This window comes from Musa acuminata, chromosome BXJ2-11 (genome assembly GCF_036884655.1).
Source record: "Musa acuminata AAA Group cultivar baxijiao chromosome BXJ2-11, Cavendish_Baxijiao_AAA, whole genome shotgun sequence".
Classification (NCBI taxonomy): Eukaryota; Viridiplantae; Streptophyta; class Magnoliopsida; order Zingiberales; family Musaceae; genus Musa; species Musa acuminata.
The window spans coordinates 11,230,252-11,374,430 of NC_088348.1; the positions used below are offsets into that span (position 1 = coordinate 11,230,252).

General features: G+C 37.4%; 5 protein-coding genes across 7 annotated transcripts; 2 read left to right on the top strand and 3 right to left on the bottom strand.

Moving 5' to 3' along the window:
• Positions 1 to 10,369: 10,369 nt before the first annotated feature.
• Positions 10,370 to 17,874, bottom strand: LOC135628020 (phosphoethanolamine N-methyltransferase-like). Its single transcript, XM_065134550.1, has 12 exons — positions 17,561 to 17,874; positions 17,238 to 17,356; positions 15,058 to 15,195; positions 14,829 to 14,966; positions 13,853 to 13,996; positions 13,425 to 13,535; positions 13,200 to 13,341; positions 11,774 to 12,054; positions 11,179 to 11,340; positions 11,042 to 11,095; positions 10,838 to 10,912; positions 10,370 to 10,744 (listed from the first exon to the last, which is right to left on the bottom strand). Exons 1-12 carry the CDS (start codon positions 17,589 to 17,591, stop codon positions 10,646 to 10,648), a joined length of 1,494 nt encoding a protein of 497 aa, XP_064990622.1. The 5' UTR covers positions 17,592 to 17,874; the 3' UTR covers positions 10,370 to 10,645.
• A 2,635-nt stretch (positions 17,875 to 20,509) lies between these two features.
• LOC135628019 (uncharacterized) lies at positions 20,510 to 38,887 on the bottom strand. 2 transcript variants are annotated; one of them, XM_065134549.1, is made up of 12 exons: positions 38,423 to 38,887; positions 37,292 to 37,454; positions 37,111 to 37,204; positions 34,950 to 35,027; positions 34,662 to 34,764; positions 30,561 to 30,649; positions 29,855 to 29,966; positions 23,606 to 23,659; positions 23,333 to 23,381; positions 22,702 to 22,796; positions 22,500 to 22,612; positions 20,510 to 21,224 (listed from the first exon to the last, which is right to left on the bottom strand). In XM_065134549.1, the coding sequence occupies exons 1-12, from the start codon at positions 38,861 to 38,863 to the stop codon at positions 20,891 to 20,893; spliced, it is 1,725 nt and encodes a 574-aa protein (XP_064990621.1). In that variant the 5' UTR covers positions 38,864 to 38,887; the 3' UTR covers positions 20,510 to 20,890. The 2 variants fall into 2 exon arrangements, with proteins under 2 accessions (XP_064990621.1, XP_064990620.1); XM_065134548.1 differs by having other exon boundaries at positions 37,111 to 37,454.
• Positions 38,888 to 45,755: 6,868 nt separating this feature from the next.
• Positions 45,756 to 53,026, top strand: LOC135627525 (paired amphipathic helix protein Sin3-like 4). Its single transcript, XM_065133654.1, has 10 exons — positions 45,756 to 45,886; positions 46,070 to 46,197; positions 46,294 to 46,548; positions 48,761 to 49,188; positions 51,292 to 51,924; positions 52,006 to 52,106; positions 52,193 to 52,331; positions 52,414 to 52,563; positions 52,660 to 52,823; positions 52,894 to 53,026. Exons 1-10 carry the CDS (start codon positions 45,756 to 45,758, stop codon positions 53,024 to 53,026), a joined length of 2,262 nt encoding a protein of 753 aa, XP_064989726.1.
• A 1,530-nt stretch (positions 53,027 to 54,556) lies between these two features.
• On the bottom strand, positions 54,557 to 68,049 carry LOC103974849 (uncharacterized). 2 transcript variants are annotated; one of them, XM_065132009.1, is made up of 12 exons: positions 67,893 to 68,049; positions 67,672 to 67,786; positions 66,257 to 66,332; positions 65,426 to 65,522; positions 63,055 to 63,157; positions 62,779 to 62,912; positions 62,527 to 62,704; positions 62,276 to 62,433; positions 60,145 to 60,354; positions 59,676 to 60,023; positions 56,009 to 56,135; positions 54,557 to 54,998 (listed from the first exon to the last, which is right to left on the bottom strand). In XM_065132009.1, exons 1-12 carry the CDS (start codon positions 68,001 to 68,003, stop codon positions 54,847 to 54,849), a joined length of 1,809 nt encoding a protein of 602 aa, XP_064988081.1. In that variant the 5' UTR covers positions 68,004 to 68,049; the 3' UTR covers positions 54,557 to 54,846. The 2 variants fall into 2 exon arrangements, with proteins under 2 accessions (XP_064988081.1, XP_064988080.1); XM_065132008.1 differs by having other exon boundaries at positions 66,257 to 66,335.
• A 17,453-nt stretch (positions 68,050 to 85,502) lies between these two features.
• Positions 85,503 to 92,481, top strand: LOC135627526 (receptor-like protein EIX1). Its single transcript, XM_065133655.1, has 3 exons — positions 85,503 to 85,622; positions 90,980 to 92,319; positions 92,424 to 92,481. Exons 1-3 carry the CDS (start codon positions 85,503 to 85,505, stop codon positions 92,479 to 92,481), a joined length of 1,518 nt encoding a protein of 505 aa, XP_064989727.1.
• The last annotated feature ends 51,698 nt before the right edge of the window (positions 92,482 to 144,179 follow it).

A 144,179-nucleotide genomic window follows, 5' to 3' on the forward strand; every position in this document is an offset into this window, starting at 1 on the left:
ATCAAGACCTTTGCTCTGGTCAAATAGGCATTTCTATCATCATGTGGATCAGTGCATTGGCCACTTCCCCTCTGGTTTTGGAAAGTATAACTTGTGAGGATGACATCAAGTAACAAGCATATGATCTTACCGTATGACAACAATTTCATTGATAAGCATATATCCTCCTCAATAAGTTTTAATCAGTGCATGAAAACAGTATATTTGTTGTTTAATATAAGAAATTTAGTAATCTTCATATTGTTCGTTCTTTATTTATGTTTGTTTAGCGTATATATATCCTTAAGAAACCCAAAAAATATTGTATTATATATATATCGTTGTTGTTAATTCTTATTAGTCGATCGTTGGCATAATAACATTGGAACTTAAAATGATATTTATTTTTTAAAAAAATCTTATAAATAAATATAAAAGTATAAAGAGTATCTTAAATTTTAAAACTTAAAAGATTAACTTGAATTTATTACATAAATGCTAATAGAAAGAACCATCCGAGTATTACCGACTACATAAGGCTTGTTTCAATGTAGGATCAGATGAGAGTAATAGGATTAATTTCAAAATATGAGTTCTGATCTGGAATGTCATAAAAAGAATAATATTATCATTATAAAAAAGTATATATATATATATATATATATATATATATATATATATATATATATATATAATTTTATAGGAGCAAACATTCTATTTCTAAATTAGGAAAGGGTGCATATGTAAGGGCTCCTTAATTAAAAAATGAAAAAAAATTCTTAATGGAATTGCTTTTAAAAAAAAATTGTTGCATGAACTGTCTACCTATTATTATTATTATTATTATTATTATTATTATTATTATTATTATTATTATTATTATTATTATTATTATTATTATTATTATTATTATTATTGTATTGCTGAATCAAAACTTCAAAGTCCGTCCACATGAATGGATGGGAATCCAACACATTGTTTTATGAGAACCCAACAAAGATTAACTTGCTGCCCAAGCTTCTCCTTGCCGATCGGTATTGACCATTGACTATCATTATATTTCTCTTTCTGATGACAATGGTGGCAAGATGAGGAGAGAAGGCACCATGTGAGAACCATTGTCCAACCCATGGCTCTTTCTTTATTGTTGTTATGTTATCAATCGTAAGTGGATGTTGGGACGCCAGTGATATGGCAATCGATTGACCAGTGTTTGCTTCAGGATACATCAAACTCGGTACAGACAAAAGACTCTAATGAATGCATTGACCATCTTTTTCAATCAATGAAGGTGGCATGTTGGATGAAGTAGGCAATAACTATTCATGGGAGGGCTAGCTTAAACATTACTAAATATATGATTTAAGAAGGATCAATGTATATAGTATTTCATAACTTATCATCTTAATTAAAAATAAATAACTTAATCATGAAACTAAGAAAATGAGCATTCTCTTATTAGATTTTATGATTTTTATAATTCGAATAACTATATAATATAACTAATTAAATTCTGATTATGTATATTGGTCAATAGAAAAGAAGTCCATATTAAAATAGGATTCTTTAAAGGATGCATTTGATGAGAGAAGCTCTCCTAATAATTTATTCTAGACCCTCTGTTCTCACCTATAAATAAACGAGACCTCTAGAAACTGAACGATAGGTGTTTCTCATAGAGGATTCAGTTGAGGGATTACAGTCTCTCTCTCAACTCTTCTCCCTAACCATCAATTTAAGTGGACTTATAAAAGGATAGGAAAAGACAAGAAGGATCTAGTTCTCTTTGCATATTAACAATAATCTTGGATCTAAAGACGGTGCCTTTGCAGATCACATAGAGGATGGCATCAAAAGGTACACATCGTAATACCGGATCTAATTATATTTGATTTTAATCCTAGCTAAAAGATTATTTCCGCCTTTAATATAGCATATTAAAGATATTATGCTTATAATTGGTATCAGAGTCCAGGTTTTTGAAATCAAATATATTAGATATATTATTTTTTTTATGATACTTGAATGATCCATATTTCATCGATTTATATTCTTATCTATTCTATTTTGTTGTCTGCTTGATGGCAATGTTAGATTTGTTGTAAATGTAATCTCCATGATCGCGAAGCAGCAATGGTCGATGTCGACCTTGCTGCGTAAGGCCAACGAATCTGTTGGCGGTAGAGGCTGCGTCGGGCAGCGTGCACGCTATAGCAACCGTCGCGGCAAGCGGTAGCCACGTCTAAGCGGCACACAGATGTGGGCATCACGGTGCCCATGCGGCGACCGCACGCGAGCAGAACTCACGTCCATGCGACGGTCGCACGAGGGCAGACAACCACTAAGGCGACGATCGCGTGGGGGTAGGCCGTGCCCAGGCGGCAGCCATGCGCAGGTAGGCTGCGTCTATGTGGCGACTGCACTGTTGAGAAATCTTGGGGGCGACATCACATTCATAGCGAAAGAACAGAAAAAAATTCTCCAAATTTCCAAATATGTGTTCGTCGTCGTGCGAAGATTGATGCGTAAAAATCCATGAAACTTAAAACTGCATATAAGATAGTTTGTGTTATCTAGGGAGATCGTATATCCTTGAATCCATGCAAATCTCTAGGAGAGGGTGAAGGAGGTCAAGTGTCATCCTCTCTAGTGGTAAACTAAACATATAAAGAAAAATATCACAAGAAGTAAAGAACTCCTTGAGATTATTCATAGGACCGTTCCATATTCCTTGTTTTAGTGGAGAAATATATTTCATCATATTTATAGATGACCTGTCCAAATATGACAATGTTTATCTAATACATGAAAAGTCTCAGGCCGTTAACACTCTTGAAGTGTACATAAATGAGGTCGAGAGACAATTAGATAGAAAAGTTAAAATTGTCAGATCTAACAATGGGTGATAAATTTTATGACAGATATAATAAATTGGCTAGAATATTGATCCTTTTGTTAGATTCCTAGAACAACAGGATATTTGTGCTTAATATGCATTACCAAGTATGCCACAACAGAATGGTATTGCTGAAAGAAGAAATCGTATTCTTATGGATATGGTTAGGAGTACGATAAGTTATTCCTCTATGCTTGAGTCAATGTGGGGTGAAACTGTAACATCCCCCATTTTTGAAAATTTAGTAAAATATTTGTTTGTAAAAATAAGGATTATTTAATAATTATTTTATATTAAATAATATTATATTAAAGTTTATGGCTAAGGACCTAAGAGTAAATATTAAAATTTTGATATGATTTATAGAATATTCAGAATTGAGTAAATAAAAATAAAATAAAATAAAAATTAGTGGACATGTGTCACTAGCTAACCTAATGGTGCCACCTAAGTTTGCTCTAAGGATGACACCTAGCACTTTTCATGCATGCTTGCCACCTTGAAACTTTGCAACTCTTGTGTTAACAAAAAGTAATTAAGTAAGAGATTAAAGGAGAAACTAAATGTAACTTTCAGATGCTGCATCCAACGTGAGTTTAAGAAGAGAAGAGAAGGGAAGAAGAAGAAGAAGAGGAATTGAAGAAGAAGATTTGATTGAGGTTTTGCATCAACTCCCCCCATTTGGGAATCAAATTTGTTTAAGGCAAGTGTTCTAACCTCTTCCTACAGAATTCCTAATCTCTGTTTTCCTTTTAATTCTTCATAAATGCAAAAGATTTCAGCTTAGTACCAAACCGTTCTTTCCTTTTGATACAAAGCCATGAATCTGAAAATTTTCGGTAATCTGACTTCTGTACATTGTTTTCGATCTAACTTTTAGCACTAAACTCTGATTTAGGTAAAACCTATTCCATTTGAAAGTAGACTCAAATATCTTTATTTTGACACTAAGATTTAATGATTTGGAGTTTAAATGCCTACTAAGACTTCTGTTTCAATTAACCCTACAGATTCTGTAAAATAGAGACTGAAATTTCTGACCTCTTGTTGCTTAACTACTTATAACTTTCTGCTGTGAACTCAGATTCATACAAAGTATGATTTATTCGAAGCTAGACTCAAAATGCTTTCTTTATATACCTGATTTGAAATTTTCGGAGAATAATTGCTAACTAAAACATCTGCTTTCATCGACCCAATGAATTCAGTAAAACAGAGCAAATATTTTCAGACCTTTGGCTACGAAATTATCTGTAACTCCCTGTTGTAAATTCCAATTCTTGTCAAACTTAATTTTCCTAAAATTAGATTGATAAAGCTTTCTAATGACACATATTTTGCATAAATTGGAGCATAATTGGTTATCGAAATAGTTCATACAATGTCCCTATCAAATTCGGCCAGAATCGAGCTTTGGTCGATTTCGGCTCTCCTTGTTTCTTCTCTTTGGAAATCGATTTCGGCAAACACTCTTCAGTTAAGCTTTACATTATTACCTTAAATTCCTGTATACTTTTGTCCTTTATTTATTTGTCTGCAGCTATCATCTAAAGTTCATGTTTTCAGCGTAATGATTCGGCACATGCATCCCATTGTTCCGCATTTGCTTTCGATATGTGCCTCTTCCAGTTTCATTTCTTTGGATATTGAATTCATCTAACTTTCTTATTTCAATTGAGCCATATGTGATTTCTTGAAATCCTTGTATACTCCTGCTTTTGTTTCCTTTTAAATCTGAATACATTTGTGAAAGATTCTGTTTGTATCGTATTGACTCGAAAGGCATATGTACATTTCGTTGTTCCGCATGTGCTTCTGATATGTGTCAATATTATTGTTCATACTACCCTTTTGTACTCTGGTGTCTTGTGGGATATTGTGAACCTTTGCCAGAAATGGTAAAGGGAGTTATGCTTAGAGCCCGCGATTGCTCTGCCGGCCCCATTGACTTCACTCAGACGTGGGTGGATGGAGCTCCCAGACGTGGGAGACTTATGCTTGGTGGTCATCCAGAAATGGATGGACCATATTATGTTATGATCCCACTTCACCTTCTATCTGTTTGATATAAAATTCAGAGCCGACCTAGCACTTGGGCAGGGTGAGAGGGCTCGAGTAGGAAAGGGCTACCCGTGGATGGAGTCGAGAACTCATCACGGCGTGGAGCCACCACTGAGTTAATCCTCACATGCAGTATGCTAGAGTACGACGTTTGAGCTTCTATTTCATATTTGTTCTTTGATATATTCTAAAATGCTTCTTATGCTTCCGAAATATTTCCATATGCCATTGATACGTTCTGAAGCATTTCATTCACCATTGATATGTTCCGAATATTTTCATATGCCATTGATATCTAAAATGCTCTTTACGTCCTTGTTATGCCTTGAAATTACCATATGTCATCGATATGCTCCTTATGCCAATGATATGCTCCAATTTCCTTTCTCCTATTGTTATGTCTAATGCCTGTTTTTGAACGAGGTAAACCTTTGTGATTTTATATCAAATGAGATGACTTCAAATGAAGACTTGTATTTCTACTTTTGTATCTTGATACTAAGCTTGCTTGAACTTCTCCTATCGCCATGGATATGTTAGACGCTTGCTGAGCTCTTTATGCTCACCCCGTTGCTATATAAATTTTTCAGGGTAGCTTGTCACGCACTGAAAAGCTAAAATTGGGTTAAAGCAATGAAAGGCTAGAAGATTTTTGAGCTAATCTTTGTTGGATGATGGTTTTTGTTGTATAGTAAACTTTACTTCTGATGTAATGTTAAGGATCTATTGATACTTATGTGTTGTAAAATGTCAAAGGACCGCTCATGTGTATGGAATGATAAGTTTAATATGTGTAAGGATAAGAACTCATGGTAAATAATTATCTTTTTGTGATTGTATATACTTCTATGATTATGGATTTGTGGTGTGGTTGATGTTTAGTTGAGTTGTCTTTGGATTTTGTGAATCTCTGAGTGAAGTGGATTATGATTATGTAATGTACAGGTTTATGAATTGTGAATAGAGATTTTTGAATGATTCTTAGTATCCTCAAATTGTTAGATTGGATCTGGATTGAATTGATTGATGAATTATAATATTATTGATTTTTAGACAGGGTCACACTTCCTGAATGTGATAATTCAGGGGGGGCGTGACAGAAACTCTTAGAACAACTATGTATATCTTGAATAGGATTCCTAGTAAGTCAATTCCATTAACTCCATTTGAGTTATGGACTAGTAGGAAGTCCAGTTTGAAATATTTACATATTTGAGGATGTCATATAAGAGTATTCAATCTACATAAAAGGAAATTGGATCCGATTAGGTGAGATTCTACACTTTCGATCAACTCCCTTGGGTTTGTTAGACTTTCCTAATCAAACTCTCAAATCTAATTGTGGATGTCCTTAAATGGATCATCTTTCACCCACAAACATATGACGAGATTAAAAAAATATCACAAACAAACTTCTTTTTTACTTATCACAAAAGTTTTATAGCGCTGTTGTCTAAGCTTTAACATCCTCAAAAGTGGAGGATGAATGAAGAAATAATACTGCTTATGCTTTATGTCGATGATAATAAACACTAGAAACAACAAACATTAGAAAGAGTTGTAAGCATAAAATTTTTAATATGCTATATTAAATATAAAAATAATCTTTTATGTCAGGATTGAAATCAAATATAATTAGATCTCGTATTACGATGCATACAAAGAGAACAAGATCCTTCTTGTCTTTTCCTATCCTTTCACAAGTCCACTTAAATTGATGGTTAGAGAGAAGAGTTAAGAGAGATTGTAATCCCTCAACTGAATCTTCTATGAGATGCATAACCTCTGTCATCCAGTCTCTAGAGGTCCTGACTATTTATAGGCGAGAGCAAAAGGTCTAGAATAAATTATTAGGAGAGTTTCTCCCATTAAGGGCATCCCTTAAGGAATCATACTATAATATAGATTTTCTTTTTATTAGCCAATATAAGTCATTAGAATCCAATTAGTTCCATTATATATCTTATCTAATTATAAAGGGTCACAAAATCTAACATTCTCCCACTTGGTCCATTAATTGATAAGATATAAAAGATATTTAAAATCAAAATAAATAAAACAAAATTTGTTTGAAAATAATTTTACCTAATTGGATTCTCAAGAATTTTGAAAAGCATTTTATATATGGCCATGAATTTTAAAAACAAGCCAATAAGTCTAATAAACATAATAATACTATATTAAGTCCAACTATCAATACGAGTCATAGTGGTTGTATATCATCAATGTCACACTCCATTCTATTTACTACAATATTATTAGTATTTTCTAATATAATCCATACTGACCCCTAGCCACCATTTACCTTGTGTAAAACTTTCTCCATTCGTTGGGTCGAAACGGTGGTTACGTTACTTTCGCGCTTCCCGTGTAGGATGATCTGTTTGCCTTTGCAGTAGAATTTTATAATTAATTTGGAGAAGTTCCAAGAGACATCACCTAGCGTCGTCAACCATTCTATGGCCTCATAGTCATCAATTAGTAGGAGGAAGAAGTCGGTGATAATTTCTTGGTCTTGCAATAATAGTTTCACTTGCGGACATCTTTGGTCGCACTTTAGGACTCTTCCGTCGGTGACCTTTATGTCGAACTTGCTACAACTTTCGATGTGGAGCATCATCCGAGCAACAACCTTACTGTTTAGAAAGTTATTAGTGCTGCCCGTGTCGATGAGAACAGTGATCGGTTGTTGTTTGAGAAGACTTTTATCGTTTGCGGGTCTAAGTAGCCGGCTAGTGCGTATACCATAAAGTCGGTCGGTTATGGCTCTTCTTCCATATCTTCTTCTTCATGTTCAAGGCTCTCTTTTAGATGTTCAATGACCTCTTCTTTTACTAGTTCAATCACAAGAAGTTCCCCTTTTTTACAGCGATGCTCGTGGCTCTACAGCTCGTCATAATGCCAACATAACCCCTTCGCAGATCGCTCTCAAAGCTTTCTCTTGTCAACCTTTTTGGTACAGGGGCTCAATTGATAATAGGGGGAGCTGAGGGCTTCAGTATTGCTTGTCGAGAAGTGACTCTACTCCTTCAAGCTTCATGGTTCAATTGCTCCTCTTGAAGTCGTGCGAAAGAGATGACTGCCATAAGTATATATGATTATCGTGCTTTAACTTCTCCCCAAATCTCTAGCTTCAAGCCCTCAATGAAAGTCCCAAATAGCTATTTTTCAGACTAATCACAAGTTTAATTAGATAACCTTTGAAACCTGGTTTGGTACTCCTGAATGGTGGAGGTTTATCGGATCTTTGCTAGTTGTCCGTCAATGTTCTCATAATCGGTTGGTCTGAAGCGGATCAGTAGTCCTTTGAATTGTCATCATGAGAGGACTCTATGAGTGTACTCAAACTAGTCAAACCACTGTATGATATCCCCTTCAAGATGTATAGCCACAATTTCCACCATAGATGCGTCCGCGGTTTTGTGGTACAGAAAATATCGCTCCGTGCGCGAGATCTAACCAATCGTCCTTCTTCTCATCTAGGAAAGTCCACCCTCATACGTGGATAGTTGGGATCGGTCATAGAGCCTCCCCTCTCTTGGAAGTCATCTCTTCAGGCTTGGTGTGATTGGTCAGAGCTCTCTCCTTGATGTGATTTCTTCGGGCTTGGTGGTTGGTTTAAACTAAGTTCGGTAAAGAGAGTTCAAATCTTATCATCCATTCGTGCCTCAAAGGCTTTGAATTTAGCATTGATTGTCTCCTCCGATGCCATAGTATATGCCTCCAAATCTGTAATGCTCAGATTTCTCTTTTGTTGTCGGGTTAAAGGCATGTATAGGTTGAGAGAAGTGGTGGTCGAAAGGGTTGGTGGATTGGTGGATGTAGGCTGCAATTTAGGCTTATTTTATGGCTGTTTTGGGTGCAGTTTGAGGGTGTGGTTAAAGGTTAGGGAAAAAAATTTTAGATCTATGGTAGATGACAGCAAAGGTTTGATAGAAATCTGTGGAAGTTGTTGCAGATATGTGTTGTCTTGTAAGAACAAAATTGTCGTCAAAGAAATAACGGTTTCTTAATGAAATTTTTAGCAAAAACCGAGAGATTTGAGGAGGAAATTTGACAACAAAATCTCGGTTTATATAACAACAAAAATGATCAATTTAATCAAGAAAATTTTGGTAGTACAACAGCAAGAAAATTAGTGCAAGTTACGATAGCATAATTCTCGTCGAAAAATTTCAACGATTTACGATGAAAATTTGCAACAGCACAAGAATGTTTTTAGAGATAAATTCCTCAATAGATCAATCTTAGATGGAAGCCAAGATGATCTATGAAGTGTATAAGAAATTTTATGCAAAAAGAATTAAGAAATTTTATGCAAAAAGAATTACGAATAGATCGGTTAAAGCAACAATATGCGGCTAAAATTTTCTGCACAATCATTCGTTTGCAAAGATAACTTTTGCGACGAAAGGAATTCAGAGGAATATAGGAATAAATTTTTGGATTTTCGAATAAGGATAACTAAATTGCAGCAACAGTAAGGTAGGAAACCAGAATGCTGCTCTGATACCAAGTGTTTGAACAATTACAGATTCTAAGCTTAAGGTTGTTCTCTTTAGGGGATCAGCCTTTTTGAAACTCTATAGGGATTTCTTCCTCCAAATTGTTGGCTGCAGAAAAGATTCATCTATTGTTTTTGTAAAAAGGATGAATATATGGCTATTTATATGGCTTCTAAACCCTAACTTTTAATAGGACTCATACTCAAGACTCCTAACAACTCCTAATAGGACTCCAAGACCACACTCCTAATGCTGCTTCTCTAAGAAATAACATTTTAATTCTAGTCGACCTCTTCACCTCTTTAATAGGGGTCGACTAGGTAGGTTAACATGAATACCGCTCTCAATTAGGACTCTCCTAACTAGAGTCTAATACTTTAACGACAAACAAGAAGCTAATCTTCCAAAATGCAAAGCAAATAATAACAAACAAAAAGCTAAATCTTCCAAAATGCAAAGCAAATAATAACAAACAAGAAGCTAATCTTCCAAAATGCAAAGCAAATAATAATAGCTGTTACACAGCTACCAAGTTATTAAGATGAAGCTTGACAATATATTGATGATTAAGGAGGCATTGACTCCTTTTTCCATGCTTTTAAAAAGACGAATTGCGTTTGTAAAAAAAAAAACCCATATCAGATATTTTTCGAGGTTGGTAAAATACATATTGAACTGAAACATCATATGAAACCTTTCAATAACTAATATATTATATGAACTGCAGATACTTTTTTTCTCACTAATGCTGTCATTTGAATTTAGATAATGTAAAATGATGAAGTTACCATGACCACAGAAATCATTGTTCCATTTAAAATACCAACATATATCTTGCTTCAGATAGTTGACACTTTCAAGTGTGCTTGCTGCCGGAAAGTTCAGTTCATAATTTCAAAGTGCATTAATAAGAAAAAAGAAGAAAATATTAAGAGGCATTGTACTAGATTCCATCAGCTAGCATGCTTCAAATAGTAGACATAATAACGATGCTGGGGTTGACTAACAGCACACAGTCTCAGGGACTTCAATTACTACATATAAGAATCCTGGGGTTGACTGACAGCATCCAGTCTTAGGGCAGATTAATTCAGCTTGAACATAATTCTGAAATAAAGTTCAAGTAGCTGAACATAAAGCTTTTCTCATGAACAGAGATCATTAAACCCAGGCACCACGTTAGCAAGTTACTTGTAGTTCCATTTCAATTCTTTTTCGCAATGAACAGGCCCCATCTCTGTTCACCAGTCCAACTTCTCTTAAGCTTTGCCTTCCAGCCACTCACAATCTCGTCATAGTCTTCCTGCATTTCAATATTACCGGTGTTAAACTTTGTTTAGCAATAAAAACAAAGACAATACTTGATACAGGCTTCTACACTTTCAAGCATAGTCACCTGTGAGAAATCATGTATGAATGCTTCCTTATCCTTCTCGACAGCATCCAGTTCCTTCTGAAGAACCTCTAAAAACTGTAATAAGGAAAAGAATGTTAGTTACGGTATTGGTAATCATTGAACTATCAGAGATAAATCTGCATATGAACATGCATGATGCTACGCATAAACAACTAGGCATTCTGTACAAAGAGAGAGTAGAACCTGATTTGTCCTGTCTTCGGCAATGACTTCATGAAATCCAGCATCCTTTAGCATCTGACAAGATAAACAATTTCCATTGCTTTTGTGCTTGGTACGTCAACAAAGCATGCAGCTGAACGTCAAGTGGAGAAGCTAACCTGGCCATAATCATCGACGTCATGGAGATCATACCCTCTTTGCTTAATATACGCTGCAAAATCTTCTGACGGAGTCCCTGATTTCTTGCAGTAATCACTAATAAGAACCTTACCCCCTGGTTTCAACCACTTAAAAAAGCCTTTGAACAATGATGGTTTATCCTGAAGAAACAGCCAAATTTATCAACTGTCAACTTAATTGCATTTTGGAAAAAAGGAACAACCAGGTTATAAAAAGAATGCATTTTATTGGTGGTAGTAACAAGGTTGCTATGTATGTTGACCGATGTTAACATTTTATGAGTTCATGAAATATCAAATTGCAAATTCCACACAAAAAATCTTGCAGGATGATGCTAATCATCAAAAGCTCTATTTGTTGATGGAGTTGCATATAACTTGTTTGTTAAGAAGTTTCAGCACAAAAGTCTTCACCAGACGATAAAAAACCCAGTTCTTGCCTTCTGATTCGAATCATCTGTCTAGTTAGTGCCAAATATTGGTTTCTAGCTTACAGATCATGTCGCACATGCAGATACTATAATACTAAGCACTAGAATATGACATGATAGAAAATATTATGAAAGAAACACACCTGTATATGAAGGATTGTATCACGGCTGTATATAACATCAAATGTGTTATCTGGATATGTTTTTTTTGTGCAGTCAGCAACCTCAAACTCTACTGAGCATTTGCGTCCAATTGCACGTTCAAGTGCAAAGGATATCATATTTATCGAAAGATCTATCCCAACCACTTCTACATCAAAGTTCTCAGCCATATAAAAGTCACCTCCCCCGATGCCACATCCAACATCAAGGACCTTCTGTCCAGGCTTAAGGTCAAGCTTTGCCACAAACTCTGTCGTAGTCTCTGATGAAAAAGTTTAAATAAGAAAAACAAGAATAAAGTACAAGAGATGAGGATTGAACACTGTCTCCAATATTTAAGACAAGCAAATTCATCAAAGAGACACCTGTTCTATCAAATAAATCTAACATTATCTCTGCAACAAGGCATTTTGGAAGTTACTAAGCAAGCATTAGCATTTGCCAACAGAACTTTTTATGATTGGATATGAGGATGTTTGTTCAATGGAAAACGGATAAGAAAAAAACGAAGACCGGCACTACAGAAAAACTGCAAAGATAACTGAACAACTTCTAGATGCTCATGCAGTAGGTGCTGAAAATTATCTACAAATGAATGAATAAAGCAGGAGTAACACTCTTGATATAGAAGAGGTCTTCTTGTCTTTCACATGAGGCTAAAACAAACACAGTTGCTGACACAAGTACATCCAAATTTTCTTCAGTATCATCCTAAACTTAGGAATGAACAAAATGAACTAGATGCTAGTTAAGATCCAAGATAAAAAAGAAAGATTTTTTCTTATCAAGTTTAGTTTTCAAGCAATCCCTAAGCGATGTGGTTATCCGGATGAGCTCTAAGTGATTGCAATAACTAAGCTTTTGGTTATGGAATTGTTGAATATAACATCGCATCAAACATATACATTTGTATATAAATTGGATAGGTGTAATAATGTATCCTGATATTTGTATTGTCTTTTTTCAATTTTATTCTTTTTCCAACTATAATTTATCTTTCAAGTTTCAAGTAGCTTCCAATATCAGTGTTACAATTATTAAATTTAAGGCATATTGAATTTGCAACACTAATTTTCAGAAAATAGTCTGACAGTCTAACAATGTTAATGTAACAGCAAATTCAGAAATTATAAAGTGTCTTCAACTACTTTGTAGTAGCCGAGGCCATCGATTCGGCTTCACGATAGGCCTACCTAACAACTACAGTTACATGACATAGCTATTATTAAGATTTCTATGAGATTTACTTATATGGGGTACATTATTATGGTTGCTTAAAAAGTAAAAAAATCATCCCATCACTTCACCATTTTAGGCGATATTAAAAAAAGTTGGTGCTAAGAGATAAAAACAAGTGATGATTGCACATCAGTCAAATAAAAAATTATAAAAGAAATTTGCACAAACCAATTCCTCCCGTGCTCACAAAGCCATCTCCAAAGATGCGCTCATATCGTAAAATTCCACTGCTTTTATATTGTACATTGTCTAAGAATAGCTGGAAACCCCTGTCATTATCTGACTTGATTTTTTGCCATATCCAACAGATCTGCATTTTTCAGAAAAGCACATAAGAAACAGTTGACAGAAAAGCATCGAAACAATATCTGAGAGTAAAGGTTGAAAGACTACCTGATTTTGATTTTTCTTGTTCTTCACATAAGCTGCAATGCACTTACATGTAATAAGAGAAAGTTCAAAGGAGTTTCCTTGGACATCATACGCATGGCACCCCTTAAAAACCTGCATTAAAATCTCAATTCTGAAACTAAAATGATATGAAGAAGAATCCTATGTAGGGAAGAAAGAAAACAACCTTATAGAAGTGAAGGAACTCATATAAGAAAGCTCAAGTAGGTTAAAGAACAGAGAAAAAAAACCTCTGTATGGATCAATTATAGTATAGGGGGATACTCTCTAAGCAGTTCAACATAATTATTCAATTTTATTTTGACTAGTTCTCTTTATAGTTTTAGATCTAGTCTCACTAATCTCGAATCAGAGTACAGTAAGCCAGATCAGAAGATTTCAATAAACAAATGTAAAAGTAGATGAATTACCTTTGTATAAAAACTTGGCTCCCGGTAATGTGTTGGGTTGACTTTCCTTTTCGAGTCACCGGATTGGTGGAAGCAAGATTCTCTAAAGAAGATGTAACCACCAACCTTCAGCCATTTTACCATCCTTTCCACCAGTTTTTCCACCTATGCAAAATATAAGCACTTTTAGATGTCTACAGAGGAAATAAATTCATTTTCAACATACAAAAGATAAGTAGAACTCCATGAATAAATCTGAAAACAGAAAAAGCTAGTCAAGATAGAAATTCAAGGGATGTTGGAAGTGGCCATATTAACTGGTATATAAATTCTCTTAGTACCAAAGATTTATAATTTTATGTTCATTTCTGACCGAAATGGACTAATATGTTGCAACTCATCAATTTGTCTCCCAAGAATCAGTACAGAGTTTCCTGTGGACTAGTAATAAACTAGGATGTCATACATATACTATGTAGAATATCTAAAGATAAGACGTCCATTCTAGAAATCACGTCAAACCAATAATTTCATTTTTGTATGTTGTGATTAACTGATTGCATCAGATAAGTCAGTGCACACTTATTTCTACAAATTTGTGATAATATCCAAATAACTTATTATTCAAATCAACTATTGTTATTTCCAAGGATTCCCATATCAACTGGGGCATATGGAGTCTTTTGCATGCTAAGGGTGTGCAGAATATTTCTGGCAAAATGAAAATTGATGGAGGTGATATATATGCAAATTGTAGATATTGGAAAAGATCAGATGTTCAAATGCTCCAATGTTGTCAGTAATGGTAAGTAAGCATGGAAAGCATAAATGTCTAGAAATTCAGAGGACAAGTATAAACACCTCAAATATGTGTCCAATTATGTGTATATATAAACTCGTGTGAACATAGGTATGATAAACAAAATCTCAAAAGCAGATAATATTAATGAGAATAACAACATTAGAAGATAGAGATATCTACAAGAATGCATATTACCTCTTTATCAGAAAGATACATTAGTAACCAATTTGAGAATATCAGATCAAAAGAATCTGCTTCAATAGACAAGTCTGGAGATGATACATCAGCACACATAAAGCTTGTATTCTTATAGTGCCCATTCAAACTCTCATTCTGCAACAAACAAGAAAATGAGAATATTCCCAATGAAATAATCCAAAATTGTACTAACATATTCTTGATGAAAGATAATTGCCTAGGATACCTTCTCAATCACACTTTCAATGAAGTCCAAAGCCAGAACATGACCAGCTTCTTTAGCTAGTTCGCCAGTAAAACGACCAATGCCAGCCCCTAGCTCCAAGACTGACTTTCCCTTGTAAGGTGGAAGCAAAGACAGGACCTAGAAAATGAGAATATATATTAGAGATCAGAACATGGGTTGTCACAAAGACACAAACCACCACTCTTTTCCAATATATATATATATATATATATATATATGTGTGTGTGTGTGTGTGTGTGTGTATATATATGTGTCTATATATATATATATATATATATATATATATATATAGACACATATATATACACACACACACACACACACACACACACACACACATATATATATATCTATATATATATATATATATGTGTGTGTGTGTGTGTATAAATAAATAAATATATATATATATATATATATATGTATATATATATATATATATATATATACACACATATATATATGTGTGTGTGTGTGTGTGTGTTTGTGTATGAGAGAGAGAAAGCACAATCTTCTTTTGCAAAGGCTACATATTACTCTGCAGATGTAAGTTTTCAATTAGCAACTGACTAAAAACATTGTTCACAAAATTTTGATGGTTAATGAGAGAATATGAACCTCAAATTTGATGATTCATAAAATGACACTGAAAAGATCCATAGAAAAAACTAAAAGACTTATATTTATAACTTGAAAAATAATATGGTATATATAATTGTATGTGACATGTGGGATGTTAATTTGGGATCTTCAGATGTCCCATATCTGCAGTTCAAGACTAATATTTTGAGAACATCAAAATCATAAAGAATACGTATATCTCGTTTAGCATGGCAATTATTTTTTGTTGGCTCCTTCAGTCATTTTATTTTCAGGATGAAGTGTTTATCTACTTCTAGAGTTCAAGCCATACATTAGAATTAAGATGGCTTTGGACTATTTTCTTTTTGGTTTGATGAGATCAAACAGATACGAGTGCCAAAAAAGCCTTTTATGCCTTAAAACAAGACATTCTTGTGTGTAGATTTGCCATACTAGGGCACTAATGAGTTTAAAGTAATGACCATATATTGTTAATTGGACTTGAAGACCATAGGAAATATTCAGCAAAAATTTATTGTTTTCACTTGTGTTTTATGCACCACAGCTAATCCATGTTGAAGCTAAAATATTCAAATTCTAATAACGAGTATAAAATAATTTAACAAATAATAAAAACTTGTGTCAAGGTTATTGTTTTTGTGGTTCTGGTTGATCTCTGTACACAGTTGTTCATCCTTGAACAAGATCCAGATTTGTCATAACTGATCTAGATCCAACTAACAGCTTTGATCAATGAAGATCAGAATACAGTATTTACTTAATGGAGATATTTTTCCCCGTTTTGAGATAATTGACTTTGTTATTGAATGGATGCGATCCACATGAAACGGCCAAACCTTTGAAATCATAGCAATACTCTCTTTTAAGAGGTTGAAATCAAAACAGAAAAGGAACTACTTATCTTTTCCTAGATGTCCATCTAATTTCAGTTTGTGGCAGATCAAAAGAAACGAAACAAAACAAAACAAATCCAGATTGTGTATACAATCATTTGTCAGAAACTACGCTTGTTGACAAAAAATTGTGGTTTATCCATGTAATTTCAGTTTGTGGATACCATCTTTTGTCAGAAAGGACACCTTTTCTATGCAATCTTCTTTGGACTCTTCTCAGTTTTTGTTGGACTAGTGTTTGATAGGGACCCCATTATGAGCTGGAAAGACTTGGGTGATGATAACAAACAACATAATTTTTATGGAACGTTCTCTCTGTTGCATGGTGACACTCAAAACGTTTGCCAAAATTCCATAAGGTCCATCTATTTTAAAAAAGTCACTTGTTCCCCAAGCTTATGCTTTATTTTATTTTGTGAAGGGAGCACGCTAATGTATTATTAAGTTGACTTGCACCTACAAATGCACAATCGTACTGTTAGTAACAAAATCCAGTCAAAAGTTCAATTCAAGAGCTTCCGCATGAACTAAAATTCAAGTCCTCGAACGCTGCCAGAATGAGAAATACATAGATCAAGGAGACATATTGAGAGAAAAACTAAAAGGGAAAATGCAAAAAAAGGAAAAAGATCAAGCATTTGAATGGTGTGAGGAAGCCTATACCTCGGGCCTCTCTTCTTTGTCGAGTTCAGAGGCATGGGAGTCGAGCATCATCGCCTCCACAGTGAGTTCCTTGGAGTGCTCTATCCAGTAGATCTTCTGGACCTCGCGCTCCTCTCCCCCTGCCACGATTTCCACAATGTCACAACAAAATCTCCGTTAAGAGAGCAAAATGCGTCGAATAAACGCAAGTATCAGCATGCGATCTCGCCATCAACAACGCCATTGACAGAAGAAACCATTATTTCAAGAAAATATAATATGTTTTTAGGGCCGAAGCAGTCTCATCCGACCAACAAGAAGCAACGGCGGGTCTCTGATCTTACCATTGACGACGGCATTGGTAGGAGAAGACATTGTTTTATGACAATAATCTCTCTTTCTTGCTGCGGAATGCAGGGAATTCGAGATGGTTAAGATCCCTCGACGGCGAGGCGAGATCTAGAGAAGCTCCGAGACTGGCGATTATTAACCCTCCCCTTCTGCTGCATCAACTGCAGCCACAGAAAAGAACCATAAGACAACTCCGCTCTCCCCCACCCCTCTCTCTCTCTCTCTCTCTCTCTCTCTCTCTCTCACACACACACACACACACACACACACACACACACTCGCGCTCTACGATTCTATTTCTCAGTGCGATGTTTCCTCCCCTCCATGACTCCCTACTTATAGAGAGGGAGGTTGGAGGCGGAGGGTGGACGATGCGCCCAACGGAGGCCGCATAGGATTGCCCTTTTTGCATGTGTCCGCATAGTAAATTATATGCAAATGCACTAGCTAGAGGGCAGACGAAGTATGCGAGAATCCATTTCCAATTGGTGGAGCAGGTGGGCCCTAGCGAATGGGTAATCCTGATCTGTGGGGACATAATTTCGGTGACGAAAAACGAACGATTGGAGCATATGAGTTGTTTACCCGTCTCACCTACTCCCCCTGCGATCGGATGCTCGGATGGGGCCCAAGAATCTATCTCCTCCAATCAGATGGTAAGTACCTCAGCGGGTAGATTTCGAGCGCATTTCCAACGCAGGCATTTACACGTATACCTGCCCACAATATACTATTTGGTTAACAAACCTAAAATATCTCTACTATTCTGTTAGCCAAACATATATTTAAGGGAAAACATGCAAATTAGAAGGGATGAGATAAAATAATATATAATTTGGCTAAAAAATCGCATTGAAAATGGAGTATGGTGGGGTCGCAGAGCACGTGACTACTGGATAGCACGTGGCAACTGGAGCAGGCCGAATCTTTTGGGGATTGGTCCGACGGATCCCGTGGTGTCACTTTTCCCCAGGATCAGATCCCGTGCTTGGCTCATTTCTTAGAGTACGACACGTCTTGTCGTATTCCAGTCTATTGTCACACGTGGATTACAATTACTGGATTAGGAAGCGACGCTCTGTACGAACCTTAGGAACTTGATCCCTCCCACGGCGCATCGCGGCATTATTGGGGGGCGGGGGTGACCGGTCCAATGGAGCTCATGACAGGAGACACATTAGAAGAGACAGACACGTGGTATGACGGGATCCATATATATATATATACATATATATATATATATGTATATATGTATATATATACATATATATGTATATATGTGTATATATATATATGTATATATATGTATATATATATATGGATCATATCATCTAATTGATGATTTCAATTAAAAATAATCCGAATCTCTACAAAAAAAATGACGAATTGAATCGACCTCCGTGCAGATTCTGCTTCCGTGTATCTCTGCATCGAACAGTGTTGTGTGTCGTGTAGCTTTCACATGAAATATCGATCGCTGTTTATCCGTTCGATCGAAACCAGCATTGTTTCAGGAACAAAAGCAAACAAAGCTCCAGGGATCATGATCACTCTTTTAAATACAGCAATCGGAGTTCCATTTATGACAACTCTTTGTGTACCGTATGCAAACTCACAGAAAAGAGAGCTCAACTGGAGAACACTGTGCACTTTGGGTCAACAACCCGACCACCTTCTCCACAGTGTTGTCATATTGTTACTACTGGACTAACATTACCACCTACTTGGATTTAAGGACATCACTGTCTCTGAAGGAGAAGAGGAAAGCGTCCACAATTTTGCCAATTTTGACTTTGATTCCTCTGATAATGTCATCACATAATAAGTATGCCTCGGAAAGAATTGTCTGCTTGCTGTAGTGTGGTGTGTTGCACCAGTGGTCTCTTAACTATGTCTTGGACGAGTTGTCTGCTTGCGGCTATGTGACGTTGCGTGTTTCACACCGAGCCATTGTCCCCTACTAATTGAATAAAGAATATTTTCCTTTCTAGCAGCTAGCTATAAACTTGTAGATCCATCATTTGCCTTTTATATTCCTTCGAATCTGGTTCTTTGTGGCACCCAAGATTTGTTGAGCATTGAATTGAATTGAAGTTTTGGCTACAGTAGTCAGAAGTTTCAGAAACCCCTATAAATCTGACTTCAAGGCCATCAAAAGCATTTCAGAGTAGGTATTGGAGAAATGCAATAGTAATCCCTCGAATTATTAGTACCAATAGCTTAGTCGACATTCAAAACGACAACATTATAGAAATCCAATAAAGATATTCGATATTTTATATAGATTATATATTTTTAAATTTAAGCCAACTTGTGCTTAATAGATGTTAGCCTAAGTTTTTAAGTAGATGTTAATTAGGGGGGGCGTATTTGAACGATAACTAATAGGGGAAAACACTCTATTTCGGAAGCATGTTCTAATATAATATACTCTTGATAGGTTCAAAGTGGTAGCACGGCTAGCATGACCAAATGGGATCATGTCATGGAAGTGAAATTTCAAGTAATCGTCTTCCAAACAAACAAGATATTGTATGACCATGTGATGACTTATCTGACAAATAATCTAAAGTTCTGATTCAATCAAAAGCACAAATACTTAGAACCCACATCAACATTGATGCAAAAACCACAAAATAAATTGATTGATACATGTTCTAATCAAAGCGTACCGCATAAGCCTTGAATAAAATCCAAGTAACTCAGAACAGTAAAGTTCCTGTGAACCAAGGTATATCAGTTGGGCCACGATTAAAGGCTTCAGCAAACATATATCACAATCTCTTTGAGTTATAAGTTTACATTAACACTGGCTATAGAGCAAGTGGGTGTGAATCTGACTGCACTGACTTTGGCACAAAATAGAAACCAGAACAAATTAAAGCTTGCACTGGAAGGATGAACATCCATGGCTGCAAACCATTCCCTCGAACCAAACCAGGTGCACGTAAACCTTTTTTTTAAGTACCAGCGGATAGTTCATACTTACAGGATTTGTTTCACTACAAATTGAATATAAAATGCGGTACAGAGAAGATCACGACCAACCTATATGGAAGATGAAAAACTAGAACATCTGCTGTGATCATTTAAGTGTCATTTTACATCCATCTTTACTTCACATCACCTAGCAAGATGGATCTGAATCTGGGAGGATTTCGTGATCGTTTCCTAACAAATACCATTTAGAGAAATGGATTCCTCCTACTTTCATCCGCTTTTGACCATCAAATCCCAGATGCCTTGAGACCAAGCAAAGCTTCGTCATTCAGCAGAGACCTCACAGAACAATATTGATCCAAACAATCACCATAACATCTTGCTTACAGGAAATTCCTCTGAATATTTCCAGATGAAAAGCGAGAAGCCAACCCTTGTGCCATGTTCTCAGAATCAAAGTTGACCTTTTTCCGACCAGCTGTCAAATCTTTCTCACGGTCCCAAGGTTTCCAAGGGTGCATACCCTCCCATTCTTCTTTCTCAGGCTGCTTCACTTTCTTCCTTGGACGAGAACTCTCCTCTCGGTGCTTTTGCACCAGTGATACCGAGCGTTTAGAAGCATTATATTTGTCAACTAGTTCAGCATCCCTACTCATTCTTTTCCTTTCATCCTCTACGTCACCAAGAGCCTTAGCTTTATTATATGCTTCCAAATAACTGCAGCAAATAACATCACCAGCAATTAGAAACTAGAAGACACCCTCACACACACATGCACAGAGATACACAAAAAAAGTAACAAGTTCTAGTAAAAAGAATACAGAAAACTGCAAACATACAAGCAATTTACAGAACCAAAGTTCACCACATTCATATGGAAATGCCGCAATTGCAAATGTAAGCATTTTAGCAAAATTTAGGTTTTTATTGTCTGCATCCATTTACAAAGTGCATTCGCAATTGCAATTTAAACCCTGTACTGTGTTTGCACGTGCAACTAAACTCTTCACACATGAATTACATGCTAATTGCAACTCATGAATAACAACTCCAACCATCTTATTTTGATCACCCCCATTTGCCATAGTCATCTGCCATTACCATTGTCACTCTCAACTACTGCCACCACCTTACCCATCATGATCATACCAACACCTTTCTTGTCACTCTTCCCAACCACATCCTCTTAACCATCACCTCTGCTACAAACCACTACTGCCCATCCCACCACCCCACTTTAACGAGACCATTCGCTTACTATTGCTCATCCTACAATCCCTCTCAACCACTGCCATTCATCTGACCATCATGATCCTTGCTGTCATCCTTCATAATATTTATTAACTATTACAACCTCTATAATGTACAGTAGATGAATGAAATGCAAATGCATATTTTGAAATAAAGATACAAGTTCTGGAAAAATGAAGACCAACTTACATTTGTGAATGCAACAATTATAACCAAGGACTGAAGTTTGTGTCACTGGGTATGTGCGCCAATATCTTTCTAGCACAATACATAGACATGCAAATACCTTTAAGCACAGTACATACCAGGTCTTGCCAATTGGCAAGCCACCTGTGACGGCCAACACAGGCTTGACCATGTGGTGACATGTCCAGTACAACTTGGCGCATGTCTACCCATGCTGACAGCAAGACAACCCTTCCCTAAAATTATATCTAGGACAATTTAGAAGAACAAATTACTTGTATTATTAACATATATTCCCAACGTAATAGAGATTATAAGTTGCCATTGATACCCAATCACACATCTGCCATTAAAAATGAATTATTAGAACTCATAATTGAGGATTGCTCTACCATTTATCTTTATTCGGCATATTCCATGCAAGAAATTTATAGGCATGTGACATGTCAACTCATGCAAGTTATGTGATACTGTGATAATATTCCATTTAGAAAGGAGAAAATATATCAAAACTAAAAATATGATCAAACAAGCACACGATTAGTAATGGCATACTTCTGCTTTGCTTGTTGTGCCTTGTCAAGGGGGCTGTCAGTCCAAATGCTAGTATCACCTCGGCCTTCTTTCGTGGTTCTACTGAATGAAGTTGATTGCATACTCATTCCTGGCTGTTGAATAATATAAAAATAAGTTATTTATTCATGAAGATGATTAAAACACCAAAATCATTTGGGATAACAACGAAAAAGATCCTTACTTTTCTTTCGGGAGGTAATGTTGTCATCCACTCATCCCTCTTTGGTGCCTCTTTTGGCATTGCAAGGAGCTCATCATCACCGTCAATGGATATACCTGCAAATATAGACCATCTTTGAGTTCATGTTCCATGTCAAGGCCATAATGCCTGCTGCTGTGAGCTTTTGAAGAGGTAACAACTACACAAATATGGATTATAACTGTTGCAAGACTTTTTTTTTAGAATTGTTGCAAGACTGAATAAGCAAAAAATAATCTGTAGGGTGAAATCCCATGTGATTAAAGTTCATTATAGTAATTAGGACCAACAAATGTTGTCCTCTCCAAGTCTCCATCTGGTTGACTCAAATTGAATTTTAAAAATAAATGTGCCTGCAAAGACAAACTAAGGCTCAGAGAAAGGGAGAATCTAAAAACATGGCGTGGTTGCTCATCTAGGGCCTCATTGGTAAAAGCAGGTGAATAATTTCAATTCTACAATGAAAAACATGGTAAATTAGCTGCAATGTCAAATCACAAATTCAGGTTAGACAGTTAAATATTAACCAATTACAAATCTTTTGAATATATAATCACACTTTAATACTGTATCTAAAGTAACAAGAAAGCAAAAATAAAAAGCAAATAATTACCTTGCAACTTTCTCCATTGTGCAGCTTCTCGAAGTGCTTGCAACTCCACCTACAAAATTATGCACGATAAATAAAAGAGAAACAATCCTTTTGCAGGACCATATTGCAAGATTGCATATGTTCTACATTATTAAAAAGTTGAAAGATCAAGCATCTGCAAATTAATTTCTCTATGATGCAACCAGGCACCACAATGAAAAAAAAGGCTCTATGAGTTCAAGCTGAGAAAAAGTTAAATGACAATCAACAAGCATTTACTCTTGAAAAAAATACCTTCATTTTCTCTTCTTCCTCTTTAAGCTTAATTTTCTCATCAATGTTTTTCCTCTGCAAAACAAGCAAATGGCTGCAACTTAATGAACTTGCAACTCATAAGAAATATTTGTTGAATGTCTAAACATGAAAAAACTCATAGGCTCCTTGAACGGCACTTTAGTGTAAGGTATGAGAACAGAACTGCAATTTCCACTTAATAGAGTTTAACAATAATTAATATCTATAAGCATTAAATAAGAAATACAGAGAATAAAGAAAACAAGATTATCATATTCAGGAGATATCAACTACTTAAAACTTAGACGTAATCAAGATTTGTGTTCCATGGCATGGGACATGCCACCATCTATCATGTAATGGCAATGTGCCATGCTTTAAGGAGAACTCCTGTGCTAGCCATCACATACCAAAATTTAGCCTAGCCATGTTTAGGCACTGCCTGCATAACTCAATATGCTAGTGTGCCTTCCAACACAGCATATGTCAACCTGTGTCGACCAGAAAAACAATCCCTGTTTCATGAAATAGGAATAAGATATTCCAACAAATGAATACAAGTTTTATTTAAAGAGATGGTTGGACAATCATCGTTCCTAATTTAGGTCTACTCTTCCTCTCCATATTTAGTAAATTAAGACCATCTTCCCTCGTAACTTCTGATTCCTTCCTCTCACATTCCTTTTTCCTTTTATCAGTGACAAGCTAGCATCTGCTTGTCACTGTCACATTTGTGATCCATCCACCAGATGTAATAATCCGATGACAAAGGCAATAATTTCTTCCTTTATCACATTCCTTCTTTTTCTTTCTTAGTGGCACACTTGTGTCCACATGTCAATGTCACATAGCAAGCAATTCATTCACCTGCTGAGACTGGACATACCATCCATAAATTATTTCTTGATAGTTATACACACATCATGTTCATAGAATACTGGATACCATCCATTAGGAATCAAATGCAGCTTGCAACAGAAATCTAAAGGGAATACTTACTACTACGTTAAATAGTTAAAGATTAAAAAACAATAAATAGCACATATGTTCTACCCAACTATTTCCCAGATTTTACAAATATCAAGTGTGTCCACCACAAGTCCTACAATGACAAATCCTGCAAGTCATGAAAAAATCCTGTTCAGAACTTCACTTTAGCCCATAATGCTCACTCTACAATTTCTACTGTCTCCTTCACAGAGTTCTAAGCAATTACATAATTACATAGGATGAAGGTTCAAAAATTCATAACAAAAATTATATCATTGTTCTACTGGTATAGAGATGCATCTGCAGGTCGAGTGTTAATTAGCAAACATTTCCAGGTTGTTACTATATTTGTATCACATCCCTACCTATATTCCTTCTTGGGCGATGAAATTGATTATTGAAAGTCAAGAACAGAGTCAAGGAACATAATGCTTAGAAATAACATTGACTACGTAGATTGGGAATTAATTAGTCAAGTACTTTCTGAATTTAATATACCAAGTGCTCTGTAACCAAACCCTCCTAGCATCTACAAGCCAAACATTAGCTTATAATCTAGCATATAAACTTTACATCCTTTGCAACACAGGGCACATATGTGCAGGTCTGTACACGCATCCAATGACCTATACCAACACCTAATTAATTCTACAGCCACAGAATTAATTCAATTAGAAGTCCAAAACTTCCTCCCAAGACGTGTATTAGTGAAATATCAGTATGGTTTCACAAATTTTGTAAGAAACCATATGGAGAACACAATAAAAATGTTAATATGATTAAGGTTCTAAATAAGAACAATCAGTAGACTTTTACACTTTAACATTAGATATACATACATATGTATGCCTATTTTTATGTATCTATATCTGTATCTTCCTACATTTATTCATATATGCATGACCAGGGTGTTTGCATTAGATTTTCACCTTCAAACTATTTGTCAAATCAAGGTCCGCCATACCGTACCATACCGGAGTTTCAACCCAGGCTCGGTATGGTACGGTACGGGTGTACCGACCGGTATACCGAGGTGTACCGAGCGGTACACCTGATTTTATTGATTTATCCCTCCAAAATATCTGAAAATTAGAAAAAAAAGGTTAGGATAGTGTTGTCAAGTTACAAATACATACTTCTTGATTAGAAAACGAATACATACCTCTTGATTAGAAAAGTTAGGATAGTCTTAATTACTCTCTAATTAAAAAAAACGAATACATATCTCTTGATTAGAAAGTTCTTCCTCTTAATCTTCCCAAATTAGCCTTGATTAAATTCACAAATCGTTGTTTTATAGAGTTTAGGAGAGAAAAAGAAATTTTTAGAGAGAGTTTAAGAGAGTATAATGAAATAGGGGAGAGAAGAATGGTTTAAATAGGAGGAGAAAAAGTTCCAACGGTCAAATTGACCGTTGGAACACTGTAGCACTGCTACTGTGTGGTAACGGTTGATTTCGACCGTTACCGAGTGGTGTCGGACGGTAACGGTCGAAATCGACTGTTACCGAGTGGTACCGAGTGGTGCCGGGCGGTAACGGTCGAAATTTCGAACGTTACCGCCTGATTTTGCCTCGTATCGCCCGATACGGGGGTTTTTGGGGCGTACCGCCCGGTAGCGGGCGGTCCGCGTACCGGTAACATGCCGGACTGGTACGTACCGCCCGGTACGGGCGGTATGCTTCGGTACGGCAGACCTTGTGTCAAATCTAAAAGAAATAGAAGGATATGACTTTCCTCTTCAATACATGCATCCAATGACCTAAACCAACACCTAATTAATTCTACAGCCACAGAATTAATTCAATTAGAAGTCCAAAACTTCCTCCCAAGACGTGTATTAGTGCAATATCAGTATGGTTTCACAAATTTTTTAAGAAACCATATGGAGAACACAATAAAAATGTTAATATGAATAAGGTTCTAAATAAGAACAATCAGTATAGACTTTTACACTTTAACATTAGATATACATACATATGTATGCCTGTTTTTATGTATCTATATCTGTATCTTCCTACATTTATGCATATATGCATGACAAGGGTGTTTGCATTAGATTTCCACCTTCAAACTATTTGTCAAATTTAAAAGAAATAGAAGGATATAACTTTCCTCTTCAATACATGCATCCAATGACCTATACCAACACCTAATTAATTCTACAGCCACAGAATTAATTCAATTAGAAGTCCAAAACTTCCTCCCAAGACGTGTATTAGTGCAATATCAGTATGGTTTCACAAATTTTTTAAGAAACCATATGGAGAACACAATAAAAATGTTAATATGATTAAGGTTCTAAATAAGAACAATCAGTATAGACTTTTACACTTTAACATTAGATATACATACATATGTATGCCTATTTTTATGTATCTATATCTGTATCTTCCTACATTTATGCATATATGCATGACCAGGGTGTTTGCATTAGATTTCCACCTTCAAACTATTTGTCAAATCTAAAAGAAATAGAAGGATATGACTTTCCTCTTCAATACATGCATCCAATGACCTATACCAACACCTAATTAATTCTACAGCCACAGAATTAATTCAATTAGAAGTCCAAAACTTCCTCCCAAGACGTGTATTAGTGCAATATCAGTATGGTTACACAAATTTTGTAAGAAACCATATGGATAACACAATAAAAATGTTAATATGATTGAGGTTCTAAATAAGAACAATCAGTATAGACTTTTACACTTTAACATTAGATATACATACATATGTATGCCTATTTTTATGTATCTATATCTGTATCTTCCTACATTTATGCATATATGCATGACCAGGGTGTTTGCATTAGATTTCCACCTTCAAACTATTTGTCAAATCTAAAAGAAATAGAAGGATATGACTTTCCTCTTCAATACATGCATCCAATGACCTATACCAACACCTAATTAATTCTACAGCCACAGAATTAATTCAATTAGAAGTCCAAAACTTCCTCCCAAGACGTGTATTAGTGCAATATCAGTATGGTTACACAAATTTTGTAAGAAACCATATGGATAACACAATAAAAATGTTAATATGATTGAGGTTCTAAATAAGAACAATCAGTATAGACTTTTACACTTTAACATTAGATATACATACATATGTATGCCTATTTTTATGTATCTATATCTGTATCTTCCTACATTTATGCATATATGCATGACCAGGGTGTTTGCATTAGATTTCCACCTTCAAACTATTTGTCAAATCTAAAAGAAATAGAAGGATATGACTTTCCTCTTCAATACATGCATCCAATGACCTATACCAACACCTAATTAATTCTACAGCCACAGAATTAATTCAATTAGAAGTCCAAAACTTCCTCCCAAGACGTGTATTAGTGCAATATCAGTATGGTTTCACAAATTTTGTAAGAAACCATATGGAGAACACAATAAAAATGTTAATATGATTGAGGTTCTAAATAAGAACAATCAGTATAGACTTTTACACTTTAACATTAGATATACATACATATGTATGCCTATTTTTATGTATCTATATCTGTATCTTCCTACATTTATGCATATATGCATGACCAGGGTGTTTGCATTAGATTTCCACCTTCAAACTATTTGTCAAATCTAAAAGAAATAGAAGGATATGACTTTCCTCTTCAATACATGCATCCAATGACCTATAACAACACCTAATTAATTCTACAGCCACAGAATTAATTCAATTAGAAGTCCAAAACTTCCTCCCAAGACGTGTATTAGTGCAATATCAGTATGGTTTCACAAATTTTTTAAGAAACCATATGGAGAACACAATAAAAATGTTAATATGATTAAGGTTCTAAATAAGAACAATCAGTATAGACTTTTACACTTTAACATTAGATATACATACATATGTATGCCTATTTTTATGTATCTATATCTGTATCTTCCTACATTTATGCATATATGCATGACCAGGGTGTTTGCATTAGATTTCCACCTTCAAACTATTTGTCAAATCTAAAAGAAATAGAAGGATATGACTTTCCTCTTCAATACATGCATCCAATGACCTATACCAACACCTAATTAATTCTACAGCCACAGAATTAATTCAATTAGAAGTCCAAAACTTCCTCCCAAGACGTGTATTAGTGCAATATCAGTATGGTTACACAAATTTTGTAAGAAACCATATGGATAACACAATAAAAATGTTAATATGATTGAGGTTCTAAATAAGAACAATCAGTATAGACTTTTACACTTTAACATTAGATATACATACATATGTATGCCTATTTTTATGTATCTATATCTGTATCTTCCTACATTTATGCATATATGCATGACCAGGGTGTTTGCATTAGATTTCCACCTTCAAACTATTTGTCAAATCTAAAAGAAATAGAAGGATATGACTTTCCTCTTCAATACATGCATCCAATGACCTATAACAACACCTAATTAATTCTACAGCCACAGAATTAATTCAATTAGAAGTCCAAAACTTCCTCCCAAGACGTGTATTAGTGCAATATCAGTATGGTTTCACAAATTTTGTATGAAACCATATGGAGAACACAATAAAAATGTTAATATGATTGAGGTTCTAAATAAGAACAATCAGTATAGACTTTTACACTTTAACATTAGATATACATACATATGTATGCCTATTTTTATGTATCTATATCTGTATCTTCCTACATTTATGCATATATGCATGACCAGGGTGTTTGCATTAGATTTCCACCTTCAAACTATTTGTCAAATCTAAAAGAAATAGAAGGATATGACTTTCCTCTTCAATACATGCATCCAATGACCTATACCAACACCTAATTAATTCTACAGCCACAGAATTAATTCAATTAGAAGTCCAAAACTTCCTCCCAAGACGTGTATTAGTGCAATATCAGTATGGTTACACAAATTTTGTAAGAAACCATATGGATAACACAATAAAAATGTTAATATGATTGAGGTTCTAAATAAGAACAATCAGTATAGACTTTTACACTTTAACATTAGATATACATACATATGTATGCCTATTTTTATGTATCTATATCTGTATCTTCCTACATTTATGCATATATGCATGACCAGGGTGTTTGCATTAGATTTCCACCTTCAAACTATTTGTCAAATCTAAAAGAAATAGAAGGATATGACTTTCCTCTTCAATACAAAATAAGCTTTGGTGATGCTTTTCGGAGAAGCACTTCCCCACCCACACCTTTGTTCGCACAAACATAAAGCAAAAAAGTGATTGTGCAATGTTCATGCATTAGAAATACCTTGTCAGGATCTTGTAGATCATTGAAGGCTTGGTTCAACAACACGAATGCTTGGTGTGCTTGAGGATGAGAGCATTTGTCTGGGTGTACCATGAGAGATAACTTCCAGTATCTAGAAAATAGATGTATTAGATACTCCACAGAAAGAATATGATTACCTTTTCAACTATTTAAAGCAAGGTCCGCCATACCGTACCGTACCGGAGTTTCGACCCGGGCTCGGTACGGTACCGGTGTACCGGGCGGTACACCAGGGCGTACCGAGCGGTACACCCTGATGTACCGATACTGTAGCAGTGCTACAGTATAGTACTGTAGCACTGTAGCGGTATCGGGTGGTCCGCATACCGAGTACCTTGCGGACCGGTACGTACCGCCCCGTACGGGCGGTATGCTTCGGTACGGCAGACACTGATTTAAAATAGCATAACCAATTGGGATGTATGTTGGTAAAAAGAGTAACTGTTCAGAAGGCAGATTAAGCTTCACTTTTACTAAAGAGTAGATAGAAATATTTCTCATCATCATCTGATATCATTTTGTATCCTTAGCACAGAATGCAAGAGAGAGTCTTTTCTTTGTTTTCATAAAGTTTCCTTACAGTAGATTAAAAAAAATGATATACAGCTTAAAATAATAACAGAAATTCCATTATATTGACCTTATCATATGAAAGAGAAAATGGATGGCAAAAAACATTTCTCACCTTTTCTTGATGTTATCAGAGGACATCTTCCAGTTGACACCAAGTATGTCATATGGTTTATCAACATCAGCACCAACAATTCGAGCTACCTGAATAATACACCATAATTATAGGAATCATTACCCATGACTTAAAATAGCAGGCATGCAAATTCCGCATCACCATAAGCTAATTACCTTTGGACACCTAACAAACTACTAACTTGAATGTTTTCAAATCAAGCAACAAAATCATGACACCACAATAAGTCCACAATGTAACTGATAAATTTTCAGGCAAAAATCTGCACCTCATGGTCTTGTCTAACTACCAAATAAGTTAACAACATTTTTTCTACTCTTCGAAACAATCAAGGCAGCTACATGATTCATTCTGTCCCACAATAAGATTAGTATGAAAATATTCTGAACGGTGGAACACAGCTTCGTACAAGAACTTTCTATAGGTTCAAGCATTGAAGTGTATAAGTTAGGACAAGATAATGTACAAGCAAGAATAATGGACATCTTAACGTAAGGCAACGACCATGCGTTTCTTTCTACTGTTTCAAATAACAAAACAAGTTTAAACAGTTGCTGAAGTATAAATTCTTGAAAGCTCAGCCGGAGACCTTGCACTCAGAGACAAGTAATATGTTTCATAGCAGCATAAAGAGTGGACTTACAGATAGATTACATAATAGACAAATCAGCATTAGATATTTCATCCAAGTTCAGATAGAGACAAAGCATGACTAACAGATTCCACGAAAAGTCAACCAACGGACACATTATTTTAAATAGACAATAACAACAACAAAGTCGTAAATTCCAACTATTTTGGATTGGTTATTTTAAATAGGCTCATTTATAAAATACTTTCGTTATGGAGAGGCCGAAACCTGAACACTCCTCAATAAGGGCCCCCCATCTTAGACAAGGGCTTTTCAGTTTCTGTTAATTTCAGATATCTTTCCGTCCATACTATTTCAGATTTGTAGAGCCATAAATCAAGTTATATGTTCCTATCTTTGAGTCTTATTTAAGGTATAGACAGAGTCGAGAAAACTTTAAACCATTAAAGTAATATTTAGAGCATTCTAAACACTTTATGGGACCTTAAGATTTTTCAAATTCTCATTTTAGTTATATATATATATATATATATATATATATATATATATATATATATATATATATATATATATAGCATACTGGAATAGATAGGTTACTACATATCAAGTTGTTGATAAACAGTCCGATATCAGTTTCAATAACCTTTCGGATGGGTATGGCACCTCTACACATAGCAATATACTGACCTATTCGGCATTAACGGAAAATAAATAGGAGCAACACAAGGAAAGTATCAAGTTTTATGGTCCATTACCAGTGATTACAGAACAGTATTTGAAACCATGCTACATAACAATACAGAGCCTCATGAACTGAGCCACCCTCTTTTAATATACATGGCATATTAGGGTCCCTAAAGGCTACCTTGGTGTTGGTTATTTCGTTACTACAGCATATATATATATATATATATATATATATATATATATATATATATATATATATATATATATATATATATATATATATATATATATATCATAATTTATTAGTATATCCTCCTAATTTATTAGTTATTCGAAGACCAATTCTTCTTGAATTGGAGAATTCTGATAGGAGGGGTATATCCTTTCATTGTGCTTTCGAGTGAGGTGATTACAGTGACGGTGAAAACCACAACAGCAATGTAATATGCAGCTACTTGAGTTAAAACTATACCCTCAACGGTCTGACATGCATGTTGAGGAGGATTTATGAAGACATCAAAAGCATCACCATGCACATAGAAAGAATAGAAGGCGAATTGATTGGAGACATGTAAAGATCATCACAATCCTATGCCCATGACAAAATCTCTAATAATTGAGTGCTTTATGACTTCAACACTGACAAAGCAAGCTCCAATGCCTATTTCGCCATCTTCTCCATATCAGGAAGTGCTTTCTAGAGGCCCTAACAACTTGCAGATAATCATGGAGAAGAATCTACAGCATAGTAAAATTTCAGCCTGATGAAAATTGATCAGTGACCGAGTACTGGACCAGCAATTGGTCGGCTCAATTCAGACTTTGCCAGCATCTACTCGACTCTTAGAAAGCACTACATGGAACAAGGACTTGAAGATCCAGCAGCCCTCGAGTTTTAATACCATCATAATAGCTTTATTTGACTCCTAAATCAACAATTTCAGCACCAGCAAGTAAAAAAGACAAAGGACAGCAGAAAGTAATTTTTGTAGAGCAATTGTCTACACTATTTGAAGACATGGAGATTGATTTCATAGGGGAGCAAAGGATTCCTTATTGTCAGCAATAATTTAATCTTCCTCAGAATGTAAGAAAACCATGACAACCTTCCTCAGAATCAGTGATTGCAAAAGGCGCTCGGGCGCTCGCCTAGGCGCTCGGGCGAGGCGAGGCGAGGCCCGAGCGCCTCGCTAATGTCCCAGGCGGCGCGCTTCAAACAGGCGCCGCCTGGGCGCTCGCCCGAGCCTAGGCGCTGGGCGCTTCGGGCGAGCGCTTGGGTAAACCAAGGCGACCGAACCAGAATTTTAGGTCTGGTTCGGTTGTTAGTTGGTTCAATCGAACCAACTAAACCGATATAACCCCAACCCTAACCCTAACCCAACACTAACCTGCTGCCGCTGCCGCTCTCGATCGCGATCGCGATCTCGTCGCTCGCTGACGCTGCTCGCCGCTGTCGCTGCTCGCGCCTCCCGTAAGCCCTCTCGCTGCTCGCGCCTCCTGCGAGCCCTCCCGCGAGCCCTCTCGCTGCTCGCGTCTCCTGCGAGCCCTCCTGCGAGCCTTCCCGCTGCTCGCGCCTCCCGCGAGCCTTCCCTCTGCTCGCGACTCCCGCTGCTCGCGCCTCCCGCGAGCCCTCCCAGCTGCCGCGAGCCCTCCCTCTGCTCGCGACTCCCGCGAGCCCTCCCGCTACTTGCGCCTCCCGCTCCCTTTCCTTTTCCCCCCGCCGCTCGCCGCTGCCGACGCTGCTTCCTTTCTCCGTCAAGCTCAGACTGCTCAGTATACTCTTAAATCTTAATATTAAGTTTATTTGAATTTTGAAATGATTAATTTTCATTAATAGATTAATAATATATTATTTTGATTTTAATGTTATTAATTTTGTGATTTTGTATCTTAGATTTTTTTAATTTAATAGCATATTTTTATTTAAAATTTTAAATAATTATATTTATTAATTATATTATATATTTTTATATTTTAGCGCCTCGCTTCGCTCGGGCGAGCGCCTAGCGCCTCGGGCGTTTTTGGACCTTGGCGCCTTTTGGCGCCTAGCGCTTTTTAAATCACTGCTCAGAATTAGAAAAAAGATGGAAAAGATCAAGGATATGATTCCTCCCTCTCTCTCTCTCTCTCTCTCATATGCAGGAGGCCAACTCACCTCAAAACAGAAAATACCAGACAGAATCCTATCAAAATGGCGTCAATTTTTTGCTTTCTCTCTAGATTTAAGAGTTATCAAAGAAAGATGTTCTTTTCTTTATCAAAAACAGATGTTAAGGAACTAAGTAACGTTATAGAAGTTTCATGAGGCATTTTTCAATGAATTAAATTAGACCATAACACCGACTTAAACTTTGTGTTCAAAATAAAAGCAACAAAAAAAAATGCAGCGAAGAAAAAAAATGAAAATTAATCATAAAGAAAATGTGCTGTCCTAACCAGTTAAAGAGAGTGCAACTAGATGAAAATCATATTAATGAGTGTTATTGCAGAAAGAATACATCCTCCCAAGTGCGGAAAGCAACTGTCCAACATAAAGAGGATGAGGAAGCTATGGACATGCCACAAAAGTATCATTGGGATAATTGGAGCAGAGAACCAGAAGAGCATATGATATCTAGTCAGATTATTCTATGTTAAGTAACATGAAAGGAAATATTACAGATCACCTACAAACAAGTGAAAGAATTATTATATTGAGGAAATTAACACAAAAAGAAATGTGGAAGCATTCAAGAACATCAGTTCAACATACTCATAAATGAGAACCTTCATAAAGAAAATTGATAGGAAGTTTCTCATACCTCCTCAAAGCGCTCAGCTTCATTTGCAGATGCAGCTTCAGCAACCATGGCAGGTGGAGGAGGCCCAATAAGCATATCATTGTCAATTTCCAGGTGAGCTTCCCTGGAAATTTTTATAATGTATTAAAAGAACTTGAATTGACATGCACACTTTGCTCAATAAGCACTAGCTGTCCATTGTGCAAGATTGGCAATGAAATGAGAAACAGACTCACTAAAATACTACAACAAAAAACATTCTGACCAACTTGGGCACAAACATAACAGAAGTAACTTGTGTTCAAGTACCTTAGCAAACTCTCTGCCTCCATCAGTTCAGCAGCAGCAGCCAATAATTCATGAGATGGCATTTCAGGTCCAATTAACCTGCCAAAGAGCGTTCACTACAATTTATCACACACAAGAAAAGTGAGCTAATTTTCCAAAAAAGGGACTAGTAAAATGCCTGTGACATGTACCCCCTACACTAATCCTAGATTATAAATTTATACATGCCATGTTGCATCCAGAAAGTAACATTTCTTTCATGTGCTCCTCGTCCATAATCATATCAAGTATCCATATTGGAATAATATGATGTAGGAACAATTGTATTGTGCTGATATCTTGCCAGCATACTAAAAGAGAGACAACGCGAAGCAGCATGGGAAATCCTTGTTTCCAAAATTCGCTTGCATGAAAATAGCCAAATGATACCATATAAAAGCAAGTAAAGGGATCTCCAACATTTATGTCAATCTAAGACATCTGTTTTATAAATCTAGAACAGTTTTCTAAAGAGGTTGGGCATAAAAATTCCAAAACAGTTTTATTGAAAATGCCGACACAACAATAAGTTGGAGTTCAGACTTAAATAAGCAACCAACTAGAACAATTAGTACTAGATCCAAACCCTTGATTTAACTATTCCCCAAGAATAGAACCCTTCACACCAAATCATCAATTGAATGAGAATAAATGGGTAGCTAGTACACCTAAACATATACAACTAATATAAACTAAGTGGAGCTAACTACAGAACAGTAAATATGCACACAAAACATGAGCAGGTACTCCGCCATCACTAGAAGTATGGAGCATGGGTATAGCTTAAAACCATTTAAATAATATCCAACTTATAAATAATAAAATGATGGATATAGGATAAGTCTTATCTTAGAAAAAATAAACTCAACAACTTCCTCATCGGTTTCCTCAACCATGAAGTTGCCCAGTCTTGAGAGAGAAGAAAAGATTATACCAGCCATATTTTGCTTATTGCAGTTACCAAGGTTCACCTTATCGAGCATTCAAATCCATGTTAGTTAGGACATACCATGCCATCAAGATACTAGCATGAGACACTGTTGCATCCAGGTCCATGCTTATCAATGTGAGCATGCGACCAGCATAGGATCAAACCATGCTAGTGGCTTACCTGCATACATCAACTATATTCTGTTTATTGCAGTTACCAAGGTTCACCAAGCCGAGCACTCAAATGCATGTTAGTCAGGACATACTATGCCATCAAGCTACTAGCATGAGTCATTGTGATGCATCCAGGTACATACATGTCAATGTAAGCATTAGATCAATCATGTTAGTGACTTACCCATATACCTTAGCTCTATAACAGTTCTTTTAGTGTCTACAAGTATGTGAAAATTCGAAGTCTAGTACCCAACAACAACCAAACACCAAACTCCTAGGGAAACTAGAGTAAAGAAAGCAATTGACAGATATCATTTTCCAACAATAAAATGAGATTCCTAGACATAAAATAGCACTGACCTAAGATCATCCCTGCTACATGACATAAGATACTAGATTCTACCATACTTTAGAGAGCAACATTTATGATGATCAGTTGAAAGATCAATCTAGACTACAACAACAGAAATAGTAGCCAGTTCACAAATTCATGATTAGGAATCGTTAAATCAAATTAAACATTGAGTATAAATTCCAAATCCTAAGTGAGCTCTTATGAAATCAGAACTTGACCTAGAGAAAGCCAATTGCTGATCCAGCAGAAGGTGCAGCTTGGATCCAGATTGAATCAATATTGTTTACAAAATTGAGCCTAAAATGTAACACCAACTGTCATTATTAATCACGTTTTGTTGTATTATAAAATTAACATGATTATAGAGTAGGAAAACATGATCCACTAAATTAATTATCTGGTTGTCTTAAACAATCCATTTTAGGTCACTATTTAAAAGGATTGTTTCCCCTTCTAAGTGTCCATTACAAACCTACATAGAAAAAGTGAGTGATTACTTGTGGGTGTAAATTCAACCAACACAATTAGAAAGGATAAAGTAAAGACAACATTCTGAGTGGCTACATAACAGGAATGATAGCACAGCTGCAAAACAAAGATGGTAACCGAAAAATTCAAGCAATGAAACAAAGTTCTCCATCTCAAGATGGACAACCTTCAAACGATAGAAGCCCATATCACCTTCTTCTTCCAGGAGTAGGTAATTCATGGTTTTCTTGTGCTTCATCCAATTTTGCATCATTACTATCAGCTTTATCCTTCTTATGAATATGATCTGATAGTGAAGGTTGTTGACTATCACATGCTTCAGACATAGAACAGAGATTGTCTCTACTTTTCAAATGTGACAATAATGTCATACCGACAATGTCTAAAGTAGGAATACCCTTTGGAGGTAATAAATAAACTCCATTATTTCTTTTGAGCCTTAGAGACTGGAAAAGCTTCTTCAGTATTCTCACAAGTGACCTATCAGAAATTCCCCCAACATCAACACCCTGTCCACTGTCAACCATTTGAAGAAGCTGCCACAATGGGGTACAGAAATATTAGAAAAGCAGTTGAGAAAAGAGAAACACACACACACACACATGTATATATATATATATATAATGCGAAAAAGAAATTAGGATTCAAGATGTAAATCAATAAATGTTAGACATGATATCCAATTGAAGTAAGATAATTTCTAATTTTTGAAGCTTCATTTTCCTTCAAAATTGGAGTCCATGTTACAATAAGCAAGAATTCCATTCAAATGCAAGTTTTAAGCAGCATAAATATATACAGGTGCATGCCTAAGAAACGACCAAGAGATTATACTAGTCACTGTTTGAAGATAGCAGTAATACCACTTATAAAGCCTATGCCTGCCACAATGACCTCACGCTGATGATAAACGATGAATGAGTATTGAGACTTGAACCATCTTTCACTGACTAAGGTCTACAGTTCCAAACATTACAAAAAGTAATAAAAAAATCCTGATAATAAGGCCACTCTTTAAAAAGCCCAAATTATTCAACCACATGTATGAAAGAGATGTCCCTAGCAGCCATCAGATTGGTTACAATAAGTGAGAAGTTAAGTATCATAATATTCGGTATCCATTGACTCCATTGGATATCTCTAATGTTTAGAGAAGTGACAGTATTTAGCCTGGACCAGTGTCTCCAGTGACATCAGACTGACATTAGTCTAACTGAATAAGGCTTAACTTGGCCAGAAAAGAAGTTCTTGAAGGAAAGTTAGTTTGGATCCTTATAGTTAGGTTCATGAGGATCAAAATTCCGTGGTTTCCTTTGGTTTACAGTCAGTTTCGCAAGCTCAACAAGGGAGCGGCAGCAACATTTGAGGTCTCAACAGTAATTTTGACAATTCTAGAATTTTCTTTACGGTTCTTTTTAGAGAGAGAGCAGATGGAACAAATCCCTAAACAGAGAAAACTGTACGAGCATAAACCTAATTTGTGTCAAGACGATGAATAGAGAACCTGTTTCAGATCATCAGCGGCGTTGGGGAACTTCCGTAGGAAAAGGCGAACAATCGATTCAGGTTTGAGCGACCGAGGCTCAGGATCATCACCAGAAGAGGATGAAGAGCGAGAATAATCAGAATCATCGTCTTCATCATCGTCATATTCCCTCCCACTCAGCCGCCGCCTCCGCTCCGACTTCCTCTTGTGCCTCCTCCTTTCCCGTCGCTCCTCCTCGTTCTCTCGCGTCCGTGAATCGGCCTTGCTGCTGCGAGAGTGCCTGCTACTCTTGCGCCTGCGGCTCTCCTTGTGACGGCTGGATCTACTCCTTTCCTTCTTGATCTTCCTTTTCCTCCTATCGGAGCTCTCGCCATGAGAGGAAGACGACGACGAAGGCGATGAGGAAGACGAGGAATCGGGGCTTCGATGGCGTTCGGAAGTGAGACGATCCCGCCCCATACCCAAAAGTGAGTTCCTGCCTGGAAGCGGGTCGACCCCTTAAATTCTATATTAGGGATCGCAGCAGCTCGGGTCGGGTTTGCTCTCAATTAACTTGATCCGTTTAAATCCGTATTGCTTCGAGATTCGTCATCTTTGATCAACATCAAAATTTTTATTTCTTCAATATTTATTTTCTTCTGGTCGATTTCCCGAAAAACTCTTTTTTTTTTTTCCTTCTTTCCTACTCCAATCTATCTTAAACTCAATCTAAGATTTGATACTTTGATATGACTTAAGTGTGTCTGACAGATGTAGATATAAAAATATATTTATTTTTCCACGTGAAAACATCTCCAACCTAATTATCGGGTTTTTTTAATCGATTTAAGCGGATTAGTTAAACCGATACCCGATAAAATCCGATCTCAACAATACTCTTGCGCGAATCTTGATGCACTAACCCAAGGTCTTCCCACCCACCGCCGTAAGTCGCTCATATCTATTCTTGCGCGGATCTCAACAGTTAGTTCCTTGCACGAATCTTGACGCATTGATTGTAGGCATCTCAACAAGGTCCTGGGCACGAATCGTGAAGCACCGGTCACCTCCCTCGACCCCGCGCGCGAAGAGTAATTGCCTTTCATATCCCCGTCTCCGTTCGAGAACACGAAGAAACCTTCTCTTAAACCCTTTCCATGCATAACCGTGTCTCGTTCATGAATCTGCCTCGCAAACGACGCGTTGCAATTTCGCCTCCTTTAAATCCCTCTCTTCGACCGCCCACCGAAACCCCGATTCCTCAACGTTCCATCGAGACCTGACGTCGTCGGCTGGTTCTTGTGGTTTGAGAGTTGAGACAGGGTTGAGATCTTGGAAAGAGAAAAGAAATCCGATCTTTCGGTTGATTTCTTCCGGTTTTCGTTTCGTTTCCCTTCGTTGGTAGGGATGGAAGGGTCTGGGGACGACACCGACGCCCTATGCCGTAAACGGAAGTGGGTGGAATCGCCTGCAGACGATCCGTGAGTTCTTGCTTCCCCCTCACTCGTTGTTCGCCCTCTTGATTAGGTTTTGATTGTGCATTGGGAATTTGAGGTTCTGATTCGAAATTGTATTTCCTTTTGGGAAACCACAGTGCGGCTATGGCAAGCGGCAGTGATGGAGATCAGAAAATACGATTCCAAGATGCTGTGTGGTTCTTGGAGGTTTTGAAGGAGAACCTTGATGATGACAAGTATCAAGAATTCCTGAAGACCATAAAGGATATGGGCTCTCAAAGGTTTAGCTTTGTGGGCTATTTCTTCTCTATAAAATTACCACTTAAATGACCAGTTTATTGTTGATCTTCAATATTCCATTTTGGTGTTGATTGCAGAATCGATCCAGCTGAGTGTTTCAAAAGGGTGAAAGCGTTGCTTCAAGGGCATCCCGACTTGATCCTCGGGTTTGACAACTTCATGCCAAAGTGCTGGCGCCGGATGGAGCCTTCGACATTTGAAAAGAAGCCAAACTATAACGATGCCTTAGCTTTTGTTTACAAACTGCGAGTAATTCATTATCCTTCTTTTCTGAAAAGTGCTCAACTACCTATTTTTGCATCAGTTGTTTCTGCAGTCTCAATTTTTTTTCCTTCCTGCAGAATCGCTTCTCGAATAATGACGAGAGGTATAGGTATTTTTTGTATACCCTGAGCATGATTTGGACTGAGCACAAGTCCATCGATGAAGTATTCGAAGAGGTTTTTCGCTTTTGCCATATACCATTTATGTTACAATTTCAAATTTTGTTTCTGGAGATCTCTCAAATCATTTAGTTCTTCAGGTAATGGTGCTATTTCAGGATGACAATGACTTGCTTGAAGAGTTCTGTCGTTTCATACCTTTTGGTTCAGAAAGATTACCTTCTCATCATGTGTCATCTGTTGGACCTTTGAGGCACCACGATGAAGGGAAACCAACATATACGAATGATGCTCAAGGTGAAGAGGTACTGGAGTTTTGTTAACTTTTTCTCAGTATTCTGGATGTGTGGGTCATAAATGAGTCTGATTACATGTAGACGTAGATTATAAGTGAACAACAATCTTCTTTATTGCATATGGTCACTAATGGTATATTTCTGCATAGGAAAAGACTTTAGGAAGTAGGAACTGCTTGGTAGTGATACCCTGTTGTATTCAATTTAACATACTCTGACATGACACATTGTGTCTTCTAGTTGCTTCAGAAGAAACAAATATGCAATTCACATGCTGAAGGTGAATTGAACAATGAATTGCATGACCTAGAGCACAACAAGAGAAGAAAACACCTTCAGAGAAGTCACAAGGATCGGAGAGAGTATGAGTCAGCCAAAATGGACATGGAGCATGAAAAGGATTTGAACAATATGCTGCTGCAGAGAGGTGACGAAAGTACTTGAAACTTTCTAATTCATTGTAATAAAAGCTTTTTCCTAAGAATCATAGGAACATTGTGCATAGTAACTTGGTAATTAATTAGTGATTCATGCATCACAGGACTTTCTATGTGCATTCTCATTGAACATAGATGCTAAAATGTCCACAGACATGTCAATTGTTTTTAGTTTCAATTGTTAATTCATCTTCGTTCCTGCTCAAACCTTTTACTGAAAGTAAAAACTGTGAGTCTTTTGTAACTGGCCTTTGCACATATATGATGTTTATGATTTTTCATTCTAACTTTAAACAAGATGTTGTTAATTCTTTCTTAAGATATGCTGTTATGATGAGATTCTGAGGGACTGTAGTTATAGTAGTATTGCCTTTACAAACCAAACAATTGCAGGCCTGCTTGCAGTTGCCACATCATACCTGCTTCAAATACCAACACCTTCTCCACATCATTTCAACAACATAAAGGTCTTGTTAAACATACTCTACATTTGATTGTGTGCCCTCTCTCTTAGATTTGTTAAATGTCCTATTAGAAAAAAGCAGAAAAGTGGTCAGGTTTACCTTTTCTTTTTAACTTGCTGTATGATAACTGAGGCATTTCTCATGTATGATCTAGAAAAATCCCACCTCTCATTTTCTATAAGCTGGTAACTAGATTTTGGCACCAAGTTACCTTTTATCTTTCATAGTTGTTGTTTCATCATGCCGACAAACCTCCTTGCGCTATTTAGTTATAGTATTTTATCATAAATTACTGCATCAATATTGCAATCATGTTATTTTTCCTGCTGTGTGGCCCCTTTCTTATGAGGAAGATTTCCATGTGGTAAAAATGATAAAAGGGACAAAATAGGAGTATGCACAAATATACCATGTACTAGTGTTGTCAGGGATGTCACATTACAACATTGTAGGAACTTGCATATTATGGACAACATTTATAGTAACTTGCATATTATCGATGTTATACAAAACATTGTATTTTTATCCACATTACAACAATAATAACAAAAACAAGCCATAGTGCCTGGGGTCTATTACATCTCTTACTCTCTTACACAACTAATCCTAATCGGCTTCACTGACTAGTTGGAGCATCTACTGATCTCCTTTTGATATTTCAATATTATTTTAAATACTTTTCCTCATTTTATTTTCCATCAGAGCATCACCTGATTGTTCAAGGTTGTATATTTTTCTTATTTTGTTTTTTCTAGTAAGCTGCACATCCACATTAATATCCTCATCCAGAAAACGGTGAACCCTGTGCACTCAGCAACATTAACTTGTTGTGTGTGTGTTTTTTTCCTAACCATCCAATATTCCTCTCACATTTATTTAAAATTAATTTTTAATTTGACCCAACGGTATTCAGATTTTTTCTTATCTCCATTTTGACTTGATCACAAGCTTACCAATATTATTGTCTGATTGCTAATCAAAATCAACATGGGTTAGTCTTGCTTCAAGATGACTCAGCAAATCCAGTGGAGTTCGATACCCATTTAAGGTCATTATTCCTTCTCGTGGTGGTGACCAGTAGGATTCCCATGACCACCAATAACCCACTAGAAACAATTAATTTTTTCTTCATTTTTATCTTGAACATATATAAATAAATGTATAATATCTTTCTCTGATATTATTCTTTGAGAAATAGATCTATTAAAAGGACAGGTTGTGAATCTGAAGAAACCTTAATGTAAATTATGTCCAGTTCATGGATTTATAAACTATTTAGTGCAAAGTTATTATATCAAATAAAGACTTGATTGTAAGTTTGTAACTGTGAAAGATATGTTTTTTATTAGAGAAGAACAAGAAATATATTTAAACAAGAAATTATCATCAAAATTGATGAAATATACTCTTACCTTGTGTTTGATAAACCCATGTCCAAATATATGTTATCGTTCAACTTGGTGTGACATCGAAATCAAGGCCATGTTGCAGAAAGAAGAGGATGGGAAGGCAGGAGGAAAACAGTGTAGGTGTTACTTAGGAAGATATACGCCATCACTCATTCACAAGTATATATATCCCATCCAACATCCACAGTATATGGCGAAGGTTTGAATAAACTTGTAATGCAAGTTAATGGGATTGTGACTTTATATTTTAAGTGGACACAGATGTAAAATAATATAAATTGGAGGCATCATTTGACATGTATGTGTGCATGTGGATGTATGCAATCAGCCATTGACAAGTATATACATCTCATCCAACATCCACAATCTATAGTGAAGGTTTGAATAAACTTGTGATGCAAGTCAATGGCATGTGATTCTATAGTCTATACAATAAACACACAGTACTCCATTTCATCTTGTATAACAACATTGATCATATCCAACATCAGGCAGAGATAAACGATTTTTGTTAGATGATATAACCATATTACTATTCCAATGGATATCTAGGGCTCCATATTTTCTCTATTTATATTCCCCTTGGTTCGAGGCCAATATCCATGTTATTTTATGCAGATGCTAAAAATACATTTTTCGTTCTTATTCAAGGCACTTATATTCTAATATTATCACATACTAAAAAGGGAGATATGCATACCATGATATGCAAAATTCAAATGTTGGACCAAATGTTTAAATGGTAAAACAAGCCTCATTAATAAATTGGAACAAATTTCTCACTTCAATGTTTGGTTGAGCTAACTCCTTATAGACAAACTTACTGTTAATGGACCAGATACAATGCGCTCAATGTCTACACAGTTAGGATGCTTTTCATGCAGGAAAATAACATTCACAAAGTAACACTATGATTTGAGCAATCTTCTAGAAGATGTCTTGCATGTAGTGGGCCTTTCAGACCCTGTCAATGTGTATTAGGTTTGGGAATACTATCTTTGTGCATGTTCGCCCACACAGAGAGATCACAATGTTGTCCTGTTACCACCATTTACCATGGCCAAAACTGATTTAGTAACTCAATAACTTGTATAAAGCAAGCCTTGACAATATGTTCTGAAATTCTTAAACTCAAATCATATGTAGTATGCCAATCAGGTAATACAATGTCACACTTTTGACTTTACTTTTCTTGATATGGGAATATGAGGACAAAACCAGTAAAGATGATTTAGAAGATGAACAATCTTCCAATTCGTGAATCCAATTAAATGTTTTTATTAATTAGACATTTTTTTAAACAACATCTGGTAAATGCAACTATTTAGTCAGACCCACGAATGGAGTTCCCAGTTCCCATGACACTCCATTTCATGTCTATTACCAAAGTTATCATTAAAATTTTATTTAGAGCATGAAAGAATTAATGTTATTTTTTTATTAATATTGATTTATTTGAACATCAAAACTCAGTATTTGAATATTGATTTATTGATTTCATGTCTATTGCCTTTTCCAATCACATAATATATTTCTTTCAACATGCTAGGCTACTAACATTTTTTAAAAAGTTCCAATGCCTCAACATATAAAAGAAAATGAAGAATATGTTATTTACTTTTAAAAATGGAAAAGAGATTGTTTTGTTTATTAATTTATGCTAAATATCTGGTTTTGAGTTGCCCATTTTATTTGGTGACAGTGAGGAGTTAGGTGGAGTGGGATTGTTAGACAATATTTTGTGATGATTTAATTAAGGATGACTGAGTTGACTTTCATTCACACTTGGACATGATCTCTTATCCAAATAATAAACTGGAAGCACAACCTGATTCTTTTTCTTTCTATTTTGCTCTGATTTTATTGTATTTGGGTAAACTCTTGCTTTAGAAACCTCCCTACATGGCATTTGGCCTATGTTAGTCTACTGTGTAAAGTGTAAACAACAGCAGTTTGCATTTCTGAAGCTTCTTCATGACATATCAGTCCATGCTTCCATGATTATGTATCATTTTCTTATAGGAAAACAAGATTTGATGGGGATAAGTTGCAGGATAATTTCCATTTGTGACCCGATTTGTTGACTCTTAACATCGTGGAATTGCTTCCTGGATCCATTATCATGCCAAAATGGCATGTGCATGTTGCCAGTGCCTAACTTGCCAAATCTATATTTGGTTGTTATTTTCATCTTATTTAGCATTTAATATTCAATAAAATTATCATCCTATTCTAATGCAGCTCTTTCTCTTGAAGGCCATCAAGCTAGACTAATCATGGAAAAGGAGTCTTTCATGGATGTGGACCTTGAAAGAGATGATATCAAGAATGTAAAATTGTCCAAGAGTGATAGGAATATAGAAGGGAAAAGGCTAATTAAAAAGGGTCCTTCTTCTAAAGATGCAGATGTTTCTAGAGAAAATGAAAAATGTGATCTCAGAAGAGCAGATTCAGAGCTAGATCTCTCAAACTGTCAGCGTTATGCCTGTAGTTACTGCTTTCTTCCTAAGAATGTAGACTTCAGATCTTATATTACTTTTTCTGTCTTTTAGGAATTTAGTTTTCTATCTTTTGCTAATCTATTATGTGTGCTTTTCAATAGTATCCAGTACCTCCAGCAAGCGGCATGACTGAGCTTGGTGCATCTGTCTTGAATGTTCATCTGGTATCTGTTACTTTTGGAAGTGAGAATTGTCCTTTTAAGTTTACACGCAGGAACAAGTATGAAGAATGCTTAAATAGATGTGAGGATGATAGGTATGTTTAACTTTGTAACCAATGTGAAATCTTGCATGTAGATTGTTCAAGACCATTATAGCCCTTACAATAAGGTCTAGCACTGAGAAATGCGTCATAAGAGCCCACAACCACATCTTTTCTTTCATGACTGGAAGATGCATCAATAGTTGAATTCTTTTATAATATCATGACTGTTTCCAGGTTTGAGCTGGATATGTGGTTAGAGATTGCAACTTTAACTGTCAAGAGAGTGGAGGAGTTACTAGAGAAAATCCACTCTCACAAAATTGAGCCGGAAATCAATATTCGAATTGAAGACCACTTTACTTGTAAGTATATGCATAAAGTGACAAAGCTAAACTTGTTTGGAGTTTGCATTAAAAATTTTGGATTGGAGATTATGTTATGTTTATGTTATGCTACAGCTCAAGACTTGAGATGTCTAGAACAGTTGTATGGTGACTATGGACTGCATGTTGTTGATATTCTACGTGAGAACGTGAGTGCTTCATTGCCTGTCATATTGACTCGTTTAAAGCAGAAGCTAGAGGAAGGGTTAAGAATGCGAGCAGACCTTCAAAATGATTGGGCTGAAGTTTTCGTCAAGAACCATTCAAGAGCACTTGACCACCGTAGGTTCTATTTTAAGCAGCAAGATCCAAAGACCCTGAGTTTCAAAGGTAACTTTAGCCTGACTAGATATCATGTACATTCTTTTCTGTTTTCCTCTTTTCTGATTCTTTATTATTTCATAAAGTTTGGCTGGGCCTTAGACCTAAAGAAGAAGAAGAGAAGGAAGAGGAGGAGAGGAAGAGGGGAGAGTAGGAGAAGGGCAAGAGGAGGAGGAGGAGGAGAGTATGGGTGGACTGGCAGTGGCAGTGACTGATGAGCAGCGTGACGGAGGTGAATGCGAGAGGAGAAATCATGTGCAAGAGAGAGGCTGGTGGGGGTTATGTATTCCTAGTAAAAAAATAAAGAAATAATTGGGTATGGACCAGATGGTTAGCCCTATTCGATAGACTTACCAGGCAGCAAGCCATGTCTTGGATCTGCTTTGCAACCTCAGAGCAAACACATTGTTGAGAGGGGTAGGATTTCCGTCATCAATCTAACTGTTATCTGATAGCCTGGCCAAGGGGATGAGGTGTCAGTGGAAAGGAATCCTCTTCCCTAGATACCAGGGCAAAAAATCTAAAGGGATAGTCATGTCTTAGTTCATGCTCGGAACCGGCTGGTATGTACTGGTTTAGGTGAAATGAAGTTCCCTGCTTAGACCATTCTATAAATTTTGTATAAAATTGGGTTCTAGTTTGTTGTGGATTTATTTCAATTGGCATGCATGGGTAGTCCATTCTATACAGAATATCAAATAGCCATTAGCTGCAAACAGATGCTAATATCCATGCAGCAGCGACACAATTTATCATTATCTAGCAATTTATGTTTCTTTGTTGTTTCAAGCAAATTGGCAACTTTAAACTTGAGGTAGTTGTTGCTTCTGTTACAGTCAACGAGTTTTATTATGGCATAGGTTCTGCAAGACTTTGGATACCTATGTTTGTTCTTTTGACAACTAATTTACTATATTTTATAAACATATCTTCATAATTTGTTCATCCTGTAAGAACTGCCCAGAAGCACTGATTCTTCTCTGGTGCCCTGCTCATGCACATGTCTGGCCACATTCTGGAGAGTTGAGCAATCAGCAGTATGGTGATGAGTGACCTTGTTCTCAAAGATCATATCCTAGTATTATTTTAATGAGTAGTTTTTAGGAGTTTGCAGACTTTTGCTGAGGGGAAAATTCATCGCCTAATATAAGGTACAATTTATATCAAAGTTCACAATTTCATGTACCGACAATGGACCTTTCAAGGCACAGACCGGTACCATACCAGTCCATACGACTGTCCTGAGTGTTGGTATGCCGGTACATATCAATTTCGAAAAAAATCCTGAAAAAATACTTAAAAAACAATAAAATGTCCTGTGGTACAGGCATTATACTGGCTGCCTTTAAGCATAGAATATCAGGCCTATGGATTCAGAGTACTTGGCTCCTTGTTAAGGAAGAAAGTTTTTATTGACCTATCAGATGAACATCTCTTGGTATGTACGGTTGCAACAACCTAGCTGATTAGAAAAGAATAATGCATTAATAATCAAGTGAGGTGCCAAAAGTCACAATATTCATTTTTTTTTCTATTTCATTTATCTAATTTGAATGATCCTTGTGCATTTCTTTATCCACTAATGTGATGACATGATTGTTCAGCTATTCAATGATAATATCTGCAAGTATCCTACCTCTTCATTATACGCTCTTTTATATATTTGGAAAAAGGACATTTAAAAAGAAAGCAATTGGTGTTTTACACTGAATTATGATAATCTAACAATCTAGAAGCTAAATGAGACTGGCATGGCAAAAGAACAACCTTAATATGCCACCTAGACTCACCTGCATCAGTGGAATAAATGATCATTCTGCATGATTATTTTTTGTGTAATCTTTAGAGACCAATTGGTTTTAGGTAGAAATTTATTATATCTTCGTGAACTTCTTTTTTTAGAAGAATTCTTAAAAAGGATAAATCTAGTGTACAAGGCTCCCGCCAATCAATGCACTTAGTCTTACCCCTTCAAGTAGAGAGGTGTTGCATTTGTTTTTTTTATAGAAGTTCTTTTGTGCAAACCTATAGTAGACAATCTGTTGTCATATTGCATTTGTTTTTTTTATAGAAGTTCTTTTGTGCAAACCTATAGTAGACAATCTGTTGTCATATTGCATCTGCTTTTTTTTTTTGTTCTATAAAGTTGTTTTATTCCTGCTGTACTCAAAATTTGCTGTGTTCTCAGTTCATAGTTTGATGTTTTTTGTCATCTCTGTAGCTTTGTTGGCTGAATGTAAACTACTAAATGAGAAAATGGATGAGAACAATCATCTCAAGAGTGCTGCTGGGAATGGACATATTATATCTAATATGGTATTTGAATATACAGACACAGAAATCCATGATGTACTGTACAAAATTATTACGTTATCAAGTGTTGAAAATTGCACCTCAAAGGATGAGCTGGACAAGATCATGAAGGTATGGACAACATTTGTGGAGCCAATGTTTGGAGTTTTTTCACGGCTCCAGGACACTGAAATTAACAAAGAAACTATGAAACATGATTATAAAGGTAGTGTGTCATCCTCATGGCAAAGCCATGGTGCTCCTTGTGCTAGAGGTTTTTCAACACATCTCAAATCTGGTTACCTTTTCAACCCATCTGTTCCTCAACTTGGAAAAGAAAATCTTAAGAATTTTGAGGTATTATTCTGCTTATTTTTACATTAGCAAAAATTTTAAGTCTGAAGTGCATTGGACATTTTATCCTTGCTTTTACTTTACATATTAGCCATGATCTATAAGTTTGTATATAAGTTTATACATTTTATCCTTTTACATTTTTCCTATTAGCTTAAGCTTTTCTAAGAGGTGCTACCTTAACTAATAATCTTATTATGCAAGTTGTGGTCTAAATCCTGGTTCTAGCCCCTTTAATGTTTAGTTTGCTCATGCAGGGTCTTTTGGCAAAGCCCGATGGTTTTTGGCTTGGGTCCACTTGTCAAACCCATTAATTCTTGCTTAGGCTTGCAATTTGATAGGGGATGTTAGAATCTTAAGTATAAGTTGGGCCTATTTCCTATCATTTTAATATCAAGATGAATTATTAGTGTTGTAGTTAGAAGAGGCAACATAATTAGTATTAGTGATGTGAGAAGAGGTGGAGGGAGACATAGAAAGACTTTATTGTAAACTATAAATAAAAATTATAATTTTTAAATTTAACTAATGACATTGTTAAACGATCCATGTAGCCTATCCCAAATCGTTGAAAGTTGAAACATTATGACTTGTTATTCTTGTATCAAGATAAAGAATGCAAGTAGATTTTCTTTGTAGCACTATTTTGTTTATTGAAATATAATTTTACTTCTATCTACCAATTGAAATATTTTAGCAAGGATTGTATGTACCAAGAGTGATTGTACATAGCATTCCACACACACATTCTCTCTCTCCGTCCCTCTCTCTTACTCTCTCACTCTCTGCCAACCACCAGAGACATGCCAGAACTAGGTAAGTATTTGGTTTTTGTATTTGTTCCTCTTTCCATTTGATCAGCTTTTCCAATCCAGGATGGAACATACGGCACTAGCAATGCCAATGAGCTTCCAGCACAGTGTTGATAATGTTTCAATTTTTTTTTTTTTGGCATAAAATTCATTTAAGAAAAGGAATAAATGTGCTAGAGTAGGTTACATCCTAATCAATGAGTTTTGTAATCAATTACCTTCTTTTGGAACAGTGGATATTGGCACTAGTCAACAGAAATTATTTGACATTTTTATTTCCTCAGTTATTTTGACACATATTCTTCTTTTTTATTTAACATTTCTCCTATTGTATTGTACTTATTTTATTGTTGGAATGTTGTCTATAATTTTCGATCCTTCAATTCCCAATCTTTTGTACTTGGTGCATGTTGGGTATTTGTTTGATTCCCTGCATTTCTGGTACTTCTTGGGGTAAGAGTTTTTAAATAGCTTGAATATATGAAATTAACTTGAGTTTATGTTGGAATCTAGTGTATGCACTAGGACAGATACTTTACCACAGTCTTCCCAGCAGCCAATCACCATAGAAGTCTAGAAACTTAGCCAGAGGCATTTCGGGCTTCATCACATAATAACAAAATGTTGCTGTGTAGCCTTTTATGAAATATTCAAGTGGAAGTTGTATTTTTCAGTTTGTTTGGTTTAACAGATTCATTTTCTGAGAGAGACTGTTAGTGTTATGTGAGTGGGCCTTCATTTTGTATAAATCCAATCCAAAAGCCTTGCATGTATATAGTTTGAAATGATGCCCAAACAAACTCATATTCTGGTGGATTACTAGTCCTAATTCTGAGGTCTTTTGGTGAATGATCACTCTTCATTGTTGTCTTACTGAGCCATCATTTGAGTTCTCTTATTTTTATAGTATATCTTTTCCATTTCAGAGTTCTCACTTCACTTTGTCTCATTAGTGCTATCATGCTATTTGAGCAAAACCTTTTCTCTATGCTTTCTCTCACATTTATGATCCAAACATGAATCAACTACCTCTTCTATGCGGTCACCAATGTACATACCTTCTTTCTTTTTTCTTCTTTTTGTGCTGCATTGTTCTTCACATTGCTGATTTTGTGCTTTTCCAACCTTATGTTGCAACCTTATCTAAACATGTTCTTCTATGTTCTCTTTTAGCTAGTAATTGGTACCATGCAAGTCTATTTGATGACCTATTGTGAAAGTACTATGCACCTTCTATTCTATATTACTGATGAGCATAGTCTGATTGAGTAATAATGTTTTGTTTGTTCTATAGGGATCTCAGAATCGTAAGTCTATTGCGCACAGGACATGTGGTGAACAACTAGAAATTTTTGATGAAGTTTATCAATACAATGAACTTGCTGCCATTTGTAATTGTGAAGATGGAAGAGAAGATGGTGAATTGTCACCTGAAGTACATTTTGAAGAGAATAGCCTTTTAGATCTTGAAGGTACTGTGATTGACAAAGTTGAAGTTAAGGATGGTCCAGAAGGCAAACAATATCAAGTATGTCCTGGAGAATCGATGTGTGATGTTGAGGCAGAGGCGAAGACCAAAGTGGATGATGTCGATGCTGTTAATGATGGTGATGAAAGTTCCTCAAGGCATTTGAGGAACAGCCCAAATTTATCTGAGACAGTTGTAGATGCATCTAACAATCAATGTGATGATGTTGGTTATGATGTCCAGGAATCCTCTCATGAACATGATGGGGAAGAGGAAGGTATAGATCATGACACCAAGAGTGACGAAATGTCTGTTTTAGACATTTTTGAGGGAATTTGTCATCCAAAAATGACAAAACCTCTTACTGAGCGTGCACCTAGAGTATTACATCACAAAGACAGACGATCAAGGATCTTCTATGGCAATACTTCATTCTATTTGCTCTTTAGATTTCACCAGGTCAGAAGAATGTATTTCATTTCTGTATATATAGCTAGAGAAACAATTTTCTGTAATTTTATATAATATTTTATTTGGCAGATATTGTATGAGAGGATACTCTCTGCTAAAACCAATTCATCAGCAGCTGAGATACAATTGAGAACACTGAAGAATACAGGCCTTCCTAGTTTTTACGCCAAGTAATGTATCGTAAATAATTTATTTATATGCATATATATTTAATGCTATATCATTATGTGCTATAACATTTTCCATGTCGGTGCAGATTTAAAGAATCACTTTACAGATTTCTTAACCATTCTATTGATAAATCAAAGTTTGAAGATGACTGCTATACTTTTGTTGGGCCTCAATCATATTTGCTTTCTACATTGAACATTTTGATATCTAAACTCGTGAAACAGGTACAAATTATCTAAACTCGTGAATATTTGCATTCTACTTTTGAATTTCATTAAACTCAAGTAATTCACATCTTTCTGTCAGCTACAAGCAGTTGCATCAAATGAGATGGACAATAGGTTTTTTCAGCTCTATGCATATGAAAATTCAAGAGGACCAGGGAGATTCAGTGATTTGGTTTATCTCCAAAATGCTTGTGTCATTCATGATGGGGACATTTTCCGATTTGAATGTGTAGGTTCTCATGGCTCTCTGTAGCTGAATTATAAGTTTCTTTTTGTTTTGCGAGCACTTTTCTCAACTCATGACTCATCAAATTTATTTTTGCAGTCTCTAAACCCTACACGGTTATCAATCCAGTTGGTGGAACATGCCTGTAAAGAAAGTGACTCAACTAATATTTCTCCAGGCTCTGATTTTGCAGATTACTTGTATAATGGTTTCCTTAAAAGTGTTCCAGATATAAAGGAAATGAGCAATGTTTTTCTACGGAGGTATCTTTTTGTATGATGGTTGAGGTTTTCTTTAATTGGCTGTTTTTTTAGGATTTATGTCTAACTGCAGGAATATGCGTAAGTGTAATTGTGATGATGAACATTCTGCAACTTGCGAGGCCATGAGTAAGATTCAGATGATCAACGGTCTGCAATGCAGGATGCTCAGTTCTTCTCAGGCACTAATCTCAAGATTTAACTAAACTTCGTGGCCAACTATGCTATGTTCTTAGTTGGTAATTAACTCCTTTCTTATTTGACACATGAAATGGATGTTCTGCAGGTATTATATGTGCTAGGCACAGAAGATTTCTTGTTCCGCAGGTGGAAGAACAGGAAATTGTCGGATGGTATAGGCTCCTTACACATGTACCCGGCAAGAGTAGAGGACGTTTGAGGCTCTTTCTCTCAAAGTGTTTAGATCAATAAACTTTGAAGGAAGCAGCAAGTATATCAAATGCTCTGATGACATTTCGTTTTAATATATGGCATTGCTTCTTCAGTGCCATAATCTTTTACTTTCATACCACTATTTAGGTTTTATGTTAGAAGAAATAACTTTGACCAATGCATTTTTATTGACCAAGAACTAACTCTTTCTTGGTTCTCCGCTTTTGTTTCTTATATGCAATTGTGGAACTCAAATCTATTGAGTTAATTGTTAATTGGCAAGAATGCGAAATCAAATATATGGACAATTCTATTCATTCTTGTTGGTTGCAGGATTGTAGTTGATTTTTTATGATGCGGAACTTTTGTGGATCAACACAAGATTTTACGGAACCTGTTTGGATTATCTGAGCTACACAATTTCAGTTTTGTCGATGATCTGATCTTCATCTTTGATCCTACACCAAACACGACGGCTCAATTTTTCACATCATCATCACCATCCACATAAGGACAAGCCATATCAGGTCAACAAGATCAGTTAATTGGCTCAATCGACAAAGATATACAAACAAGTAAGCTGATTTCTGCATAATTTAAATTGTTTTTTTTTCTTTTCATTCATTATTGTGGACAAGCTAGATTCATCCTATTTATCATTGCAGATAGAAGTCCAGAAAATATGCACATGATGTTGATATTTAAAGTTGCAGTATAGATTAGAACAAATTGATTGTTCCTGTGCATTCGTTATCGTGTATGATTTTAAGTGCATATCAGTCAGTTAATATAAGGCTGGGTTTAGGGTTTACCATGCTCTTAATCACCACATTAATATTGGATGGCGGAGTGCGAGCTGCTACCCCACCATCCATCAACATTGAACTCCATGAACAATTTGATGCATAAGTTGGCTTTGGATACACGCACGCACGCACTTGCATGCACACACACGTACACTTAAGATATAGAATTGCCCTGCGCGGTTGACATGCCCGCTGTAAATTTATTATGTGAGACCTCAATTGAGTATGGTAGCAGCAGCTCTTTGTTTTTGGAGTTTGCTTTGTTTGCTATTCTTGGCCTGCAATTCAATATAAGTGTGATATTTCAGCACCCAATGTTTTCTAAAATACAAACCATAATATCTCAACTATTTGTGATCGACTATTAATATCCCTTACAATAACATCCTGTAATTAATTATTTCTAGTGACCACAATAGATTACGTTTATTCGGGTACCTGCCATTCTAACCCACTTAAGCTAGATTTGTGTAACCATTAATCATATTTGGAAAAGGTACTAACAAAAAAAAAATAGATATATGAGTTGGACCTAAATAAAAAAAATTAAAGCACCTGTATAGAAAATAAAAATAAAATTCATGATATCCTATCCATTATCATTCTTAATTTTGGTGACAATGGTATTTATCATTCTACCACTTTCACATGGATATGAAACCTGCAGCAACAAAACCATGACAATCCAATGAACGAGAAAACAAATATTATATTATTTGCCTCCAGTCACCATGAGTGTAGATTTTGGCTTCACCATTTAGTCTTGCTTCTGAACTGTATTCCTCTGTCAGGAATTTTCTCTTCCATACTTGGAGAGAAGATGGTCTTCAGTGCCTGAAGTGTCGGACATTCGTAAAGACAAGAGAAACTCCATATTTGTTGCAGCAGTCCACGGCATCTCCGTCTCTGATACTGCCTCCAGGTTCAGCAATAACTCCGATACCGTTCTGGCATGCCTCTTCGACCGCGTCCTTCCAAGCTGCCAATGCAGTAATCTCGTTTCAATAATAAAGCCACTACAGATCATTTTGTCTATGTCTTGACAAGGTACACTAGAAGCCCACCAAAGAAGTAAACAGAAAAAAACAAAACAAGGTTAAGGTAGATGTTGTATGAACACTTTGCCATCAAAAGTTCTCAGTGTCCAGTTGGAGGATAAATAAGTGACGGTGATCCCCTTTTTGAGAGACCCAGTCCTCAAGCAGATATTGTTTTACTTGGTTTGCATGGTTGGTTCAGTTGCAGCACCCAGATAGCCCATGATGGAACTATCGACTATTATTTCTATTCTTCTGCCTATCCGGATCATTCCCTCTCCCAAAAGAGAGATCATAGTGTTGCGGGATTGAAAATTGTAGTACAGATTTTAAACTTTATCAGCACGCAAACACTAAGGATGCTACGATGAAGATACTCAGATGGATGAATGCGATTATTAAAAAGCTAAAATTGAAGAACAATGATACAAAGCTTTGATAGAAAAAAAATCCGAGAGAATCAGAGAATCATTTAAAACAGCATGAAAATGCTAAAAGGAAACTTATAAATTATTAGTTAAACAAGGTGAGTCAATTAGAATTAGCTGGTATGACATAGAGGAAGACCTATGAAAATCTATTAGAGACTCATCGATTAGAATTAGAGGTATCGCATGATTTTACAGCCAATACGACAGACTCATCGATCCCATGGAGTATCCTCGATTATATAAGGCACAGAGGATGATGACACAGAAAACAGATCGATGTAGACACATATCTAGAGTACAAAGAACAAAAGCATGTATCTAGGAGTTGATATGCATGTTTGGTGGCAATTTAGCAAAAATAAGATCAAAATTGGCTATCATCCTATGTTGAAAAGATGATAATGAAAACCACACGTTCAGAAAATTCAAAATAAGAGAAAGAAACATGATGTATAATCATTTGATGCATATGTAAGAAAGAACAATGGCTGCAGCATGTCTGTTGATTTCATAGTTCTTACCAAATGGGAAGAAAGCATCACTAGCCAAAGCAGCTCCTTTTGCCTCTTCTCCTGCTTTCCTAAAAGCTATTCGTAAGCTCTCCACCCTATTTGGCTGCCCACTCCCCATTCCCAACATACAGTTATTCTGCAAAAAGAAACATTCAGTTTCCTGTGTATGAGAACACTTGAGGAATATAAGAAACACCACATGGTCGCAGAAGCCAAAGATAGAGTAGATTTCCTTGTAATTTGTCAGAAACCAGACTCTGTCTGGCATATTGTGCTTTTTAGCTGTCTACTAAGCAGAGGAATTAATCATCAATGGATAGCTCAAGAACAATATTTTTTTTTTCCATAAGCTAAAAATACATAAAATCATCATTAATCTACAGATGCTTTGCATTCAAATAAACTAATCTAAGGAAGAACCTCCGATCTACCTTAGTCCATTACTAATATCAACATATAGATTTCCCTCAAGCTATCTAATTAATTGGAAAAACTGCATATCATATCAGCAAGAACAGGTGCTCAAAGAACGGTCTGACCTGTCATTCATGACAAGATGTTTCATTCATTCTTGTTGTTTTCCAACAAGGACACATGCTAAATCCTGCGAAATTACACTTGTACCAAGCCTTGCTCGGTACCATTCATGACAAGGATTGCAATTCGGTCCGTACTAATGTACCAAGTCTTGCTCGGTACGTATAGGCATACCAATGATATGCCCAAAGTCATAAAAAAAACCTTCAAAAATACTTAAAAAAATAGAAAAAAAATTAGATTAGGGTTTTTAAGTTAGAAATAAATATAATTTTAATATAATTTTATCAAAAATAATGTAAATTAAGAAAGAATAATGTCACATATCTTTTTCGAGCTTTGAGGAGTAGTTTTGTAATATGTTCCAAATCGTCCTTCCATTAATAATGAATTATCTACAAAAAAAATTATTTAAATTATTAGATTATTTTTTATATAACTTAAACTTTAAACTTTAAAATTCAAATGAATCAAATAATCAATTGATGAATATGCTAGGTTCTACCACCAAAAAGAACAATGAGACTCCACAATCGATGGATTGAGGTCCTCGATCCTATGTGTATCTATATATCAATATGATATGTTTGTTGGGTCTAATCCTGAAATTGATCCCACGACATAGTGTACTGATACACCGTATGTTATTGGTGCATCAATATGGTGATGGTCGTAATCTGATTGTCGTGAACCACATATATCTAAGGCGGCTCTTGAGGGAAGGACGAATGTGGCATGTATTGGTGCGGAGAATAGAGAATGTCGGAACTTCTATTTTCGCTACTGATCAACTACTCCATATTGTAAGATCGATCATCGTACTGTTACTCGGAAAAGTATGACCAACTATCACCATACCGCTGTTGGTCGTAAGATTCTCCATAATATGACGATTGTGAATACCATGAGATCAATCTCTGTTTCTAAGCCTCAAACAATCAAATTCGACCAATAATAGTCAAAATCCGACCTTGATCAGTAATCTCAACCCTTGATCGATAATAGCCGAAAATCGACAATTACCGATTGGTACAAGTCGGTAACGATCGGATTTCGACCGTTACCACCTAGTACAAATCTCATATCGCCTGATATGGGGTCAAGTGGCCGATACCGCCTAGTAGAAGGCGGTTCGTGAACCGGTATCTTGTCAGACCGGTACGTATCGCCCATATCGAGCAGTACGCATCGATACAACAAACCCTACTAAAAGGAACACTATTTGTTGAAACACCATGTCAATCACTATCTGGTTGTGTAGTCAATTATTACTGGTACATTTATGGGTCTAGCCACAAAACCCACCACACAATCACTAGTATGTAACGAATAGATCTCTATTTTCTTAGAAATAGTTAATAAATATAACATCCATGAAAGAAATTCTCCTTATTAAACAATTTGACAGCCATATTTTAGTTAAAAGCAATTGGCGTTGGTTTGATCAAAGTACAAATCACGTGAAGGACAAATGACTCCGACACAAGCTACTAAGCTAGTAAGATTTAAATAATGAGCTTAGAAGATGCAATGATAGATAAAGAGTCCACGAGCAACATAACTAGGGATGAAGCATAAAACACATCAAGCTCACACAAAGGGTATTTACATATGACTTAGTTACGTCTATCTTTGCCAACTTCTCCAATACAGAACAGGATTAGTTCATCAATAATTTGCATATAGAAAAAAGAAAATTGAAGATCATCAGCACAGGGGCATGAGTGCTCATCTAAAAGTGAATTGAAGAAAGCAATGGTGCAGTGAATTTGATGAAACGACAATTAGAGTATATGTCAGGGAAAGAACCTGCAAGCATTTACAAACTAGATTGGCATAACATCAAAAGACAAAATGGTAGAGGTTATATACCCTGCTCCAAAAGCTCACCAAAATATGATTAGGATCTACATATTGTTTTATTGACAATAAAGCAAATTATTAGTGGGTGTTAAGGCAAAGAGTTCTTTTGATGTATCTCAGAGAAAGATGGGGTGATCATCATTGTAAATCTAGGTAAACTGGCCGTCAATGTTTAAGGTATGTGGTGCATGCAAAACGCAAGATTATATGGATCATTGATAGAAAAAAAAAGTGTCCAGTCGCTTTATACTATTAGAAGATTTCCAAAGGACAAATTTTACCATATGAAATACAGTTGTATTGTAGATTATACAGAAAAAGCATCCAAAGTACAAGAGTCTAACCATGATTACATTCAATTATTATATTGAATGCAGATGTAGTGAAAAACTGAAAATTAAATTGAAAGGCAGACCTCAGATTAATCATCTTCATTCTGTAGGATCTTTCTATATTATATAATAAGATGATGATTTTGATACTATGCATTGTTAGTGTTCTTCACTCACTTGACCTAATCTTAATGTTACCCAATCAATTTTGTCCAAAATACATGGTTAAAATAAAAACACCCACATAAGGTTAGGTTAAATTTTGGCCTATGCCAACCAGCGAAGTAGTATTGTCAACATGCACAACACAAAATTTTAAGATGCCAGAAGGAATATAGTACAACCTTATCCCATTGAATCTTAATCCTTGCCGTCAGTTCCAACTATGACGGACAGGTTACAATCATAGTTTATACACAACATAAACATCCAAGATAGAAAGATTTCAGTAACATTTAATTCTAAATGTTTCTAAGTTAATTGAGGCATCTGTTACCACAAGTAAATCTAGGGCAAATCTGAAAGGACAAAAACAAAGATTTAGACCTTGCATTGTGTTGAAAGATCTTGCCTAGTTTATGTTGATACACAACATAAATTCATAAGATGATGCATGTGCAAGTTGTATATTATAAATATCAAGCTATTATAAAGGATCTCAAGGTAAAGAGCAAAAAATTATAAATTTCAACAGAATGATAAGAGTGAAAAGTGCAGAAATATGCAACTGCTGTAACTCATGCTTCAATCATTTTGAAATCTATGTTGTTCCTTTTTAGAAATAAAAGAACTTTAATCACCTAAAATCTCCAGACAAATCCAGAGATATTAAATTACAACCAACTGCCTCCTACATATAAAATTAAATAATCTAAGACTTAACTGGCTTAATTATTGAATTACTGCTTAATAGCATATAGTATTGAAGTGGAGAACAGAATTACCTTGGCTATTACAATTGCATTACTCTTGACATGCTTAACACAAAGCCATGCAAATTCCGCATCTTGAAGCTCAGCCTCTTGTGGTATCCTTTCCGACATCACAGTGAATTTGATATCTTCTGGGGTTAAATCATCAGAGTCCTGAGCTAACCAGCCCCCAGCAACCTGTCGCAGTGAAAGCATCCCTTTCTCACTCTTTTTTGCCTCAAGGATCCTCAAAGTCTTTGACTTGCCACGGAGGATCTCAAGGCCTTTCTCAGTATATTTAGGTGCAACCACAATCTCGTAAAACATTCGAATCGAACCGTCTATTGGACTCCTAAACTCACGGATTTCCTTTGCTAGGTCCTAGGCATTTGATTGTCAGAAATTAATACATGTGAATCAAGATATGGAAATTCAAATTCATCACTGTGTTGCTTATGAAAAAGATACTGTGCAATTCAATTTTCATTTCTTTGATAAATACCTCATCTACTATTGTGTTGAAAGCGACAATGCCACCAAAAGCACTGACAGGATCAGCCTTTACAGCTAGCCTGTAGGCTTCAAGGATGTCTTGACGTGATGCTACACCACAGGGATTTGTGTGCTTCACAATCACACAAGTAGGGTTCTTGAACTCGGAGACACAGTTCCAGGCAGCATCAGCATCCAAATAATTATTGTACGACATTTCCTGGATCAAACCAGAGAACAATTTTGACAAAAAGACCCAGCAAAGTAAGAATAACCATATATGACCAAATACCTCAGATCAAAAGCTAAACATACATGCCATTTGAATTCCAGAACTATATTGGCTAATCAACCATTTATCAAGTGAGACATAAGTACTTGTCAGGTAGAGCAGACTCATAGAATCTTATAAAAACTAGAACAACAAGATTTCCCAAATTTTCAAATTCACAGGAAACCAAGTAGGCATTCTGATAAATAATACAGGTAGATATTTGTAATCCCATGGAGTCTTGAACTCTTTCCTAATAGCTTAAGATTTTTAATTTAATGTTAATTAGAAACTTTATTAAAAACTTTTCAAAAATAGTACATCTCGTATCCAAAATCTGCACTAAGGTGACATTTAAAGTATAAATACTTGAATTTTACATGTTTAATGAATCATTCGACCTACCTATATCAATATAGGAACTCAAAATTAAGTAACCAACTCAAAAATCAAGCAATAAATTTAAAATGGGCCTCCAGTAACTCAGCAAAATTATGGAAAAAAAATCATCTGAAAATATCAAAATAATAAATGACATGACTGACCCAAACTACTGGACTTGGTCACAACTCTAAATATAACTTCAGAGTGCAATCAACATGGACCATCAAACTTTCTTGAATCTAATATTTAATATCCTTTTTTAGAACTTCATAAACTTCAACACTTGTAATAAAAATTTAAATTTCTTGCAATTCTATAACATCAATATCACTAGCACCTATAAATTTCTGTATGCCATCTTCCACATTTTCAAGTTGTTCTTTCATCCCACATCTAAAAATAACCAAGATGATACTTGTCCTTCACAAGGGCTTTAGTTTTTCTCACTTTGTTATCAGTGGTTCGCTTTGATTTCTAAAGTAGTTCTCTACACATCTCATCTACTTGCATCACCTTAAATCTTCGCTTTGATGCAGCAGGATTTATTATTATACAAATATGACATGTACCAAACAAATTATCTTCCCAAAGTAGTTAATCATCAAACTCATAACTAACAATATACATGTCAACAAAAATTCCATAAAAAATATGGTTTAACTATTTTATAATAAACACTCCCATTAATTTGATAATTGCAACATGCCTTTTTTATACATTTAAGGCTTGGGGTAAAGACTTTTACATTACAGTCAATATAGGGTTTATCTAAAATCCTATCTAAAGTGATGCTTAAATTAATAAAAATTTGGTTCTTTCTGGCATAATGACTCTTCCAAACATATCTATATTCATCAGTGGACTCAGTAGTAAGTAAACAACTAAAAATGGACTCTAATAACACTTCAATGTAGAAGAAAATTTATCCAAAATACTAAAAGAATGAGCAATAATAATATTATTTAACCCAAAACTACATAACTTATTTTAAACCCTAAAGTGGACTCCAAAGTGCATTTTTGCTTGGACAACTCCCATGTCAAAGAGAACGGATAGGTGACACAAGATGCAAGATAAGTAGATAAATATTTTGTTGGCTATCTTCTTCAACATAAATATCGTTTTCTTGGCTTTCTCGTTCTACATATTTCTATTATTGTTCGTTTTACTTTTTCCCTTTTCCATTCTATGTTTCTTCTTCTAATGGCAACATTGCCATGTTACCTAGCACAGAATGAAACAAATTGTTCTAACAATTGACTAACAAGAGTCCTTTTTCTAAACTATGGAACTTTCCATAGTCAAATCAGTTTGACCACTACTGTATAGGAGAATTAAGATGCTCGACAGTAAATGTTCTTTTCTAGCTTCCTTGATCTGCCTGTTGCCATGTTAGTTTTTCTTTTTGTAAACATTGATTTCTGTGATGGCTGGTGCAGCATGAAATAAGAAAATTGTATCACTAAACCCAATGAACTTCTCTCACCTTCCCATGGTGTTGTATAGCAGTGGCAATACCACCAGCATTAACCAGGGATAAACTCCTGTCATCGTAAAATGCAGCTTTCTGATGAGGATTTTCACCATATCGAAGAGTACACTTCAGTGACAAGGGCACTGTAAAGCTTGGAGGCATCTTATCTCCTAAGATAAGATCACACATAAAAAATAATATGATTTGCAAACCTGTTTATAAAGTTCATATGATGTATAAAACAAAGAGAAAAAGATGGTTACCATCCTCTGTTTGCTTCCACAACCACTCTGACACTGCAGAATCATAAGAAGCAACATGTTGAAAGGCCTTCCATGCCAGTTTCCTCCGAAAATGCTGATTATCTTGTTTTCCTTGCAGAAATTCCAAGACTGCAGGATAGTCTTTGTGGTCAACAACAACCAAGACATCTTTGTGATTCTGTTAAAACAAGCACTTAGGCAAGTTCCCAGGCAAGTCATAACTGTAAATGTCCCATCAAGTTTTAGAACAACCTTTGCTGCAGCACGTATCAAGGTAGGGCCACCAATGTCGATATTCTCAATTCCATCCTCAAAAGTTATTCCATTGGCAGAAGTAACCTTTTCATAGAATGGATACAAGTTCACCACCACTATATCAAATGTTCCTGCAAAAATATGAAGAAAATATTAAACTGTCCAAATTATAAGTTTTAGAATCTCATAATCAAGAATTATTTACATCCAAACGATACTAGAAGGATTCTTGAATAATGTATGAACTAAAAGACATAATGATGAGTAACTTACCAATGTTGTGCCTACTTAAGGCTTCCATGTGATGATTATGATCTCTACAAGCAAGAATACCACCATGTATACTAGGATGTAGAGTTTTCACCCGTCCATCTAGCTGCAGAAATCAATAAAATGGTTAGGTAACCTTTTATGATGAAAGATGATCAAGCAGAGGAAAGTTATTCAGTTTGATAGAAAAGCACCTTCACAACATCCTTTTAGAAGTATACACAACTATGTGCATCAGATCAAAGTTATGTTCAGTGATTTCAATAGGCGCTCGGGCAAGGCGAGGCGAGGCCCAAGCGCCTCGCTTCATGTCCAGGCGCCTCACTTCAAAGAGGCGCCGCCTGGGCGCTCGTCCAAGCCCAAGCGTCGGGCGCTTCGGGTGAGCGCCTGGGTTAAACTAGGCGACCGAACCAGATTTTTAGGTCTGGTTGGTCTCCGATGCTTTAGTCGGTTCAATCGAACCAACTAAATCACCGATACCATGCTCCCTCTCGCGATTTCCCCAACTTCCCCAACCCTAACACTCGCGATTTTGCCGCCGAGATTTCTTCTCTACTGTCGCTGCTCTCTGCTGCCGCTACCACTGTCACTGCTCGCCGCTGCCACAATCGCTGCTCGTCACTACTATCGTCGCTCACCGCTGTTGTCGCTGCTCCCGCTTCTGCTCGCAGCTCCCGCTCCCACTCCCGCTGTCGCTCGTCGCTCCCGCTCCAACTACGGCTATCGCTTGCTACCGTTGCCATTGCCTCAGCAGCCTCGGTCTTCTCACACTCTTCTCACTATACTGTTAACAGTATATTAACAGTATACTGCTAACTGTATGCTAATAATAGTATTTTTATTTATTAGATTAATAATATATTATTTTAATTTTAATACTATTAACTTTTTTATTTAATAGTAAATTTTTTATTTAAAAAATAAAAAAATATACTATTATGATTTATTTATTTATTTATTATGATTTTGTACCTAATTTTCTTAATTTAATAGTATTTTTATTTAAATAATTATATTTATTAATTATATTATATTTTTTATATTTTAGCGTCTCGCTTCGCTCAAGCAAGCGCCTAGCGCATCAGGCGTTTTTGGACCTTGGCACCTTTTGGCGCCTAACGCTTTTTAAATCACTGGTTATGTTACCCTGGTGTATTTTAAACTCAAAATAGCATGTATATAGGACCTCGTACTACAGGGTATATCAGATTCCTGAAAATTATTTAAGAAATTCAAGATGAAAAACCTGAATAGCGTACCAGGTTTAGACTATGGAAAAATTCTCAATTTATGCCAAATCCTAGATCGACGTCCACCAACTTAGGTAAGTGTTTTATCAACATATGTAGCAAAAGAACATATCTAATTTAGCTCTTTCATGCTTACTATAACTAGTTATTTCGGTTTTCTACTGGCTGCTTTAACTATAACCTCAGCTCTATTCAATGGTTTGAACAAGATACGACTACAAAAATGAGCTACAGAATTGGGATACTTAAGAGTTATGTGCTTCGCTGTTGTTTGTTCTCAAGACATGCAAACCATCATGTCAAGACTGCGTATCCTAAACTCCCAGCTCACCTTTGTAACAAAGCTAAAAGACAACAAAGTTATTTCTATTTATAGATATCTCAGAGGATTTTCTACAACCAGTAAAAAAATATCAACCTTTTAAAAGGCAAATAGTGAAGATAAGGAACAAAATGCCCTTTGTTTTCTTGGCACAGCTTTCACCAAGTTCCAATCAGCAAACTCCAAAGTAAAAAAGATCAAATTGAAGATCAGATATCGTGAAGGTTCAACCCAAAACATTTCACTCATGCAACCCACAGAGAAACAAAACACAGTCGCTTATATGACATCTCACACAACTCTCCTTGGAACAAACTAGTTAGTTTGCTTAAGTGAAAGTTGAACTTGAAAATTTTGGTGAAGGCACTGAAAAAAGAGAAAAAACATAATTACATCTATCATACACAATATACATAGTGCCACCAGAGAAGGTTAAATGGATGGATTGTATAATGAGTAACTACTTTCTGCTGCAAAATCATTTATATACAAAATTATGAGTCTTTATTTGTTGATATCTAGTGATCACTTAATTCTTCCAATTCCTTTGTTCTCCATCCATGTAAATATCCAGCACATATCCAAAAGTGGATAGATGATGATACTTGTTTCTCAACCCAAGCAGGTCCCGTTTTGAGAAGCAATTATAACCATATTAACAAGAATAGAGGTTACTAGAAGACAAATTCATATAATTCAAATAAACTGAAACTACATAATAAAGTTATTATTTATGTTAATCTAGATATTTATAAAGAGGACACATACAAGTGGTCAAGGATAATAACATAATAAAGTTTACCATTTCTGGAAAATGGGTGATCTCTTCAACTTTAGTTACAGAGACACCAGCTTCTTCTAAAGCAAATGCTGTTCCGCCGGTCGAAACAATAGAATACCTATAAAAAAGTATTTGCATGAAGCTAGGGAAGACTAGAGGCAAAAGAAAAAAAACAAAGCCAGACCATTCCATTGCTAAGATATGCATTTTAAGAATTACAATAATGAGATGCGCATGAAAGTGTGCTGCCAAAGTAAAGAGTCCACCAAGAGAGAAGAAAAATAAAGAAGAAAACAACTTGAGATTTATATCAAGGACAACAAGTGAACGCCCATTAAACAAATCCACAGCAGTCGAGAACTGTTCAAGAACTTGATTGTTATATACACAGAACAACTTGATTATCTACAGAATGAACACTGTGGTGAGTCAAGGAACTTGAAGATATTTAATCACTTGTAGAGACAGTACAACTAATTGTTCATCACTCTGCCAGCTTTCCACACTTTAGAAAGTCTACGTATTTTGCATGGGGAAAGTGTGGATGCTTTGTTCAGTATTGAATTTGCTCATCTATCATAAAGAAAATTCATGAGAGTTGCACCAGAATCCTTTGAAGATAATTCAATTAGAGCAGAACTATACATATGCAATTTTTGCATCAAAGATGTTCATTGTTCTGATACATATTTCTCTTTCAGAAAGCAAGGAAATAGACTACCTACTGTGAATAAAACAACCTTAAATGTTAAACTAAACATACAGCTGGGAGGAACAATAGAGATTAGATATTCCAAGATAAAATTTTAATAGCCAATACAAATATTAAAGTTCACACATGCTGAAGCTTACCCTAAGCCTTGGAGTCCATCTCCAAGAAGAGATAAGTCTCGCTTATCCGACAATGATATCAATGCTTGCTTATGCCCTACTAATAAAAGATCTATAAACATTAGCACCAGAGCCAGAAAAAGATCACTCAACTATATATATAATTTAACTTATTACTTCATTGCACCAAAAATTGAGTCTGGATTTAAGTATCATCTATACAGCAGCATATACAAGGCAGCAACCAATTAACATCTGGAATCTTCAAGAAAGAATGCATTAAAGTGCTGCCTTTGCTGCAGCACATTATCATGCCAGTACCAAACCAGTATAGTGCTAGTCATACCATAGCACATTACCATGCCAAGTTGCATGCTACATATTGTGCCAATGTAAAAGCACACACATCATGTGAAGATACAACCAGCAACCAGTAGTTAACAGGCACAAAAGCAACATTTAGAACTTATCCTCGAAAACAAATAGACAAAGAGATAAAGGAATTGACAATCATCATCACTAAAATTGAAAAAAATTATAATGAGTTGTTAGTTGAATACGGATAGCTCACAATTATTTAACTTTCCTGTGAGAAATGATAGCAAACATAAGTTTCCATTGACCTAATTGCAGGCAAGAAAAATATCCAATCCACGCAAAGCTTCATCAAAAATAATATCAAAGATCCAAAATTTGAGGAAACAAAGTTCTATTTACAAGATTAATGAATATTCAGTCAAAAGAATTTGCTTGATCCTGTGAATAAAGAGAAAGAGTAATCAGTTTTTCTATGGTTAGTCATCAGCAAAAACCTTATTTTTAAAGTACTGATGAAAATATTCATCACTTTTCCAATACTTTTTCCCATCAACATGGCACAAGCTATGGATCACAATTCAAAATCAAGAAGACTCAAGGAACATTTGACAAAATTGTATAATTGACCATCAGAAGATGTAAACTTCCAAAGGATGGTTTAGAAAAGCAAGTAGGCCAACAACAAACTTGGCAAAAAAGGTGGCCAATTGTAGGTAGAAAGTAACATCTTCTCCATTGTAGCTTAGTCACATGTAGACATGGAGTAATTCCTTTCAATTTCCACCTAAGAGAGGGTAACCATGTGGAAGAATGTGAAACAAGAACGAAATACAAGTTCCTCAATACAGTTTTGAAATGCACATAAATCCAAATAATAAAGAGGCTAAAAAGGCCGATTACATACAGAAAAGGAAAAAGAAGTAATATGATTTTCCCTGATTAACTTAAATTCAAATTTTTAGCACAAAATTTTTGAGAGGCGGAGAAACGAAATATCAAGCGGCTAAATGAAAACCACAAACACTACAACCTTTCACCCCAAAAGAACCGAAAAACTTCAAAAGTTCAATCTTTTGGCCAACAGAACACGAAAAAGAGTCGCGAAGGGCAGATAATACCAGCCAATATAGAAGGAGATGCAGCCTTTTGCGTTTCCACATCTGCCATGCCCCTGATCAGACCGCGAGCTACGGAAGAAGCCCGACAGGGAACAAACGAGAGAAGTACGAAATTCTGTTGCCAAGGCACAAGACCAAGCATCACAAAGGTGGATTATTTCCTTGGTGGCCCTAAACAAAGCAGGGCGAGAGAAAGGACAGAGGAGAAGAGAGAGACTCACTTTTCCAGCGCGGTGGAGGCACGGCCGGTGAGGATAGAGGAATCGGTGAGCGGCTCCGCTGGCGGCAGTAGTAGCGGCGGCAGTGGGTGAGGACGAGAGAGAAAGCGGCATTGTTTCTTAGCTCCGCCGCTGACGCCAAGGGGGGAAGTGAATTTGTGTTGCTTACGAGTAGGGGTTTAGTCGTTTATATATATACCGTCCGGTTTCGTTTTATCGAAAAGGTGTCCAATTATAGTAATTTTCGTGAAGGACCAAAAATATTATAATCATACTAAAAAATACCGTAATTAATACAGAAATAAATCAATAAATTGTTTATATTATATCTTGAATCTGTGTGTTCCTCAGGTATAGTTTTTATAGTGATCTAATACAAAGGGCGAGATTTTATTTTATATGTCCACGTTTTCTCGGGATAAGGAAAACAAAAAAAAAGGGTGTCAATCGAAAAAATAAAATAAAATGAGAGGTTTTTCTCGTTAATTCATCCTATATTTATTTATTTCTATTTATTTTTTTATAGTGACTTAGAGGTAATCCTAATCTTAGAACCATATCTTTATAATCGGAACCAAGTCGAATCCAGACGATTTTCGAATTTGTGGTTCCAATTCTAGTTTTGGTTACATATCAAAACTATCTATTCTGATTTTTTTTCTTTTTTTATTTTTATTAAAAATAATCTATAATAATAAAAATAATTATATTTTTATTAAAAAATCATCAGATGTATTTCTAGACACCTAATGACATAAATTAAGTAATTTACATCGATAGATGCATCAACAAATAAATCTTTGTTATTATTCATATTCAACTCATTACCATTTTCATATTCTTCTAACGCACCATACTATTAATACATTTAATAAAAAATAAATGAGTAGTGGAATAATAAACACTAGATAAAATATAAGTAGCATAATTAAAAACTTTTAGAAAATATAATTCTTTTCACAAACATTCCAATGTTATGGAGATAAATTCAATTGACTTTTATTATTTTAATAAAAATATATAATAATTATCTACATTCAAAACTCACAATTAAGATTCATTTTAGCCCCTGAATCATGGACCGCTTAAGTCCTTATAATTTACTCGTGTCTAAATTAACCCCTATATTTTTAAAAACGTATCATATAAGCTCCTCCCGTCAAGTCTGAGTTAATAGATGATAAAATCTGCTTACATGACATGTTGACTCGTAATAAAATATTTATATAATATTATATTTATATAATTTAAGTTAAAAAAATGTGCTTACATGGCATGTTGGCATGTTTCTTACGTGGCATGTTGACTCACAATAAATCATTAATATAATAACATATGTAATTTAAGTTTAAAAAAAAGTCCATCTTATCGAGGAAGAGAAAGTGTTGGAGGCCATAGCGACAAACGAAGGCAGAGAGGCAGAGGTAGGAGAAGCCGGAGGTGAAGGTAAGGAAGAGTTGGACTATTCTAATTTACTTATCATTAAGAGGAGAAACCTTTTAATAGCGTTTTCCCACTTCTCCTTTTTACAGGTTTAGGAGTGAACCTTTTACAAGCACTCACTCCTCCCTAAACAGAATTCTAAACTTTGAATTAAAGGAGGGATTCTCTCAAGTGATTTCTGTAGTGTTTTCCCACTTTTAAGCTCTATGTGCTTGTGTGTTTTAACCAGGGATGAGAGGGGTATTTATAGGCCTCAATTTAATTCAAACTTGAAGCCTAAAAAGCTCTCATCCCGGGTTTCCGAGGTCCTGGCAGTACCACCGCCTACAACACTAACATTGGGCGGTACCACCGCTTGGGAGATGTTGAATCTCAGATTTTGATGATAAAATCAATTGATGGGTTAATTGATCTAATCCATATTATTGAGTTAAGTGTACAGGATTAACTACGATAACCAGAAAACATAAAGCAAGAATACCGGAGTCAAGTTCGATTGACGTTTAAGAGTCCGAAGAATCGTCGGAGATGCTGCCAGAACCAACCGAGAAGAAATCAGGAACTTGTCGGAATTTTCGGAAGTTCGCTGAAGAGATCGTCGGAGGTTCACGGAGATCACCGAGAAGGCTCGGCTACTCGTTGAAGTCGTCACAAGATCGGGAGCCTGCTGGGAGTCCGTCGGAAGAAACCCGAGAGCATATCGAAAGTCCGTCGGAAGTTCGTCGGAAAGCTCGCCGGAACAAGACTCGACGTTGAAAACTTGCTTGGGATGTTTTTAGTTATGTAGTTCACATGTAATTAGGATTAGGATTAAAAGATAATCCTATATCCTGGTTAGGGGCCAACTGGGCCCAAAATTAGACTTGGTTTGGGCTGAAATTAAAGCCCAACCTGTGAACCGAAGGGTTTGGCGGTGGCACCGCCCAGCACCCGAGAGCCAGGCAGTGGCACCGCCCAGCACCCGAGAGCCAGGTGGTGGCACCGCTTGGCTGGACGGTGGCACCGCCAGTCCACTTTCAGTATCAGACACTGACAGGCGGTGCGCCAGCATCGGGTGTTGGGAAAATCTTGGGGGCGACATCATATGCGCAGCGGAAGAACAAGAAAACAAAATCCCCGATTCCCAAAGAGATGTTCGTCGTCGTGTGAAGATTGGTGCGTAAAGTCCGCGAAACTTAAAACTGCGTATAGAGTAGATTGTGTTACCTAGGGAGATCGTATATCCCTGTTTCCTTGTAGATCCTTAGGAGAGGGTGAAGGAGGTCAAGCGTCCTCCTCTCTAGCAATGATCCACACAGCAGGGTTGCGACGATGCTCCTCAAAACTCCAGGCCTGCTCTGAGGTGGAGAGGGAGAGGAGAATAGGAAAGGCAAGCAAAGACTCTAGCCTATGAGGCTCTGAATCCCTCCTATTTATAGAGGTCCCCTGCCAAACCCTAATGGGTCCTCCCCTAGTGGGTATTGGATCTGCATCCAATAAGACAAAGGCTCCGTCGGATATCTCATATCCGAACCTCTACTCATCGCAATGCCTACCATATGTGTGTGACCCTCTAGGCCCAATATCGAGCTGGCCATGAGTCATACCAGTCAGAACTCCTTCTAACTCAGTGAATTATTATCTCTGTAATAAGTCACTTGACTCATTGACTACGGACGTACTAGGCCACTACGTCGTAGTCCCCAGACGATATAGGGGAATCCAATCCATTGAACCTGTTTGTCCTCAGTTACCGTGTACCTATAGTCCCTCATCCATCTAATATCCCAAAGACCGTATATTGAGCATGGTGCTGTTAGACCCATACGGTTTCTACTCAAGTCTCGCTCTAATCAGATTCTCCCGGAGAACTCTTTCTCTCTCAACCCGAATGACCCTGGCCAGGGATTTGTCTGAGCAAGAACACATGGGATATTCCTCTCATGACGCCGAGAGTGGATGATCCTCTATCAACACTCAATAGCCCTCGTAAGGTCGACTACCACTCCCAATGACCAGCTGTACTAGATCTGGGACAATCAAACCTATAAGTCTGGTATCAAAGAGTGGAGCACTCATACAGATCCTTGGTGTCTCAAGTCTAAGGACCAGATATACCACTAGGACTACGGAATCGCTGTCTGACAATAAGGCATCATCAACCATCCAGCATTCCGTAAGCGGATCAATCAATGAACTCATTCTCCAATGAGCACCTGTATTGTATCCCTAGTGTCCCTACACGAGCAGCTATGAGACTAGCTGCATCCATCATATGGATGGGTATACAGCACACCAGTCTGTCCGGTTATCACGATGTCCCTCTCGAGTAACCTATGACCGGGATTATTTAGAATATGTGTTTAAAGGTGAATCGATCTCATTATCGTGATCTCATCACAATCCGATTCCCATTGCACAAATCCAAGGACATCACAATATATATATGCACATATGCAATAGTTATAAAGTGATATACGCCAAAATATAATAAGCAAAAAGATTCTGTATCAAGTCACACGTGCCATCACTCACGTGATTGGCTTGTTGGGCACCTATGACTAGCAATCTCCCACTTGACCTAAAGCCAATCACCTATGTGTCTGATCCCCATCAGACCCCTGTGACGCTCAAAGACAATCTGAGACAACGGCTTTGTCAGTGGATCTACAATGTTATCTTCGGATGGAACTCTTTCCACTGCTACATCTCCTCGGGTTACGATCTCTCTAATAAGCTGGAACCTCCTCAGAACACTTCTGATGAGACCCGGGTTCCCTTATTTGAGTAATCGCCCCATAGTTATCGTAATATAAGGAAGTCGACTTCTCGCTATCCGGAACGACTCCCAAATATGTAATGAACTTCTTCAACCAGACTCCCTCCTTTGCTGCATCTGATGCAGCAATGTACTCCGCCTCTATGGTCGAGTCAGCAATGGTATCTTGCTTGGAACTCTTCCAGCACACTGCTCCTCCATTCAAGGTGTACACATACCCTGAATTCAACTTGCTATCATCGACATCAGACTGAAAACTTGAGTCAGTGTAGCATTCAACCTTAAGGCTATTACCTCCATATACTAGTAAAACTGTTGAATCTCGTATTTTGATAATGAAACTACTTGATATATGTTTATGATTTAATATACGTTTTGAGTGACGCAGGATGCTTTGATCAGGATGAGACAATTAAAGCAGGAAAATCATGTTATGCCGGAGGAACATGTCAGAAGATTGGACGTCGGGCCGGTAGATCGGTCGACGTATCGACAGAAGGCTTCGGGCAATGGACTCGGGCATCGGGCCAAGAAGAGCGGTTATTGTGCCAAGGATATCGGAGTTGCGGAGTCAACTGGCCGATTGGGCAATAGGCCGCAGGAGAGGACAATGCGCCGAAGAATCAGACGAAGCGTCGAGGGACCAATGACATGCTGGACAACTTGGTTAATTGCTTAGGATTAATTGTCTCGATCGAAGTTTTGCTTTAATTGTGCAGGATTAACTATGATAATGATAAAGACATAAAGCGAAACAAAGTGTCGGAGTCAAGCGCGAAGGATTTGTTGCAAGTTCGAGAGTTCGACGGAAGTCCGAAGGTTCATCGGGAATGCTACCGGAACTAGCCAAGAATGAGTTGGGAGCTTGTCGAAGGATTTTCGGAAGCTCGCCGGAAGGTTCGTTGGAAGTTCGCGGAGCTCGCCGAGAAAGATCGGAGCTTGCCGAAGAAGCTCGTTGGAACTCGCTAAGATCAAATCGTGAAGTCTAGGAGCTTGTCGGGAGTTCGCAGAATGGTTTCCGAGAGTTCATCGGAAGACCGCCGGAAGTTTGCCGAAAGCTCGCCAGAAGAAGTCTTGACTTGCGGACTTTGTAATAGCTTAGAAAATATCTTTAAAATCATAGTTAGCACATTAATTAGGGTTAGGATTAGGTGTTAATCCTATAACCCAAGTATGGGTCAATTAGGCCCAAGTTCGGACTGGTTTGGACCAAGTTTGGAGCCAAACCAAGTGAGCTGAAATAGTGAAAGAGGTGGCACCGCTAGGGTTGGAGGTGGCACTGCCCAGGAGAGGATCTCCCAGCGAAGCTGGGCGGTGCAACCGCCCCAGGCAGGAGGTGGCACCGCTTGAGCTCAGTCTTCGAGCAAGACTAGGCGGTGCAACCTCCCTGACAGAGAGGTGGCACCGCCTGAGCTCGGTCTTCGAGCTCTGGCAGAGAGGTGCAACCGCCTCAGTCAAGAGGTGGCACCGCCTGGGGCTCAGTCTCCGAGCCAGACTCAGGCGGTGCAACTGCCCCTGACAGAGAGGTGCAACCGCCTGGGCTCAGTCCTCGAGCTCTGCCAGGCGGTGCAACCTCTCCAGTCAGGAGGTGCAACCTCTCCAGTCAGGAGGTGCAACCGCCTGATCCCGGAATTCCGGGATTTGATTGTTTTGAGCTCCAAATTTGAACTGGGTTGGGGCCTATAAATACCCCACCCATTCAGCACTGAAAGCAAAGAACACACACTCGAAATCTTGCTATCTTTCTGTGTTTCTTAGAGCTCAAAACTGCTAGTTCTCCTCTTTCTATTCTTCAAGTTTGAGTTGTAAAGAGAGGAGAGAAAACTTCTGTAAGGGTTGTCTCCTAAGCCCATCAAAAGGAGTGAATCTGTAAGAGGGTAGTTGGCCTTCGCCTATTGAAGGAAGGCTTCTAGTTGACGTCGGTGACCTCGTCGGTGGAGGAAGCCAAAAGTGGAGTAGGTCAAGACTGACCGAACCACTCTAAATCTCTGGTTTGCGTTTATTTTGAGCACTTTATCATTACTGCAAACCTCCTACATAGCTACTGCTCTCTGCGCCTTTATGAACAAGTTTCTAAGTCCTGATCTTTCCGAATCTGCATTCAGACATAAATCGGTGTTTTCATACATTGCAGTTTACGTTTACGTTTTGATTCTGCAAAACTGTCTTCTGCGCTTTTACGAACGAAGTTTCTAAGTTCAGATCCCTTTAAAACTGCGTTTAGACGTAAACTGCGCAAACTGTGTTTAGACGTAAAACTGTGTTTTAGACGTAAACTACTTTTAGACGTAAAACTACGTTTAGACGTAAAACTGCGTTTAGACGCAAACTGCGTTTAGACGTAAAAGTACGTTTAGACGTAAAACTGTGTTTAGGCGTAAAATTGCGTTTAGACGCAAACTGCACTGCGCTTAGACGCAATCTGATTTTAGACGTAAACTGCGCTTAGACGCAAACTGCGCTTAAACGCAATCTGCGCTTAGACGCAAACTACGCTTAGACGCAATCTGAGTTTAGACGTAAACTGCGCTTAGACGCAAACTGCGCTTAAACGCAATCTGAGCTTAGACGCAAACTGCGCTTAGATGCAAACTGCACTTAGACGCAATCTGCATTTAGACGCAAAATGCAAACTGCGTAAATTGCGCTTAGACGCAAACTGTGTTTAAACATAAACTGAACTTAATCATAAGTAATCTTAGAATTGGCTTTTGCATCAAAATAGTTTTTATCGAACGAACGCAGCTTTCATTTTTAATCGCTGAAAGATTTCCGCTGCACTAATTCACCCCCCCCCCCCTCTTAGTGCTCTCGATCCTAACAAAAACATTCTTAGTCCTTCTCAAGTACTTAAGGATACACTTTACTGCTTTCCAGTGCTCCAAGCCTGGATCCGCCTGATACCTGCTCGTGACACTAAGAGCATGCGCTATATCAGGCCTAGTACATAGCATGGCATACATGATAGACCCTATTGTTGAGGCATAAGGTATTATATTCATGTTCGCCCTTTCTTCTGGAGTCTTTGGGGACATACTCGTAGAAAGCGATATCCCATGTCTCATCGGTATGAGACCTCTCTTGGAATTTTCCATGCCAAACCTTTTGACAATGGTTTCTATGTACCTGGACTGGGACAAGCCAAGCATCCTCTTGAATCTATCTCTATAGATTCTAATCCCCAAGATATATGATGCTTCCCCTAAGTCCTTCATGGAGAAGTGTCTAGATAACCAAGCCTTTACTATGGATAGCATTCCTACGTCGTTCCCAATGATGAGAATATCATCCACATATAACACCAAAAAAAGGTAATAACGCTCCCACTTACCTTCATGTACACACAAGGCTCATCTTCGTTCTTAACGAAGTCATAAGATCTGATTGCCTCATCAAATCTTATGTTCCAACTTCGGGAAGCTTGCTTTAATTCATAAATGGATCTAAGCAACCTACACACCTTATCTGGGCAGTTCTTGGACACGAATCCCTCAGGTTGTATCATATACACCTCCTCCTTGAGGTTCCCATTGAGGAATGTGGTTTTCACATCCATCTGCCAGATCTCATAATCATAGTGTGCTGTAATAGCCAATAGAATTCTGATGGATGCATTGCTACGGGTGAGAAGGTTTCATCGTAGTCAACACCTTACATTTGACGATACCCCTTAGCCACTAGCCTTGCTTTATAGGTCTCTACCTTTCCATCTACTCTGATCTTTTTCTTAAAGATCCACTTGCAACCGATGGGTACAATACCTTCGGGCGCATCAACTAGGTTCCAAACCTTATTGGAGTATATAGAATCCATCTCAGAATTCATGGCTTCTGGCCACTTTCCGGAGTCTATACTCATAATAGCCTCCTCGTAGGTCTGAGGATCAATATCCTCAACATCCTCTCATCTAATATGTCCCACATATCCTTTAGGAGGATGAGATACTCTATCAGACCTGCGTAAAGTTGAAACTTGTGTATTAGGTACCTGAATAGACTCGGGCTGTAGAGTGGTGCTTGAGCTTGGTTCTCCAACCTCGCTCAACTCTATCATTCTCCCACTGTCTCCGCCAAGAATGTGTTCCTTCTCAAGGAACACTACTCTCTTAGCTACAAAGACCTTTTGGTCCTCAATATGATAGAAATAATACCCACAAGTTTCCTTGGGGTATCCCACAAATTTGCATCGCTCTGTCCTTGATTCTAACTTATCGGGGTTGTGTCTTTTAACGTGGGTAGGACAGCCCCAAATCTTAACAACCTTAAGATCAGGCTTCTTCCCTTTTCATATCTCATATGGTGTAGACACTACCGACTTAGTTGGAACTCTGTTCAGAAGGTAAGCTGCGATCTCTAGGGCATATCCCTAGAATAAGATGGGTAGGTCAGCGAAACTCATCATGGACTGTACCATATCTAATAGCGTACGATTTCTCCTTCCAGAGATACCATTGAGCTGAGGTGTATAAGGAGGTGTCCATTGGGATAATATCCCATGGTCCTTGAGGAACTGAGTAAACTCTGTACTTAAGTACTCACCTCCTCGATCTGATCGAAGAGTTTTGATACTCTTTCTAGTCTGGTTCTCCACCTCATTCTTATACTCTCTAAATTTCTCAAAGGCCTCGGACTTATACTTCATTAAGTACACATATCCATACTTTGAAAAATCATCAGTAAAGGTAATGAAGTAGGAGTAACCACCAATGGTATGAGTTAACATGGGTCCACATACATCACTATGTATGAGTTCCAACAGCTCAGTGACTCTCTCTCCAATTCCACTAAATGGAGAGTTGGTCAGTTTTTCACGAAGGCAAGGCTTGCAAGTTGCATATGACACATAGTCGAATGGATCTAGATATCCATCATTTAGCAACTTTTGAATCATTCCCTCATGGATATGACCTAGCCTACAATGCCATAGGTATGCACTGTTCACCTCATCTCGTTTCCTCTTAGACACTTACATTCATGATATGTGGAGTAGTGTCTTGCACAAACAAACCTTTATGCAATATTCCTCTCGTCAATCTCCCCTCGGCTTTGCTAGAATTTACAATAAATTGTAGATGTAATAAGCAATACTGGTATCCAATACCAATGCACTATCACAAAAATCTGCCAATTGGAGATTGATCATGAATATACCTGAAGCTTCTCCAAGCTTCTATTTCGCCCTTTCTGCAAGGTACTCTTTGTAGTTCCTCTTCCAGTGCCCATCTTTACCACAGTGGAAGCACTGGCCTTTATCCTTTGTTGGGTCTTTCTTAGCAACCTTTGCTTTACCTGGTTTGCCCTTGCCCTTTCCCTTCTTAAGGGACCTTTCTACTTTCCTTTTCTTTCTAGTCTCACCAGTGAAGAGAACTGGCTTCTCTTTTTTAATAGTACTCTCTGCCTCCCTCAACATATTGAGGAGCTCTGGGAGAGTCACCTCAAGCTTGTTCATATTAAAATTCATTATGAATTGTGAAAAGGAATCTGGTAGGGACTGAAGCACAATGTCCACATACAAGTTATCCTCTAGGACCATTCCTAGACCTGTGAGTTTCTCTATTCACTCAATCATCTTTAGGACATGGTTCTGAACCGGTGTCCCCTCAGTCATCCTAGCACGGAAAAGGCTCTTGGATATCTTATATCGTTGAGTCCTTCCCTGTTCCTTAAACAATTTACGGACATGTAGGAGAATGGATCTGGCATCCATCTTTTCATGTTGTCTCTGTAACTCAGGAGTCATAGAGCCCAACATATAGCATTGAGCAATAGTGGAGTCATCAATGTACTTCACGTAGCGAGCGATCTCATCCTCATTTGCCCCTTCTTCGGGCGTAGGCATCACTGTATCAAGGACGTACACGATTTTCTCCACTGTGAGAACAATTCTCAAGTTACGGAGCCAATCCGTATAATTTGGACCAATGAGGCGGTTGACATCAAGTATGCCACATAAGGGATTTGAAAGCGACATTTTTTGAAAATAAAGATGCAGCAGAAATGAATAACATGCAGATTTTGCAAGAAATAAACTATCAAGATATGGACTTCTATCTTAATATGCTCCCACTATTTTACTAACAAGTCACGCGACACCCTCAGCACGTGAAACGAAAGTCTCCGGCAAACTTCTAGTGGGGATCAGGATCCAATCAGCGTCTTAGTGTAACCTCGAGGGACTCGACCAATCACACTAAGCCTAAAAGGTAGGCAACTCTTGCCGATCACAACTCCTTGTGATTCCCGTCCTGTTCGGCCTCCGAATCATCGTGGCCTCGAGGGACTCGACCAACCATGATGCTCGGTTAAGTCAATACATTCGTTACAAAATGAGTCTGATTTGATGATATACCCTCGAGGGACTCGACCAAGCATACCATGCCCTCAGGTCACCGGTGACATCTCTATGTCGTAAGCAAGATAACGAATCGCGATATAGGTGAGTCTCGAGGGACTCGACCAACTCAACCTACACCGGGAATCGGTTCCTACTTATAACGATGGAAGGCCACGTGGGTTAATCTAATTGCCTCACGTTTACCAACTTAATATTATCGAGAGATGTTTCTATGATTTGGTCTCCTAATATGACATGTCACACATATACATATTTAATATATATCTACATCGCATGCAAATATATATACATATCTAGTATGTGTATAAGCAATCACACCAGATGATCATGGACCACAACCTAATATGATTAGGCCCGAGCCAGTAGGCCTAATCACTTACATCAAGATCTATGTGTGCAACGGTGCATCTCCATGCCCTGTGATCGTCCATCTCGTCCTCGTCGGTTCCGTCGACATCTTGATGCATCTTCATGCATCACGATCGTCCATCTCATGGGTCCCGCTATCGCATCCATGCTCCTACTGCGCCTCCTCATGTGATTACAACTTAATCATAGGCACGCAGTCCCGACAATAAACGGAAAATATAATGGAGGCTCACTGACCTCAATAATAATAATCACAAGTACACACATCACACGGTCCATGATCATCCGTCCACACATCATACATCACATGTATAAATAATCATCATCATGTAGGACTACTAGATAATAATAAAAATAATAATCAACTAAACCTTTTAATTAATTAATATTTTATGAAATCAGGGACATGTAGGGAATTTCTCAATTCCTAAGGGTATTTTCATAATTTAGACAAACGACAGAAATTAGAATTTCTCAAATTTACAGGGGCAAAACTGTCCTTTTGCCCAAAATCCTAATTCCCTCTTACTGCTGCCGCCGCCACCCTACTGGCAGCGGCCTGTGCGACGGGGCGAGGGCACTGCCCTCGCCTGCAGGCGGCACGCCCGCTGGCGACGCTGCCGCTGCAGGTGGGCCCCCACAGGCAGTTCTGCCGGTGGGGCAACGCCCGCAGGCGGTGCTGTCCCGCCGGGCGGCCGCCCCTGTGGGGGGGGGGGGGGGGGGGGGGGGGGCGGGGGGGTTTCGCCCGCGGGAGCAGCGGTGGCAAGCGCCGCTGCCCTACGACGCCTCTACCCGCGGGCTGCCAGCCCCGTTGGATGCAAGCCTGCTGCAAGCAGGCCGCCGGCCGGCTGTTGCAGACGCACCCCCTGTGCTGCCCGCCTTCGGCTACGCTGCATGTACGCAGATCGAGGGCAGCAACTGTTGCTGCCCTTCCTTGTTTTTGCGTCAACGATTTTGACGTCAAAAGTCTTCCTAAACACAACACACGCAATTCAAAACCAATCATTCGCATGAACAACCTGGCTCCGATACCACTGTTGGGAAAATCTTGGGGCGACATCATATGCGCAGCGGAAGAACAAGAAAACAAAATCCCCGATTCCCAAAGAGATGTTCGTCGTTGTGCGAAGATTGGTGCGCAAAGTCCGCGAAACTTAAAACTGCGTATAGAGTAGATTGTGTTACCTAGGGAGATCGTATATCCCTGTTTCCTTACAGATCCTTAGGAGAGGGTGAAGGAGGTCAAGCGTCCTCCTCTTTAGCGGTGATCCACACAGTAGGGTTGCGACGACGCTCCTCAAAACTTCAGGCCTGCTCTGAGGTGGAGAGGGAGAGGAGAATAGGAAAGGCAAGCAAAGACTCTAGCCTATGAGGCTCTGAATCCCTCATATATATAGAGGTCCCCTGTCAAACCCTAATGGGTCCTCCCCTATTGGGTATTGGATCTGCATCCAATAAGACAAGGGCTCCGTCGGTTATCTCATATCCGAACCTCTACTCATCGCAATGCCTACCATATGTGTGTGACCCTCTAGGCCCAATATCGAGCTGGCCGTGAGTCATACCCGTCAGAACTCCTTCTAACTCAATGAATTATTATCTCTGTAATAATTCACTTGACTCATCGACTACAGACGTACTAGGCCACTACGCCGTAGTCCCCAGACGATACAGGGGAATACAATCCATTGGACATGTCTGTCCTCAGTTACCGTGTACCTATAGTCCCTCATCCATCTAATATCCCAGAGACCGTATATCGAGCATGGTGCTGTCAGACCCATACGGTTTCTACTCGAGTCTCGCTCTAATCGGATTCTCCCGGAGAACTCTTTCTCTCTCAACCCGAATGACCCTGGCCTGGGATTTGTCTGAGCAAGAACACATGGGATATTCCTCTCATGGCGCCGAGAGTGGATGATCCTCTATCGACACTCAATAGCCCTCGTAAGGTCGACTACCACTCCCAATGACCAATTGTACTAGATTTGGGACAGTCAAACATATAAGTCTGGTATCAAAGAGTGGAGCACTCATACATGACATCCTTGGTGTCTCAAGTCTAAGGACCAGATATACCACTAGGACTACGGAAGCACTGTCTGATAATAAGACATCATCAACCATCTAGCATTCCGTAAGCGGATCAATTAGTGAACTCATTCTCTAATGAGCACCTGTATTGTATCCCTAGTGTCCTTACACGAGCAGCTATAAGACCAGCTGCATCCATCATATGGACGGGTATACAGCACACCAGTCTATCCGGTTATCACGATGTCCCTCTCGAGTAACTTATGACTGGGATTATTTAGGATATGTGTTTCAAGGTGAATCGATCTCATTATCGTGATCTCATCACGATCCGATTCCCATTGCACAAATCCAAGGACATCACAATATATATAAATATAAATATATATATATATATATATATGCACATATGCAATAGTTATAAAGTGATATACGCCAAAATATAATAAGCAAAAAGATTCTGTATCAAGTCACACGTGCCATCACTCACGTGATTGGCTTGTTGGGCACCTATGACTAGCATCGGAACCAAAGAGAATTCAAATTTTGGAGCCTAAATTTGAATCCTCTTGAGGCCTATAAATACCCCTTAATTCTCAGCTGAGATTACAACTTTTTGAGAAGCAATTGATTGAGAGAAAGGTCTTAGAAAAGTCTTAGCAAGTCTTGTTTTCAATTTGCTAGAGTGTTCACCTCCTTTTTTCTTGCTAAAAATTTGTAAGAGTATGAACCGCTTGTAAAAGGTTATAAGAGGAGTATTTGCGCTTCCCCTTCAAGAGATTTGTTAGTGGAAGGTGGGAGCCTCATCGAAGAGGGCCTCGCAAGTGGATGTAGGCCATTTGACCGAACCACTCTAAAATCGACGTGATCTCTGATTTGCATTTTCTTATTGCTATTTACATTACTGCAAACCTTCTTAAGTGCTTTATTTCCTCATTACCTTTGCTGCATATCTTTACGAACACGCATTCAAGTTAAGCTTTTCAAGTTCGGTTATTATCGTATCAAAAAATTTGTCGAAACAAAAGTTTTAATCCGCTGCACTAATTCACCCCCCCCTCTTAGTACCGCTCCGATACTAACAATTGGTATCAGAGCTAGGCTCACTCTCATATTTGGTTTGATACCCAAGAGAGATGGCTTACTCCGGCATACATGAGGGTCATTCTATTACACGTCCACCCATGTTAAAGCAAAGATATAAAGCTAGTTTGCAGTTATGATAGAAATCAGAACGTAAACGCAAACTGAAATATGATGTTGATACGATAAAAACGATTTACGTCTAAACGTCGATTCGGAAAATGCAGAGGTTGAAATACGATCGTATATGCGCAGAAGGCAGTAAGCTTTTGAGGAGGTTTGCAGTAAAGATAAGATGCTCAAAGTAAATGCAAACCGAGATTTAGAGTGGTTCGATCAATCTTGACCTACATCCACTTTTGGCTTCCGACGACGACGAGGTCACCGACGTCCACTAGAGGCCTTCCTTCAATAGGCGAAGGCCAACTACCCTTTTACAGTTTCACTCCTTTTGACGGGCTTAGGAGACAACCCTTACAGAATTTTCTTTCCTCTCTTAACAGATTAGAACTTGGAAGAAAAGAGGAAGAAGAACTTTCAACTCATACAACACTTTTGAGCTCTAAAAATCACAAAGTAAAATCAGAATTTCGGTGGTTTCTGGGTGCCCTTTCAGTGCTAAAAGAGTGGGGTATTTATAGGCCCCAACCCAGTTTGAATTTCGAGCTCAAAACTGTCAATTCTCGGAATTCTGGGATCTGGCGATTGCACCGCCTGGCAGAGCTCGAAGACTGAGCCTCTGGGCGGTGCCACCTCCTGTCAGGGGCGGTTGCACCTCCTGCCAGAGCTTGAAGACCGAGCTCAGACGGTGCCACCGCCTGACTGAGGCGGTTGCACCGCTCAGCCAGAGCTCGGAGACCGAGCTCAAGCGGTGCCACCTCCTGTCAGGGGCGGTTGCACCGCAGTCTCGCTCGGAGACTGAGCCCAGGCGGTGCCATCGCCTAACTGGGGCGGTTCAACCGCCTGGCAGAAATCAAGGTCCGAATGGGTTGATTCATTTGGCCCAATATGGGTTTTTCAGGGGCCCAATTGCCCCAAGATTAAGTTAATGGGATCACCTCCCATTTCCAACTTAATCATTGTGCTAACTACGATATTTCCTAAGACATTTACTACAACTTGCTCCGGTGCGTCAATCGCTTCTTCCGACGAACTTCCGTCGATCATCTGATGAACCCTCGGTGATGCTCCTGCAGACTTCCGGCAAACTCCTGGACTTGCGACGATCCACTTGGCGAGTTCCAACGAGCTTCTTTGGCAAGCTCATGGACTTCTCGGATTTGTTCCCGCAGAACCTCCGACGACTGTCCGAACTTCCGTCGAACTCTCGAACTCCCAACGTGATCATTGTCTTGATTCCGGCGCAACTCCTGTTGTATTTCTTTCTTCCATCGTAGTTAATCCTACACACTTAAAACAAAACTTCGATCGAGACAATTAATCTTAAGCAATTAACCAAGTTGTCCGGCATGCCATTGGTCCCTCGACGCTTCGTCCGATTCTTCGGCGCATTGTCCTCTCCTGAAGCCTATTGCCCAATCGGCCAGTTGACTCCGCAACTCCGATATCCTTGGCACAATACCCGCTCTTCTTGGCCCCATGCCCGAGTCCACGGCCCGAAGCCTTCTGTCGATACGTCGACCGATCCACCGGCTCGACGTCCAATCTTCTGACATGTTCCTCCGGCACAACATGATTTTCCTGCTTTAATTGTCTCATCCTGATCGAAGCATCCTGCGTCACTCAAAATACAGATTAAATCATAAATATATATCAAATAGTTTCATCATCAAAATACGAGATTCAACAAATGATACCTGAAATGATATTTGATTTTTGGACAGTAGATGTCCTATTCATATGTTAAGCATAAGATCAATATTTAAAGAATCTTGATGAAACTCATAAGTTGAAAGTTAGACTTGAAGATAACAAGCAAATTCAAGTAGAAGGAAAATGAACAATTGAGATGAAGACGAGTCAAGGAAACGTAAACCAACTTGATATGGATACCTTAATATTAAGAGTTTAAGGCTGTGAAGTAAAAAATAAATAAATAAATTGTCCAAAATTAATATACTTGATATATGTGAAGGGTGTATTTATGACAAACAAAGTCAAAAACCATTTCCTATTAGAAAAGCATGAAGAGTATTTAATTATTTTAAATTCATTTACATTGATGTATATAAACGTATGAATATAAAATCATTTGGTAAAAATTAATATTTTTTATTATTTACTAATAATTATAGTCGCATAAATTCGATATATTTTCTAGAATAAAATCTGAAATATTTGATAATTTTTAAAAATTCAAGACATGTGTGAAAGAGCAAAATGATATATACATCAAGACACTTGACGACTAGAGATGGTATAAATTGATAACACAACATACACCAAAGGAAATTGATAACACAACATACACTAAAGTAAAATGATATAGTTGAACATAAGAAGAAGCTTGGTTAGAGGAAAGATATCTTCCAAATCAATTTAGGATAAAAATAATTACAATAATAATTTATTTGTTAAATATTTCACTAACAAAGATGATTATGAATCCGTGCCTGCATCCATCGGAAAGTTCTCTAAGATCACCGGACTTTATCTCCGTGTCATTTCATAAGTTCATTTTGAGAATCTTACAAAATTACGAGTGTTGGACAATTTCATCACCGTATCTATTGGCCAAAGTTGGGTCCCACCTTTCCAACTCAGACTTATGTATCTAAGCAATTGTCATCTCGGGCCCCAATTCCCCGAGTGGCTACGGCTCCATACACAGACCTATCCCACTCATCGACGTGTAGAAAAAGAATCGATGGAATGCAGCTTAGGGATGTGAGGTTTCTCACCGCTCATCTTCATCTGTCAAACAGTGCTTATCCCACTGATTGAGAACGATGCTATCGGTTTCCAAAATTCTATCTAATCATAAAGTTTAATTTATTATTCCAACCACACATAGCAAGCGAGTGAGCTATGCCCAATTTATATATCATGGATAATGAGTACCATCTACAATTTGGTGGTATGTGGCACAATATCAAAGAGTGCTTATCCCACTGATTGAGACCGTTGCTATCGGTTTCCAAAATTTTATCTAATCATAAAGTTTAATTTATTATTCCAACCACACATATCAAGCGAGTAAGCTATGCCCAATTTATATATCATGGATAATGGGTACCAATTTATATATTTCAAAAGAGCAATCAAGAGAATTAATAACAGAATAAAACTATCTCACGAGTCAATCCAAATATATTTGGTGTATCATCTCCAATGGAAATTAAAAAATAAAAAAGAAATTAAAAAATAAAAAGAAATACTGACTATTTTGCACCCAAGTTATTTCGGTCAGTCAACTGTTTCTGAGTCAAAGTGGTGTAATCTCGATCAATTCTATGCATACTTGGCTTCACGTTCATGATCCACATGATGCTCTGCATCATAACCACTGGTTCCGTCCATCCGAACTCTTACCCCTTCCGTCACATATGAAGTCTCCGATGGTGAAGGTGCTCTCCGCATGGTAGGTAGGGAGGGAGATCAAACTGCGCGCCATGGCTTTCACCCTATCCTTCTCATCATCATTATTCTGCCTTTTGGGCATCCTCCTCCACGGGGCAGCGGTGACAGGCGGGTGTTTTAGCGTGGAGAGGGAGGCGCTGCTGAACTTCAAAGTGTTGGGAAGAAACCTGTTAACGCGGAATAATCTTTTCCCTCTTTGTGTATCAAAATGGGTTTCTCATCAAAATACCAACTTGATATCCAAATGAAAATATCAACCAACACAGCATAAACAATAGAGCAAATAATCAATCACATAGTGAGACCAAATCTTTTTAACGTGGAAAACCCAATGTGGGAAAAACCACGGGACCATAGTCCACCTCAAACTTCCACTATCAATAATAATGATAACAGGTTTACAGTAGGTCTTCTCTAGAATAACTCGAGGATCAGAATAACATCAAGAACATAGATCTTGGCTCAAGAATAACATATCTTCATCACATAGGTGGATCTCCTCCAAAGAGAATTCTAGATCTCACAAAGTGGATATCGCAGGAAAGTACCTTAGAGAGGGTAAACTGCAGATCAACATCGTTAGGATTGTAGAGTTTACTGCAAGGATTCTCCACATAAAATTTGGGCCGAAACTGACAACGTTTGGCCACCGATCGTCAAGCAGAAAACTCAGAAACCTTACTTTCTCTCTCTATTTCTCTCTCCTTTTTTTCTCTGCATGCCGCCGCACGCACGCTGCAATCGTATCTCCTTTCCTCACCTTCTCTCTCCTCTTTTTAATTTGATTTGTTGATTTAGGCTCAATAGGTCTAATTGTCCAAGCCCACATATGGGCTGGACCCAACAATTCTCCCCCTCCAGCTCATATGGTAGGCTGTACCAAGCCCGCTCTTCGCTTACATGCTTCAAGCTTCTCCTTAGGCAAAGACTTTGTCAACATATCTGAACCATTATCATTGGTATGCACCTTTTTCAACTGTAATTCTTTCATCTCAAGCACATTACGAATCCAGTGATATCTCACATCAATATGCTTGGATCTAGAATGGTATGTTGAATTCTTGGAGAGGTGAATAGCGCTCTGACTGCCACAGTAAACAGTATATCCTTCCTGTTTCAAGCCCAATTCCTGTAGAAACTTTTTCATCCATAAAGCTTCCTTGTAGGCTTCAGTAACTGCTATGTATTCTGCTTGTATGGTTGATAGAGCAACACACTTCTGTAACTTAGACTGCCAAGAGACTGCTCCTCCTGCAAATGTCATCAAGAATCCCGAAGTGGACTTCCTGGAATCAGTATCACCTGCCATGTCTGCATCTGTGTACCCTTCTAACACAGGTTCATCATCACCAAAACATAAACACAACCTGAAAGTACCTCTTAGATATCTTAATATCCATTTCACTGCTGCCCAATGTTCCTTTCCAGGATTTGAGAGAAATCGGCTAACAACTCCAACTGCATGAGTTATATCTGGCCTAGTATAAACCATAGCATACATCAAACTGCCTACTGCAGATGAGTAAGGCACTCTGGATATTTCTTCTTTTTCTTTCTCACTTGTAGGATATTATTTTGAACTCAGCTTAAAATGACCTGCAAGTGGAGAACAAACTGCTTTGACTTTACTCATGTTGAATCTTTCAAGAACCTTTTCAATGTAAGTCTCCTGAGATAGCCAAATCTTCCTTTTCTTCCTATCACAAAGAATCTTCATGCCAAGTATTTGTCTCACCGATCCCAAGTCTTTCATGGCAAAAGACTTACTTAGCTCTCTTTTAAACTTTTCAATTTTTCCAACATCATGGCCAACAATCAACATATCATCAACATATAGCAGTAAAATAATAAAATCATCATCTGAAAATTTCTTCATAAACACACAATGATCAGATGTGGTTCTATCATACCCTTGGCTCATCATAAAGGAATCAAACTTCTTGTACCACTGTCTAGGTGCCTGTTTGAGTCCATATAAGCTTTTCCTAAGCTTACATACCAGATTTTCTTTTCCCTTGACTTTGAAACCTTCTGGTTGCTCCATGTAAATTTCTTCTTCTAAGTCACCATGAAGAAATGCTGTTTTTACATCAAGTTGTTTAACTTCTAAATTCAAGCGGGTAGCCAAACCAAGAACAACTCGGATAGAGGACATTTTCACAACCGGAGAAAATATTTCTTCAAAGTCAATACCTTTCTTCTGACTGAATCCTTTCACAACTAGTCGTGCCTTGTATCTTTGTTGTGAGCTATTGTTTTCAGTCTTCAATTTATAAACTCACTTATTCTTGAGAGCTTTCTTCTCTTTCGGCAACTTTACCAAGTCATAGGTGTGGTTCTCAAGCAAGGATCTCATCTCTTTTTGCATGGCTTTAACCCACTCACTCTTATTCTCATGTAGAATAGCTTCTTAGTAAGTTTCTGGCTCTCCCCCGTCAGTAAGCATAACATACTCATGTGGAGGATATCTGGTAGAGGGTTGTCACTCTCTAGTGGATCTTCTCAATGGAATCTCAACTGGTGGTGGAGGTGTCCGTTCAGTTGGTTCAGCATCATCAACTGTAGGTGTATCATCACTAGTATTCTCACCACAATTTTCCTGTTCATCTCCCCTATGATCATCATGAACTACAGGTGAAGGAACTAGACCCAAACTCCAAAGAATATAAACAGAGGTTTCTGGCTTCTCAACATTATCACCATCATCAAACAATTGGTCTTCAAGAAACACAACATCTCTGCTTCTAATAATCTTCTTGTTCACTGGATCCCATAATCTGTACCCAAACTCTTCATGACCATATCCCAAGAAGATACATTCTTTTGCCTTATTATCAAGCTTGGACCTCTGATCTTTGGGAATATGAACAAATGCTTTACACCCAAAGACTCTCAAATGATTATAAGATATATCTTTTCCTCTCCATACTCTCTCTAGAACATCACCTTGCAGAGGAACTGATGGAGAAAGATTTATCAGGTCAACTGTAGTTCTCATAGCCTCCCCCCAAAATGACTTTGGTAACTTGGCGTGGGAAAGCATACACCTAATCCTTTCTTCAATGGTTCTGTTCATCTTTTCTGCCACACCGTTCTGCTGAGGAGTTTTAGGAACTGTTTTCTCAAGCCTGATACCATGAAACCTACAATAATTCTCAAAAGGGCCCCTGTACTCGCCACCATTATCTGATCGAACACACTTTAGTTTTCTGCCAGTTTCTCTTTCAACACTGACATGAAACTCCTTGAAAGCATCGAGTACCTAGTCTTTAGATTTCAAAGCAAAAGCCCAAACTTTTCTAGAATGGTCATCAATAAAAGTAACAAAATAAAGAGCACATCCAAGAGTTCTAGTTTGCATAGTACAAACATCAGTATGAACTAAATCAATAACATCAGATCTTCTAGATGATGGATATGTCTGAAATGCAACTCTATGTGTTTTTCCAGCTAAGCAATGATCACAAGATTTAAGAGATGTACCTTGCAACTCTGGTAACAACTGCTTTCTAGCAAGAGTTTGAAGTCCCTTCTCGCTGATATGTCCAAGCCTCTTATGCCAAAGATCTATACTTTCACCTTTTCGAATTTCATTAATCTCTCCTTTGTGTAGCTTAGCTTCCATGACATAAAAATAGTTAATCTTCTTTCCTTTTGCCACAATTAGAGAACCTTTAGTGAGTTTCCATTTACTTTCACCAAAATAATGTGCAAAGCCCTCATCATCAAGTCTACCTGTAGATATCAAGTTAAGACGAATATTTGGAATATGCCTTACATCTTTGAGTATTAATTTGCTCCCAATACTACTCTCTAAGCAAATATCTCCAATACCCACAATCTTAGATGTACCATTGTTTCCCATTCTGACATTACCAAAATCACCAGCAGTGTAAGATCTAAAGAAATCACCATGAGAAGTGACATTAAATGAAGCACCAGAGTCAATTACCCAATTACTGTCCTAAGCTACAAGGCTAACACAACCTTCATCACAGACAATAGTGATATTACCTTCAGCAGCAACTGTATTGATATCTTTCTCATTTTTCTTCATTTCATTCTGTTCTCGCTTCCAAAACCTACACTCTTTCTTCATGTGACCTGGCCTATTACAGTGAAAACATTTGATATCTCTTCTAGACTTGGATCTTCCTCTATAACCATATGGATTTCTACTATGACTTCTTCCACGTCTTTCTTGTTTTTCAGTAACAAATGCACCAGAAGAAGATTCACCCTGTTCTTTCCTTCTTGCATCTTCATTTAGCAAAACTATCTTTAACCATATCTATGGTTAGAGTCCCCTCTGGCGTGGAGTTACAAATAGTCACCACATACGTTTCCCAACTTTCTGGTAAAGAGCTGAGAAGTAATAATCCCTGCATCTCATCATCTATATTAATTTTCATAGCAACCAACTTGTTTGCAAGACTCTGAAATAGGCTTATGTGCTCAACAATGTTACCATCATCTTTATACTTCAAATTTACAAGCCTTCTGAGGAGAGAAATTCTATTTTCCACTGTCTTTTTCGCAAAGAGGTTTTCTAACCTTTGCCAAACAACATCAGCTCTGGTTTCATCTGAAATATGCTCATTCAAGTTTATATCCATCCATCTTCTAATATAGGCAATAGCTTTTCTATGTTGAACTTTCCATTCTTCATCGTCCATAATAAAAGGTTTATCTTTAACCTTGATAGGCTTATACAAATCTATGCAATAGAGCAAATCTTCCATCAGACGCCTCCAAGTGGAATAATTTGATGAGTTCAATTTAATCATACCATCTGACTCCATTTCAATCACACAAGAAAACTAGCACCAAACAACATGATGCTCTGATACCACTTGTTGGGAAGAAACCTGTTAATGCAGAATAATCTTTTCCCTCTTTGTGTATCAAAATGGGTTCCTCATCAAAATACCAACTTGATATCCAAATGAAAATATCAACTAACACAGCATAAACAATAGAGCAAATAATCAATCACACAGTGAGACCAAATCTTTTTAACGTGGAAAACCCAATGTGGGAAAAACCACGAGACCGTAGTCCACCTCAAACTTCCACTATCAATAATAATAATAACATGTTTACAGTATGTCTTCTTTAGAATAACTAGAGGATCAGAATAACATCAAGAACATAGATCTTGGCTCAAGAATAACATATCTTCATCACATAGGTGGATCTCCTCCAAAGAGAATTCAAGGTCTCACAAAGTGGATATCGTAGGAAAGTACCTTAGAGAGGGTAAACTGCAGATCAATACCGTTAGGATTGTAGAGTTTGCTGCAAGGATTCTCCACATAAAATTTGGGCCGAAACTGACAATGTTTGACCACCGATCGTCAAGCAGAAAACTCAGAAACCTTACTTTCTCTCTCTATTTCTCTCTCCTCTTTTTTCTCTGCACGCCGCCGCACGCACGCTGCAATCAGATCTCCTTTCCTCACCTTCTCTCTTCTCTTTTTAATTTGATTTGTTGATTTGGACTCAATAGGTCCAATTGTCCAAGCCCACGTATGGGCTGGACCAACACAAAGCTGGTGTCAGAGACACTCGCAACCGGCTATCTTCTTGCACAGGCCACCACTGTTGCACATGGAAGGGAGTGGCCTGCGACACCACCACTGGCCACTTCGTCATGCTGGACCTCCGGAACACAAATACGTATGATCGGGCATTAGTCGGTGAGAGGATGATGAACTCGTCATTGCTTGCTTTATCTCATCTGAAGCACTTGGATCTTAGCTTCAATGATTTCAGCGGGATCCGCATGCCGGAATTCATCGGCTCCTTCAAGAAACTGAGATACCTCAATCTATCTTTTACATATTTCATGGGAGGAATACCTGATCGGCTGGGGAACCTTTCGAGCCTCTACGTTCTTGATCTAAGCGATGCTTTAGATTTTGCATCCCATGTTGACAACCTTGATTGGCTCTCCCATCTTACGTCCTTGAAGCACTTGGACATCGGCGGGTTGAACCTAACCGATGTCCCAGATTGGTTCTCATCGGTGAACATGCTGCCTTCCCTCCAAGTCCTAAGTATGTCTTCCGTTGGTCTCGATACCATCCCAGCTTCTGTTGTTCACGTCAACTTCACCTCCTCTCTTACTGTCCTTCATCTCTCCTATAATAATTTCGACTCCACCTTACCCAAATGGTTGTGGATTATTAGTGGTCTTACCCATCTTGATCTTCATGAATCTGTGTTCTATGGGGTTATTCCTGATGCAATTGGAGACTTGGGCTCTCTTACTTTTCTTGATCTAGGAGTCAATCAACTCGAGGGTACCGTACCGAGATCCATGGCTGATCTCCGTAGACCGAAAGAATTACATATGATGGGCAACCAATTGACAGGAAATTTGAGCGGTTGGCTGGAGCAAATGACGAATCTCATCATTTTGGATCTCCGATCTAATTTATTCAACGGTTCCATGCCTTCCTCCGTTGGTAAGTTCTCTAATCTCACCGAATTGAATCTCGCTGGAAATTCTATTGGAGGTGTCCTTTCAGAAGTTCATTTTGAGAATCTTACGAGATTGCAAGTGTTGGACTTGTCTGGCAACCCCATCACCATATCAATTGGCCAGAGTTGGGTTCCCCCTTTCCAACTCAGATTAGTATATTTAACCAATTGTCAGTTGGGACCTCAATTTCCAGAGTGGTTGCAGTTCCAAACAAAGATGGAAGAATTATATTTGGCAGACTGTAAAATTGCAGGGACAATGCCCGCTTGGTTTTGGAATATTTCATCTTCTACCATCATATTTTTAGACCTTTCCAACAACCAAATAGGAGGGAAGCTGCCATCTTCTTTAAAGTTCACCAAGTTGGTTATATTATATTTGGATTCCAATAGATTTGAAGGTCCATTGCCTACGATGCTACCGTCTACACTCGATACTCTATACCTCTTCAATAATTCCTTTATAGGGCAATTGCCGATATGGCCCCATGTTCACTCGGTGGCACTCTCAGACAACCTGCTTGATGGTGGCTTATCTTCATCAATCTGCCGATGGACATATCTCGAATACCTTGACCTTTCGAACAACAAATTACTTGGTGAGATCCCTTATTGTTTAGGGGAGTCATTACAAAATATTTATTTCTTAAATTTGGACAACAACCGCTTGTCGGGTGAAATTCCACACACGATCGGTTTTTTAAGTAAGCTTATGCTATTGCAACTGAAAAACAATAGTTTTTCGGGTGAGGTTCCTTTGTCATTGAAATATTGTACAAATTTATGGTTTCTTGATCTAGCTCAAAATAATCTTATCGGAAGTATGAGGATCTTCCTCATTTCCATGGATTTCGAGCTTTGGACTATCGTTGAAAACGGATTTAAAAAATCTTCTCTTCCGATGAGCGAATGGAATGAATCGGAGAAAATGATTTTTGCTTTAAACGCAAAGGCTATGAATGCCTTGTTTTGTGCACTAGACAAAAATGAATTTAATCGTGTTTCAATTTGTGATTCGGCTTTTGATATTTGGAGAACTCTTGAGGTCACTCATGAAGGCACTAGCCGAGTGAAAGAGTCCAAAATCAACATCCTTGTGCACTCTTACGAACTCTTCCGAATGAAACCAAGTGAGTCCATCGGAGACATGTACACTCGGTTCACGGATGTCATCAATGGACTTAAAGCTTTTGGTAAAGATTTTACTAACTTTGAACTAGTAACTAAAATCTTAAGATCCCTCCCTAAAAGTTGGGATCCAAAAGTTACGGCCATTCAAGAGGCCAAAGACCTTAAAACATTCCCTCTTGAAGAACTCATTGGGTCTCTAATGACCTACGAAATGACATGTCAAGCTCATGACGAGCTTTAGAACCCCCTTCCAAAGAACAGGAAGGATATGACACTCACATCACAAGAAGACCACTTGAAAGGAACATCAAGTGATGAGGACAGTGACAATGACATTGCAATTTTGACTCAAAAATTTTAAAAATATTTAAGAAAGAATAAATTTAAAAATAATACAAAAAATAAATTTGAACACAAGAAGGACCAAGTGATTTGCTATGAGTGCAAAAAATTGGGACACTACAAGAACGATTGTCCTCAAGCCAAAAAGAGAACATCAAAGAAAAAGGTGCTCAAGGCATCGTGGGATGATTCAAGCGCGTCCGAAGAAGAGGAGTCCAACACCGAGCAAGTTGCTCATTACGCCCTAATGGCCATCGGAGAAGAGGTAACGAATTTAATCGATGCAGATTTACCTTATCATGAATTATTAAATGCCTTCCATGAGTTATTTGATGAATGTAAGACAATTAGTAGAAAATACAAATTGCTAAAAAAGGAGCATGATAGTCTCACTTGTAATGTCGATAAAATAAAGACTGAATATCATGATAGTTTAGCTCTATGTATAAAATGCCATGATCTAGAAACTATCCAAAAGGAGAACTTACTACTTAAGGACACCTTGAAGAAATTCGAGGTTGGTAGTAAGTCTTTGAACATGATCCTTACAAATAAGGGTCACGTTCCTAAAAGAAGTGGAATCGGATTTGTGAGAAGTCCTCACCAAAATCCAACCACCTTCATTAAAGGCCCTGTCTTACATGTTCGACACCAAAGCAATTGCAACTTTTGTTGCAAATATGGACATAAAACTTATAAATGTCCATTCAAGAAAATTAGTCTGAACAAACTAATTTGGGTTCCTAAAGGAACCATGATTAATTCTATGCAATATGATGAACAAGTTAAATCAGTTTTTAAGACACCCAAAAGAAAATGGGTACCTAAAAATAATCCCTTCTTATAGAAACATACACCATCACAAGCTAGGAGCAAGAGATGGTATCTAGATAGTGGATGCTTAAGACATATGACTGGAGATCCATCTTATTTCTCTATGCTCACTAGCAAAGAAGAAGGGTACGTCACCTTCGGAGACAACAACCAAGGCAAAATCATTGGCAAGGGAACCATAGGTAACAAATTAAAATTTTCTATTGATGATGTCTTACTAGTTGATGGATTGAAACATAATCTTTTGAGTGTTAGTCAATTATGCGATAAATGTTATATCGTTAGATTTGAATCAAATGTGTGTATTATTAAAAAACCAAACCATAACATAACTATGATTGCATTAAAACAAAATAATGTCTACACCATCAACCTTGATGAACTAAGTAATGAAATGTGCTTCTCCGCTTTAAATGATGATGCTTGGCTTTGGCATAGGAGACTAGGCCATGCAAGCATGAAACTAATATCTAAGATCTCATCTAGAGAATTAGTACGAGGAATTCCAAATATGAAGTTTATTAAGGACAAAGTATGCGATGCATGTCAACTAGGTAAACAAATAAAAACTAGTTTTAAACCAAAAATTCAAATTAGCACCACTAGACCATTACAATTGATTCATTTGGACTTATTTGGACCAATTGACACGACAAGTCTAGGAGGAAGCAAATATGCGTTTGTAATTGTGGATGACTATACTAGATACACTTGGACCTATTTCTTAGCTCACAAAAGTGATTGTTTCAAGTGTTTCTCTAAATTTTGTAAACTCACTCAAAACGAAAAAGGCTTCATGATTTCATCAATTCGGAGTGATCACGATGGCGAATTTCAAAACCGTGACTTTCAAAATTTTTGTGAAGTTAATGGATACAATCACAACTTCTCCACTCCGAGAAATCCTCAACAAAATGGAGTAGTTGAAAGAAAAAATAGAAATCTATAAGAAATGGCAAGAACGATGTTAAATGAACATAGTCTACCCAAGTATTTTTGGGCCGAAGCCGTGAATACGACTTGCTACATCATGAATAGGGTCCTAATAAGACCATCCCTATCAAAAACTCCCTATGAATTATGGAATAACAAAAAACCAAATATTTCCTATTTTAAAGTTTTCGATTGTAAATGCTTTATTTTGAATGAAAGGGATGCCTTAGGAAAATTTGATGCTAAATCCGATGAAGGCATCTTTCTTGGTTACTCTTCCGTTTCTAAGGTTTTTTGGGTTTTTAACAAAAGAACCTTAGTAATAGAAGAATCTATTCATGTAGTTTTTAATGAAATTTCAAATTTAAAGAAAAATGATTTTGATGATGATCTTGGTTTTGCTAATTTGAATTTAAATGAACCCCCTCCTCAAAATAGCAACTTGGATGCACCTTCTTCCGAAATTTCCTTACCCAAGGAATGGAAGTATATAGATGCTCATCCAAAGGAGCTAATTATAGGAGAAACATCAAAAGGGTTCAAACTCGTTCCTCTTTCAAGAATTTTTGTGCTAACACCGCCTTCCTTTCTCAAATCGAACCTAAATGCATTGACGAGGCCTTAAAAGATGATTTTTGGGTTATTGCAATGCAAAAGGAATTAAATCAATTTGAGAGGAATAAGGTATGGAAGCTTGTTCCTAGATCCAGTGACCATTTAGTTATTGGTACTAAAGGGGTCTTTAGAAACAAGCAAGACGAAAATGGTATCATGGTTAGAAACAAGGCTAGATTAGTGGCTAAAAGTTTCAACCAAGAAGAAGGTATCGACTACGAAGAAACCTTCGCTCTTATAGCAAGATTAGAAGCCATTAGGATGCTCCTTGCCTATGCTAGTAGTAATAATTTTAAACTGTTTCAAATGGATGTCAAAAGTGCCTTCTTGAATGGTTTTATTTCCAAAGAAGTATATATCGAACAACCTCCCGGACTTGAAAATTCTCTTCTTCCTAATCATGTATTCAAATTGACTAAGGCTCTCTATGGCTTGAAACAAGCTCCTAGAGCTTGGTATGAAAGGCTTAGTTCCTTTCTTATTTTAAATAATTTTACCAAAGGCAAGGTTGATACTACATTGTTTATCAAATATTTTGAAAATAATTTTCTTATTGTGCAAATTTATGTTGACGATATTATTTTTGGCTCTTCGGATGAATCACTATGTGAATCATTTGCCAAATGTATGAGTCATGAATTTGAAATGAGTTTAATGGGTGAATTAACTTTCTTTTTAGGATTACAAATCAAATAACTTAGTGATGGTATATTTCTTAACCAATCTAAATATACATTAGAATTGTTAAAACGATTTAACATAGATAATTCAAAAGCAATAAACACCCCTATGAGTACTACGACTAAGTTAGATATGGATGAAAATAGTGAAAATTTCGATCAAAAAACATATAGGGGAATGATAGGTAGTCTACTCTGCCTCACCGCGACTAGACCGGATATTATGTTTAGTGTAGGACTTTGCACTAGGTTTCAATCTAATCCTAAATTATCTCATCTTAAGAGTATTAAAAGAATATTTAGGTATCTTAAAGGAACTCCAAATCTAGGATTGTGGTATCCAAAATCTGAAAAATTTGATTTAATAGCTTATGTAGATGCCGATTTTGGCGGATGCAGGATAGATAGAAAAAGTACATCCGGAATATGCAAATTTTTAGGACATGCACTTGTTTCTTGGACTTCCAAGAAATAAAATTCAGTTGCACTATCTACAGCGGAAGTCGAATACATTGCTGCAAGTGCATGCTGTGCACAAGTTGTTTGGATGAAAAATACATTAGAAGACTATGGAATTCACTTTAAAAACGTTCCTATAAAATGTGATAATACTAGTGCCATATATCTTACTAAAAATCCAATTCAGCACTCTAGAACTAAGCACATCGACGTTAGGCATCATTTCATATGCGATCATGTCCTTAACAATAATGTTGTTCTAGAATTCATTGACACAAAGCATCAATTAGCAGATATATTTATAAAAGCTTTGAATGAAGACCAATTTGAATTCATTAGAAGGGAATTAGGTATGCTAAATTGTCCTTAAGAATAAACTTGTTTGAATGGATTTTTCGTAAAGTTTTTCATCCTCTCTCCGTTCCTCGGTGAATTTGATCCTTCTCTTTCGAGTCTAAATGACACGTTAAATTACCTTATCCTATCTTGAGTCAAACACCGCTCCCATCTAATCAAGATTAATGATTTTATGATATTTTGTGAATCTCGAAATTGATTTTGATGGTTTGATTATGAGTTTCAAGTTGACGATTTGAATTTGAATGAGTTTGTATTCGAATTATGATATTGACTTATTGGAGTTACTACTTGAAATTTTTTTTTTAAATCACAATCTCTTCTTTGTACACCTACAATTTTTGTTATTTATAGAAAGAAGAGATTTGATAAAATGGATGAATGCTGAATTTTCCTTTAAGATGAACTCTGCGTAAATATTTTATTATACTTAATTTTGAATGTTGAATTTTTGTATGATCAATGCTGAATTCCTGATGTTATAATCACAAATTATGTGCTTCAAGTCTCATTCCCTTTTTGTTGATGACAAAGGGGGAGAAGTGATGACTAAGTGATGACTTATACCATTTCGATAGCATTACTTAATAAAAATGTCTTATGCGCATCGATAACATAACTTATATAAATTACAAGAGCTTGTATAATACAAATATCTTATATTTCGATAGCATGACTTAATGAAAATATCTTATGCGCATCGATAACATGACTTATATGAATTACAAGAGCTTGTATAATACAAATATCTTATATGCCTTACAAAATCCTTGAGTATATTGCAAGTTTTTAGATTGGTTGATCATATGAAATCATGCCTTACATCTATATCATGAAATTCATGTTGAAAATCTTTATCTCCTGCCGTAGTAAAAATCGTCCCTTATCATTTGACTTGAAAATGATTTTCATCGAAGTTTCGTATTTACTATTGCTTAATGAGAATAACGATAAGTTCTATGGTTAGAACTTATCGGTTTATGCTTGAATTCAATGGAATGGAATTCAAGTGTTTTTATCTTCTCATAATATGGCATATAGATAGGGAGAGTTATGTTTGACTCCGTCATCAATTGATTGTCATCATCAAAAAGGGGGAGATTGTTGAATCTCGGATTTTGATGATAAAATCAATTGATGGGTAAATTGATCTAATCCATATTATTGAGTTAAGTGTGTAGGATTAACTATGATAACCATAAAACATAAAGCAAGAATACCGGAGTCAAGTTCGATGGATGTTTAAGAGTCCGAAGAATCGTCGGAGATGCTGCCGGAACCAACCGAGAAGAAATCAGGAACTTGTTGGAATTTTCGGAAGTTCGCTGAAGAGATCGTCGGAGGTTCGCGGAGATCACCAAGAAGGCTCGGCTACTCGTTGAAGTCATCACAAGATCGGGAGCCTGATGGGAGTCCGTTGGAAGAAACCCAAGAGCATATCGAAAGTCTGCCGGAAGTTCGTTGGAAAGCTCGTCGGAACAAGACTCGACGTTGAAAACTTGCTTGGGATGTTTTTAGTTATGTAGTTCACATGTAATTAGGATTAGGATTAAAAGATAATCCTATATCCTGGTCAGGGGTCAATTGGGCCCAAAATTAGACTTGGTTTGGGCTGAAATTAAAGCCCAACCTGTGAACTGAAGGGTCTAGCGGTGGCACCGCCAGACTGGGCGGTGGCACCGCCCAGCACCCGAGAGCCAGGCGGTGGCACCGCCCAACATCCGAGAGCCAAGTGGTGGCACCGCCAGTCCATTGTCAGTGTCAGACAGTGACAGACGGTGGCACCGCTAGCATCGGGGACCAAAGAGAATTCAAATTTTGGAGCCCAAATTTGAATCCTCTTGAGGCCTATAAATACCCCTCAATTCTCAGTTAAGATTACAACTTTTTGAGAAGCAATTGATTGAGAGAAAGGTCTTAGAAAAGTCTTAGCAAGTCTTGTTTTCAATTTGCTAGAGTGTTCACCTCCTTCTTTCTTGCTGAAAATTTGTAAGAGTATGAACCGCTTGTAAAAGGTTGTAAGAGGGGTATTTGCCCTTCCCCTTCAAGAGATTTGCTAGTGGAAGGTGGGAGCCTCATCGAAGAGGGCCTCGCAAGTGGATATAGGTCATTTGACCGAACCGCTCTAAAATCGGTGTGATCTCTGGTTTGCATTTTCTTATTGCTATTTACATTACTGCAAACCTTCTTAAGTGCTTCATTTCCTCATTACCTTTGCTGCATATCTTTACGAACACGCATTCAAGTTAAGCTTTTCAAGTTCGGTTATTATCGTATCAAAAGATTTGTTGAAACAAAAGTTTTAATCCGCTGCACTAATTCACCCCCCCCCCCTCTTAGTGCCGCTCCGATCCTAATAGGAGACTGTATCTGGGCGGTACCACCGCCTGACACTGACACTAGGCGGTACCATCACCCAGTCTGACGGTACCACCACCTAACATAGTCTCGGACATTATGCCACGATGGTGCCATATGTTGGGTCACTGTTTGGGCCTTTCACGTGGCCCAACATAGTCCATACATTGGCCCAACTAGCTCCTAATTGGGTTGGCCCAATTTCAATCCTAATTATGTGATAACTACGAAATTTAAGACATTTAATAAGCTAAACAAGTCTGTAAGTCTAGGTTTCTTCCGGCGATCTTCCAGCGAACTTCCGACGATCTCTCGGCAATGTTCCAACGGACTCCCTACAAGCTCCTAGATTTCACAAGGATCTTCTTGGTGAGTTTCAACGAGCTTCTTTGGCAAACTCCTGGACTTCTCGATTAATTCCGGCAGAACTTCTGACGAATGTCCGGACTTCTAACGTACACTTGAATTGCCAACGAAATCACGTCCTTGACTCCGAGACTTCATTTTGCTTTATGACTTGCTACCATAGTTAATCCTGCATAGTTAAAACCTACTTCGATCTAGATAATTATTACTAAGCTAATCAAATATTGTCCGACATGTCATTGGTTCATCGACGATTCGTCTGTTTCTTCGGCACATCGTCCTCTCTTGCGGTCTATTACCCAATCGGCTAGTTGACCTTCGCAACTCTGATTTCCTTGGTACAATATCCGCTCTTCTTGGCCCGATGCCCGAAATCATGGCCCGAAGCCTTCTATCGATACATCGACCGATCCTTCGGCTCGACGGCTCGACGTCCAATCTCCTAACATGTTTTTCTCCGGCCCAACATGATTCTTCTTGCTTTAATTGTCTCTCCCTGATCGAAGCATCCATTTTCACTCAAAATGCAGATCAAATCATGAACACTATTAATTAGTTTCATCATCAAAATCTAAGATTCAATAATCTCCCCCTTTTTATTGATGACAACCAATTGATGACGGAGTTAATTTTTAACTCTCCCTATCAATATGTCATATTGATAGAACTCTTAGAGTCAAAAATTCAAACAATATGTCATGATAAAATCATGTATAACATCATACTTCTCCCCCTTTGTCATCAACAAAAAGGAGAAGTTCAACTATGAATAATCTCCAATTTCAACAAAAAGGAGAAGTGTTTAGACATACAAGTTCAAATCATTGCATAATCTCTAATTTTATCATCATGCAAGTTTTATAATATACAGGTAGCAAATTTCTCAAGTGTTACTTCTCTATGAAGTATGAAGGTTAGCAAGTTTTTGAAAAAGAATGCAAGATAGTAATATATTATTTTAGAATATGCAAGCTAGCAATTTTACACATATGAAAGTTGGCAAAGTTTTATATCTTTTGAGATTAGCAAGCTTTTTGCTTCTTTATGATGTGCAAACTAGCAACTTTTCTCCCCCTTTGTCATTATCAAAAAGAAGGAAAGAATATAATTTTATAATTTTTTCCCTTTACATCAATTTCTAAATCATGATAAAGATAAAGTATCATTCTTAATTGCAATATGGTATCATTTCAAAAAATGATAATTGTTAACTTTCACATCATTTCATTAAAAAAATCATAGTATTGTATGCATCGTTCCAAATTATGATGGTATCAAAATATCAAATTACATTACATCCTACTATGCATGATCATAACTTCTCATTTGTATGCATCAACATAATATCATGAGTATTTCATGCATAATTTCATATCATCTCACGATGAATATCAAGAAAATTTAGTTGGGCGATGAGATAAACACTTCATAAATCCAAGGATATATACATAAAAATCATATTATGAAAGATAAAATATCAAAGATCATGAAGGATTAAGCCATGAATACTAAATGACATGATTTATCTTGACAAATCTCCCTTTTAGTAAATAACAAAAAAGAAACATGAGAGTTCAAAAATAAGATCTTGATTCATAGAAAAATTTTAAGTATCAATATCGAGAATTCAAGATGATGATATCGATAAAGACATTCCTATAGCAAAAGGTGTCATGAGAGAACACATAAAGGATCTCGATTCATGTATAATATCTCTTAATTCAATATGAATCATAAAAATTATAATTCCAAAAAATCATGATTCATTTAGATAGTAGATAGCAAAAAGAAACATCGAGAATAAAAGATCTCGATTCATATAGGGTAAATCTCAAGTTATAAATATTGAGAAATCAAGATAAATATCATGGTTAGATAAAACTCATCTAAATTCAAATCAACAAATCATCAAAATCACTTTCAAGATATTCAAAATGATATAAATAACTTTATCAATCTCTTAGTGAAAAATCGATAAGATAGAGAAAAGGAAATTTTCAATATAAATACTTTCCTATTTTTAGTTGTTTCAATTCATGTGATTTATTTCATAGAAGCATGCCTTTTTCATTTATACCAAATAACAACATGCATCAACGTTTAAAACGAAAAAAAACTTTCATTACGGTAAAGATCGATAATCCATAAATCACAAGAATTATCATGCATAATTTCGAAGGATAAACTCATTAAGCATGATCATTATGCATCATTACTTTGGGTATAATACCAAAACAGTAAAATTTTTTAAAACATCATTACTTGGGTATGCATGATACCAAAATATGGTTTCAAGTTTTCAAGTTTTCAAGGTATAACATGCACATTTTCAAACTATAAACTCATTAAGTATGATTTCAAATCATCAAGCATGGTTTTGTTGAACAAAAAGCATTTTCAATCAAAATCAAAAAACAATATGGAAATCATCAAGATACACATTATTACTTCATTACATCATTAAAACATCAAGCATGCTTTCATTAACTATAAAACATTTTTCATCAAAATCATTTTGTTATTTGTAGTTATGCATTTTTCTTTTTAGGTGAATCTAACTTTTCATGCTTCGTTTTCCATACAAAAGCCATGCATCATCATTTATAATCGAAAGACAATATGAAAATCATTATTGCTTCTTAAAACATGCATAGAATTAATATTTTATTATATTTTTATAAAATATACAATTATCAATTTCAAAATTACTAGTATGATCCTAATTTTTTTATTAAAAAAATAACTCATGAAAAGTATTATGTAATTTCGAAATAAAGTAAAGGGGTTTCGTTTGAGTTGTTTACCTCATTGACGAAAGTCATCAAAACGTAGTTCACCATTTTGTCCTTGTTGGTTTGCTCCTCGTCTTTGGAGGTACTCATTTCGTCCCATAGTGCTTTCTTCTTCTTGTGTTCATAGCAAGTAGTTGCATTCTTTTTATGTTTACTTTTAATTTTCGATTCTTGTTTTAAAAACTTTTTAATCTTTATTGTAAGAAGTTCAAGTTCACCATCACTTGAGCTTTTGCTTGAGTGGTCTTCTTTTGTTCTAAGTGCAAAATCCTTCATATTCTTTGGAAGGTTGTTCTCAAGTTCGTCATGTGCGACATTGGTCATTTCGAAGGTCATCAATGACCCAATCAGTTCTTCCATTAGAAAAATATTTAAGTTCTTTGATTCTTGTATTGCCGTTATTTTCGAATCCCAATTTTTAGAAAGTGATCATAAAACTTTATTCACAAGTTCAAGATTCGAAAATCTTTTACCAAGTGCTTTTAAACTATTGACGACATCTCTAAAACGAGTGTACATGTCAACAATAGTTTCACTTGGTTTCATATGAAACAACTCGAAATCATGCATCAAAAAATTAATTTTAGAGTCTTTAACTCTACTAGTGCCTTCGTGTGTGATTTTGAGTGTGTGTCAAATGTCAAAAGCTGTTTCGCAAGTAGAAACTCGATTGAATTCAATTTTATCCAAAGCGCAAAATAGAGCATTTATAGCTCTAGCATTTAAAGAAAATGTGTTCTTTTCTGAATCATTCCATTCTTTCATTGGAGTAGAAGGCTTTTAAAAATCATTTTCGATAATATTCCATAAATTCAAATCCATAGAAAGCAAGAAAACTCTCATTCTAGTTTTCCAATAAGTGTAGTCCATCCCATTAAACATGGGAGGACGAATGATTGAAACACCCATTTGAAATCCGAAAAGAGCTATTTCTCTTGAGTGTTAAACCAAGTGAGAAATAACGTGGCTCTGATATCGACTGTTAGGAATGAGTCAACACTAAGGGGGGGGGGGGGGTGGGTGTGAATTAGAGCAGCGGAAAAATTATGTCGATTTAAAAATTTCTTCATACAACTAAAACCGATTTCGACGAAAGCTGTTTCAGAGAGATGTTAACTTTTAAATCGTATTTGTAAATGTAGGGAAGTAAAATAATTAAAACAGTTTGTAGTAAGGGAAAATAGCAAGAATAGAATTACAAACCGTTTTATAGTAGTTCGGTCATCGTGACCTACATCCACTCCGTCGATTCCCCTTCCGTCGAGGCCACCGACATCCACTAATGATCTTCTTTCAATGGGTGAAGATCAACTGCCCTTTTACACCCCTCTTCTCCTTTTCATAGGTTTAGGAGTCAATCTTTTACAAGCACTCACTCCTCCATAAACAAAATTCCAAACTTCGAATTAGAGGAGGGATTCTCTCAAGTGATTTCTATAGCATTTTCTCACTTTTAAGCTCTTTGTGCTTGTGTGTTTTAACCAGGGATAATAGGGGTATTTATAGGCCTCAAGTTGATTCAAACTTGGAGCCTAAAAAGGTCTCATCCCTGGTTTCTTAGGTCTTTGTGGTACCACCGCCTGTAGCACTAACACTAGGCGGTACCACCGCCTAGTCTAACGGTACCACCGCCTAGGAGACTGTGTCTGAGTGGTACCATCACCTAACATTAACATTGAGTGGTACCACTACCTAGTTTGACAATACCACCGCCTGACATAGTCTCGGAGACTATACCACAACGGTGCCACCTGTTGGGTCACTGTTTGAGCCTTTCACTTGGCCCAACACAGTCTACACATGGGCCCAACTGGCTTCTAATTGGGTTAGCCCAATTTCAATCCCAATTATGTCCTAACTATGAAATTTAAGATATTTACTAAGCTAAACAAGTTCGTAAGTCTAGGTTTCTTCTGATGAGCTTCCGACGAACTTCCGACGATCTCTCGGCAATGTTCCGGTAGACTCCTGACAAGCTCCTGGACTTCACAACATTCTTCTTGGCGAGTTCTAATGAGCTTCTTTGGCAAGCTCCTAGACTTCTCGATTAATTCCAGAAGAACTTCCGACGAACTCTCGAACTCCCAACGAAATCGCGTCCTTGACTCTGAGACTTCATTTTGCTTTATGTCTTACTATCGTAGTTAATCCTACATAGTTAAAACCTACTTCAATCTAGACAATTATTACTAAGCTAATTAAATGTTATCCGATATGTCATTGGTTCATCGACGCTTCGTCCGATTCTTCGGCGCATTGTCCTCTCTTGCGGCCTATTGCCCAATTGGCCAGTTGACCTCTGCAACTCCGATTTTCTTGGCGCAATATCCACTCTTCTTGGCCCGATGCCCGAACTTATGGCTCGAAGCCTTTTGTCGATATGTCGACCGATCCTTCGACTCGACGTCCAATCTTTTGACATGTTTTTCTTTAGCCCAACATGATTCTTCCTGCTTTAATTATCTCTCCTTGATTGAAGCATCCTGCGTCACTCAAAACGTAGATCAAATCATAAACACTATCAATTGGTTTCATCATCAAAATCCGAGATTCAACATAATCAAGTTCATCTGAAGATGAAGAATAAACCAACAAAGGTAAGGTGGCAAACTACGCCTTAATGGCTTTCTACGAAGAGGTAACTAAAATCTCCTTAATTTATTTTAAAATTACATGATGCTTTTCATGAGTTGTTTTTAATTTAGTTTAGAAAAATTATATATAGTTTTTTTAAATTACGTGTTTAATGATATATAGAAAATGTTAAAAGTTTTAGGATCTTACTTATCTTTCTAGTGATTTTGAAAAATAAAAATTGAGCATGACAATTGTATATTAACTCCTAGCACTAAGTATGATAAGTTAGATTCACTTAATCATTCTAATTGAAAATGATCATGTTGTAGATTTAATGATGCATAATGATTTGAAAACTTATGTTTTGGAATTATGTGTTACACTTTTGATCTTATATCTTTCATGACATGACTCCTTTGTATTTATGATTTGTATGTCTCATGATATAATTGAATCATTGATGCAAAGAAGGAAAATACATTACTACAACAAACTAAATGATTTTGATTAAAAATGCTTTATGAAATCATGCTTGATGAAATAATGTAATGATGATTTGAAATCATGATTAATGAGTTTATATTTCGAAACTATACATGATGATCTTTGTGATGATGAACTTTACTTTTAAACAATGATGCATGTTTTGATTTGGTGTAAAAACTTGGGCATCCTTGTGTGAAATAAATCAAACAAAAAAAAAGAAGGAATACATTTTTCATAAGAATTTCTCAATCCCTATCTTATCAAGTTTTCAAAAAGGAGATTAATGACTCTATTTGTATGAATCTCTTGGGATTTTGATGATTTGAAGCTAAATGAGATATCTTCTATTTTATGTAAATCAAGATATCTTCTTTGTTCATCTATGCTTCTTCCTACCATTTACTAAAGAGGAGATTTTCTATATGAATCATAAGATTTCTTATGCAGGAATATAAATCTTTTTCTCATATGTTTCTTTTTATGATTTACTAAAGAGAATATCTTTTTCAAAATTCATGGCTTACAATTTCTTTTAAAGATCTTTTATTATTTGATCTCCTAAGATTTCCTTTCGAATATTTAAGAGGAGATTTATCAAAATGAATAATGTCTTTTGGTATTCACATGATCTCATCTTTCATGATATGATTTTTTGTCTTTGTATAATTCTTTGTATTTATAAAGTATATCTCATCACCAAAATTTTCTTATTATCCTTCATGTGATGATATGAAATTATGCAATACTCATGATATTATGTTGATGCATACAAATGAGAAGTATGATCGTGTATGGTAGGATATAATGTAATTTGACAAATTGATACCATCATGATGTGAAATATTTATGGTTTGGAATGATACATGCAATACTTATGATTTTATTATGTATAATTCTTTTGTATTTATGGTTGTATACCTTATGTGATGCTTAAAGAATTGATGTAAAGGGAAATGAATTGCACCTTTTTATTATTCTCCTTTTTTTTGCTAATGACAAAGGGGGAGAAAGAATTGCTAGTGTGCACATCTCAAAAGAAAAAGATTTAATGGCTTGTACAATTCAAGAAGATGCAAAAACATGCTAGCTTGCTCGTCTCAAAAGAGAACAAAGATTGCTAACATGTATATTTCAAGAAACAAAAGTTGCTTTCTTGAACATCTCAAATATTGCTAGCCTACATTTTCTAAAATGACGTAAAAATTTGCTAACTTGCTAGAGTTGCTAGCTTGAACATTGCAAAGGAAGCAAAAATTATACTTCTCAAAAGAGAAGAAAGAACTCACTAGCTTGCAAGTTCTAAAGTGATGGAAAATTTGCTAAATTCTTAAACTTATATCTCTAAATCTTGAAAGTTGCACTTCTCCTTTTTGTTTATGACAAGGGAGGAGAAGGGATGATGATAATCATGCATGGGATGATATTCTTGGATATTTTGATTATGCATGAGTTTATGTTGCATGCAATGATATGATAAATTGGTTATGTCAATATTCATGATGCATGCAATATTGAAGTACTTATATGTTTTAAAATATTACATGATTTTCTGAATTTAAAGATTCTATCAATATGACATATTGATAGGAAGAGTTAAAGTTAACTCCGTCATCAATTGGTTGTCATCATTAAAAAGGTGGAGATTGTTGAATCTCGAATTTTGATGACGAAATCAATTAATGAGTTTGTGATCTAATCTGCTTTTTGAGTAACGCTAGACTAGCTTCGATCAGGGAGAGGCAAATTAATTAAAGCATGAAGAATTATATTGGGCCAGAGCAAATATGTCAGAAGATTGGACGTCGGGCCGGAGGATCGGTTGATGTGTCGGTAGAAGGCTCATGCCATGAATAAGGGCATCGGGCCGAAGGATTGGATATTACACCAAGGAGATAGGAAGTTGCGAGAGTCAACATGCCAATTGGATAATACGCCAAAGGAGAGGACGATGTGCCGAAGGATCAGATGAGTGTTGGATGAACCAATGACATGTCAGACAAAGGATTCATGCTTTGTAATAATTTGTTTAAGATCAAAGTAGTTTAGAAGACTAATTGAGTTAGCTTTTGGTGTAATCATGCTAACTCAATTAGGGGCCAATTGGGCCTTAAATGGGACTGATTTGGGCTCATTAGGAGGCCCATTCAATGGCCCAAAAGTTGGGTCAGGTGGTGGCACCGCCAAAACAAGCGGTTGAATCGCTTATGAGTTAGAAAACTCAAAAAACCTGATCTTCGAGGTTGTCAGGCGGTGGTACCGCCCAGTGCAGGCGATGGTACCGCCCATACACCGAAATCTCGGGGATTTGAATTTTGGGCTCCATATTTGAATCTATTTGGGGCCTATAAATGCCCCACTCTTTCCTGCTTGGCAAAGTAAGAGAGTGAGTTAAAAAGGGGGAAAGAATCCTTGAGTAAAATTTATAATCTCTCTTGAAGAGTAGAATCCCTTCTTCCTAGTATTTAGAAAGTTCTTCTAAAGAGAGAAGAGGGGTCTAGGTCTAAAAGAGAGGTATAAAGGTTCTCTTCTGAGCCTATCAAAAGGAGAATATAGTTGTAAGAAGGTGGTTGGTCTTCGTCTATTGAAGGAAGACCGTTAGTGGATGCCGGTGGCCTCGACGGAAGAGGAATTGGGAGTGGATGTAGGTCACGATGACCGAACCACTATAAAACTTGATTTGCATTTTCTTTTGAGCAATTTACCTTTACTGCAAACTACTTTACCTTCTTATTTCTTTCACTATGCTCCCTTATGCTTTAAAGTTAATATCTTTCCGAAATGAGTTTAATTGAAATGAAAGATTTTAGAATCGATGTTTTTATCCGCTGCACTAATTCACCCCCCCACCCCTCTTAGTGCCGACTCATTCCTAACATAAGTTAATTTAGGTCTCTAAAGGAATCTTAAATGACTCATTGCAAAATGATAAGTTAGGTAGATCTATTTATGAGGAACCTAAGGTAAAGTGAGTACCTAAAAGAAAACCCTATTTCTTGTAGATATGTCTATAATCACAAGTAGGAACAAGAGATGGTACCTTGATAGTAGATGCTCAAGGCACATGACCGGAGACCCAATACATTTCTCTAAGCTTATTAACCAAGACGAAGGATTTGTCATCTTCGGAGATAACAACAAAGGAAAAATTATTAGAAAAGGAAATATAGGTAACAAATCAAACATTTTGATTGAAAATATTTTATTAGTAAATAGTTTAAGGCATAACTTGCTAAGCATTAGTTAATTATATGATAAAGGTTACAACATCAAGTTTGAATCTAATGCTTGCATTATAGAAATATCATACATGAATAGATATTTGATTGCCTTAAGGACCAATAATGTCTATTGTTGGGTCCAGCCCATATGTGGGCTTGGACAAATTGGGCCTATTGAGCCCAAATCACTAATTAAGGTGAAGTAAGGCAAATTAGGGTATGCAGAGAAAAGAAAAACGCAGAGCAGCGTGCAACGTGCAGTGTACGTGCACAGTGAACAGCGACGGCGTGCAGAGAGAAAAGTGGAGAGAGAAATAGAGAGAGAAAGTAAGGTTTCTGAGTTTTTCTGCTTAACGATCGGTGGCCAAACGTTGTCAGTTTCGGCCCAAATTTTATGTGGAGAATCCTTGCAGCAAACTCTACAATCCTAACGGTGTTGATCTGCAGTTTACCCTCTCTAAGGTACTTTCCTGCGATATCCACTCTGTGAGACCTAGAATTCTCTTTGGAGGAGATCCACCTATGTGATGAAGATATGGTATTCTTGAGCCAAGATTTATGTTCTTGATGTTATTCTGATCCTCTAGTTATTCTAGAGAAGACCTACTGTAAACCTGTTATCATCATTATTGATAGTGGAAGTTTGAGGTGGACTACGGTCCCGTGGTTTTTCCCACATTGGGTTTTCCACGTTAAAAAGATTTGGTCTCACTATGTGATTGATTTATTGCTCTATTGTTTATGCTGTGCTGATTGATATTAGCATTTGAATATCAAGTTGGTATTTTGATGAGGAACCTATTTTGATACACAAAGAGGGAAAGAATTATTCCGCATTAACAGGTTTCTTCCCAACAAGTGGTATCAGAGCATCAGGTTGTTTGGTGCTAGTTTTCTTGTGTGATTGAAATGAAGCAGTCAGATGGTATGATTAAATTGAACTCATCAAATTATTCCACTTGGAGGCGTCTGATGGAAGATTTGCTCTATTGCAAAGATTTGTATAAGCCTATCAAGGTTAAAGATAAACCTTCTATTATGGACGATGAAGAATGAGAAGTTCAACATAGAAAAGCTATTGCCTATATTAGAAGATGGATGGATATAAACTTGCATGAGCATATTTCAGATGAAACCAGAGCTGATGTTGTTTGGCAAAGGTTAGAAAATCTTTTTGCGAAAAAGACAGTGGGAAATAGAATTTCTCTCCTCAGAAGGCTTGTAAATTTGAAGTATAAAGATGGTGGTAACATTATTGAGCACATAAGCCTATTTCAGAGTCTTGCAAACAAGTTGGTTGCTATGAAAATGAATATAGATGATGAGATGCAGGGATTATTACTTCTCAGCTCTTTACTAGAAAGTTGGGAAACGTATGTGGTGACTATTTGTAACTCCACGCCAGAGGGGACTCTAACCATAGATATGGTTAAAGACAGTTTGCTAAATGAAGATGCAAGAAGGAAAGAACAGGGTGAATCTTCTTCTGGTGCATTTGTTACTGAAAAACAAGAAAGACGTGGAAGAAGTCATAGCAGAAATCCATATGGTTATAGAGGAAGATCCAAGTCTAGAAGAGATATCAAATGTTTTCACTGTAACAGACTAGGTCACATGAAGAAAGAGTGTAGGTTTTGGAAGCGAGAACAAAATGAAATGAAGAAAAATGAAAAAGAGACCAATACAGTTGCTGCTGAAGGTAATATCACTATTGTCTGTGATGAAGGTTGTGTTAGCCTTGTAGCTCAGGACAGTAATTGGGTAATTGACTCTGGTGCTTCATTTCATGTTACTTCTCATGGTGATTTCTTTAGATCTTACACTGCTGGTGATTTTGGTAATGTCAGAATGGGAAACAATGGTACATCTAAGATTGTGGGTATTGGAGATATTTGCTTGGAGACCAGTATTGGGAGCAAATTGATACTCAAAGATGTAAGGCATGTTCCAGATATTCGTCTTAATTTGATATCTACAGGTAGACTTGATGATGAGGGCTTTGCACATTATTTTGGTGAAAGTAAATGGAAACTCACTAAAGGTTCTCTAATTGTGGCAAAAGGAAAGAAGATTAACTCTTTTTATGTCATGGAAGCTAAGCTACACAAAGGAGAGATTAATGCAATTCGAAAAGGTGAAAGTATAGATCTTTGGCATAAGAGGCTTGGACATATCAACGAGAAGGGACTTCAAACTCTTGCTAGAAAGTAGTTCTTACCAGAGTTGCAAGGTACATCTCTTAAATCTTGTGATCATTGCTTAGTTGGAAAAACACATAGAGTTGCATTTCAGACATATCCATCATCTAGAAGATCTGATGTTATTGATTTAGTTCATACTGATGTTTGTACTATGCAAACTAGAACTCTTGGAGGTGCTCTTTATTTTGTTACTTTTATTGATGACCATTCTAGAAAAGTTTGGGTTTTTGCTTTGAAATCTAAAGACCAGGTACTCGATGCTTTCAAGGAGTTTCATGTCAGTGTTGAAAGAGAAACTGGCAGAAAACTAAAGTGTGTTCGATCAGATAATGGTGGCGAGTACAGGGGCCCTTTTGAGAATTATTGTAGGTTTCATGGTATCAGGCTTGAGAAAACAGTTCCTAAAACTCCTCAGCAGAACGGTGTGGCAGAAAAGATGAACAGAACCATTGAAGAAAGGATTAGGTGTATGCTTTCCCACGCCAAGTTACCAAAGTCATTTTGGGGGGAGGCTATGAGAACTACAGTTGACCTGATAAATCTTTTTCCATTAGTTCCTCTGCAAGGTGATGTTCCAGAGAGAGTATGGAGAGGAAAAGATATATCTGATAATCATTTGAGAGTCTTTGGGTGTAAAGCATTTGTTCATATTCCCAAAGATGAGAGGTCCAAGCTTGATAATAAGGCAAAAGCATGTATCTTCTTGGGATATGGTCATGAAGAGTTTGGGTACAGATTATGTGATCCAGTGAACAAGAAAATTATTAGAAGCAAAGATGTTGTGTTTCTTGAAGACCAATTGTTTGATGATGGTGATAATGTTGAGAAGCCAGAAACCTCTGTTTATATTCCTTGGAGTTTGGGTCCAGTTCCTTCACCTGTAGTTCATGATGATCATGGGGGAGATGAACGAGAAGATTGTGGTGAGAATACTAGTGATGATACACCTACAGTTGATGATGCTGAACCAACTGAACAGGCACCTCCACCACCAGTTGAGATTCCATTGAGAAGATCCACTAGAGAGCGACAACCCTCTACCAGATATCCTCCACATGAGTATGTTATGCTTACTGACAGGGGAGAGCCATAAACTTACCAAGAAGCTATTCTACATGAGAATAAGAGTGAGTGGGTTAAAGCCATGCAAGAAGAGATCAGATCCTTACTTGAGAACCACACCTATGACTTGGTAAAGCTGCCGAAAGAGAAGAAAGCTCTCAAGAATAAGTGAGTTTATAAATTGAAGACTGAAAACAATAGCTCACAACAAAGATACAAGGCACGACTAGTTGTGAAAGGATTCAGTCAGAAGAAAGGTATTGACTTTGAAGAAATATTTTCTCCGGTTGTGAAAATGTCCTCTATCCGAGTTGTTCTTGGTTTGGCTGCCCGCTTGAATTTAGAAGTTGAGCAACTTGATGTAAAAACAGCATTTCTTCATGGTGACTTAGAAGAAGAAATTTACATGGAGCAACCAGAAGGTTTCAAAGTCAAGGGAAAAGAAAATCTGGTATGTAAGCTTAGGAAAAGCTTATATGGACTCAAACAGGCACCTAGACAATGGTACAAGAAGTTTGATTCCTTTATGATGAGCCAAGGGTATGATAGAACCACATCTGATCATTGTGTGTTTATGAAGAAATTTTCAGATGATGATTTTATTATTTTACTGCTATATGTTGATGATATGTTGATTGTTGGCCATGATGTTGGAAAAATTGAAAAGCTTAAAAGAGAGCTAAGTAAGTCTTTTGCCATGAAAGACTTAGGATCGGTGAGACAAATACTTGGCATGAAGATTCTTCGTGATAGGAAGAAAAGGAAGATTTGGCTATCTCAGGAGACTTACATTGAAAAGGTTCTTGAAAGATTCAACATGAGTAAAGCCAAAGCAATTTGTTCCCCACTTGCAGGTCATTTCAAGCTGAGTTCGAAACAATGTCCTACAAGTGAGAAAGAAAAAGAAGAAATATCCAGAGTGCCTTACTCATCTGCAGTAGGCAGTTTGATGTATGCTATGGTTTGTACTAGGCCAGATATAGCTCATGCAGTTGGAGTTATTAGCCGATTTCTCTATAATCCTGGAAAGGAACATTGGGCAGCAGTGAAATGGATATTAAGATATCTAAGAGGTACTTCCAGGTTGTGTTTATGTTTTGGCAGTGATGAACCTGTGTTAGAAGGGTACACAGATGCAGACATGGCAGGTGATACTGATTCCAGGAAGTCCACTTCGGGATTCTTGATGACATTTGTAGGAGGAGCAGTCTCTTGGCAGTCTAAGTTACAGAAGTGTGTTGCTCTATCAACTACAGAAGCAGAATACATAGCAGTTACTGAAGCCTGTAAGGAAACTTTATGGATGAAAAAGTTTCTACAGGAATTGGGCTTGAAATATGAAGTATGTACTGTTTACTGTGACAGTCAGAGCGCCATTCACCTCTCCAAGAATTCAACATACCATTCTAGATCCAAGCATATTGATGTGAGATATCACTGGATTCGTGATGTGCTTGAGATGAAAGAATTACAGTTGGAAAAAGTGCATACCAATGAGAATGGTTCAGATATGTTGACAAAGTCTTTGCCTACGGAGAAGCTTGAAGCATGTAGGCGAAGAGCGGGCTTGGTACAGCCCACCATATGAGCTGGAGGGGGAGAATTGTTGGGTCCAGCCCATATGTGGGCTTGGACAAATTGGGCCTATTGAGCCCAAATCACTAATTAAGGTGAAATAAGGCAAATTAGGGTATGCAGGGAAAAGAAAAACGCAGAGCAGCGTGCAGCGTGCAGTGTACGTGCACAGTGAATAGCGACGGCGTGCAGAAAGAAAAGTGGAGAGAAAATAGAGAGAGAAAGTAAGGTTTCTGAGTTTTTCTGCTTAACGATCGGTGGCCAAACGTTGTCAGTTTCGGCCCAAATTTTATGTGGAGAATCCTTGCAGCAAACTCTACAATCCTAACGGTGTTGATCTGCAGTTTACCCTCTCTAAGGTACTTTCCTGCGATATCCACTCTGTGAGACCTAGAATTCTCTTTGGAGGAGATCCACCTATGTGATGAAGATATGGTATTCTTGAGCCAAGATCTATGTTCTTGATGTTATTCTGATCCTCTAGTTATTCTAGAGAAGACCTACTGTAAACCTGTTATCATCATTATTGATAGTGGAAGTTTGAGGTGGACTACGGTCCCGTGGTTTTTCCCACATTGGGTTTTCCACGTTAAAAAGATTTGGTCTCACTGTGTGATTGATTTATTGCTCTATTGTTTATGCTGTGCTGATTGATATTAGCATTTGAATATCAAGTTGGTATTTTGATGAGGAACCTATTTTGATACACAAAGAGGGAAAGAATTATTTCGCATTAACAGGTTTCTTCCCAACATCTATACCATTGATCTTGATGAGTTTTGTAATGAAACTTGCCTTTCGGTTTTAAACGATGATGTTTGGCTTTGACATAGGAGGTTAGGTCTGTTAGGATCAGAGCGGCACTAAGGGGGGGAGAGGGGGGTGAATTAGTGCAGCGGATTAAAATATTGGTTTCGACAAATCTTTCATACGATAAAAATTGAACTTGAAAAGCTTAACTTGAACGCGTGTTCGTAAAGGTGTGCAGCAAAGGTAACGAGGAAATAAAGTACGTAAGAAGGTTTGTAGTAATATAAACAGCAATAAGAAAATGCAAACCAGAGATCACACCAATTTTAAAGTGGTTCGGTCAAATGACCTACATCCACTTGCGAGGCCCTCTTCGATGAGGCTCTCACCTTCTACTAGCAAATCTCTTGAAGGGGAAGGATAAATACCCCTCTTACAACCTTTTACAAGTGGTTCACACTCTTACAAATTTTCAGCAAGAAAAAATGAGGTGAACACTATAACAAATTGAAAACAAGACTTGGTAAGACTTTTCTAAGACCTTTTTCTCAATCTATTGCTTCTCAAAAAGTTGTAATCTCAGTTGAGAATTGAGGGGTATTTATAGGCCTAAAGAGGATTCAAATTTGGGCTCCAAAATTTGAATTCTCTTTGGTTCCCAATGTTGGCGGTGCCACCGCCTGTCGGTGTCTGACATTGATAGTGTACTAGCGGTGCCACCGCCCAGCCAAGCGGTGCCACCGCCTGGCTCTCGGGTGCTGGGCGGTGCCATCGCCCAGCCAAGCGGTGCCACCGCTTGGTTCTCGGGTTCTAGGCGGTGCCACCGCCTAATCTGGCGGTCCACTGCCTACACTATTTCAGCTCACTGGTTGGGCTCCAAACTTGGCCCAAACCAGTCCGAACTCGGGCCCAATTGGCCCCTACTTGAGTTATAAGATTAACACGTAATCCTAACCCTAATTAACATGCTAACTACAAATTTAAAGATATTTTCTAAGCTATTACAAAGTCTACAAGTCAAGACTTTTTCCGGCGAACTTCCGACGGTCTTCCGATGAACTCTCGGAAACCATTCTACGGACTCCCGGCAAGCTCCTAGACTTCACGATTTGATCTTGGCGAGTTCCAATGAGCTTCTTCGGCAAGCTCCGATCTTTCTCGGCGAGCTCCGCGAACTTCCAAAGAACCTTCCGGCGAGCTTCCGAAAAACCCTTTGGCAAGCTCCCTACTCATTCTCGGCTAGTTCCGGCAGCATTCCCAACGAACCTTCGAACTTTCGCCGAACTCTCGAACTCACAACAAATCCTTCACGTTTGACTCCGACACTTTATTTCGCTTTATGTCTTCGTCGTTATTGTAGTTAATCCTACACACAAAAGCCAAAACTCTACTCCAATCTAGACAATTATTACAACGCGAATTGACATTCTGTTGCCCGGCACATCATTGGTTGGCGCTTCGTCCGATTCTTTAGCGCATCATCCTCTCTTGCGGCTTGTTGCCCAATCGGCGGTTGACCTCCGCAACCCTGATATCCTTGGCGCAATTCTGCTCTTGGCCCGATGCCCGACGTCCGAAGCCTTCTGCCATCTAATATCCTAACGTGATCTCCTCCGGCGCAACGTCAATTCCTCCTACGTTAATTGTCTAATCCTGATCGAGTAGACCTGCATCACTCAAAATGCAGTTAAACATATAAACACAATCAATTAGTTTCATCATCAAAATCCGAGATTCAACAATCTCCCCCTTTTTGGTGATGACAACTAATTGATGACTAACGTAGTTAACCTTAACTCCCCGGAGTTTAACCAAACTCCCCCTATCAATATGCCATTGATAGAACACTTGGATTATCCCAAATCCAAGTAACATTCATCACATGTTATGAAAAATATTTAAACCATCATGCAAATATATATAAAATATTCAATTCAATGCATGAAGTCATCAATATACTTCTCCCCCTATGTCATCAACAAAAAGGAGAAGTAGCTCTAGCTATTTTAAAATATATTCAAGTTTTTATAACATGAAGCTAGATTTTCATCACAACATATAAGTACAAAAGCATACCAAGATTCATAAGTTCAATCATGGCAATTCAACACTTGAATTTTTGTGCAAGATTGCACTTTGCTTTTCTTTACAAGTAACCATATTTATGATGTTTGATATAACAAATTTCTTCATTACAATTATCGAGCTAGCAAATTCTTCATTAAAGTGTGCAAGCTGGCAATAACTTTCTCCCCCTTTGTAAATGTCAAAAAGAAGGAGAGGAACCAATGATTTAGACTTTTACATCAACTTTGCATCAATCAATATTTCAATCATCACATGATGCATACAAGACAATAATGCAAAGAAATCATTTCATGAAGGATATCAATGTAAAAATTCACCAAGGATCACATGATACAATCGCAAATCATGATATCATTATGCGATACATCATGAGATTGATAATTTATCATATCAATGAAAGATATCAATTGTTAAACATGATATGATAATAGTCTCAAAAATTTTAATTTGCGAGATACATGTGATACATTACAATACACTAAAAAATTTAATGCGATGCTTTTAAGGATATCAACCTATTTTTGATACAAAGCATGGTAAGAGCAATTATATTGCAAGTTTTCTAAGTTTTGTATTTTTTGCTTCTTTCGAGATAGCATTGCTTCTCTTTAGATTGCAGGATTTGCAATTTATTGGTAGTGTTCATGATAGCAAGTTCTTTCAATGAAATGATCGAGCTAGCAAATTTTCCTTCCTTTGAAATATGCAGGCTAGTAAACTAATTCCCCCTTTATCATTATCAAAAAGAAGGGAGAAATCAATGGCTAAAAATTTTTAATCATTATATAAGTCATATTACAAAATCATGTCATGATATCAAGAAAATTCAAGAAAGACATGATTCATTCGATAAATCTTTTTAATAAAGCAAAATAATTATACAACCAAGGATCATGATTAAAATATATCAATATCATAGATCAAGTCATGATTCATGATTCATCATAAAGCAAATTAATTTGAAATCATCACATAAGGCATTTAAAGAATTTTTGAAACATGGGAGAATGATTAATTTAAGCATGCAATGTTTCAATCAAATTCAAGTCATGAATACCAATACTTTCATATTGTGAGTATCAATTCATGAATACCAAAAGATATTATTTGTGATTCTAGTTTTGCAAGATCAAGACTATGATTTAGATAAAATTCATTCAAATCAAATCGTTAACTTGAAACTCATAATCAAGTCATCAAAATCAATTTCGAGATTCATAAATTATCATGAAATCATTAATCTTGATCAGATAGGAAAATCATTTTTTAAGTGATTCTTCTTTATCTAAGCATGCCTTAGTCTTTATATGCCAAATCAAGATAAGCATGAAAGTTCAAGACGTAAAGGCAAAATCTTATAAAACAACTCATCAAGCAAGATTTTAAACATCTATTTTCAAGCCATATAAAGAGTAAGTCAAGGACTCAATTATCTCATGTCATGAATTCCAACAGGCATCTCAAATTATCAACATCACATTAAAAGGATATTTCAAAAAGATATATCGATAAGTGATTCATTTGTATCATTTTATTCATTCGAAAAATTCTCCTCTTTGGTAAATAAATTTAGAAGAACAAAATGAATTAAGGGAGATATAACATAATTGAAGCATTGAACATGATTCATATTTAAAATGTGTCTCATGTCATAAGTATGAATTAAGCATTTGTGAAATCCGAAATCATCCTCAACGTCACATTCAATAAATTCATATATGACAAGTATAGATTTATTGAAAAGTCGATAAGATAGAAGATCACATTTCATTTTTATAAATTTCTATTTATGTGATTTGTTTCTTATAGGCATGCCTTTACTTTTAATAAAACAAGTGTCAACATTTAAGATGAAAAGGTAAATTTCGTAAAATAAATCATCAAGCATATTATTTCAATCATTGTTTCAATCATCACTATAACTCATCATGCACAAAATGTAAAATCATCTAACATGATACAAACATTTATTTTCAAAATATTTATCACTATTTTCATGTATGATAATAAAGTATTCATGATACACATTATATGAATATATCATCATAATAAAAAGCAATTGCATGCATAATTTCAAATCATAAATGTTTCAAATCATGATGGTATTAACTTGTCAAATTTCATCCTACCATTCATAATCATAACTTTTCATTTGTATGCATCAAAATAATATCAAGAGTATTTAATGCATAATTTTATATCACCATATAAGGAATATCAAGAAGAAAGTCATGATTTCTTTTTGAATACAAGGAATTGCATAAAAATCATATCATGAAAGATTAGAACATGTGAATACCAAAAGACATGATTTCTTTTTGAAAAAAACCTACTCATAATTAATCAAAAGAAAATCTTAGGAGATCGATTAATGAAAAAATCTTGATTCATAATAAATCTTAATTTGTAAATATCACGGAATCAAGATCATGATTTTGGATAAAACTCATTCAAATTCAAATCACCAAAAATCATTTTTATGGTTCACAAAATTCGTAGCATAAGTAGATTCATGATTTCATTAATAATATATTTTCCCTTTTTTAAGTATTTCATTTTAAGTGATTGATTTCATGTTAGCATGCTTTTTCATTTATGTTAAATAAAAACATGCATCAATGTTTAGGATCAAAAAATGAATTTCATCATAAAACCATCAAGATCAATAGATTCTCAAAAATGAATTGTTAGGATCAAGAAAATTCGAAAATAAAATTTAACACTTTCATGCATTCGGACATGGTTTTGCTATAGATTTTCAAATTCAATCATGAAGTTAAAAATGCTCATGATCATGGATATTTTTGTATCCAAAACACATAATTTCTAACATGTTATTAAGGCATGCAATAGTGTAAAATCATCAAGATACACATGCATGGATTAATCCTAAGCACTATCACATATTGTATAATTATCATCCCTAATGTTGCATACATCATTCAACATTTCAAAACATAATATGCATGAAACCTTAGTAATATACTTTTCATGATCAAATTTTTAATTTTTCAAAGATGCTAAAAAGAGAAACATGATATAATTTTTGAAAAATAATTTTTTATTTCCTATTCTAAATTAAGCACTCATGAAAGACTTCAAGTAATTTCAAAATAATTCAAGAGAGTTAAGTTACTTACCTTGTAGTCAAAGCCCGTCAAAGCCCAATTCGCCGTTTCACCTTTGGAAGTTCTTGATTCATCCTTGGTTGCCTTCCTCTTCTTTGGCCTCTTCCTCCGTTCAAGTTCATTGTTTATTTTAGATTTTTTTTTAATGAACTTATTAAGATTTAGTGTTCGAAGTTCAAGTTCATCATGTTCATCATGTGCTGTTAGGACTCTAGCTAGGAGAGTCCTAATTGAGAGAGACATTCATGTAAAACCTACCTAAGCCGACCCCTATTAAAGAGGTGAAGAGGCCAGCTAGGGTTATGAGGTTGTTTCTTAGAGATGAATTAGGAGTTGTAAAGGAATATGAGTCATGAGTAGAAGTCCTATTAGGAGTTGATTAGAAGTAGGAGTCTTGAGCAGGAGTCTTGAGCAGGAGTCCTATTAGGAGTTAGGGTTTAGAAACCCTATAAATAGTCATGTATTCCTCCTCTTTTGATAGGCAATAGATGAATTTTTTCTGCAGCCTTTGAGCAGCAACTTGGAGGGAGGAACCCCTATAGAGTTCCAAGGAGGCCGATCCCCTAAAGAGATCAACCTCAAGTTTAGAATCTGCAAGGGTTCTAACACCTGGTATCAGAGCAGCGTTCTTGGCGTCTTGCTGCCCTTCCACAGCCGTCCATCAACCCTCCACAACTGCCCAAAGCAATTCCCACAATTGCTTAAGAGATCGTTGCCAAATTCCGCCGTCATCTCCACCACCACGGATCATCCTTTGATCTCCTCGTGAATTGTAACAGGTTCTGGTTTTCTACCTTACTGCCGCTGCAATTTAGTTATCCTTATTTGAAAATCCCAAAAAAATTATTCCTATATTGCTGCATAAACTTTTCGTCATAAAGATTTCATCTCTACGACGAAAGATACATTGCAGAATTCCAACCATATAGCACCGTCTGTTTGATCTTGCTACTGTGTTTTTTCTATCCAAATCTCTATGAAATTTTTATGATATCTTTGACATTTCCTAACAGCAGATTTCTTTTGGTTTTGTCAAAAATTTCTTAATATAAACCATTAAAATTTGAAGTCTAATCTGCTATACTCGAAAATCTGTACTGTAAAATTTCAACCGCATAGCACTGTTTGTTTAATCTTGATACTACATTGTTTTTATCCAAATCTCTACAAAATTTTTATGATAGCTTTGACACTTCCTAACAGTAGATTTTCCTTTGGTTTCATCAAAAAATTCTTAATATAAACTACTGATCTTTTACATCCAATCTGTTATACTTAAAAATCTGTGCTGCAGAAAATTTTAGCTGCATATTGTTGCCTTAACCCATCTATCTGCAATATTTTTTAAATAAAATTTCTTATACACTTCATAGATCATCTTGGGTTCCATCGTAACCCGCTGAAATTTTTCGACGAGAATTCTGCAGTCGTAACTTGCACCAATTTCCTTGCTATTATACTGCCAAAATTTTCTTGATTAAATCAGATATCCTTGCTGTCATATAAACTGTGATTTTGCTATCAATTCTCTCCTCAATTCTCTCAAGTTTTTGGTGAAAATTACGTCGAGAAACTGTTGTTTCTTCGACGACAATTCTACTCTTACAAGACAACACATACTTGCTGCAACTTCCACTTATTTCTATCAAACCTTTGCTACCATCTACCACAGATCCAAAAATTTCATCTACAGCCCTAAAACTCTACCAAACCATACCCTCAAACTGCACCCAAAATAGCCATAAAACAAGCCTAAACCATAGCCTACATCCACCAATCTACCAACCCTTTCGACCATCACCTCTCTCAACCAATATATGCCTTTAACCCGACAACAAAAGAGAGATCCTAGCATCACAGATTTGGCGGCATATACTATGACATCTGAGGAGGTAATTAATGCTAAATTCGAAGCCTTCGAGGCGCAAATGGAGAATAAGATTCGGACGCTCTTTACCGAACTCAGATTGGACCGACCACTAAGCTCGAAGAAATCACATCAAGGAGAGAGCTTTGCCCAATCGCACCAAGCCCGAAGATATGACTTCCAAGAGAGGGGAAGCTCTATGACTGACCCCAACTATCCATGCATGAGAGTGGACTTCCCTAGATGGGAAGAAGGAGACCCGATTGGTTGGATCTCGTGCGTGGAGCGATATTTTCGGTACCATAAAACCGCGGATGTATCTATGGTGAAAATTACAGCTATACATCTTAAAGGGGATGCTATACAATGGTTTGAATGTTTTGAACATACTTATGGAGTCCTTTCATGGTGACAATTCAAAGAAGGACTACTGATCCACTTCAGACCAACCGATTACGAGAATATTGATGGACAACTAGCAAAGATCCGACAAACCTCCACCATTCAGGAGTACCAAACCAGGTTTGAAAGGTTATCTAATCAAAATTGTGATTGGTCTCAAAAATAGCTATTGAGGACCTTCATTGAGGGCTTGAAGCCGGAGATCCGAGGAGAAGTTAAGCGCAACAATCATATACGCTTATGGCAACCATCTCTTTCGTACGACATCAAGAGGAGCAATTGAACCATGAATCTCGGAGGACTAGGGTCGCTCCTCAACCAGCAATATTGAAGCCCTTAGCCCCCCCTACTGTCGACCGAGTCCCTACACCAAAGAGGTTAACAAGAGAAGAGCTTCGAGAGTGATATGCGAAGGGGTTATGTTGGCATTGCGACGAGCCATGGAGCCGCGAGCATCGCTATAAAAAAGGCAGACTTCTTATGATTGAACCAGTAGAAGAAGAGGTTATTGAACATCCAGAAAAGAGCCTTGAACATGAAGAAGAAGATATGGAAGAAGAGCCGCAGCCGACCGACATTACGGTACACGCACTAGCCGACTACTCAAACCTGCAAATGATGAAAGTTGGAGGCATTCTCAAACAACAGCCGATCACTGTTCTCATCGACACGGGCAGCACTAATAACTTCCTGAATAGTAAGGTTGCTGCTCGGATGACACTGCATATTGAAGGCTGCAGCAAGTTCGATGTAAAGGTTGTCGACGTCAGAATCCTAAAGTGCGACCAAAGATGCCCCTAGGTGAAACTATTACTACAAGACCAAGAAATTATCACCGATTTCTTCCTCCTACCAATCGATGACTATGAGGCCATGCTTGGCATAGAATGGTTGACTACACTAGGTGATGTCTCTTTGAACTTTTCAAAATTAATTATGAAATTCTACTGTAAGGACAAACAGACCATCCTACGCGGGAAGCGCGGAAGCAACGTAACCACCGTTTCGACCCAACGAATGGAGAAAGTTTTGTACAAGGTAAATGGTGGCTTTTTGATGCATCTCCAGCTGCAACCAAAAGAGAAGAAAATAGAAATTGAAGATCAAAATCTTGCCCAATTGCTTACTGAATTTGCCGATATATTTGATGAACCGCGCGGTCTTCCTCCTTCTCGGCAACATGATCATCAAATTCCAATCCTTCCGGGCAAGCCACCAGCGAACACTCGACCGTACCAATATCTTCACCTCCAGAAAGATGAAATTGAAAAGATCGTAAAGGAGATGCTTGAAACAGGGGTGATTCGGCCAAGTTGCAGCCCCTATTCCTCGCCGGTGCTACTTGTACGCAAGAAGGACGGAACTTGGCGGATGTGTATCGACTACCGAGCTTTAAATGGCATCACCATCAAGGACAAGTACCCAATACTAGTGGTGGATGAACTTCTTGATGAATTGAAAGGAGCTCGAGTCTTCATGAAGTTGGACCTCCGATCCGGTTACCACCAAATTTGGGTATGTGACGATGACATTCGAAAAACTACATTTCGCACACATGATGGCCATTATGAATTCTTGGTAATGCCTTTTGGACTCACTAATGCTCCTTCAACCTTTCAATGTCTTATGAATGATATTTTTCGGAGCTTTCTTCGTAAATTTGTGTTGGTATTTTTCGATGATATTCTCGTTTACAGCCCTTCTTTTGAGACTCACTTTCAGCATTTACGGATTGTTTTGACGATCCTTCGGGAGAATACTCATTTTATTAAGAAACCAAAGTGTAGCTTTCTCCAGCAAAAAGTAAAGTACCTTGGGCATATAATATCAGAAGAAGGAGTGGCGGTAGACCCAATAAAAATTGAGGCAATGCAAGGCTGGCCGAAACCTACAAACGTGAAATTACTGCACGGGTTCCTTGCACTAACGGGCTACTACCGAAAATTTGTTAAGGACTATAGGAAGATCAATGCACCACTTACTTTCTTACTGGAAAAATATGTCTTCCAATGGTTAGATAGAGTCTCCGCTGCCTTCGACAAACTTAAGGCAGCCATGACGACGACGCCGGTGCTAACACTACCAGATTTCAACCGACCCTTCATTATTGAGGCCGACGCATCTGGAGTCAGAATTAGAGCCATTATCATGCAAGATGGTCGACCACTCGCATACACTAGCAAGGCATTATCTCCCTCCCATCAAAATAAGTCAACATATGATAAGGAGATGCTCGCCATTGTGCGCGTAGCAATGAGGTGGAGACCCTACTTGATTGGTCAACGATTTCAAATTAAAACTGACCATAAAAGCCTCAAGTACTTTTTGGAGCAAAAGATATCATCTCCTGAGCAACAAAAATGGGTAACAAAACTTCTTGGATTTGATTATGAAATAACTTACAAAAAGGGGAAAGAGAATGTTCTTGCAGATGCGCTTTCGCAGCTACCCGAGCAAGCTGAAGTTTCGGCCATTTCACTTCCGACCAGCGACTTCCTTGAGGATATTAAGATAGAATGACAGGAAGATTCAGAGACTAGTAAGATTATAAAAAAATTAGAGGAAGCACCAAGCTCCGTGGCTCATTACAATTGGGACTCAAAAGAATTACACTATAAGAGACGCATTGTGCTTATGATAAATTCTACTTGCATCTTCATGAGCAGATTTTGGACAAAGTTATTCTATATGCAGGGTACTAAATTGAAAAGGAGTACGTCATATCACCCACAAATCAATGGCCAGACAAAAGTTGTAAATAGGTGCTTGGAGATAGCCCAAAGCCACCCACCAAATATGACTATCCAAGGAGAACTCCAAACCCAGCCAAGTGCCATTATTGATCGACGGATCATGACTCGACGATGACGACCCACGATTAAAGTGCTAATACAGTGGGTGAACCTACCAACAGAAGATGCCACTTGGGAGAACTATGATGACTTGAAGATCAAATTCCCAAAATTCATGAATCATCAGCCTCGAGGACAAGGCTGATTTGAAGAGGGCAGGTCTGTTAGGACTCTAGCTAGGAGAGTCCTAATTGAGAGATATTCATGTAAAACCTACCTATGCCGACCCCTATTAAAGAGGTGAAGAGGCCGGCTAGGGTTAGGAGGTTGTTTCTTTGAGATGAATTAGGAGTTGTAAAGGAATATGAGTCTTGAGTAGAAGTCCTATTAAGAGTTGGTTAGAAGTAGGAGTCTTGAGTAGAAGTCCTATTAGGAGTTAGGGTTTAGAAACTCTATAAATAGTCATGTATTCCTCCTCTTTTGATAAGCAATAGATGAATCTTTTCTGTAGCCTTTGAGCAGCAACTTGGAGGGAGGAACCCCTATAGAGTTCTAAGGAGGCCGATCCCCTAAAGAGATCAACCTCAAGTTTAGAATCTGCAAGGGTTCTAACATGTGTATTGTGCACCATTTCATATGTCATTAACGAACCAATTAGTTCTTCAAGTGGAAAAATATTTAAATCTTTTGTTTCTTGTATTGCGGTTATTTTTGGATCCCACCTTTTTGGAAGGGATCTTAAGATCTTGCTTACGAGATCAAAATTCGAAAAAGATTGATTAAATCAAACAGGTTCGATCAGTTAAAGCCGGTTTAGGGTGATTCCACACTAACTTGACTAGTTCAAATCTATTTGATCTAATCGAGATCAAAAAAATCTAAATTATACCAATCTAGGGTGATTCCAGACTGGTTTTATAAGGATTTGATGTTGGTTCTGTTAGATAATAATAGAATTGAGTTTGGTTTAAGTCAATTGAGCTATTTCAATTAGAGTTTTGGTTGATTGAGGACTATTGAGATATTAATATTTCATGCTTTGATGATTTGATGAATTTAAAGGTTTTATCTGAACGTGACTTTTGAAAATAATTATTGGTTTTCTATTTTCTTATGTTTATGATATTGATATGATGAGTATCATGTAGTAGATGTGACTAGATTAGTAGTTCACATTGGGAGTGCAACCTGTGAAAGGAGTTATAGGCCCATCACAGTGCGGAGCCACTAATGAACATAGTCTAGCATATTTACATCAATTATGGTCTCTTATAATATTTAATCATATTAATTTCTTGATGTATGCATGAGTGATTGGATGAGTATGAATGAATGATCATGGATGTTTATATATTCCTATCGAGGGCAGGTATGGCGATTCCCTTCGGGGATTAACGGGCTATCAGACGTGATGGTTAGATGGTTCCTCCATCCGCTGTTGGGAGGAACTTGTCCCCACTTGGGTGGGTGAGGGATACCACTCCATCCGCTGTTGGGAGTGCGATATGGATTATCTCCATCCGCTGGGAGTGCGATATGGATTATCTCCATCCGCTGTTGGGAGGAATCCATCCCATGGAATATGCCTCTCTATCCGTTGTTGGTAGAGTGCACCATCGAGTGATGTACGCCTTTGTTATTATATATGTATTGCATGTGGCTGATGCATGATTTTGTTTATTATGTAAGAAATTATCATCATTTTTCTGTTGTGTAAGTTTTATGATGAATAGATATATTTTCTTATTGAATTATTGTAACTTGTTTATATTTCATGAATATTGAAGATTAACTTTATGATTTTTCTAAGGTTCCTACTAACATGTGTGGTTGCTGATATGTTTTTATTTTTATATTTATTTTTAGAGTAATTTACTACTATGTAATAGATTTGAAGCTTGGGTGGAAGAGACTTGTGACCCTATCAAGAAGATGTTGTCATTTTTTCTGGTTAATAGAATATTTACTACTGTAAAGACAAGGATTTGAATTCAAAGATGAATGAAAAGAAAAGGAGGGAGTTTATTATATAAATTATGGATAATAAAATACTAATTTATTATTCTTTTTATAAATTTGGGATATGACAAATTTAATGATATCAGAGCCTACCTAGCATTTGGGCATGGTGAGGGGGCTCGAGTAAGAAAGAGCTACCTGTAGATGGAGTTAGAGGACTCGTCACGGCATGGAGACAGCCCAAAGCCACCCACCAAATATGACTATCCAAGGAGAACTCCAGACCCAGCCAAGTGCCATTATTGATCGACGGATCATGACTCGACGATGACGACCCACTACTAAAGTGCTAATACAGTGGGTGAACCTACCAACAGAAGATGCCACTTGGGAGAACTATGATGACTTGAAGATCAAATTCCCAAAATTCATGAATCATCAGCCTCGAGGACAAGGCTAATTTGAAGAGGGCAGGTCTGTTAGGACTCTAGCTAGGAGAGTCCTAATTGAGAGATATTCATGTAAAACCTACCTATGCCGACCCCTATTAAAGAGGTGAAGAGGTCGGCTAGGGTTAGGAGGTTGTTTCTTTGAGATGAATTAGGAGTTGTAAATGAATATGAGTCTTGAGTAGAAGTCCTATTAAGAGTTGGTTAGAAGTAGGAGTCTTGAGTAGAAGTCCTATTAGGAGTTAGGGTTTAGAAACCCTATAAATAGTCATGTATTCCTCCTCTTTTGATAAGCAATAGATGAATCTTTTCTGTAGCCTTTGAGCAGCAACTTGGAGGGAGGAACCCCTATAGAGTTCCAAGGAGGCCGATCCCCTAAAGAGATCAACCTCAAGTTTAGAATCTGCAAGGGTTCTAACATGTGCATTGTGCACCATTTCATATGTCATTAACGAACCAATTAGTTCTTCAAGTGGAAAAATATTTAAATCTTTTGTTTCTTGTATTGCGGTTATTTTTGGATCCCACCTTTTTGGAAGGGATCTTAAGATCTTGCTTACGAGATCAAAATTCGAAAAAGATTGATTAAATCAAACAGGTTTGATCAGTTAAAGCCGGTTTAGGGTGATTCCACACTAACTTGACTAGTTCAAATCTATTTGATCTAATCGAGATCAATCAAATCTAAATTATTCCAGTCTAGGGTGATTCCAGACTGGTTTTATAAGGATTTGATGTTGGTTCTGTTAGATAATAATAGAATTGAGTTTGGTTTAAGTCAATTGAGCTATTTCAATTAGAGTTTTGGTTGATTGAGGACTATTGAGATATTAATATTTCATGCTTTGATGATTTGATGAATTTAAAGGTTTTATCTGAACGTGACTTTTGAAAATAATTATTGGTTTTCTATTTTCTTATGTTTATGATATTGATATGATGAGTATCATGTAGTAGATGTGACTAGATTAGTTGTTCACATTGGGAGTGCAACCTGTGAAAGGAGTTATAGGCCCATCACAGTGCGGAGCCACTAATGAACATAGTCTAGCATATTTACATCAATTATGGTCTCTCATAATATTTAATCATATTAATTTCTTGATGTATGTATGAGTGATTGGATGAGTATCAATGAATGATCATGGATGTTTATATATTCCTATCGAGGGCAGGTATGGCGATTCCCTTCGGGGATTAACGGGCTATCAGACATGATGGTTAGATGGTTTCTCCATCCGCTGTTGGAAGGAACGTGTCCCCACTTGGGTGGGTGAGGGATACCACTCCATCCGCTGTTGGGAGTGCGATATGGATTATCTCCATCCGTTGGGAGTGCGATATGGATTATCTCCATCCGCTGTTTGGAGGAATCCATCCCATGGAATATGCCTCTCTATCCGTTGTTGGTAGAGTGCACCATCGAGTGATGTACGCCTTTGTTATTATATATGCATTGCATGTGGCTGATGCATGATTTTGTTTATTATGTAAGAAATTATCATCATTTTTCTGTTGTATAAGTTTTATGATGAATAGATATATTTTTTTATTGAATTATTGATACTTGTTTATATTTCATGAATATTGAAGATTAACTTTATGATTTTTCTAAGGTTCCTACTAACATGTGTGGTTGCTGATATGTTTTTATTTTTATATTTATTTTTAGAGTAATTTACTACTATGTATTAGATTTGAAGCTTGGGTGGAAGAGACTTGTGACCCTATCAAGAAGATGTTGTCTTTTTTTCTGGTTAATAGAATATTTACTACTGTAAAGACAAGGATTTGAATTCAAAGATGAATGAAAAGAAAAGGAGGGGGTTTATTATATAAATTATGGATAATAAAATACTAATTTATTATTCTTTTTATAAATTTGGGATATGACAAATTTAATGATATCTGAGCTGACCTAACATTTGGGCATGGTGAGGGGGCTCGAGTAAGAAAGAGCTACCTGTAGATGGAGTTAGAGGACTCGTCACGGCATGGAGCCACCATTGGGCTACGCCTCACATGTACTATGCTAGGGCCTGATTTGAGTTATGTTGGGCCTTAACGAGGACATCAAGCCTTTGAGTGGGGATGATTGTAACACCCCTGATTAGTCCCACATCGAAAGTGGGCAAGATTGAGATTGGCTTATAAGGGTCTGATGAGTGTACTATTATCAATTTCAACTTAAGCTTTTTGGTCAATGATTTAGACCAAACAAAGTTGATTAGCTAGTTAGCCTATCAGACTTGGGTCGTGATATTTGGTATCAAAAAAATGATTTTGAGGACCTATTAGAATATGGGATCCTAGGGTTAGAATATTAGATGATCTAATTAGTTTTTGAGAATTAGATTATAATGTTACTAAAATATGAATTTAAGATATTATGATCATTTTTGAGTCAAATATAATTTTTTTATATAAAAAAATAATTAATTAAAGATTTTGGTCAAAGAGAATCTCGTTAAATGACTTGAAATGAGATTGTTGAATAAAAGGTTAAAATTTTAATTTTTTTCTAATTTAAAATAATTGTCATATTAGTTTATCTTATAAACTCCCATAAGATTTTACATTTTGAATATGATTTTTTTTTATGATCCTTTGTCCTCTTTTTGAAAAGTAGATTAGGGTTGTTAATTTAATTATATAAAGTTTATTTTATTTTTGAGATATATATGATAAATAAATAATATCAATTGACTTAGTTATTCATGAAGATTATAGTAAGTTTAAGTTATTCTCTCCAAAGGTAAAAGTTTTGATAATTTTAAGTGTAAAAATTTTAAAGGATCTTTTATAAATATAAAGTATTTACCTTTTTAATTTTTGTTATCATATATTATTCTTAAAATTGAGATTAGATTTGTTATATGCTATGATGGTTTGTAGAAGTTATTATTGACATTAATAAAATATGTGCCTTTAAAGTTGAATAATTTTGATCGTGCATTAATATTTAAATTTAATTGTATGAGTAATTAATTTAAATATAGTTTTGATTTAATGTCAAATTAATTATCAGATATTATTTGTTTAATGCAATGACAAGTCTACTGAGAATTAAATATAATGTTATTTTTTGACACATGTAATATATAAATCATTTGAAATTATAAAATAATATATGTTGAATAGTTGGATAAATTTTTATCATTTCAATTGCTTTTGTTTGTTTAGTTATACCTCAACTTATATTTTATGTCAATAGTCAATTAATTTTTAAAACTTAAAAAATTTATTGATTTATTAGATATAGAATTTGATATACTTGGGTAATCTAAAACCAAATTTGTTCAATAAGTTTTATTAATATATCATATATTTTTTTTACTTAAAAGTTTTCGAGTGGTGCTTTAATCAAAATATTTTTCAAGCTAATTTAGTTTTGTCCTTCAACTTAGTATTTCAAAAGCTAACTATATTAATTATTGTTATGTTTAATCAAATTTGAGGACCAAATTCCTATTAAGTGGGGGAGAAATGTAATCACCGACAATTTCTCCCTTAACAAAAATTAATTACTATAAATGATGTATTGCTTTATTACTAACTTCTATATTTGTGTACTATATTTAAGAAATCCTATTGCACTACTTTTCAGGCAGTGCCACCGTCGGCCCTAGTGGTGCCACCACCGGCCATGCTTTCAGGGGCTGAATTGGTTGCTCAATTTGGCCCAATTCAGCCCTGTTAAGGGCCCAGTTGGCTCCTAATTAAGTTAGTGGGATTACCTCCTAATCCTAACTTAATTTACGCTCTAAGTATAATAATTAAGACATAATTACAGTACTTCTTGTTCCGGTGCGTCAAATGCTCTTCCGGTGAGCTTCCGACGTATTTTCGGCAAACATCCGACGAACTCTCGGTAATGTTCCGATGAACTCCCGGCAAGCTCCTGGACTTTATGATGATATTCTTGGCAAGTTCTGACGAGCTTCTTTGGCAAGCTCCTGGACTTTTGGTTGGTTCCAAACTCCCAATGAGATCTAGATCTTGACTCCAACACAACACATACTTTATGTCTTACTACTATCGTAGTTAATCCTATACATTTTTTCACAATATATAGATTAGATCAAATAAATTACAATTGACTTTATCATCAAAATCTGAGATTCAACATGCTTTGTGCAAAACCTTCTCCATTTTGTCACAGACTTAGCTGGTTTTGCCTAAGTCGTGTGGTACCCTTGCATGTCCGTCCGCAAAGGTCAGCCTCCCCAAAACCTCCCATATCCCTTAGGACCCACAAAAGAGAGAATGGGTTAGAGAAAACGCCTCATTCGGGATTCACAAGCAAACATTTTCGAAAACACTTTATAGACAATGCAAATTACAAATAGACTACACAAGCTCTGAACAGTTGCATAACAAAGGGTCAAAATGGTCAATTATAAACCGAAAATCTCTCACAAGTGTTCACATGACACAACTTTTATTTACAAGCCTAAAGCGGCCACCAAACCTAACTAAAATAGGACTATTAAGCCTTCGATCGTCCCTTTATATGCTGTGCAAAATATGAACATACTAAAAGACACGGACATACATAAGTATTACATCAAACATCATGTTTCGAAGTTTGTCCGTGACATTCTCCCCCACTTATTCCTTCGACGTCCTCGTCGAACCCTTTGTGAACACTGCAACTCCTCGCCTTTGCTGAGTCTTCAATCTTCTGCTCCATCTACAATGCGCCTCCTAGCTCCCAGTTACTCTCCGCTATTGTTTTTGAGTAGTCGAACCTTTGATCCGCTATGCTACTTTAACTCACCAATGACTCTGACTCTGGTGTGGGGTTGGCTGAGTTGTGTTGATCCTTGTTGATTCCTACGGATCCTCCAAATGAAGGAAAAGACCATCCTTACTATGCTAGTCTCTCAAATGTCTTATGCTACTTGAACTGGGTGGATGCTTGTTGGAGCTTTAACGAGCATCGTCTCGCAAACTTCTGAAGTTTTGGGTCCTTCCTCCATAAAATTTGCCAATTGACTCTTCTTTTACTTAGTTGTCACTTCCAAGTAGGTTCGCATCACTTCCGCTTTCGATTGGCATTTCGTTGGGAAATGAAGCGGACAATCTACTCTCAGTAGCACTGATCACCGTTGGTGAGGATTTGACAACTATTATCTTCCATTATCTTCGAAGGGTCTTTGAACCTGTGCAGAGCTCCTCTGTTGGATAGATAAGAGAATTGGAGTACTCAGTTTCGCCCATTCTCTGAAGGGTTGAGAAGGCAAAGGTTACTTGACTTCACCCGCCTCCTTGAGATTGTACTCCATGCATCGAGCTGGTTATTAGCCTTCGCCTGCTCTTTGCTCACACTTCTGAAGCACTTGAAGTGTTTGCACTCCTTGCATTGAGTTAGCTACTATGATTCACCTTCTCAATGCCATCGAACTTCTGGAATGCAAGAAGTTTTCACCCCAACTTAGAGTAATTCTCTAATAGGTTTGGTCGCCTCTGGGATTGTACTGTCTTCTCCATCAACCCTGCCGCCTACTCCACTGAGTAGCAAAGGTACAGCACCACGTACTGCCTACTTCATTCCTTGGTCGTGCACTCTTGCATGACCCGAAGTCCTTCGACTTCACTGCAATTAGTGTACCATTGTCTGGATCCTGGGCCTCTGCACCTACCAGCATAATTTCCGCTGTGCACCGCTTCCTTCATGACAACTTAAATGGAAATACTATGACATATTCTTCAAGAGTACCCACCTCTACGTCCTCTTGCCCCATGCCAAGGCCTTCTAAACCCAACTTCGCCTCCACAAATTGAGTCGCCTTAGTTCCTCCATCAAATGTTTTTCCGAGATAAGGTGCATGTGCCCAGAAGCTCCCTTCGTCTTTGGCACCATGCAAGATGAGTCCGCTCCATCAGAATGAAGGACCCATGGAACAACATGATCCTACTCTTGTCTCTACAAGAGTTCATGTCCTTGACCTCTGTCCAAGGAAAGCACTATGCCTCTGCTCCATCTTCCATCTTCTATGCTAGCTCCCTTCATGCGGCTTGGGTACTTCGCCAAGTTACACCCAAGTTGCTCCACTCCTCGGTTTTGCATTGAGTTGATGGTGGCCCTCGCGCCCACCATTCCACGGGTCAGCCCTCCCTTAAGTCTGATCTCCATATCGACTCCAAGTGTGCCTTCATTTGTGTTGCTTTGGGTCACTCCCCCACTTGATCTCGCAATGCATCCACCAATGCATTCTCTCGAGCAAGATCATATGACGACTCCTCGCCGCTTGCTCAATCCATTGAGCTTCATGGAGTTGTTGTTTGTTGAGGTACTCCTCCTCAACATATGAGGTTCGTCCCATATGATTCTCCCTCTGGAGAGCCGGGACTTATCCCTCCTGGATAACTGTCCCATTGGAGCAACATCTCTCTTCGTTTCAGAGACCACCATCCCTTTGGACTACTTCGATTTGTTGAACAAACTATGCATTATTTTTCCTCCTACAAATGCACTTGCTAGATTGCGACTCCACTTCAATATAGCCTCCGCTGCACCACTCAAGGCCTAGCAACATGCTGAACTCGTTGCACACTTTAGCCTCCTACGGACGTATCCTTCATATGCCGAAGAGAAAGTTTCAATGCTCCATGGCGCTGAGTTTCGGTCGCCTTGGGATGGCCACAAACATTTCATCGTCCGCATACAAGCCCATGTATGAGTACCGAATTCTTTGAGTTAGCAATTCCCCTCACCTCTGTGAGCTTTGCATAACTCTTTCTATCGCTGAGCAACTCATTCCTCCTTACATGGTCTCATCTTTTACCAAGTGCCTCTCTTGCCTTGAGCATCATCAAGTATAGTTGTCAATGTTGAGCCGTAGCTCAAACTCAGCCATCCTAACCTTTGTGTGCTCCGTATTTTTCCAAGCTTGCCTGTTCTCGTGGTGCCTCTTGCGCGAATGGTTGGCCATTCCTTTGAATACCAATCTCAGATGCTCGCTCCTCCGAGCGACTCCTTTTCCCTACATCTTCATGCCCGTTTTCCCCCAAACGGGCCCTCAATGTAACCCAGCTAGGTCCCCCACGTTTGCATGCTAAGTGTTTCTATGAGTACTTGTCCCGCTCTGATACCATTTATCACAGACTTAGTTGGTTTTGCTTAAGTCGTGCGGCACCCTTGCGTGTCCGTCCGCAAAGGTCAACCTCCCCAAAACCTCTCATGTCCCTTAGGACCCACAAAAGAGAGAATGGGTTAGAGAAAATGCCTCATTTAGGATCCATAAGCAAACATTTCTGAAAACACTTCATAGACAATGCAAATTACAAACAGACTATACAAGCAGTTGCACAATAAAGGGTCAAAATGGTCCATTACAGACTGAAAATCTCTCACAAGTATCAACATGACATAACCTTTATTTACAAGCCTAAAGCGGCCACTAAACCCAACTAAAATGGGACTATTAAGCCTTCGGTCGTCCCTCTACATGTTGTGTAAAGCATGAACATACCAAAAGACATGGACATACATAAGCATTATAGCAAACATCCTGTTTCGAAGTTTGTCCGTGACAATTCGTTGTGTGCAAATCGTTATTACATCGTCCCCATGTTTCCCGTACAGTATCACATGTTTCCTCTTATTGTAAAATTTCATAATTAGTTTTATAAAATTCTAGGAAATATCACCTAATATCGTCAACCATTCGATACCGAGCATGGTCTCATAATCATCAAGAGGGAGGAGGAAGAAATATGCAATTATCTCTTGATCCTGTAGTAACAATTTCACCCGTGGGCACTTATTATCACACTTTAAAATTCATTTGTCGGTGACCTTTAACGTTAAACCTACTGCAATTCTCAATAGGTAAGGCTATATGGATAGCAACCTTGTTATTCATAAAATTATTAATGCTCCCCGTGTCAATCAGAATGGTGATAGGTTGTTGCTTTAGAAGTCCTCCCACTTTCATCATTTGCGGGTTCGCGTAACCGGCAAGGGCATGCATCTTAATATCGACCGGCTACTATTCTTCATCCACGACCTCTTCCTCATGCTCCTGGACCTCCTCCTCTATGTCTTCAAGAGGTTCAATCAATAGGAGGTGGCCCCTTTTGCAGCGATGATCGCGGTTCCATGGCTCGTCGCAATGCCAATAAAGACCCTTTGTTGATCGATCACGTAGTTCTTCTCTTGTCAATTTTTTTGGCAGTGAAGGATGGCTGGGAGCAGAAGGAGGTTTATATGCTGCAGGCCTATGAGAGGTTCTCATCCTCCAAGCATCTTGGTTGAGTCATTCTTCTTGTATTCAGGTGAAAGAAATCACAACTGTCATGGTACGGGGCTGTCGCGCCTTAACCTCCCCTTTTATCTCTGGCTTGAGTCCTTCGATGAATGTTCCTAATAATTGATGGTTAGTCCAATCATGAGCACAATAGGATAGCTTCTTAAGCTTAGTTTGGTACTCTTGAATTGTAGAGGTTTGTCGAATCTTTGCGAGTTAGCCATCGATATTTTGATACTCCGTAGATCCGAAACGATTCAGCAGTACGTTCTTAAATTGATTCCACGTTGGAGCCCCGTGATTATATTCCAGCCAATTGTACTATTTTATAACATCTCCTTCAAGGTGGATGATAGTAATTTTCACCATAGCATCATCCGACGTTCAGTAGTAGCGAAAGTAATGTTCGGCGCATGAAATCCACCCCGCCGAGTCTCCTTCTTCCCATCGTGAGAAGTCTACCCTCATGCATGGCTGAAGCATGTATGAGGGCTGTCCCTCCTTCTTTGGAAGCCTCTCTGAACTCTCTCCTTACTGAAATTTGGTTGGACTCGGCGGTTGTCTAATACTGAATTCTGTAAACAAAGCGTGCAATTTGTCCTATAAGCACAATTCAAGCTGCGATTCAATTCGAGAATCTCATGCTTCAAATTTGGCATCAATTGGATCTTGAGAAACCATAGCATATGCCTATAGATCAGAGATGTCGCTACCTTTTTTCTATTGACGGGTTAATGACATGGGGTGGTGGAAGGTTCGAAAAAATTGAGGATCACGGAAAGGTACTGCAGCATATTTTTACATCTAAATTGTAGAGTTTGGACATAAAAAGTTAGTGGTTTATATTGAGAATTTTTTGATGAAACTAAAGAAAAATCTACTATTAGGAAGTGTTAAAGTTATCGTAAAAATTTCATAGAGATTTGGACAGAAAAAACACAGTAGCAAGATCAAACAATTTGTGCTATGCAGTTGGAATTCTATAGTGCATCTAGCAGATTGGACGTAAAAGATCAGTGGTTTATATTAGGTATTTTTTGACAAAACCAAAGGAAAATCTAATGTTAGGAAGTTTCAAAGCTATTGTAAAAATTTTGTAGAGATTTGGATAGAAAAAATATAGTAGTAAGATCAAAAAATCTGTGCTATGCGGTTGGAATTCTGTAGTGCATCTAGTAGTTTGGACATAAAAGATTAGTAGTTTATATTAGGAATTTTTGTATGAAACAAAAGGAAAATCTACTGTTATAAGTGTTAAAGCTGTCATAAAAAATTCATGGAGATTTAGATAGAAAAAATACAGTAGCAAGATCAAACAAAATATGCTATGCAGTTGGAATTTTGTAGCGCATCTTTCATCGTAGAGATATAAACTTTACGACGAAAAGTTTATGCATCAATATAGGAATGATTTTTTTAGAGTTTTGAATAAGGATAACTAAATTGCAGTAGTAATAAGGTAGGAAACCAGAACCTATTGTAATTCACGGGGAGATCAAAAGATGATCCCGGTGGTGGAGATGACAATGGAATTCAACGACGATCTTTTAATCAATTGTGGGAATTGCTTTGGGCAACTGTGGAGGGCTGATGGATGGTTGTGGAAAGGCAGCAAGATGCCAAGAATACTGTTTTGATACCAAGTGGTAGAATCCTAGCGGTTCTAAGCTTGGGGTTGATCTCTTTAGGGGATCGACCTCCTTGGAACTCTATAGGGGTTCCTTCCTCCAAGTTGCTGCTCAAAAGCTGCTAAGAAGATTCATCTATTGCTTGTCGAAAGAGAATGAATACAAGACTATTTATAGGGCTTCTAAACCGTAACTCCTAATAGGACTCCTACTTCTAACCAACTCCTAATAAGACTTATACTCTAAGAAGCAACCTCCCAACTAACCCTAACCCTAGCCGGCCTCTTCACCTCTTTAATAGGGGTCGGCTAGGTAGGTTTTACATGAATACCCCTTTTAATAAAATTCAATTAGGACTCTCCTAGCTAGAGTTCTAACAATTTATAATTTGTTGCAGGTTCTAGCAAAACCTAGGAGATTGGCGAGAAACGAGATCGACCTAAAGATGGGCAATGGAGCAAAAGTTGCTGCAGTAACTGTTGGCGAGGTCACCCTACATTTGCTTGGTGGAGCTATTATTGCATTGGATACATGTTATTTTGTTCCTTCTATTATCAAAAATATTATTTCCATTTCATGTTTGATAGTTAGTGGAAATAAATTAGTTTTTGAAAACAATGGTTGTTTAATAATATTAAATGATGACATCATCATGAGAGGAATATTGTATAATGATTTGTTTATACTAGACACTGCTCCACATATCATGAATGTAAGTGTGTCTAAGAGGAAACGAGATGAGGTGAATAGTGCATACATTTGGCAAGGTATTGTAGGCTAGGTCACATCCATAAGGGAAAGATTTGAAAGTTGCTAAAGGATGGATATCTAGATCCATTCGACTATGAGTCATATGCAACTTACAAGCCTTGCCTTCATGGAAAATTGACCAACTCTCGTTTTATTGGAACTAGGGAGAGAGCTATTGAGCTATTGGAACTCATTCTTAGTGATGTATGTGGACCCATGTCAACTCATACCATCGGTGGTTACTCATACTTTATTACTTTTATTGATGATTTCTCAAGGTATAGACATGTGTACTTGATGAAATATAAGTCTGAGGCCTTTGAAAAATTCAAAAAGTATAAGAATGAAGTGGAGAACTAGGCTGGAAAGAGTGTCAAGACTCTTCGATCAGATCGAGGATGTGAGTACTTGAGTATAGAGTTCACCTAGTTCCCTAAGAATCATTGAATCCTATCCCAATGGGTATCTCCTTATATACCTCAACTCAATGGTGTATCTGAAAAGAGAAATTGTATACTATTGGACATGGTGTGGTCCATGATAAGCTTCGGCGACCTACCTATCTCATTCTAGGGATACACCCTAGAGACCGCAGCTTACTGTTAGGACTCCAGCTACGAGAGTCCTAATTGAGAGGGCATGAATGTAAAACCTACCTAAGTCGACCCCTATTAAAGAGGTGAAGAGGCCGGCTAGGGTTAGGAAGTTGTTTCTTAGAGATGAATTAGGAGTTGTAAAGGAATAGAAGTCTTGAGTAGAAGTCCTATTAGGAGTTGGTTAGAAGTAGAAGTCTTGAGTAGGAGTCCTATTAGGAGTTAGGGTTTAGAAACCCTATAAATAGTCATGTATTCCTCTTCTTTTGATAAGTAATAGATGAATCTTTTCTGCAGCCTTTGAGCAGTAACTTGGAGGGAGGAACCCCTATAGAGTTCCAAGGAGGTCGATCCCCTAAAAAGATCAACCCCAAGTTTAGAATCTGCAAGGGTTCTATCACCTGGTATCAGAGCAGTGTTCTTGGCATCTCGTTGCCCTTCCACAGCCATCCATCAACCCTCCACAACCGCCTAACGCAATTCCCACAATTACTTAAGAGATCGTTGCCAAATTTCGTCGTCATCTCCACCACCACGGATCATCCTTTGATCTCCCCGTGAATTGCAACAGGTTCTGGTTTTCTACCTTACTGCTGCTGCAATTTAGTTATCCTTATTTGAAAATCTCAAAAAAATTATTCCTATATTTCTGCATAAACTTTTCGTCATAAAGTTTTCATCTCTACGACGAAAGATATATTGCAGAATTCCAACCGTATAGCACCGTCTGTTTGATCTTGCTACTGTGTTTTTTCTATCCAAATATCTATGAAATTTTTATGACATTTTTGACATTTCCTAATAGCAGATTTCCTTTGGTTTTGTCAAAAAATTCTCAATATAAACCATTGATATTTTACGTCTAATCTGCTATACTTGAAAATCTGCACTGTAAAATTTCAACCGCATAGCACTGTTTATTTGATCTTGATACTACGTTGTTTCTATCCAAATCTCTATGAAATTTTTATGATAGCTTTGACACTTCCTAATAGTGGAATTCCCTTCGGTTTCATAAAAAAAATTCTCAATATAAACCACTGATCTTTTACGTCCAATCTGCTATACTTAAAAATCTGTGCTGCAGAAAATTTCAGCCACATATTGTTGCCTTAACCTATCTATTTGCAATCTTTTTTTAATTAAATTTCTTATACACTTCATAGATCATCTTGGCTTCCATCTAAGATTGATCTATTGAGGAATTCATCTCTAAAAACGATTTTGTGTTGCTGCAAATTTTTATCGTAAACTACTAAAATTTTTCGACGAGAATTCTGCTATCACAATTTGCACCAATTTCCTTGCTGTTATACTGCCGAAATTTTCTTGATTAAATTAGTCATCCTTGCTGTCATATAAACTGTGATTTTACTATCAATTCCCTCCTCAATTCTCTCAAGTTTTTGGTGGAAATTACGTCGAGAAACTGCTGTTTCTTCGATGACAATTTTGCTCTTACAAGACAGCACATACTTGCTGCAACTTCCACTGATTTCTATCAAACCTTTGCTGCCATCTACCACAGATCCAAAACTTTCATCCACAGCCCTAAAACTTTACCAAACTACACCCTCAAACTGTACCCAAAATAGCCACAAAACAAGCCTAAACCGTAGCCTACATCCACCAATCCACCAACCCTTTCGACCATCACCTCTCTCAACCAATACATGCCTTTAACCCGACAACAAAAGAGAGATCTTAACATCACAGATTTGGTGGCATATACTATGGCATCTGAGGAGATAATCAATGCTAAATTTGAAGCCTTCGAGGCGCGAATGGAGGATAAGATTCGGACGCTCTTTACCGAACTTAGATTGGACCGACCACTATGCCCGAAGAAATCACATCAAGGAGAGAGCTTTGCCCAATCGCACCAAGCCCGAAGATATAACTTCTAAGAGAGGGGAAGCTCTATGACTGACCCTAACTATCTATGCATGAGAGTGGACTTCCCTAGATGGGAAGAAGGAGACCTGATTGGTTGGATCTCGTGCGCGGAGCGATATTTTCGGTACCACAAAACCGCAGATGCATCTATAGTGAAAATTGTAGCTATACATCTTGAAGGGGATGCTATACAGTGGTTTGACTGATTAGAACATACTTATGGAGTCCTTTCATGGTGACAATTCAAAGAAGGACTGCTAATCCACTTCAAACAAACCAATTACGAGAATATTGACGGACAACTAGCAAAGATCCGACAATACTCTAGCATTCAGGAGTACCAAACCAGGTTTAAAAGGTTATCTAATCAAACTCATGATTGGTCTCAAAAACAACTATTGAGGACCTTCATTGAGGGCTTGAAGCTGGAGATCCGAGGAGAAGTTAAAGCGCGACAACCATATACGCTTATGGCAGCCATCTCTTTCGCACGACATCAAGAGGAGGAATTGAACCATGAAGCTCAGAGGACTAAGGTCGCTCCTCAACCAGTAATATTGAAGCCCTCAGCCCCCCCTACTATCGACCAAGTCCCTACACCAAAGAGGTTAACAAGAGAAGAGCTTCGGGAGCGATATGCGTAGGGGTTATGTTGGCATTGCGATGAGCCGTGGAGCCATGAACATCGCTATAGTAAAGGGAGACTTCTTATGATTGAACCAATAGAAGAAGAGGTCATTGAACATCCAGAAGAGAGCCTTCAATGTGAAGAAGAAGATGCAGAAGAAGAGCCACAACCGACCGAAGTTACGGTACATGCACTAGCCGGGTACTCAAACCCGCAAACGATGAAAGTTGGAGGCCTTCTCAAACAACAATCGATCACTGTTCTTATCAACACGGGCAGTACTAATAACTTTCTAAACAGTAAGGTTACTATCCAAATGGCTTTACCTATCGAGAATTGCAGCAGGTTTGACGTTAAGGTCGCCGATGGATGGATTTTGAAGTATGATCGTAGGCGCCCACAAGTAAAACTGTTACTGATCATGAGGCCTTACCAAGAGATAATTACATATTTCTTCCTTCTCCCTCTTGATGATCATGAGGCCATGCTCAAAATTAAATGGTTGACGACATTAGGTGATATTTCTTGGAATTTTATGAAACTAATTATGAAATTTTACAATAAGGAGAAGCAGGTGATACTGAATGGGAAACGTGGGGGCGACGTAACGATGATTTGCACACAACAAATGAAGAAGGTTTTGCATAAAGCATACAGCAGCTTTTTGGTACAACTTGAGCAGCAAACTAAGCTTTTTGGTACAACTTGAGCAGCAAACTAAGGGAGAGCCAATAGAATTTGAAGATCCAAACCTACTTCCTTTGCTTGCTGAATTTTCAGATACATTTGACGAACCGCACAACCTATCTCTTACCCGTCGACATGATCATTATACAACGATTCTTTCAGGCAAACCTCTAGCAAATACTCGGCTATATCAATATCTACATCTCCAGAAGGATGAAATAGAAAGGATTGTAAAAGAGATGCTCGAAATAGGAGTTATTCGGCCAAGTTGCAACCTTTACTCTTCACCGGTGCTACCTATACGCAAGAAGGACGGAACATGGCGAATATGCGTTGATTACCGAGCTCTCAATGGCATAACCATCAAGGACAAATACCTTATTCCAATAGCAGATGAATTTCTAGATGAAAGGGAGTGCAAATCTTCATAAAGCTGGACCTTTGATCCGGGTATCATCAAATACGAGTGTGCGAAGAAGATATACCGAAAACCACCTTTTGAACACACAACAACCACTACGAATTTTTGCTTTCTTCAATAGAAGGTAGAATATCTTGGGCATATCATATCAGAAGAAGGTGTGGCCGTGGACCCCTTCAAAATTGGAGCAATGCAAAACTGGCTATCCCCGAGAAACATAAAATTGCTACATGGCTTTTTGGGTTTAACAAGCTACTACCGCAAGTTCATGAAAAACTATGGAAAGATCAGTGCACCACTTACTTCCTTACTGGAAAAAGATGTCTTCCAATGCTTGGACAGAGCCTCCGCTGCCTTCGACAAACTTAAGGTAACCATGATGACGACGTCGGTGCTAACACTACCAGATTTCAACCGACCCTTCATTATTGAGGCCGACGCATCTGTAGTCGGAATTGGAGCCATTCTCATGCAAGATGGTCGACCACTCGCATACACTAGCAAGGCATTATCTCCCTCCCATCAAAACAAGTCAACATATGATAAGGAGATGCTCGCCATTGTGCGCGCAGTAACGAGGTGGAGACCCTACTTGATTGGTCGACGATTTCAAATTAAAACCGACCATAAAAGTCTCAAGTACTTTTTGGAGCGAAAGATATCATCCCCTGAGCAGCAAAAATGGGTAACAAAACTTCTTGGATTTGATTATGAAATAACCTACAAAAGGGGGAAAGAGAATGTTCTTGCAGATGCGCTTTCGTAACTACCCGAGCAAGCTGAAGTTTCGGCCATTTCACTTCCGACCAGCGACTTCCTTAAAGATATTAAGATGGAATGGCATGAAGATTCAGAGACTAGTAAGATTATAAAAAAATTGGAGGAAGCACCAAGCTCCGTGGCTCATTACAATTGGGACTCAAAAGAATTATACTATAAGGGACACATTGTGCTTATGATAAATTCTACTTGCATCTTCACGCGTAGATTTTGAACAAAGTTATTCCATATGCAGGGTACTAAATTGAAAAGGAGTACGACATATCACCCACAAATCAATGGCCAGACAAAAGTTGTAAATAGGTGCTTAGAGACAGCCCAAAGTCACCCACCAAATATGACTATCCAAGGAGAACTCCAGACCCAGCCAAGTGCCATTATTGATGGACGGATTGTGACTCAACGACGACGACCCACTACTAAAGTGCTAATACAATAGGTGAACCTACCAACAGAAGATGCCACTTGGGAGAACTATGACGACTTGAAGATCAAATTCCCAAAATTCATGAATCGTTAGCCTCGAGGAAAAGACTGATTTGAAGATGACGAGTCTGTTAGGACTCCAGCTAGGAGAGTCCTAATTGAGAGGGACATTAATGTAAAACCTACCTAAGCCGACCCCTATTAAAGAGGTGAAGAGGCCGGCTAGGGTTAGGAGGTTGTTTCTTAGAGATAAATTAGGAGTTGTAAAGGAATAGAAGTCTTGAGTAGAAGTTCAATTAGGAGTTGGTTAGAAGTAGGAGTCCTCTTAGGAGTTAGGGTTTAGAAACCCTATAAATAGCCATGTATTCCTCCTCTTTTGATTGTTGAATCTCGTATTTTGATGATGAAACTACTTGATATATGTTTTGTTAGGATCGAGAGCACTAAGAGGGGGGGGGGTGAATTAGTGCAGCGGAAAACTTTCTGCGATTAAAATCGAAAGCTGCGTTCGAACAATAAAAACGATTTCTATGTAAAATCCGATTCTAAGCAAGATGATATTAAAGTTAATCTATGCAGGGAGTTTGCAGCTATGATGAAAACCAGAATATAGGCACAAGCTGAAATCCGACGTTCGTACGAAGAAACTGATTTACGTCTAAGTGCTGATTCGTAAATCACTTGATTAGGCAAGATGCAGTTTAAGCAAGAGTATGAAGGCAGTTTGCAGTTATGGTA

What these genes read in the sequence shown, in the direction of transcription:
- LOC135628020 (XM_065134550.1), bottom strand. Translation starts at nt 17,591, where the DNA reads ATGTCTTCTCCTACCAATGCCGTCGTCAATG. An exon ending in AGCCAAGTTTTTATACAAAG is followed by an intron (nt 13,536 to 13,852) that starts GTAATTCATCTA and finishes ATTTTAATGCAG; the next exon opens with GTTTTTAAGGGGTGCCATGC. An exon ending in ACGTCGATGATTATGGCCAG is followed by an intron (nt 11,096 to 11,178) that starts GTTAGCTTCTCC and finishes TTATCTTGTCAG; the next exon opens with ATGCTAAAGGATGCTGGATT.
- LOC135627526 (XM_065133655.1), top strand. Translation starts at nt 85,503, where the DNA reads ATGGCTTTCACCCTATCCTTCTCATCATCATTATTCTGCCTTTTGGGC. An exon ending in AGGCGCTGCTGAACTTCAAA is followed by an intron (nt 85,623 to 90,979) that starts GTGTTGGGAAGA and finishes TGGACTCAATAG; the next exon opens with GTCCAATTGTCCAAGCCCAC. An exon ending in TCTTCTTTAAAGTTCACCAA is followed by an intron (nt 92,320 to 92,423) that starts GTTGGTTATATT and finishes ATTCCTTTATAG; the next exon opens with GGCAATTGCCGATATGGCCC.
- LOC135627525 (XM_065133654.1), top strand. Translation starts at nt 45,756, where the DNA reads ATGACTGAGCTTGGTGCATCTGTCTTGAATGTTCATCTGGTATCTGTT. An exon ending in AAAGACCCTGAGTTTCAAAG is followed by an intron (nt 46,549 to 48,760) that starts GTAACTTTAGCC and finishes TCATCTCTGTAG; the next exon opens with CTTTGTTGGCTGAATGTAAA. An exon ending in TATCTAAACTCGTGAAACAG is followed by an intron (nt 52,332 to 52,413) that starts GTACAAATTATC and finishes TCTTTCTGTCAG; the next exon opens with CTACAAGCAGTTGCATCAAA.
- LOC135628019 (XM_065134548.1), bottom strand. Translation starts at nt 38,863, where the DNA reads ATGGGGCGGGATCGTCTCACTTCCGAACGCCATCGAAGCCCCGATTCC. An exon ending in ATCTACAAGATCCTGACAAG is followed by an intron (nt 23,660 to 29,854) that starts GTATTTCTAATG and finishes CTTGTTTTGCAG; the next exon opens with AGGAAAAACATTGATGAGAA. An exon ending in GCACAACAAGCAAAGCAGAA is followed by an intron (nt 21,225 to 22,499) that starts GTATGCCATTAC and finishes TATTTGCTGCAG; the next exon opens with TTATTTGGAAGCATATAATA.
- LOC103974849 (XM_065132008.1), bottom strand. Translation starts at nt 68,003, where the DNA reads ATGCCGCTTTCTCTCTCGTCCTCACCCACTGCCGCCGCTACTACTGCC. An exon ending in GCCTCCACCGCGCTGGAAAA is followed by an intron (nt 67,787 to 67,892) that starts GTGAGTCTCTCT and finishes CCTTGGCAACAG; the next exon opens with AATTTCGTACTTCTCTCGTT. An exon ending in TGATACGTGCTGCAGCAAAG is followed by an intron (nt 62,705 to 62,778) that starts GTTGTTCTAAAA and finishes TTGTTTTAACAG; the next exon opens with AATCACAAAGATGTCTTGGT.